Source organism: Balaenoptera physalus (genome assembly GCF_965194825.1).
Source record: "Balaenoptera physalus genome assembly, chromosome: 20".
NCBI lineage: Eukaryota > Metazoa > Chordata > Mammalia > Artiodactyla > Balaenopteridae > Balaenoptera > Balaenoptera physalus.
This window is the reverse complement of record NC_138901.1, coordinates 21,219,853-21,345,803: the sequence shown is the minus strand read 5'-3', so window position 1 is coordinate 21,345,803 and position 125,951 is coordinate 21,219,853. Positions and strand designations below refer to the sequence as shown.

The window sequence follows — 125,951 nt, the reverse complement described above, 5'->3', positions numbered from 1 at the left end:
AGACCCACAAACCAGATTGAGTGCAGGGGCAAAAGTAAGACTGCTCCATTCCCAAGAAGAAGGTGGCCACAACTGCTCAGGGCCAAGATTGTGAAAAGGGAAGGTTTAGAACCTACAATGTGTGAATTCATTCATGAGGTGGGTACATTATTTACAGAGGAAGAAGCTAAAGCTCAGGGGAAAAAGCCCAGGACTTGAGCTCAGAAGCTCTGAGTCCTAATTCTGCCTTCCCATTTTCCAGCTATATAGCCTGGAATGACCTCAGTTACCTTCATGAATTCTCAGATTCCTCCCATCTGAAAGAGGGACGTTACCCTCCTCACTAATCTGTAGTGAGAGTGACACTTGTGAAAGGGCACTGCACTCACTAGGCAGATGCTGGTTTCCTTTCCTCCTTTCCTAAGGACTTGCCTAAAGCCACACAGCTGAGAAACAGCAAGGCTGAGCCTGGGGCCCCAGCGGCCCTGACTTCTGCCACACCACAGCTGTCTCTGTGTCCTGAGCCAAAGCTTCGTAGGCCTGAAGCAGCCGAGGATCCCAGGAGCTGATTTGGCCATGACGTTCAACTCCAGACACAGCTGTCAGCACCGAACTTTCCTAAATTACTCCCAGACACTGACCCTTGGACTCAGCTGCTGCTGTTGTCCCAGTTTACTGATTCCTTCCCACCACAAATTATCTTGCACCATCTCTCTTCAAATCTTCATCTCGAGGTCTTAGGCTCTTAAATCATGGCCACTGATAACCTGTTGTTCCTCCATAGCTAGGATCAAGAGGTTGCTTTAGCAAGGCATCCAGAGGGAGAAGGGAATTGGCCCACTTGGCATGAACCCCAAAGCCCTCCTGGTGAGGGTCATCTTCTGCAATGGGCAGAAAAGAGCCAGGCTGCCTTGGAGTCACTTCGGGCCTGGGACAAACTCCGTTCCTTCCCTCCCACCTGTGATTGCCCTTTTCAAGAAGGAAACATGGTCAAGAGGGAGATTTCTAGGTGATAAGATGGGAGGAGGAAGCAAGGAGGGGCAGAAAGCAAAATAGCCATTTCCACTGGCCAGAGGCACCTGAGCCCACTGTGGGTAAAGACTAGGGTTGGGGGCTTCCCTGGTGGCGCAGTGGTTGAGAATCTGCCTGCCAATGCAGGGGACACGGGTTCGAGCCCTGGTCTGGGAAGATCCCACATGCTGCGGAGCAACTAGGCCCGTGAGCCACAACTACTGAGCCTGTGCAACTGGAGCCTGTGCTCCGCAACAAGAGAGGCCGCGATAGTGAGAGGCCCGCGCACCACGATGAAGAGTGGCCCCCGCTTGCCGCAACTGGAGAAAGCCCTCGCACAGAAACGAAGACCCAACACAGCCAAAAATAATAAAAAATAAATTAATTAATAAACGCTTGACATATTAAAAAAAAAAAAAAGACTAGGGTTGGGATCAAGATTAAAGTTGACAAAAACAAATGTTGGGTTTTAAATAAGGCAGTATGGTATAATGGATAAAAACAAACAAACATTGGTTAGGATTCTGAAGGCAGGTTTTTTTTGTTTTTTTTTTTTTAATTAATTAATTAATTTATTTTTGGCTGTGTTGGGTCTTCGTTTCTGCGCGAGGGCTTTCTCCAGTTGCGGCGAGTGGGGGCCACTCTTCATCGTGGTGCGTGGGCCTCTCACTATCGCAGCCTCTCTTGTTGTGGAACACAGTCTCCAGACGCACAGGCTCAGTAGTTGTGGCTCACGGGCCTAGTTGCTCCGCAGCATGTGGGATCTTCCCAGACCAGCGCTCGAACCCGTGTCCCCTGCATTGGCAGGCAGATTCTCAACCACTGCGCCACCAGGGAAGCCCCCTGAAGGCAGGTTTTGCCTCTGTCTTGCTGTGTAACCTTAGGTAGGCCATTTCACATCTTTGGAGCTCAACATTTTCATATATAAAATGACCTTAGTAGCAAAAGGGAAAATACAAGTGACTTGGTAGAAAGCGGTATTTTAGCCTAGAGTTGGAGTTAAGCTTGCATCATGATGTGGAGACCTCCAAAGGAGAGCTTGTTGTAGTCCTCCCTGAACTTGGGAGTTCAAACCTGTTGGAGAATCTGGAAATTTCCTCTCCTCCTGATTTTCCTCTTCTCATTTTTCCTAGCCAGTTGGATGTTTGGCTGTTTTCATTTGACCCCTGGGGGCATCCTGGTAACTGGGGGTCTGCTGCTATGGGGGTCCTTTGGGACTGAATGGGGACTAGAGACCTCACCTTTTCCAAGTTGTCATAGGAAATAGTCCCATGATCTGCAGCAAGGGGCCAGAGAAGGGCTTCATTAGGGACAGAGGCTGGCTTTTCCATGGGAAGTTGTATTTTCCACCCCTGGGGGCCCTTACCTTTCCTTTCTAAGCCCATTTCTGCTTTAAAATATATACTTTTTGCTATAAAGACATACTTTTTAATTGCAAGTAATACATAAGTATATACTCATTGCAGAATACTTAAACACAGAAAACGTTATAACCCCATTCCTTTCTCACCTCCCCCAGGTATTTTGGACCTAAAAAAAGCATAAATGGGAATTAATATCCTTGTTGTTCAGCGACTTTTTAAAAATTAGTAATATGTCTTGGGTCATCTTTCCATGATACCATATACAGATGTGCCTCTTTCCTTTTAACTGCAGTGTAGTATTGTCTTCAGTCTTTTTTCCTTATATCTAATAGAGTCTAGGCTTTGAGTTCCCTACACAATCCCTTATTCCTCTGTCCCTACCGCACTCCCACCCCCAGTGCTTGGGAAGAGAGGGATCTGGTTCTGATCCAGCTGGACATTGACCTGAGATTTCTGGCCTCAACCTATATTGACTTCTCCTGGGCAGGGATCTTACTGCCATGTAAGTTTCCCTTCTTATTAGGGGCCAAGGGTCATCCTGCCTGGAGCAGGGGGAGAGGTAACTTGATCCTAAGAAGGAGTGCCATTTCTAAACCTCAGCCTTACCCCTACGCACACAGACAAGTCCAGAACAACATAGGGGGAGTCAAAAGCACTGGGGGCCTCCTACACAATGAAATTACATGCAGAACATCCAGGAATTAGCTTTTCTACTGCATAGAGACAATCATACATGCTGGCCTCTTCCCCAGCTGTCTGCAAAATAAAGAGCAGAGCACAGGAGAAGGTGTGGGGGAGAGCCAGGGTCAGGGAAGCCCGAAGTTCTGGCTGGGGGGAGCTAATCTTTCCAAGCTGGAGAGAGGAGACAGGCTTCTTCAGAGGGCAGGGAGGCAGCAGGGAGAACCAGAAGAGCTACAGCCAGGGAGCCAGCTGGCTAAGGGAGGGAAGACAAAGGGGTAGGGACACAACTACTCCGTCTCTCCCCCGCCTCCTCATCTCCAGGGTGCTGGCGTGAGGAGCATGACCACCTCTCACAGGGAAGAATGGTTATTGGAGAAAACGCTGGCTCTCTTATAATATCTATAAGTTATACGTAAAAAGCAGAGAAAATTGTCAAGCCGTATTCCTCATCAACTGCTGGGGACTTAATAGTAGCTACATTTATTGAACAATTACTCTGTGCTGCAGAGTGTGTTCCCTGACACATATGCTGAGTGATTTCCAAGCATTTCTTAAAACTTCACCACCATAACATCAGAATTATCTTGTCCGTGGGTGAAATGGGGCAAACAGGAGTGATTTGCTCAAGGTCCCAGAGGAAGTAATTGGCAAAGCCAGGATATGAACCCAGGACCGTTTGATGCTAAGCTTCATGTCTTAACCATTAGATTTATCATCTCCCTCTCACTCCAGATCAGAATATTGATTCTTTACTGAGTCTTGAGGGGAGGGGAGAAGGGTAGAGAGTTTCTTCCAGGACCAGATGGTCCCCTCCAGAAATAAGAAGATCCTGTTTCACCCAACTGTGTACGCACAACCTCCTCCCTGCTTCCTTCCCTGACCAAGGCTGGACCATGACATCACATGGTGGAGGCTGTTTTTCTGAAAAAAACCCAGGCCAGATTTATAAGAACGACGTTCAGACAGTGTGACTGAAGAGGACCATGGCCAAGAGACCACGGCACACACCCAGCAGTGCTGAGAACACTGCTGGTCCCTCGGCACCTGGGGCTGACTCATGGTTGCTGTCAGGACCCAATGCCAGATGCCAGGATTGCTTTCACCCTTCTTCCATTCCTTAGGACTGTCCTCTGAAACCATCCCCAGGAATCCTTCTACCCCTTCCCAGCACCCCAGAAGTCTAGGTGTTGTATAACATGGGGATGCCCTGAGGGAGCCAAGCAGTGTGCTCAGTGCTTCATACAAATTGTTTCACTTAAAAATCGCAACTCAGGGAATTCCCTGGTGGTCCAGTGGTTAAGGCTACGCGTTTCCACCGCAGGGGGCACGGGTTCGATCCCTGGTTGGGGAGCTAAGATCTCCCATGCCTCGTGGCGTGGCCAAAACAAACAAATAACAACAAAAACCACCACCACCACCACCATCAAAAAAACCCCTCACAACTCCATTATAGTAGGTACCATAGCAACCCACTTTCCAAAGGAGGAAACTGAGGCTAAGAAAGGTTAACACCTGATGGAAGTCAACCTGTTTTCCAAACTGGAGACAGAAGGTCACTTATGTGACCTTGTGCAAGTTACTTAACTCCTTTGAGCTTGCTTGTTTTCTTATCTGCAGAAATGGGGTTACTAGCATGTATCTCACTGAGCAGTAGCGATGAAGCGTGTTAAAGCATTTGGCCCGATGCCCGGCACTAGTAAGCATGCAATAAATGGTAGTTACTATCATAATGTGTACCACATATAGTTATGAAACTCTATTTCCAAGATATTCTGGGATCCTTCCCATTTCATAATTTTGGTTGTTTTCATGACACAACACTCTTTATTGAAAAGAATACAGGCTTTGGAGTCAGATAGTCCTAGCCTGGGTTTGAATTCCAGCCCTCCTACTTACCAGTCATGTGGCCATGGCCAATGTTGTCAGTCTCCCTGAGCCTCAATATTCTTCTCTGTAAAACAGGGATAAAAGTACCTACCCCCAGGCATCTTGCAATGATTGTACGAGATGATGTAGGTTCACATACAATCCAATAGCTAGTGAATATGTGAATGCTAAAAGCAATTTGTTAAATGTATAAAGAAATGTGATTTATTTTTGGTTCTTTCCATACAGTGTCATGCATGGAATCTGTAGATTATGTATTATACTTTTCTTTCTCCAAAAGAGTTTCCATAGCCTTGTATCTCATCCTAGCTGCAGTGGGGTGCAAAGGGCCGTAGTATCAGCAGCATAGGACCCTGCGGATAAGCCAGGGAAGAAAGAAGGGGGAGTCACAGAACAAAGGGGAACTCCCCTTTCCTGTCTGGCTAGGATTTGTTTGTCTTTCACACAGGCTGTGCCCTGCTGATATGGGGGTCTGTCCAGTGTCCAGCTTTGATTGGCATCTCTAGTACAGAGGAAGTAAGGAGCCCCTTGTCTATTAGGAACTGTTTTCCTCTGAACTTGCAGAGGAGAGTCCCAAACACATTTCTCTTCCTGGCGCCACCAGTGAAAGGAAAAAGCCATGGAGAAAATCCAGACTGGTGATTCAGAGCTAGAAGACCTCAGAGAAAAGAGGAGGTAGAGTGGAATGGTTTAGAGGGTAGGTTTGGAGTCAGAATGATGGGGCCCAAATCCTGGCCCCGCCATTTACCAGCTGGCTGACCCTGGCCAAGTTCCAGAATCTCTTTAAGCCCTGGTTTCCTCAGTTGTAAAATGAGTGTAAGAATACTGCTGACTTCATATGGAACAAGATGACCTACTGTAAAGCACTTAGCACAATGCCAGGCACATACTGAGTGGTCAGTATTTGAAGGCTATTATTGTCTTTCTACTTCTGCAGTTTTACAGCTGAGAACCCTGATGGCCAGGAAGGAAGCACAGCTCATTAGCTGTCCACCTGATCAGAGCTACTTTCCAGGCAGCGCCGTGCCAAAAGCGTGTCCCGTGGGATCAAGGCCCTGCATTAATTGTGCCAAGAGAGTGAGAATGGGTAGCACCACCCTAGCTGTGGGGTTGGAGCTTTCCGAGTATGTGCAAAGCAAGGCCTGAATCCCCCCAAATAATCCCCCAAAGTAATTCTCCTTCCTGCTGGAATTATTTATTTTGTAATTAACAAAAGCTAAGGAGGCCCTTTCTAATATTTTGGCTTGGAGGTTCAGAGTTTAAACTTCTAAGAGCCATGCACAAGGGTTTATTGTGGGCCTGTTCTTACTTGCTGAATTGAATGCATTATTATGATCCCTAAGCAACTAGGGGTCAGGAGATAAGTACCTGAGGCGGAAAGCTGGGTTTTTGAGATTAGAGGACAAAATGTCCAGGAGTAGAGAGGTTTCAAAAATCGAGCCATGTTTCCAGGCTCAGTAATGTCCAGACCTCAACTTGCTTTGGAACTGCCTTTGCTCTAAGTGTTCAGGGAGGGGTCTGGCACTTCAGCTGGCCCCATCAAAGCCTGGGCAGCAGCTTGTTTCTGGTGACCTTCATGCAGGCTTTTAGGCTGTGCTTTGTTTTGTTTGCTTGTTTGTTTCTCCACAGCAGGGTGGCCTTTCCCTGCTTCTGGGTGGGAAATGGGAGAGGCGGGAGGATGGGTTGCTCCCATCTCCACAGCTGTGTTTACATTTCCCTGTCAGGGACTGTCTGGGGCCCAACCGTTCCTCAATCCTCTGTGTCCCCTCAGAGAAACGCTATTTGATATCCCTGTGGGCTTTACAAGGGAGGGGCAGAATGAGCAGAGGGGTTACCGTGGAAGGGAGGAAAGTTGGAAGGGAGGAAGGAATAGTGCAGAAAGTCCTGTTTGAATTCTGGGAAGCATCAGCTCCCTCCCTTTCTACTAGTGGCCTGAAGACCAGCAGGGGACAAAAGTACACTTAGAACTTGCGTGCCCCAGAAGAAACAGAACACGTGACATGTCATTTCTAATCACTGGGTGGAACAAAATCTTGCTTGTGATGGGGTTGTGAGTGCACAGAGCAGAACAGTCTTCCCTGAGGCTTCTTTGGGGCCAGTGGTCAGAGATACAGCATGTTAAAGCCAGTAAGATCATGCTAAAGTACATGCAAATTAAAAAGGATTTAAGAAAATGGTCAAGTAAATAATGCTCTTCTTCTCCAGGGAGCAAGTTGAGCTGGTATTAATCAGTATATTAGTGTTGCTGGACTCTCGGCCAAGCCCAGGAGAATGGCTGCCAAGGCAAATCAGGCATCAGGTTTCAGAAATTAAACACATTATTTTATTTTTCCACAATAGGGAACTTTCAGGGGAAAAAAAAGCCCTATTAGGCTACTCAGCACACTTTGTCCAGTTTCTTTCAGCCCCAGAGGCCTCCGATTTAAGAGCAAGATGAGCAACTGGAAGCCAGGAGTGACACAGTTATTCCTTTCTCCTATTAACTGCCTGGGGGTGGGGCTGGGAGGAGTGGGGCAGGGGTGATGGTACTGTTTTTCAAAGGTCCAGTAGCTGACCACTTGCCAACAGTTTTTCTACGAATTTATAGGGCAAAGACCTAAAGGGTTGGAAAAGAAAAAGTTAGAGGAAGAGCTGGCCAAAGATTGGCTGATAGCGTCTCATGGACCATGGTCAGCTAAGAAGGAGCCTGGTCTCAGGAAAATCTCTCTCCCATCAGAGAGGGAGAGAAGAACCAGTTGGCAGACAAATTTTCCCCAAGAACCCCACACTTACTGGTGATGTGGAAAGTTGTTTTTATAATCCTCTAGTGAACCAGGATTACTAAACCCTGGGTTTAGTCCTATGCCAAACGTAGTGATGGATATGAGAGAGGTAGACAGCCTGGTAGCGAGTATAAAGTGGTAATGGAGTTGAAGCTGGGGGAGATCCTGGGGGGCTGGCAGGTTTAATGAGGAGGTGGAGCTTGAGCTGCGTTGTACACTCTGATATGTACAGATATATCCCCTCTCCTTCCTTCCTTTCCACCTCAAAATATTTTTGTAACCATATTTTCTCTGTTATCACAAAATGTCTTTTTATCTCTCCTCTTGTCACTTGGCATACTTCCTGAAAACCAAGTGGTCCACTTCCATGGTGTTAGTTAACAACAATAAGCTGATGGTTCTCAAACTGCTCTCCAGTCTCAGTCCTGACATTCAGATCTTCTGAACATCTCTCCTTAGATAACCCAGATTCCTTTTTTTTAACCTGCTGCCTGTCCCCTTCCCCCCCTTTTAAACCCATATTCTTTATTTCAACAATTATTTATGTAGTGTAATGGTTCTCAAACTTGGTTACATAGTGGAGTCACCTGGGATGCTCTGAGAATTCTTGAAGCCCAAGCCAAACCCCAGACCAATGTATCAGGCTCTCTGAAGGTGGGAGGAAGAAATCAGTAGTTATTAAAACTCCCCAGGTGATTTCAATGTGAACCAAATTTGAGAACCACTGGTCTAGAAAGCATTTGGAATGGAAAGGAACATCATTGCAAATTGCCAAGTATTAAGGAATATTTGCCTTGATTTGCTTGTGAATTGGATATAAGCAAGAGGAAAACAGCGAAGTCAAAGCTTCTGATATAAGGAGAAGAACACTAAATCTGCAATCCAGAGACCCGAGTTTAAGATCTGACAGAGCAGTTTTTCATCTGTGTGAGGCAAGTCTTTTAACTCCTTTACACCAGAAGAGCCTCGTGTGTAAAACTGAAATCCTTCCTACCTACTTCATAGAGTTGTTATGAAGATTATTTGAAAAAAAAAATTATAGCCTTTTAAATTATGTCTGTGGAGACAAATTTAAGGTAATGTTATTTTGTATTTTAAGTTTTAATTTGTAACTTTATATTTTGAAATAATTTCAGTTTTACAAAAGAGTTACAAGTGGTAGAGAGTTCCTCTATGCCCTGGAGCCAACTTCCTCAAATTTTGAAAAAGTGTGATTGCCGAAACCAGTAATTAAGATGGACAAAATACTATTAACTAATCTACAGCCCTTATTCTAATGTCATCAGTTATCCCACTGGTGTGCTTTTTCTGGACGAGGATCCGAGCCAGGATCACACATTACGTTTAGTTGTCATGTCTGCTCAGTCTCCTCTAATCTGGACAGTTCCTCACCCTTTGTCTTTTTTAACCTTGGCATTTTTGAAGATACTGGCTAGTTATTGTGTAAACTGCCCCTTATTTTGGATTTGTCTGATGCTTCCTCATGATTAATTCAGCTTATGCATTTTTTTCAAGACAACTATGTAAGTGATTTTGTGCCCTTCTCATTGCATCATATTGAGAGGTACCTAGTAAGAATATCTCTCAGCACTAGTGACGTTAACTTTGATCACTTGGTTAAGGTGATGTCTGCCAGATTTCTCTCCTGTGAAGTTACTCTTTTTCCTTTGGTAACTTATAGGTATCTTGTGAGAAGATACTTTGACTCAAGGCAACTGATTTGAATCTAAGTGACTGAGAAAACTATTGACGGAAATACGGAAGTCCGGTGTAAATAAAGCAAGAATGATAACTTAGAGCCCACAGACGGGTGTTTGGGGGTATTTGTAGATGTGAAGGATCCGTATGAAGGGGTTCCAGGTTGGTTTCAAATTATGGAGTGAGACATGGCACTAGCGTGTGGGGATGATGCAACTACTGGATAAAGTCTTAAAGAAGATATTAGTGGCTCCGGGAGGTTTCCCAAGAGCCCTTCCTGTCCCCTGACAGCGCCGCCTTGGAAACCGTCGGGCTCGGGTTGCACCACCTCGGACTCCCGAGTTTGGGGTACTGGCGCCAAACCGCAGAAGTGCGAAGAAGGAAGCCCAGGCAGCCTGACCAGCGGGGCGCGGGCGACGCAGTGCGCACGCGCCGGGAGGAGGCGCGGGGCGGGGCCGCGGCGTGGGGGCGGGGCCGAGGCGCGCAGGCGCCCTAGCGGCAGGTCCCTGCGGCTCAGGATGGAGGATGAGTGAGTAAACAATCCTGGGCCCGGCGGTGGGGCCGGGCCTCCGCACCTTGCTACCCGGGGCCTGAGGGAAGGGGAGTCGAAGGGGTCAGAGGGCTGGAAGGAAGCGGAGGAGCACACTATCTGCCTGGCGGGGGGTAGCGGGGCGCCCACTCCCCGTTCCGAAGGCTGGGGGAGAGGGGGTAGCGGGGCGAGAGAGCCCCCGGCGAGGATCGCGTCTGCGGCGGGGAGGGCGGTGTGTCGGGGAGGAGGAGCGGCGGGGGCGGGCCCGGGGACGGGGAATCCCGTTGGAGGGCGGGGTGGGGTGGGCGGGAGCCCCAGCGCCGGGAGGGCGTGGGTGGGCGGTGGCACCTGCGGGGGCCCTTAGCGAGGTGGACTCCCGGGGACCTAGGGCAGTGCACGGGGAGGACCAGACAAGGGGGCGCAGCTTGCGATGACTTTGGGGGTGTTGAGGAAGCGGTGGCAATAAAAACAGGGTGAGGCGAGTGAGGCTTCTAAGGAGCAAAATAGAAAGGGGCGCTCACTGTTGGGGTCGAGCCGGTGCCGCGTGCCTCCTTCGGGTTTGCGCGCTAGGCGCCCAGCTAGCCTCCCCCTAGTCCCAGCCCTGAGTAAGAGGCTTCTCTCCAAATCTGGTCTCGCGCCAATCCCTGCCCACCCCAGAATTCTCTTGGGGATCAAATAATGTAAGTGAAAGAGCTTTGAAGCAAAGGCAAGGTGGTGTATTTGGGACATGCCTGTTAGGAAATGTGGGACAAACTTATTTCGGTAAAAAGCGACTACTGAGAAATTGTTTCGGGGGCGGGGAGGGGAAGGGAGGTGGAAGGATGTTCGTGCCGCCGATGGAAATATTGAGAGTGGGCTTTTCATAGGTGAAATATGGGATTGTTAATAGAGTCGCCTAGGTATCGAGTCTAGGGCTAGAGGGGTGAGGATGGGGGCTAAGAGCCGAGGTAGCCGGACCACTGGGTGCGTGCGAAGATGGCCTTGAAAGTGTGGGTCTTTTCTTCCGCGTTTGCTACCATGACGCCTTTGAAGAGAAAAATCCCCCACCCGGTGCTTTTAAGTTTAGGCAACTTGAAAGACGTTTCCAGCCGGAGAAGGTGCTAACTCCATCAGAGGTTTCTGTGAGAGCTTGTCTATTTTAAGCCTTGGAAACCCCAGGGCTGGGATGTGTGGCATTGATAAAGGAGATTACTTAATTGCGTAGAAGAAATTATTAGGAGATAAAGTACTTAAAAACATACACACACATTTATAATAGAGGAAAGGATCATCTGTAAAGATGTAATAATACTGTTATTGTCAGGGTGTATGCTGAGTGTGTACAGACAGCGTGAATTAATTCTCCCAGGGCAGAGATGTTGGTTTGTTTTATTCACTGATGCACTTTAAGCACTAAAACACTGCGAGGCACACAGTAGGTGCTCAGTACATGTTTGTGGAATAAATAAGTAGTGGGACGATCTCTGGGACTGGGAGTTGGGAGATCTGGATCCTAGTTCTTCCACTAACTGGCAGAGTACTTATAGGCCAATCACGGAGCTTGATGCCAAGGCACAGCTTTAAAACTTACTGAGGTGGAAATGACTTTTTCATTATGTTGTTACTTTATTATTATTTTTAAAATAAATTTATTTATTTATTATTTATTTTTGGCTGCGTTGGGTCTTCGTTGCTGCGTGCCGGCTTTCTCTAGTTGCGACGACCGGGGGCTACTCTTTGTTGCGGTGCTCGGGCTTCTCATTGCGGTGGCTTCTCTTGTTGCAGAACACCAGCTCTAGGCACGCAGGCTTCAGTAGTTGTGGCACGTGGGCTCAGTAGTTGTGGCTCGCGGGCTCTAGAGCGCAGGCTCAGTAGTTGTGACACCTGGGCTTAGTTGCTCCGTGGCATGTGGGATCTTCCCGGACCAGGGCTCGAACCCGTGTCCCATGCTTTAGCAGGCGGATTCTTTTTTCTTTAATTTTTAAAAAATTAATTTATTTTATTTTTGGCTGCCTTGGGTCTTCATTGCTGCGTGCAGGCTTTCTCTAGTTGTGGTGAGCAGGGGCTACTCTTCATTGTGGTGCGCAGGCTTCTCATTGCGGTGGCTTCTCTTGTTGTGGATCACAGGCTCTAGGTGCACAGGCTTCAGTAGTTGTGGCTCACGGGTTCTAGAGAGCAGGCTCAGAAGTTGTGGTGCACGGGCTTAGTTGCTCCGCGGCATGTGAGATCTTCCCCGACCAGGGCTCAAACCCGTGTCCTCTGCATTGGCAGGTGGATTCTTAACCACTGCACCACCAGAGAAGTCCGGTGTTACTTTAATTCTCTTTGAAACAGCACTAGAATAAGGAGCCTAGGATTAAAAATGAAATTTTATTCCCAAGAAGACTTTCGTGAGACGGGAAAAGGAGAGAAAATGTAGTTGGACTTGTTTCTCTTATACTTGCCTTTGAATTAGCATGCCTTTTAAAACTATTTAAAATATTATTTATGTCTCTTTAATTCTTGAGATCTGAAACCTGGCTTCCTTAGTTCTCCAGGTAACAATTCCTGCCCTTGATTTGTGCCTAATGTGAAAATTGTAACAATTTATTTTGCTAAGTATATCTTTTTCCTGTCTTGTAGTAAGTTTAAAAGTTTCTACTTTGTTGACTAGCTACTTCCCAAAGAAGGTTTGAGGCAGCAATACTAAAAACACATTATATTTCTACAAAGGATAGTTAACTACAGAGAAAAGAGAAAAAAACAGGACAGAGGAGCTGAATAGGCATTTTTCCAATGGAGACATACTGATGGCCAACAGGCACGTGAAAAGATGCTTGTCATCACTAATCATCAGGGAAATGCAAGTCAAAACCACAGTGAGATATCACCTCACACCTGTTAGAATGACTATTACCAAAAAAGACAAGAGGTAACAAATGCTGGTGAGAATGTGGAGAAAAGGGAACCTTGGTGCACTGTTGGTGGGAATGTACATTGGTACAGTCACTATGGAAAACAGTATGGAGGTTCCTCAAAAAATTAAAAATAAAACTGCCATACAATCCATCAATTCCGCTTCTGGGTATTTATCCGAAGAAAATGAAAACACTAATTCAAGAAGATATTTGCCTCCAATGTTCAAAGCAGCATTATTTACAATAGCCAAGATATAGGAACAACCTAAGTGTCCATCAACAGATGAATGGATAACATATGAGATACACACACACTCACACACACATACACAGAAGAATATTACTCAGCCATAAAATTTTTGCCATTTGGGGACTTCCCTGGTGGTCCAGTGGTTAAGAATTCACCTTCCAGGGGCTTCCCTGGTGGTGCAGTGCTTAAGAATCCGCCTGCCAATGCAGGAGACACGGGTTCGAGCCCTGGCCCGGGAAGATCCCACATGCCGTGGAGCAACTAAACCTGTGCGCCGCAACTACTGAGCCTGCGCCTAGAGCCCCTGCTCTGCAACAAGACAAGAAACCACAGTGAGAAGCCCGCGCACCACAACGAAGAGTAGCTCCCGCTCGCCGCAACTAGAGAAAGCCCGCTCACAGCAACGAAGACCCAACACAGGCAAAAATAAAAACAAATAAGTAAATTAAAAAAAAAAAAAGAATCCTCATTCCAATGCAGGGGACGTAGGTTCGATCCCTGGTCAGGGAACTAAGATCCCACATGCTGAGGAGCAGCTAAGTACACACGCCGCAGCTACTGAGCCCTCGTGCCACAACTACAGAGAAGCCCATGCACTGCAATAAAAGATCCCACGTTCTGCAACTAAGACCTGACACAGCCATAAATAAATAAAGAAATAAATATTTAAAAAAAATTTTTTTTTTTTTGCCATTTGCAACAACATGGATGGACCTGGAGGACATTATGCTTCTTGAAGTCAGACAGAAAAAGACAAATACTATATATTTTCTTTTATATGTGAAATCTAAAAGATAAAAGAACAAAATTTTTAAAAATAAAAATATGTTGAAAAAAGTGAAGAGAATTATATCAGATTAAGATTGAGGGAGAGGGTTTTAAAGGAAAAACTGCTTTTAGAGAACACCTCCATTCCAGAAAGTCCCTAGTTTTGTTTGTTTGTTTTTAATTTGTCCAAACTGTGTATTGGGCTCTTTCCTGGCCTCTTTAGTCTAACAGACTATCAGTGGGGACTTCAGTGCTCCAAAACTTAAAGCCATGAGTTCCTTAATGGGTAGAGTTTAGTGCCTCTGATGTGTTGTGTTCTCTGACACACTTGCCCTAATATTTTGATTCAAAATGGAATAACTAAAAAGTCTTGTTTTACTGAATGATAATGAGCAGTCTCTCTCTCCCTCTCTCTCTCTCTCTCTCTCTCTCTCTCTCTATATATATATATATATATATGTATATGTATATATATATATATATTTTGTTGTTGTTGTTTTGACCAAGCCATGCGGCTTATGGGATTTTAGTTCCCCAACCAGGGATCGAACCCGGGCCCTCGGCGGTGAGAGCATGGAGTCCTAACCACTGGAATTCCCAGCAGTCAGTAAATATTAAGCTTTATGCTAGTGTAACGCAGAACCAGCCAAGGTAGGACTCTAGCCTATTAGGAAGTTCCTTTAACTCTTCTGAATCAGTGTTGTACATCCTAAGAGCCAACATTTGGGTCTCATAAAAACTAATCCTGCTTTGATTTTTATCACCATTGTCTCGAGTGCACGTGACCTGATTCTTTTAATAAAGCAACACTGGAAAATATTAATGCTATAATTTTATTTTAAATAAGAATTCAGTGTCACAACTTCTTGTTAGTAAGGTTCTTTCTACGTGTATAGTGCCCAGAAACTCAGTGAGTTTTCATAAAAGTACATAATCATACAACCTTCACCACAACCAAGGTATAGAACATTTTCATCATCTCAAAAATCTCCTTTATGCTTCTTTCCATTTAATCCCTTTCTAGAAACATTCTAGTAGAATGTCATATAAGTGGAATCATGAAGTATGAAGTTTTTTGTGTCTGAATTCTTTCACTTAGCATAATGCTTTTGCGATATGTTTTGCATATACAGGAACTATTTGTTCCTTTTTATTGCTGAGTAGTATTCCATTGTATGTATACACTGCACTTTGTATACATTCACCAATCCATAGATATTTGTGTTATTTCCACTTTTTGGCTATTATGAATAAAGAAGCTCTGAACATTTGTGTACAGGTCTTTATGTACATATGTTTTCATTTCCCTTGGATAAATAATTAGAAATTGTGTGCCAGGTTTTACGGTAAGTATATATTTAACTTTATTAAAAAAAAACAACTGGCGGGACTTCCCTGGTGGTCCAGTGGTTAAGAATCCACCTTCCAGGGCTTCCCTGGTGGCGCAGTGGTTGAGAATCTGCCTGCCAATTGCAGGGGACACGGGTTCGAGCCCTGGTCTGGGAAGATCCCACATGCCGCGGAGCAACTAGGCCCATGAGCCACAGTTACTGAGCCTGTGTGTCTGGAGCCTGTGCTCCGCAACAAGAGAGGCCGCGATAGTGAGAGGCCTGCGCACCGCGATGAAGAGTGGCCCCCACTTGCCGCAACTAGAGAAAGCCCTCGCACAGAAACGAAGACCCAACACAGCCATAAATAAATAAATAAAATTAAAAGTATGTGTCACATTTAAAAAAAAAAAAAATCCACCTTCCAACGCAGGGGATGCGGGTTCGATCCCTGGTCGGGGAACTAAGATCCCACATGCCACGGGGCAACTAAGCCCACATGCTGCAACTACTGAGCCCATGCAACAATAATACTAGAGAGGCCATGCACTCTGGAGCCTGCGTACCACAACTAGAGAGAAACTGGAGAGAAGCCCGCATGCTGCAACAAAAGATCCCGCATGCCGCAACTAAGACCCGACGCAGCCAAAAAAATTAAAAAGAATAATAATAAAAAAAAAAACTGGCAAACTTCTCCAAAGAGGCTGTACCAGGGAATTCCCCAGTACAGCCAAGTCCAGTCGTTAAGACTCTGTGCTTTTATTGCTGAGGATGTGGGTTTGATCCCTGGTCTGGGAACTAAGATCCCACAAGCCACGCAGTACGGCAAAAAAAATCATAATAATAAAAATAAAGTAAAAAAAATAATGTTGCAAAGTGGCTGTACCACTTTGCATTCCCACCAGCAATGTATGAGGATTCCAGTTGTTCCACATCCTTACCAGCAACTGGTATTATAACTCTTTTTAATATTAGCCATTCTTGTTGTTGTATAATAGTTATGTCAATGTGGTTTTAATTTGCATTTCCCTAATGACTAATGATATTGAGCATCTTTTTGTGTGCTTATCTGCCATTTCTGTATCTTTTTTGGTGAAGTATCTGTTCAAATTTTAATTTTTTATTATTTTTTAAATTTATGGCTGTGTTGGGTCTTCGTTGCTGTGCACAGGCTTTCTCTAGTTGGCGCGAGTGGGGGCTACTCTTCGTTGCGGCGCACGGGCTTCTCATTGCGGTGGCTTCTCTTGTTGCGGAGCACCGGCTCTAGGCGTATGGGCTTCGGTAGTTGTGGCTCGTGGGCTTTAGAGCGCAGGCTCAGTAGTTGTGGCACACGGGCTTAGTTGCTCCACGGCATGTGGGATCTTCCCAGACCAGGGCTCGAACCTGTGTCCCCTGCATTGGCAGGCAGATTCTTAACCACTGCGCCACCAGGGAAGCCCTCTGTTCAAATTTTTTGCCCACTTTTTATTGGGTTCTTTATTTTATTGAGTTGCAGAAGTTATTTAGATAAAGACTTATTTTTAAACTTCTTGACCATAATAGCATATTTTGGAGTTTATTCTCAATGTATAGGTGAATGTAATGAAAAGCTCTTAGCTTAGTACTTAACTGGAATATAAATAGTGTTTTGTGTATATAAGTAACTAAATAACAGATCTCGTAAAATTTAAAGTATTTTTTGTGTGCCACTTCCTTTGCCTAAGATGAATGGACCCACTTCTCCAAATCTGTTCTAGTGAATGCTGAGTTTTTTGTTTGTTTGCTTTTTTTTTTAATATGTAATCTTTTTTTAAAAAATTAATTTATTTATTTTATTTATGGCTGTGTTGGGTCTTCGTTTCTGTGCGAGGGCTTTCTCTAGTTGTGGTGAGCGGGGGCCACTCTTCATCGCGGTGCGCGGGGCTCTCACTATCGTGGCCTCTCTTGTTGCAGAGCACAGGCTCCAGACGCGCAGGCTCAGTAATTGTGGCTCACGGGCCCAGCTGCTCCGCAGCACGTGGGATCCTCCCAGACCAGGGCTCGAACCTGTGTCCCCTGCATTGGCAGGCAGATTCTCAACCACTGCGCCACCAGGGAAGCCCCTATATGTAATCTTTGAAGTGATAGTTGTTGTTAATGTCCAGATGCTATGAAAACCCATCCTATGGCTGTGTTTCAGGTGTTTATTTTAATCAAGCCTATGTGTTCCAAACAGTATGTTTCATCTTCCTCATTCACTTTGTGGGGATTCGCCAACTGCCAGATAAACTTTTTGAGACACGGAAAACCCATTAAAAAGCCAAGCAAAATAAATATTGGCTCATGGTCACATGAGATTCAAATATCACTTTAATTGTAAAAGGAGGAAGCATGGCTTATTATACATTATGATTGGTTAAAACTCAAGTGACATTTTCATGTACATGTGTGTACTGCTCTGGCCAAATAAAGCACTTGAGTAAAATTAGAAATAGTGGGGCTTCCCTGGTGGCGCAGTGGTTAAGAATCCACCTGCTAATGCAGGGACATGAGTTCAAGTCCTGGTCCGGGAAGATCCCACATGCCACGGAGCAACTAAGCCCGTGCGCCACAACTACTGAGCCTGCGCTCTGGAGCCCGCAAGCCACAACTACTGAGCCCACGTGCCACAACTACTGAAGCCCGCGTGCCTAGAGCCCGTGCTCCGCACCAAGAAGCCACCGCAATGAGAAGCCCGCGCACCGCAACGAAGAGTAGCCCCCGCTCGACGCAACTAAAGAAAGCCCGCGTGCAGCAGCGAAGACCCAATGCAGCCAAATAAAGAAAGAAAGAAAGAAAGAAAGAAATAGAAATAGTGCCATTAATTATTAGACTGTTGTGGTGTGCTTACAGTCATCTCTTTTGGCAGACTGTAGGAGATCACATTTCAGCTCTAACTCCTTTTTTAATAAAAATAGTGATGTTTTTCTGTGGCCATCTCCTCTGAGAAATCTACACACACACACACACACACACACACACACCCACCCACCCACCCACCCACCCTAGCAGCTGTGGATTCTTTTCTTTTCCATTACTTGGCCTCCATTTTTACCTCTTTTCTTTCTTTTTCTTTTTTTTTGTTTCTGAAAAGTTTTATTTAAATAAGGGTTTATAAATACATTACATAACATTAAAACTGAAGAAAAAAAAACAGTTTGTTACTTCACATGGCATTGGGCAGCTGTTTCTAGTAAGTTGCGAGCTCTACAGCTACATGACTGATACATCGGTTTGAAATTTGTTCCCTTGTCAAAAGTTTAACTCTGATAGAAGGTTGGCCTCACATTCTAGTTTGGACATCGATCAGCTAGGATATGTCTGGGCAAAAAGACGTTGGTGGCAAGCCAGCTGTCCTGTCACCTCAATAGAAGGAAGGTGGCTGCTCTAAGCTCTGCCCACCTGGTCACGTTGGAGATACCAGGGGATCTTTCCCCTGATGATCAAAGACTCCCTCTAGCAGTACAGCTGCCGTCGCTGCCTCACCCCATCCTCCACTCTCAGCTTCACCGAGGGCTGTTCAGGTGGCGACATTCTCTTAGGGCAGGGAACTCTGTAGAGGGATTGCTGAGGAGCTTTGGGCCAGACATAGCCGTCTGTGATCTTGGGGCTCTGGACTTGGCTGAAACATCACTGTTACTGCTTTGTTTTGGGCCGGACACTGCCAGGTGCCTACTTCTTGAACTCTGTTTAAATGAAGGACTTCAAGACTAGACAGCATGGCTCTTTTCAGTTATTACATGAAGGAGTTACACTAGTCCAAGTTAAAAGCAGACCCCAAATGGTTACATTACACAAGCTGTGACATTTTTAAACTTGTGACAAGGGACAGAAGGAAAATTCTACTCATTGCAAGGAAATCCTCACTTAAGCTTCAGTGAGCCAGGAGCACTAAAACCCATGAACCTTCAGCTGATCGTCCTTAGCCAGTCTAATCTCTACGAGGAACTGGCATATGTTCTTGCGCTCGTCACCCTGTAGCTGAATTACTTCTCCATATTCTGGACGCTCAATTACAGTTCCATTGCAGGCAAATTTCTTCAGAAATGCCTTCTCTAGTTTCTTTTTATCGTAATCATCAGCCATCCCTGGACAGTAGTAAGGGTCTTCCTGCCGTTTCTCTGTTGAATTCTTAGATGGCTGTAATCCTCAGCGACAGCAGGAAGCAGATCATCACCTGTACTGGCATCAGCAAAGGGGTCGAAAGAGTGGAGGTTCTGGATAGTGGACGTACCATACGATTCCTTTTCCTTGGTGGAAACGGCCTGCGCCTGCGGAAGACGGAAGACGGCGGGTGGGGGGGACCGGAAGATGGCGGGTTGGGGGGACAGAGCGTCAGGAAGCGAGGGTTCGAGGGGGAGGCTGCTGAGTCCTCGGCTGCGGCTCAATGACTGGGGCCCTTCCTTCCTTCCTTCCTTTCTTTTTCTCTCTTTCTCTCTCTCCCTCTCTCTCTCTTTCCTTTTCTTTTCTTTTTTTTGGCTGTGCTGCATGGCTTGCAGGATCTTAGTTCCCCGACCAGGGATTGAACCCCAGGCCCTTGGCAGTGAAAATGCAGAGTCCTAACCACTGACCACCTGGGAATTCCTGGTCTCCAGTTTTAAATGGATGGAGCAACCTACCTTAAGCTTACTGTTTCAAAAAGGGAAATGAGTGGGACTTCCCTGGTGGTCCAGCGGTTAAGACTCCACGCACCCAGTGCAGGGGACCTGGGTTCGATCTCTGGTTAGGGAACTAGATCCCGCATGCCTCAGCTAAGGCCCGGCACAGCCAAACAAACAAATAAATAAATATTTTTTTTTTTAAAAAAAGGGGAAAATGAGTTCCAAAAGGAATGGGAGAGGGATTGCAGTTCAAAACCAATTTTTTGGGTCATTTGGGTCTCGATAAGGGTAACCTAAGGTTTCTTAGGGAGGCAGTTTTGTCCTAGATTTGAATCATTTTTTCATTTCCTAAAGCAGATTATTATTAAGCTTGTTCTGGGCAGAAATTATGTGAGCAACTACTTAATATTACATGTGAGCAGGGTGTTCTTAAATGGTTTTTTCATTCTAAAAAAGAGCCCCTCTTTTGGCCCCCATTCCATAGAGGAGTGAGAAGTACTTAAAAGATGTAGGAAAAAAAAAAGATGTAGGAAGAAGAGAGATGCTGTAATTTATAGGAAAGAAATTCAGAGCTGCTTAATTTTTGTTATAACCCAGCACTGTAGTACCTTAGCTTCTGGGATTCAAATTCTTAGGTTATGGTATTGTCGTTTCATTCCCTTCCCCCAGAGAGATAATATTTAACTCACAGAGAATTCTGTTTTTAAGAGCTTGAATCACTTGATTGCTTTAGCAGTAAACACAGTGAGTCTGTCTGCTTCTTTGCTATTCTGTCCTTACTTTATTTATCCTTTAAGCTTAACATAGCATTACACCAATCTGTTTGGTTCTTCAAATGAAACATTCAGATATAGTCCTCTTAAAGCCCAGTAGCATGAGATATTATAACTATGATCTGATCGTGGCATATGTGTGACAGTGGGTTAAATTTTGCTGTTTTCTTGTCTGTGCTGTCATTTCTTATGGGTGAAAACAGGTAATTTAAAAGTGCTTCTAGGGGACTTCCCTGGCGGTCCAGTGGTTAAACCTCTGCACTTCCACTGCAAGGGACACAACTTCGATCCCTGGTCGGGGAACTAACATCCCACATGCAGCACGATGCGGCCAAATAAATAAATAAATAAATAAATAAATAAAATGCTTCTAAACTTTCATTTCTCTTTCAAATTTTGGCTCTTCATAGCTCCTTGTAATGTTTTTAGAAATGTAGAAGGTTAGGTGAAATAAATAGACTTAGTTCTCCAGGAAACCTAAGTAGTTGATATAGAATAAAAACATAACCTTGCAGATTTTATTGAATTTTTATATGCACTTAATATTTGTTCTTTCTCTAAAATATTAATTGATGGGCCTGCTGGCTGAGCCTAGAAATTTGTGCAGAAAAGCAGAAAGTGCACTTGGTAATTGTGAGAATATATTTGTATGTATGACTGGAAGGACAGAATTCAATAAAATAAAGCACGCTTCTCAAATGGCATCAAGTATTATTAGGACCTGACTTATATGCAGATATAGTGGTAGCAGAGACCTCAAAGTCTTCGTAGTTCTTAAGGAGCATCCTACTGAGGGAATCAGGGTATAAATATGCTCCACTGACTTGAAACCACTGTCTCTTCTCTTTTGAAAAGCTGAACATTTGTTTGGCCTTTGTGTCTTGCCATTCCTCTGAAGAACAGAAGACACCTGTAAAACTATACCCTTTGCCTTGCATTCTACGAGGTAGGTAGAGTGTGGTACAATAAGTACTTCTTTAAAACTGTGAACCTTAATTCAAACACCACCCCCCCCAAAAAAAAGTGATTTGCAATGTTATATATTTCCATGTGTCTTGATTTGGAGATAAGATTATGCTGTTGTCATATCCAACCTCTATTGCTAGGAATGTGGTAGATTTAGGCAGTTTGGCAGGTGTAGTTTTATCCTGTGGGTGGATCTTTCCATGAAGCTCTTTGATATTAACTTAGTTCTTGCTAAACATTTCTCTTAATAAGGTAGTGGGTAGGCTTCCAAATTTCCAAGTAATCCAAGTTCCTAAATATCTGTGAAAGAACTTCTTGAGAGCTAAATTAAAAACAAGGTACCACAGGAGGACAGAGGCTAAGCTTGTGGGTAATCAGACCAGAAATTGCTGGTATGAAATCTTTTCTTAATTGGAACTTTCTGTTGAACTCATAGATTTGGGTTCTTTAAGCTTATGTTTTCATGAATAAATGTAACGGGAATGAAAGCATAACTGACCATGTTTATTTGAATTTGAGGAATGCTTCATTTCCAGGCAGTTGAATGCTATTTGTCATCTCTGCCTCTCTTTGATTACAGAAAAATGGATATACCAAACCCCCCAACTTCCAAATGTATCACTTACTGGAAGAGGAAGGTTAAATCTGAATACATGCGACTTCGGCAACTTAAACGGCTTCAGGCGAATATGGGTGCAAAGGTAAAAAATACTTCCCAAGTGAAAGGTTATGTATTTTAACATATTGATCCAATATGGAGGGGTTGGATTTCTTTTTTCTTACTCTTGTCTTGAAATCCTAACAGTTTTTTATTCGGCTCTGCTAGGCTCTGTATGTAGCAAATTTTGCAAAAGTTCAAGAAAAAACCCAGATCCTCAATGAAGAATGGAAGAAGCTTCGTGTCCAGCCTGTTCAGTTGATGAAGCCTGTGAGTGGGCATCCTTTTCTCAAAAAGGTACTTCCAGTGTCTAAGCTCAGCCTTCCTCTCTTCCTTGAACTTAAGGGTTTTTTTCTGTATTTGTGATATTAGAAAATAAGGATAATGGATACAGCTACTGTAGTCATCTTTGAATAACTAGGATGGTAATTGTTCTTCTCAGTTAATGAGTATAATCATGAGTTTTTCATAGAAAAATAAGACATTTACTGTCTACCTTCCTGGGCTCTGTATACAAGCTTCAAAGCAACCTTTTTTGTGCCTTGTTTGGCACCTCCGCTACTTTGAAATTGGGAAAGGAATGCCATGGATAATGGATAGGAGTATATTGATCAAAGGGACATCCCTTTCTGTAAACTAAAAAATCATCCTAGTTTCTTATAGAGACAATATTTTTAAAATATAAAAAGCAGATAGTTTATTGAGAGCAACTTTCTTTCCCAAAGCAGAATGTGACTGTAATCTCTATACTACTTTGCTTCCCCCCTGTACTGTCCCCATCAGCTATGCAGCTAAGTTGATGTCCACTGTCTTAAAGATTAGGTCTTCAGGAAAACTTCCTTGTCTTCCTCCTTATCTCCTAGGACTCTCAGAGGCCCTTTGCTGTTGGGTTCAGCCTAAGGAGACCAGCAGTTTTAGATTGAGATAAACATCAGTTGAGTGTGGGAGGCACTGTGCTGTACTCTGTAGAGGATGCACAAGTGACTAAGAGAGAGTTCCTGCTTTCCACAGGTTTACACTTGAGTGGTTCCTTTTAGGAGCTGATTGTTACAAAACCCTCAGCTTATTAATTTGTAAGAATTAGAAGGCTACTGGGATGATTTTGGAAGGAAACTCCCAATTCTGTCTTGGGTTGTGTGCTTGCCCTTCCCTTTCCATGTCATTGCTTATATTTCAGTGTACCATAGAGAGCATCTTCCCGGGATTTGCAAGCCAGCATATGTTAATGAGGTCTCTGAACACGGTTGCGTTGGTTCCCATCATGTATTCCTGGTCCCCTCTCCAGCAGAACTTTATGGTACGTATTGAAAGCACCGTGGTGATTGTTTAAACTTAATGATTTTTTTTTTTAAATGTTGATATGCTGGCACTTCTCTCAGGGTAAAGATTGTCAGAATATACTTAACAAGGCTTGGACCTGCAGAGCAGAACGTTTTTGTAATTTATCGACTCCGAAAAACACATATTGCAAGTTGTTCTAACTTGTTAGATTTTGTGCTCTCTGAAGTGTACCTCAGAATTGATGCTCGTTCTTTTTTGAATGAAAGAGACTGGGCAAGAGTCCAATTTTCCTTTACTACCTTGGCCCGATTTTATAACATTATGTGCAGTTAAATGCAGTATAAATCAGACACTTCATTCAGTGGGTTGACAACTCCCTGCTGATGGAGCAAATCCTTTCTTTCTTTTTTTTTTTTTTTTTTTTAATTATTTTTGGCTGTGTTGGATCTTCGTTTCTGTGCGAGGGCTTTCTCTAGTTGCGGCAAGCGGGGGCCACTCTTCATCGCGGTGCGCGGGCCTTTCACTTTCGCGGCCTCTCTTGTTGCGGGGCACAGGCTCCAGACGCGCAGGCTCAGTAGTTGTGGCTCACGGGCCTAGTTGCTCCGCGGCATGTGGGATCTTCCCAGACCAGGGCTCGAACCCGTGTCCCCTGCATTAGCAGGCAGATTCTTAACCACTGCGCCACCAGGGAAGCCCCGGAGCAATCCTTTCTTAATCCCCTAAAGGCAAGATGCTATGAAAGCAACTAAGATAACAGAGGTTCACATGGATCTACAATCCTTTAATCTGGGTCTTTATGCTGACTCCTACTAGGATTATTTGTGGTTCTGATAATCAGTCCTCTCTAAATATGATGGCAATCGCTTATCATGCCTGGTGACAGATAGCAGTTCTGCTGACTGGAATAGTGTATAGGTTTACAGAAGGAAATAATCTCTTAGAAGAAAACTTCAGCGTAATTTTACTTGATAGTTGGAGAACTAAGAATGACCGTTCTCTGCTGAACCAAAAAATAAAATAAGATGAAATAAAATAAAATAGAATAAAATAAAAATGATCCATTAGTATTGTTTATTGCCAGAAAATATACATAGCTTGTACTGCAATTGACTTTAGATTCCCACTGAGTGTGAGTAATATGAATTGTAATCATAATTTTTTATTATGTTTATCTGAGGTTGGTCTTAGTCTATATGATAGAATATACAAATACTTTATGGTTGCCAGTTTCTGTTATAAACATTCCAGTTATACTGCAGATTATACTCTTGGAAGCCTTCCTTTCATCTGCCTCTCTACTTATGAGAAGAATTAGAATTGAAGACCTTTTAGACTTTTGTTTATGTGATATTTGTACCTATTTCACAGTGATGTTTAGTGGATAAAATGAAGTAATAGATGGAATCACTGTGAAAAAGAAATGTGCTGTCAAATTCTAGGTGTTGGTGGAAATATCATGGTTAATATCCAGCTTAACATTTGGTAGTTAATATTCTCAAAGAGTAAAACTGACTTCTTTTTTTCTTCCAAGAGTAGCATTACCCCCTTCCATTTGAGGTTTTGTTGGCAAAACAAAATGGCCAGTCTTTAAAATGTAGTTAACTTTGTAACCAAAGGCATTTTCAGGGGCTTTAAAGCAGCAAAAAACGTTTGGCAAAGGTTCCTTTAAACAGGAAAGAGGAGCTTCACAGTGGATTCATGGAATGAATCACATCTGGTTTGATTTCAGGTAGAAGATGAGACGGTTTTGTGCAATATTCCCTACATGGGAGATGAGGTGAAAGAAGAAGATGAGACTTTCATTGAGGAGCTGATCAATAACTACGATGGCAAAGTCCACGGTGAAGAAGGTAGTGGTACTGGGCTCCTGGACTTTGTTAGGATGGTGCCTCTTATTTGGTGCATCATTGTCTTGCTTTTATCTGCTGCCTCATGGTGTATACACTGAAGATATTTCAATGTCACCACATGGCTGGGAGTAAACATTTTATACTACAAACACCCCTGTTAAATTTTAAAAGGAGTTGGGGGAATTCCCTGATGGTCCAGTGGTTAGGACTCCGAGCTCTCACTGCCAGGGGCCCGGGTTCAATCCCTGGTTGGAGAACTAAGATCCCGCAAGACACGTGGCACGGCCAAAAAAAAAAAAAAAAAAAAGGAGTTGGGACATAAAGGGATTATATAGTAATCAGTGGCTAGAGAGAAAGTTTAGCGAACAAATAAGTTTGATCTTAGGAGTTTTCCATAAATCCATCCAAGGCTATGTTGTTCTCTGTTTCCCTTTCTGTGAGACTGGCAATGAGTATAACCTCTCTTCTTAGATCCGGATACCCCCTGGATCTCCCAGAAGTTGGTTATAATATTCTGACTTTCCTAAAAGTGTTAACCAAACCAAACTTGGGTCTGCTCGCCCGCATGTAGTAAAGCCAATCTTCTGACAGCAGGTTGGGGTGAAGGAAAGTACAGCATTTATTGTAGGGTGCCAAGCAAGGAGAAAAGACAGGTCATGCTCAAAGGACTGGAACTCCTTGATGGCTTTCACGGAAGGGGTTTTAAAGGCAGTGTGAGGAAGGGGGCTACGGGGTGCGTGATCAGCTTGTGCCTAATTCTTGGATTGGTTGGCATCAGGATGAAATTTCAAGCATCATCAACTTTCTGGTTTCAACCAGTCTAGGGTCTGCATACTTGTGGTCAGCAGTTTTCCTCTGGTGGGGGTCTGCTTCTTGTAAGACAGCTTAGGAACATGTGTCAGGCTTGTATCTATATCTTTCAGGGAACTGGGAGTATGGTGATTCTCCTACATTGTAGGTTTATAGTCTAAACTGTTACCAGTTTCCCAGCCCAACAGCTATTCTTTGTTTCTACATCTTCACATTTCCTAAACGTTACCTTTTGAGCCAGCCTTTTGGTGACTCAGGGAAGACCTGGGAGACTAAAGCAAAAGCCTTTTACTTCAAAGGACAGGGACACAGTATACGATTTCAAAAGCAAGTCATTTGTATTTAGTTGTAGTTCTAGAAAAGGCTGTTAGTGTGTAAGAAGGGGAGATAGGGAGAGACTCTCCATGGATTTGCAAACCAATAGCCTCACCTGCTCTTTTGACAGTTGTGGGTGCTGCTGTGATGCTGTTGAAATGCATTATTTATACACAGTGCCCCCTAGTGTTCAGAGGCTTTATCCTAAGTTGTAGTATAACGCCATATATTGATAGTATGATTTTAAAAAAAAATATGCTGTCTTTTGATTCAAAGAAGTCACTACTGACCCATCAGCAGCAAAACCAAGTACATTTTCATTTTATCATTCTTTTTCTGTCCCATTTGTATTGTTGGAACACTTTTGTGATATTTTGGACCATAAATACAGGTTGATATTACTGAGGAAGTGAAGACCCCAGTAAAAAGAAAGCCCATAACTGGAGTTCCCACTCTAGCTAGCTGAACTGTTGCAGTTGTATGAGCCAATCCAATTATTGTAATTCCCTGGTCGTCCACATAAAAATGTACATATATTATCCATCTGGGCCTCAGGAGTGAACACAGGAAAATCTTCCTAGGAGGACTAATGGAGTAGAAAATGACCACTGCTCATCCATCTAAATCTTATATTTCAGAGATGATTCCCGGGTCTGTCCTGATTAGTGATGCTGTTTTCTTGGAGTTGGTAGATGCTCTGAATCAATACTCAGATGAGGAGGAAGAAGGGCACAATGACACCTCAGATGGAAAGCAAGATGACAGCAAAGAGGATCTGCCAGTAACAAGAAAGAGAAAACGACATGCTATTGAAGGTGAATAGCACGACTTCCTGATTCCACTGTGAAAGTGACAGTGAGAGGGAGGAAGGCAAAAACAGAAGTTTATTGCTTATTAAAGGCTGTTGGTGCTTCTCATTGGTCCACTTAAAAGGAAAATGTGTTCACTGACTAATGGTTTAAGATAGCTGTGATCTAGCTGAAGAAGAAAGTAGGAGAACTTAGACAGTAATCATTGTGCATTTCTAATTACAAAAATAGTGTGTTTGGAAAATACGGAAAATTATAAAGAAGAAAATAAAATTACCCTGTTATACTGCTACCTAGAAATAACCAGTATTAATATTTCCTTCTAGACTTAAAAAATGTATTTATATAAATATACATATGTACACCTAAAATGGGTACTGTATTATATCAATTATACCTCAATTTTTTTAAAGTACATATGTAAATTAACATACATATATGGTATGTGAAATTGGTGTCACGCCACATGTGTGTATACACATACATAATTTTATACCCCTTATTTAATCTTACACATCATGAGCATGTCCCCATGTTATTCAATATTTAATTATTTAATTAATTTCACATTTAATTATACTTTATGTTATCTAGTTATACTGTATGTCTAGACACGTAGTGTCTCTCTCTTGTTATAACGAAGTTATAGTATCCATCTTGTTCTTCAGCATCAGTATTATGGTAGGGTCCTTCTGTACTCAGGTCTCTCCACAAACACTTCTGTTTTCACCTCCAGATTCTGTCTGGGACTGTGGATTTTTTTTTTTTGGCCACACCACACAGCTTGTGGGTTATTAGTTCCCCGACCAGGCCCTCGGCAATGAAAGCTCAGAGTCCTAACCACTAGAGCGCCAGGGAATTCCCCTGGACTGTGGATTTTGTTGTTAACATGTAGGTGAATCTGATTTCCTTATTTACTGGTGGCCTATTAGATAGGTCCAGGTAACATTGACCTTCTTTATGTATTCCTAAACCATCAATGGTTAGGTTAACAGAGCAGCTCTAATCAAAATGCTGTGACAAAAGGAAAAACGATTGAATAGCTTTGTTTGCATATTCTGATATGGCACTCAGGAACTTTTTGTCATTTCTAATTCAGGCAACAAAAAGAGTTCCAAGAAACAGTTCCCAAATGACATGATCTTCAGTGCGATTGCCTCAATGTTCCCTGAGAATGGTGTCCCAGATGACATGAAGGAGAGGTAGGGAAAGCTGCCCCCTGCAGGCCATGTAGAGCACTCGGGAAAAACTTTCATACAGACTTGTTTTTGGTTAATAAAAAGCCCCATTTCTGGTAAGTGCATTATGATTTGCCTACACTTCTGATTGCCTCTGAATGCCCATTCCCATATTAAGGGACATCGTTTGCTGGCTTTTAAGTAAGTCTGGGCAGAGAAGTTTAAAGATCTTGCCACTTTTCTGGAGAGTTACTCCAGCACCATATTTATCAAATCTTTCCCTCCCCTTACTTTCAGACACACGCCGAGCCCAGCATAATTACAGTGGTGAACCCACTTGGTTATACATCAAGACCTATAAAAAAACGCCCGTTCTCCCTTGGCAGACCATTCGCGGATGACTGTCAGTACTCAGTCTGCATTTTCTCAGTGCAAACATTCCCTTGGAAGGAACTCTCACCTCTCTTTTCTTAACTAGGTATCGAGAGCTCACAGAGATGTCAGACCCCAATGCGCTCCCCCCTCAGTGCACACCCAACATCGATGGCCCCAATGCTAAGTCTGTGCAGCGGGAGCAGTCCCTGCACTCCTTCCACACGCTCTTCTGCCGGCGCTGCTTTAAATACGACTGCTTCCTTCACCGTGAGTGGGGTGACCCTGAAATGCTCTCCTGTTTTCCATCCCCAGCCACCATTTATTTCAGTTTATCCGATAGAGTTCCCGGCTTCTGATCTGATGATGGTTTTACAAAGGGCCAATTCTCTTTTCTCTTGTTCAGTTATAGTGCAGTGCGCTTTGCATGGTCAGGACAGAACAACCAGCAACACAGTTGTCCCCAAGTACCCCCTAGCTTTGGAAGAAGTGTGTTGATGTCAGAAATGATTTGGTTTTGTGCACCTTGATGATAGCTGTTTATATCTAAATTCTCCTGCAGTAGCTCCCTAATTCAATTTTGTTCCTCCCCCTCCTGTCAAGTGGATGAACCATTGGCAACAGGACAGTTTTGTGTTTTCCAGCTTTTCATGCCACCCCTAATGTATATAAACGCAAGAACAAAGAAATCAAGATTGAGCCAGAACCATGTGGCACAGACTGCTTCCTTTTGCTGGTACGTTTTTAAGCTGTTCTGCCATTGTTAAACTTTGTTGAAAACTGAGCAGGAAATGGTCCTTGGGCTTTCCATCCCAGGAAACACAAACCAAGTGAGCTGGTACGTAGCACCCTGGGGGTCACACAGTACAGATGAAACATGGCTTCTGCTCTTAAGGAGCTCCCAGTTACTGTAGCAGTAGGACTGTGAAGTTAGTCTTATGGAGTGAGGTTTGAAGAACATTGAAGGCTTTCTTGCTCTAAATATCAGCTACTCAGATTTCAGAGTCTGAAACTGTGTTGTTTGAATTGGAGCTGTATGTGTGTGTGAGACACCATTTTCTTTGCTGTCTCCCTTTAAATGCATATAAATGTAGGAGGAATAAGACGTGAAGGTGCTGATGTCTTATGTGAGTTAATCAAGCAGATGGACCCTTCCCTGATGGACAGACCTCATGCAGCGGCATAAAGTCTCCTGCATTCATGTGGGGAGGCAGTACACTGAGAGCTCGAAGGGAATAGGTTCAGTTGGACTTGCCAAAGACACAGTTCTGCTTTCTACACAACAGGGTGAGCTTAGGTAAAGAATAAAATACCTTGATAAAATTTCTGCTACCAATTAAAATGAGGTTAATACAGCCAAGTGCCTCTGGGACCATCTTTAGTGGGATAATAGAAGGAAAGATGGTAGAGAGTGCCACTGGATAAAAATCTGGAAAATGTGCCATATGGTAATAGCAAAAGAATAAATAGACTTTATCTGATTTATTTTTTCCATAATATGTATTAATGCTTTCCTATGTGTCAAGCAGTATGCTGGCCCTTAACATATATTATCTTATTGTCATGCTTATAACAACATCTTGAGGTGGAGAAACTATAGGTTATAAAAGTTACATATTTTGCCTAAAGAGTGTTACTATGTCAGGGGTGTGGCAGTGAGGAAATTCAAGCTCTGGTCTAACTCCACAGTCCATGCTTTTTTTTTTAACACCATGTCAACATACCAGCATTTATATAACTCAGAAGGACATTGCCCTCTCCACAGTAGTTTTCCTGGAATCCTGTGTATGTCACATTGTAGCATAGGCCCATAATATCAGATTCAATTAAATTCAAAACTTCTCTCTTGGAATGTCTTTTAGGGCCTTCTGAATATCCTTAGTAATGGTAAACCTGTATCCTTTACTTGTAGATTTAGTTTTCAGAAACAGCTAGAAATCTTTGGAAACCAAGTCTGGTGAGAAGATAGATGATCAAACTGAATGATGTTATTTGGGCTTTAAATAAAACAAAAAACCCAAAATAAACGTAGCTATAAAGTAATGAAACAGTATTCTTCCAAAAGTTTAAAATACTGACTTGGAGGGAAGTTCCAAAATTAAGTAGTAATATTATACAAATTCAGGGATTATACATTTTCTTATTGAAACAGAGACAGTGTGGTAAAATGTAAAGAACAGTGAGGCCTGGAGACCAAAAGCCCTGATTCTTGTACCTACTCTGGGATAATTAACTACATGCTCTCAGCAGGTCCCTTCCCCTCTCTGAACCTCATTTTCTTTCTTTCTTTCTTTTTTTTTTGGTTGCTTTGGGTCTTTGTTGCTGCACGCGGGCTTTTCTCTAGTTGTGGCGAGTGGGGGCTACTCTTCTTTGTTGCAGTGCCCGGGCTTCTCATTGCGGTGGCTTCCCTTGTTGCAGAGCATGGGCTCTAGGCACGTGCTTCAGTAGTTGCAGCACGGGGGCTCAGTAGTTGTGGCATGCGGGTCCTAAAGAGCGCGGGCTTCAGTATCTGCAGCGCGTGGGCTCAGTAGTTGTGGTGCACGGGCTTAGTTGCTCCGCGGCATGTGAGATCTTCCCGGACCAGGGATCGAACCCATATCCCCTGCATTGGCAGGCGGATTCTCAACCACTGCGCCACCAGGGAAGTCCCTGAACCTCACTTTCTCATCTACAGGAGAATGTGTTCTCAAATTCCAGACAGCTAGCATGCAAATGAACGTAAGATACAACTCACTGGACAGTTGAAGATGCATAGATGCATCGATTATATCTTTATAAAGATTATTTTATAGGGCAGCTCTTTTGTGAAGAGGTATAAGTTTGTAAGCTTTGGAATGTTTGTTAAGAACCTATCATGTGTTCATACTTATATGGTACAGAGAAAAGAAGGAAAAAGAAAAAGCATTGTTGCAAGTAAGCCCAGATATTGAAGATGGTTTGTGATGACGGGACCAATGTGGTGGCTCTGGGCCTGGTCCTGTTTCCTAACTGTGACATGGCCATTTCAGGAAGGAGCAAAGGAGTATGCCATGCTCCACAACCCTCGCTCCAAGTGCTCCGGGCGTCGCCGGCGAAGGCACCACGTGGTCAGTGCTTCCTGTTCCAACACTTCAGCCTCTGCTGTGGCTGAGACCAAAGAAGGGGACAGTGACAGGGACACTGGCAATGACTGGGCCTCCAGTTCTTCAGGTACAGTGAACAGAAAATGATCTCTTCTCTCCACACAAGGTAAACCCAGGATCATTGCCTAACACCTAACGTTACTACCTTTCTAAATTGTTCATTCTTTCCACATGTTCACCTGGAAGCAGTAAGGACAGGCAACATTTTTGTTCGTAACGATTCTGCCTTTAGAATGAAGTACTGAGTTTGTGGCACACCACCGATGACAGCTGCACTCCACCTTCTTCTGTTTCTCTTATTTCTTCCTTTCTTAGAGGCTAACTCTCGCTGTCAGACCCCCACGAAACAGAAGGCTAGTCCGGCCCCACCTCAGCTCTGTGTAGTGGAAGCACCCTCGGAGCCTGTGGAGTGGACCGGGGCTGAAGAATCTCTTTTTCGAGTCTTTCATGGCACCTACTTCAACAACTTCTGTTCAATAGCCAGGCTTCTGGGGACTAAGACGTGCAAGCAGGTACTGTCTGAAAGGAACAAGAACAAGCCACTACTCTGGTGGCCCTTTTGCCTTTTTTTTTTTTTTTTGGCTGCCTTGGGTCTTCGTTGCCGTGCGTGGGCTTTCTCTGGTTGTGGTGCGCGGGCTTCTCATTGCGGTAGCTTCTCTTGTTGCGGAGTGTGGGCTCTAGGCGTGCGGACTTCAGTAGCTGTGGCATGTGGGCTCAGTAGTTTGTGGCTCATGGGCTCTAGAGCGCAGGCTCAGTAGTTGTGGCGCACCGTCTTAGTTGCTCTGCGGCATGTGGGATCTTCCTGGACCAGGGATCGAACCTGTGTCCCCTGCATTGGCAAGTGGATTCTTAACCACTGCGACACCAGGGAAGTCCCCTTTTTGCCATTTTGTAAGACTGCCTGTCTGGACAAAAGCTGTCTAAGGCTCAGTCCTTCACGAGCCTGTGCTTCTGGGCCATGAGGTGGGTTCCCCAAACATGGGGCCTCCTGCAAATGCCAGGCCTAGCAAGGTTTGGGGATCTGCTCTCCTTGCTGAATTCTTATTTCTGTCTCTAGCCACTCTCTACGTCTTCTGGATGTTTCTACCCTCTTCAGTTTTTTTTTTGGTTCTTGCCTTTCTTTCTAAACGTGGACCCATTTCCTAGAAGGGACTCCTGGGTCTTTCTGGGGATCTTATCTTGCACTTCCGCTCCTGCTCCTGCTTCTGTAGCTGCAGCTGCCATTGCCCCCACCCCACCCCCCATCAGTCTTCTCAGTTGCTTTATTCTTCAAATGTTGAATCATCAGATTTTCTAATTATGACCCCTAATAGCTGGGCCTGGAACTTGTCCATCTCACTCACATCATCACTAGAATCACAATTTGACAGCAGCTACTGATACTCTGGAGGCAGGAAAAGCCTGCAGTGAGAAGACAGACTGAAGCACCGGGACAGGGAGTCAGGTGTTAGGGCCGAACTATCCAAAAAGAGAGGAACACCAGAGCTTGAGCCCTGCTCGCTTAGCTAGCTCCCTACCATCTGAAAGTGTCTCTGTGACGTGTTCTTCATGCTCCCTCTACTTAGAACAAATAGAATCATGAGCTGAAGTGCCGTTTGCTTTCATTTTGGAACTCATATCTATTTCCCCAAGGCACAGGTTTTCTTGACCTAAAAATCTGCAGAAATGTGTGCAACACAATTTTAATGTGTATTTTCCCGAGAAGAAGATTCATAGTTTTCATGGAATCTCAAGAGGGCCTATAACCAAAAAGGAGAAGAAAAAGCTGAAAACGAATGCTCTAAGGGAAGCAGCACATTGAAAGGGCACCAGCCTTCCTGAAATGCTGTCCTACTGAAATAGTCAAGGCTCTGACATCTCTACGCCAACAGAGGGAGCTAGTGCTTAGCCGGGTGGTACCTCTGGTCACGTCAGACTCAGTCACACAAGGTACACAGTGCTGCCCTTCCTAAGAAGAGGCAGATACTGTTGGTAAGCATCGGCCCACTCAGGGCTTGGTAGGCAGAGCAGTAGATGAAAGCTACTGACCAGGAAAGCTGTACCTGTACTCAGTATTTCTCCTTCTCGAATCAGGATAAACACTTAAGAATTAACTTCAGAGCCAGTAACCCAATGTCCCAGGGCCACTCTGTCTCTCCCTACTGAAGACGCTCAGTCATCTGCCTGTGAGCTCTCCAGAACTCTGCCAAGCCCAGCACCTGGCTGGATCACTTATCTGACCACTCAGGTCAAGGAGAAGTGACAGGTCCTGTTGGATTTCTCTTCCAGGTCTTCCAGTTCGCCGTCAAAGAATCACTTATCCTGAAGCTGCCAACAGATGAGCTCATGAACCCGTCACAGAAGAAGAAGAGAAAGCACAGGCAAGGGTCGGACCGGGGGCTTTCTGTGGCCGGGCTGTCCCTGTGCTCTGACCTCCCCTGGGACTTCCCTGCTGTCTCCCTCTTCAGCCACTGCCCAACAGTTCAGCGTCACCCAGCGGGGGGCCAGCCTTCTCAGTGTTCCCTGTGGGTCTGTGCCTTGGACCAGCCCTTTCCTTGTCCCTCGATGCTGTGGACCATGAAATAACTGGTTTTCCATCTAAGCTCCCGGCCAGTAGGACGTGAGCTGGGCTCGTGGCTGAGGCCATTTCTTCTCACCGGGCTGTTAGTTACCACTGTGCCCACTTCTCAGCTCTGACCAGAGTTTTTTTTTGTCTTTGGTTTTTTTGTTTTTGGCATTTGTGTTGTTTTTCTAAGTTGCATAACAGCACTGTCTTCTAGCTAGTCTTTGCTTGGGGTTGGAAGTTTTTTTTTGTCTTTTGGTTTTTTGTGTGTGTGTCCAGCACTCTGCCTGGCTTTATTCCCCGAGGAACTGATACCAGTTCTAGATGTAGAAGGAAATCCCTGTGGCTTCTCCCTTTCAACCTCCCCATCCAGAAATGCCCCCACATCTCCACCTCCCCAAAGAGAGGGAGGGCAGGGGAGAGGAGACAGGGAGAAACAATAGCATTTCAATAGACATAGAGGGTTGGGTTTTGTTTTGCATCTGGTTTTTGTTCTTTTACGTATGTTTGTTTATTGAGAGGGGTGTTGTTCGTGTCTAAATCTTGAGGCATAGGCCAGCTGCAGGTAGGATGCACCCCGGCTTCCATGGACCAACGTCCAGGCCTCCTGTGAGGGGATTTGGGGAGGATCCCCAGTCATCAGACCACAGTCCCTCAGAGCAGGTCATGTTATCACTTACCCGAATCTGCAGAGTTCCCCAGGGCCATGACCCTGAGCCGTACCATCTCTTGCAGGCTGTGGGCTGCGCACTGCAGGAAAATTCAGCTGAAGAAAGGTAAGTTCCACCAGGGCGATCCGCTCAGGTCGCAGCCTGTGGCCGCCCCTCCCGCTGCCCCACCCATGGCTGCACTTGTTTACCCGGCACGGCCTCCGCGCACATTGCAGGTCCCCCTGCAGCAGCTGAGAGCAGCTCAGCTCCTCACTGCAGCCGAGAAGACCGCTTAGGAGGTAGAGTCACAGGCCTGTGGTCTCTGACTTTCATCGTGGGCCATTTGCCAGGTTCTAGGCTTCATTTAGTGTTTCAAATAGCTGCCCTGTGATTGGACCATTTCCACACTCCCCACAAGGCAGATCACCCCATTGTAGCTTATGAACCATCACCTGTGATTGCTTCTCATTTCAGGTGCTAAATGTGTGTCCAAGGTTATGGTCAGAACAAGCCTCCTTTGAATGGGGGCAACTGGACCCTTGGGAGGGAGGGCAGCTCGGGAGTACAGGCACAGCAGTGTCCTGTCTGTTCTTTTCTCTCCTAGATAACTCCTCCACCCAAGTGTACAACTACCAGCCCTGTGACCACCCAGACCGCCCCTGTGACAGCACCTGCCCCTGCATCATGACTCAGAATTTCTGTGAGAAGTTCTGCCAGTGCAACCCCGACTGTAAGAGTTCTCTGTTTGCTGCAATAGTCGGCCTCAGCATCCTAGGTTTCCCTCCCCTCTGGCCCCCACCCCCCAGGCCCTTTGCTGCTTACGTGCCTTCTTATATTCTCCTTGCTGTGTTTGAAGCATTTTCCAGGGGAAACAAGATACTTAAGATCTGGAAAAACCATTTTTTAAAAACCCTGATGTGTATGATTTTAAAAGCAACAATTACACAGAAATCAGCTGCTTTTCCAACTTCACCTTTCAGGGCAGCATTAAGAAACATGGGAATCTTTTCCCTTAAAGTGCAAAAACACAGCCTCCCTTTCCAGGATCTTGTTTTACAGCGTATACAGGTTACAATTCCATGTGTGTCTGTTTTAGTCTCATATCTGGAGTTTTAGCATCAGGTCAGTCTGGATGTCAGCAGAGCGTGGAACAGAGGCTCAGAGTGCTTCTCTCTCACATCTTATCCCCGCGTGCCCTCCTCCACTCAAGGCTGAGCAGTATGACGGCAGCCCGCAGAGCTTGCAGACCTTGGTGCCCAGGCAGTTGTGCTGGAAGCACCTCCTAACCCAGAGCAGATATCAGTCTTAACCACAGTGGAGGGGTGGGTGTTCATGCTGGGAGGGCAGTGGGTGGAGGAGGATGATATAGAACGGATGCATTCTGAAATGATTCTTGTTTTGTTAGTGAGGATTTACCAGTGAAAAGCACTGATTTCTTCTTCTCTGGGGCACTCTCCACCTCCCTTCCAAATTCTACTAACAAAGCAGGGGAGAGCATTGTTAGGGAATCTCTAGGAAACACATCTCCAGAGTCAAAGCTGCTTTTCTGACTTTCAGGCATGAATGTTGGTAGGCACTCAATTTTCTCTGAAAAACACTTGAGTATGTGATTATTGGGAAGGCAGCTTCTCTCCTCTGTTGCCACATACCCTTGAACCCATAACATGGACTTCCCCGCTGTCCCTTGAGTCAAACCCGAGCCCCAGCGCTAGCCTGCTTCTCTCTCTACCCTTCCCTGCACCCCTCACAGGTCAGAATCGCTTTCCCGGCTGTCGCTGTAAGACCCAGTGCAACACCAAGCAGTGCCCGTGCTACCTGGCGGTGCGAGAGTGCGACCCCGACCTGTGTCTCACCTGTGGGGCCTCGGAGCACTGGGACTGCAAGGTGGTCTCCTGTAAGAACTGCAGCATCCAGCGTGGCCTCAAGAAGGTGAGAGCTTTTCCCAGGATTCGGGGCCGGATGGAGTGGGAAGGACCGACGATCCGAGTGACCCCTTTCTACTGGCTCCTTAGGCAGTTTTTACACCAGTGTCGGTAAATCCTAACAGACACACACTTTCTGAGTTAACCAAGCGTTTGGTCCCCTTGAAGGATTAGAAAAATGATCCCCTGACCTGGCCAGGCTGAGAGGAGCAGAGAGGAGGGCCATGTCGTTGACATTGTCTGTTTTTACTGGACACCCACCGTGGGTTCCACAGGCTCAGGCCCAGGAGGTCCCCAGGGCTAGAGGAAGGGGTGTCACATCTCCTTTCTCCACCTCCCACCAGAACACAATGGCATAGACCCTTTTCTGTTTTCAGATCCTCTTACAGTTACTAGCTCTTTCCACCCTGCTCCCCGCAGCACACGTGCACGTCCAGCACACATCCCCCACTGGCTCGCACACGCCCTGTAGTCTGAGGTTTGACTCCCTCTTCCCCAGCACCTGTTGCTGGCCCCCTCAGATGTGGCCGGATGGGGTACCTTCATTAAGGAGTCTGTGCAGAAGAACGAATTCATTTCTGAATACTGTGGTGAGGTGAGTGCTATCGGTTTGGCCCACATTCTTATCTGGGGAGATACTGATGAGAAACCCTGATTTTCTGTGGGCCAGACTTCTGTGAATTAATCTCTAAATAACTCAGCTGAGTTCTCATGTGGCCTCTCGGGGGATGCCACAGAACGGTTTGCAGTCCTGAAACAAACCACTCTTTCTTGGACTTTTTGGCAAGTCAGGCTACACAAGGGGTACAGGCAGGAGACGCTGGGTCAGCCTTAGTGCTGGTCAGCCTGGGCGGGTGGGGATTGGGAGGAAAGAAGCCGAGCTGTCCGTCCGACGATTCTCATCGTGGTCCTCAGTAAGCCCCCTCCCAGCCCTTTCTAGAGGCGGGGTGCGGTGCCCTGAGCAGACAGCCACTTCCCCTGTTTGTTCCTTGTCTGTCTCTGCAGCTCATCTCTCAGGATGAGGCTGATCGACGAGGGAAGGTCTATGACAAGTACATGTCCAGCTTCCTCTTCAACCTCAACAACGGTAGGGAGGCTCTCTCTCGTCCCCAGGTGGTCTCGGGCAGGTCTTCCTACCAGATTCCCCTGGTCGTAGTACAGGTTCAGGTCAGCTCTGAGTCTTCCAGCAGATGCTCAGAGCACAGTGGTGAGACTGAACTCAGAGACTCCATGAGCCACAGCTCACTTGCTTTGGGAGAACCTCCATTTTCCGGGTTGTGTTTGTATTCAGAGCACCGAGCACTTACACCTCAGAAATCTCCCTCCCTGGTAGATGGGAGGGGAGGTATGTGCTTCCAGCAAGAAGAGGGGCACCCATGGGGAGTGCTTCCACACGAGGCTGGTTTCTAGCTCCTGTGGGTGTGCTGGCTTCAGAGGCCCCCCTGCATTGTATTGTTTCTGTTACAGTCTAGTTGATTTCAGATTCAGGCTCAGGAAGCTGTAGAGTTGCCTGGTGAGCTCATGGTCTTCCTTGGTTTTACTTTATACAGATTTTGTAGTGGATGCTACCCGGAAAGGAAACAAAATTCGATTTGCAAACCATTCAGTGAACCCCAACTGTTACGCCAAAGGTGAGTTCCCAGTAACCTGGGAGGTGGGGTGGGAGTTGGATGCTTCATTTACTATGATTTCTATCCATTATTCAGTTTTTTTGATAGCTGAGTTATTTCTTTGTCCAAAGATAATCATGATTAACGTCTGGTATCATTTTTAGCCTCTCTCTCTCAGTTTTTTAATCTTTTTTCACTGAATACCTTATAAACATTTTCCCCAAAACATGAGTCTTTTAAAGATAATTCTTTCCCCCTGTCACTAGCCAGAATAACAGATCTAAAAGCATGGAGACAACTACCTTCATTGAGTACTTTCTAATTCCACTTCATTTATGTTTTCACTGGGAATTTGGAGAAAATCAGCCCAGACTCACTACTGACTGTTGACTTGGAGTTAAGTAGGAATCTAGCCTTGGGTTTATCCTGTTTCAGTGGTCATGGTGAATGGGGATCATCGGATTGGGATCTTCGCCAAGAGGGCAATTCAAGCTGGCGAAGAGCTCTTCTTTGATTACAGGTGAGGCAGCCAGGAATAGTCCTAGGGAAGTGACCCTAGAGGTATAAGGGGTGGCTGTTGAAATTGATTTGGGGGCTTAAGGTGAGTGATATGGATGAAGGAGAGGATCTCATGGTGGGCAAGGCTTTTTCTTTGTTCTGATCTCTGATGCCTTGCCTCAGAAGTGGGAGCCTTGTAAACTGCTGGTAGGGAGTGGGAGGGGAAGTGAAACGGGAGGGGACTCCATATTTTCAATCACAAAAGCCTTGGTAGTAACCTGGTTCCTCCTCCTGCTTTGGGACAGGTACAGCCAAGCTGATGCCCTCAAGTACGTGGGGATCGAGAGGGAGACCGATGTCCTTTAGGCCTCCTGGGCCCCTCGCCAGCACTTATGGTAGCGGCACTGTCCTGCTTTCATGCACACACCACTGCTGCCCCAGTTTCCTGCACTATGTGTCTCCCACACCGAGAAACCCCTACCCGCTCCCTCTGTAGTGAGGCCTCAGCTGTGTCCAGCGGGCACAAAACTGTCTCAGTGAGAGGGGAGACAGAGGCAGCTAGGGCTTGAGCTCCCGGGAGAGAGTTGCACAAGTGGGAGACTGATCTCAGGCCTCGGAGGAAGAGAGCACAGGCTGGGGGCGGGTGACTTACGCTTGAGTTCTTATCAGCTACCCAGGCTGTGGGCCTCGGGAGTCAACTTGGATGGTTCCTAACAAGCATTAGCCTAACTTTCCAAATCAGGGGTCCTTCTGTAGTTGGGTTGCCAGCATATCTCTCTGTGGTCCTAAGACCTGGAGAGGACAGGCTAAGTGAAGTTTGGTACCTGGAGTTTATGAGTGGTCAGGGTTAAAGGCGAGCCTGGCGGGCAGCACAGACCGAACTCAGAGGGGAGATGGGTCACCTTACTACCTCTTTCCTCCTGACAGGCTTCAAACTGAAAGAGTGTGGGTTCTAAGTAAAGATATTCAATGCTGGGAGAAGGAAAGCTGAGTGCCATCCTTCCACAGGCAGAGAGTGAGAACCAGCCTGACGACAGTAATTAAACTGCTAAGCTTGGGGCCCAGCAGGCTTTGAGAAACCTTCTGTGTATACTCTGGAGATGGATAGACACGTTTTCAGATTCCCGGGAGCAGGTACCAGTGCCCTGTTAGCCTCTTCCAAAGTTCTGGCTTAGCGACTGCAGGCAGGCATTACGCCACCACTGAAAAACTGGAGGGGGTCATGCAGCCTGGGTGTGATGCTCTGGTTCCCTGCAGATGTAGTTGTTTTCAGGCCTTTCATTCCCCTTAGAGGCTGGGCCCACAGGCCCACTCTTGCTCCTCTCTTCCGGGTACAGGGGTGCAGGCCTGGACTAGAGAGGGGGGAGGTTACTGGTTGATTACTTTCCTGTCTGTAGCCCCTGCTGTTGGAAAGGATGAGTCGACAGTATGTGTTTGGAGGTGGGCAAGGAGCTCCCAAATTGCACGTGTTTGGGATGGCATCACGCATGCGGTGCAGACTGGCAGAGGGTATTTGAAGTGTCGAGAAGCAGGCCGGCCACCTGTGCCAGTTCGTGGTGCCATTCTTTCTGGGATTCATGCAAAGCACTTTATTTCCTTTAGATGGTCTATAGATTGAGGTGGAGTTTGAGCTAAGGTCTCTGGGGTCCCTGCCCAAATCTCGTTCCTGAGGGAGGAGGGGGAAGGAAACAGTGGAAGACTCTCCTTCAGTTCCGTCTCATGTCGTGGTGGAGGCAGGAGGAGCTGCCTTGAAACAGAAGAACTGAGTGAGAATGGCACCAGCTCTAAGAGCCGCCCCTGTGTCTACAGCTGGTGCTGAGCTGCAGGGAATAAGGAGCATTGTGCTGGGGAAAAAGACATGGGCAGGTACAGACTGGCCTAGGGAGTGTTAGGTAAGGGAGCGGGCTTCTCCCTTCTCTCTGGGGAATTAGAGCCTCTCTTCCCCAGTCTGTGCTGACCACCCCCTTCCTCTAACCCCACTGGCTGCCCCGTGAAGCAAGGAGTAGGGTTCCCTCTGGCCAAACTGTCACCTAGGGATTTTTGTGGGACGTGCATGCGCGCACGCGCGTGCGCACACACACACACACACACACACACTCACATCCTCTCACTCACCACACTTGTGGGCACACATGCACTCAGCACTGAGCACACACCTAGCTAGTTCCTGACAGAAGCCTCTTCCCACCAGACTGGGCCAGCCCCCACTATGATTCTGAAATCTACATCTGCTGTGGTTTGTATGCATTGTGTATAGGGGACACCCTCTAGCTGGACTGTGGGCTCCAAATTACTCATAAATTATAGGGAAAAACCAGAGACAGATGAAGGAGGAAGAGTTAGGGCTGTCTGAAATGCCGGGGGCTGGCTATAAGGAGCAGATGGGGGAAAAATTACATCCAGCCTTTGAGAGGCTAGGCTGACCCCACCCTTCCCCCGGTGTACAGAATCACTGTGGTTGATCCCCTCCTTCCCCAGTGTCAGACCACTACTACTGCTGTTCCTCCAGCATTCCCATCCTTATCCCCTGCTATCCCCCACCTCTGAATGACGGGTCTTAACCCCTCCCCCTCAGACATGTAATGATGGATGGAGCAAGGTGGTGGGGACCGGCGGGGGAGGCTGGTATATGTGCGGCTCTATTGCCAGTGAATTTCACGCACTTTAAAGTCCTGTGGCTTGTGACCTCTTATCTGAATAAAGTGGTAGAATCCATTTTGGCAAGTTGTGTACTGTGTGCTTCGGGGTCCAGGGATGGACCCTGGAGGGATCCAGCGATGGTGGTACAGGGGCAGCTCGGGCTGAAGCTGTAGCATTCTGATCTCCACTTGTCCACGGAGATCTGGGGTAGGGGGTTGGCAAGAGCCAAGCAGGCTTCCAGTAGGTGATGCAAGGATTTTGAGTGCTCCCCATAGAGTTTCTGGAGCCGTCAGATTAGCTCCCTTGACATCATCCCACTGTGCCCTAACCACGCCGCCAGCTACCACACAACAGACTTAGGCTCTGTCACTCTGCTTTATTAGAACAGCTCCGAGTCTGAGAGCACAGCTTCAGAGTGGAGGCCGGATCAGGCTTGGGTGAATGACCAGCAGACCTCATGAGACTTCCAACACAGGAGAAGCACACTACAGACCGTGGGCACAGCACAGGACAGGACAGTCGATTGATTTTTTCTTTTATATATAAACTGATAATTTAAAAAATTAGAGTAATATATAGAGTTTCTCTAGAGAGAGACTTTGCAACAAAAAATATATATAAAGAACATGACCTCCTGGGCAAACGAAGCAGCATCTCTGAGCGGAGGAAAGAGGGCTCCTCATGCATTGGAGAGGGGGGGCCAAGCCTTTGGACAGGCACCAAGGCTACTGCATATCTTGGAAGAGGGAGGAAGAGTAGAGGGCTGGCTAGTCAGTGTGTCTGCGTTATTCTCTCTACATTGCAAGTTTCTTATGGCTTTGGCTAAAGCATGTAAAGCAGTGGAGGTACTAAGGTGCTAAACTGAGGCCTCTCGGTCTCTGTAAAAAACAAAAAACGGGGGGTGGGAGACATCAGTGAAGCCCTCCCTAATCCCCAGTTGAGTGGAAGCAGATGGAAGATGTTCTGCAGGGGAGGGGGGAGGCTGGGGGGTATGATTTAGCAGCCTCCTCCCCCCATACCCCCTGCATCCCTGCAATCCCACACATCTGTCCCTGCTGAGATTGAATATTTGAAGGGAGGCCGTTAATCTCCCCTGCACTCTGTTGTTAATCCCTGGCAGCAGCTGGGACAGGGATGGCAGGAAGGGCCTGTCTCAACCCCATGAGGCTTCTTTGGGGCAGGCAAACAACCAGGAGCCTGGGGAGATGGGGATGGGCAGGGCATTGGTTTAGGCAGTGAGGCTCAGCCACTCCCTTTGGTCCCATCTGTAGCTCTGCCCACCAAACTTGGCAGGAGGGAAATCCTCTGGATGAGCAGAGCCAGCTAAGAGGAGCCAAATGTCCCTGACAGGGTGGGGTAGAGGCAGGAATTGGGGAATTTGGAGGAGATGGACTTGGTCCCTGAAGCCCTTCTCCTGATTCATTCAGACCTGGACTCCTCCAGGATCTGGGGTAGGTTTTGGTCCCGGGGGCCAGGGGCTGGGGCTGGAACTTGGGTAGAAGCTGGTGTTGGGGCCGGGGCTGGGGCTTGGGCTGGGCCTGAAGTAGGTAGGGGAGGTTTGCTGCCAGGGTGGTAATCGTGAGTGGCCTTGGGCTCATTGGTGTGGTAGGAGCCCTTGTAGCGATGATTTTGCAGATAGAAGAGCACCAACATTCCCACCAACCCCAGCAGCAAGAAGGCCACCAAAACTGAAAGAGAAAAAAAGGAACAATTCAGGGCAGATCTTTGGGGTTTCACCTATATACATACACATGTGTATGCTTTTGGCCTAAAGCATACGTGTACAAGAGCATCAGCTGTATGGCCACATCAAGCCATTCTTAAGTATCTGGTAGGTCTAAATTCCTGGCTTATCCCCTGCCGTCTTCTGTTTCTAACATTCTCTTTCCACATCCCTGGTACTTACCCCAATTTCTCATCTCTCTCGATGTTACTGCACCCCCATTTCCTCATCCCTTAGCTTTAGCCTCATTTTATTTTTTCATTTTCTTATAACAGTTTTACTGAGATACAGTTTACGTACCATAAAATTTACCTTTTTATAGTGCAGTAAAGCTCCTTTTAATAAACAGTTCCTGCCTAATTCTGGGACCTTTTAGATATTGAACACCTGACTTTGGTGGAACATAATGACCATGATCCAACAGATAAGCATGTGGCTTAAGCTGCTCATCAGGAAGTGGAGATTATCTGATCCACAAAGTCATAAAGTCAAATGTGACCAGCAATGGACTACCACTGAGAAGTATATGGGATCAGGCATTGATGGGCACATCACTGTAAAAGCTTGAGCCCCATTTTGATATTTCATTTCAATTAAAAGTCTATAGCATCCTCAAACATTTAAAAATCTCCAACCTGATTATCAGCTACCTTCAGCATAGCCTGTCTCATCCTTCTGGGCACCACCATGCACCTAGTGCCTTCACCACCCCTCAGCCCTGAGGATACGGGGCAGGGAGGCAACGCTGACAGCCAGAGGGTAGAATGAGGAGGTCGGGGTAGTGACTGTGCTACTCACGGCCCAAAAGTATGGCAACCCATCCGTCATCGTGGTAGTATGGGAAGTCTGAAAAAGAGAAAGCACCTGTTAGGAGAAGCCGCCTCCAGGTTAAGAGTCATTTCCTTTCCCTGTTGTCCCTCTCTTCCCTTCCTTTACTGTGTCCCAGGGATGTACCTGGGGGCAGATACCAGGGGTCCAGCTCAGGTGGCACCTCTGAGACGAGACGTGGCATGGCTCCGCAGTTAGACTCAGACAGTTCTCCCTGAACGCGAAGGGCCTCAGCCAGCTCCGAGGTCATGGGTCGAGGTGTTCGGAAGTGGCTCTTGAGGGGAGCCACATTGTTGAATCGGACACCAGACAGGCAGCCCGAGAAACCTGGTGTGTTGTAACGCTGGATCTCCGGGTCAATCACTCCCGTCTCTGAGGGAGAGGCAGCCCAGAAAGAAACGGGCTTGGACCACCAATAGCCCTGCCCCCTCTCACCATCGCTAGGTTCCCACTCCTCTTTATCAGCACCTTCAGTGCCACTCCCCGTCCTTCACTCCCCTCTGGGCTCCAGGGACTTCACCCACAGCTCCTTACCCCAAACGCCCTCTGAGCCCCAGCTTACCCATAACGCGCCCCAGATACAAGGCCTTGGGTGAGTCCAGCTGGCTGTCCACCAGCAGTGAGAACTTCTGTTCTGTCAGGGGGAAGTAGTCCACCTGAGTGGGGAGGGGAAAGGAGATGAGGGAGGGAGAACCGGGGGCAGACGTAGCCCAGACCAGGCTGGAACTCTCCTCTCCCAGTTGGTGGTGAGTCCTAGCTCAGTCCCGGGTGGGCAACCACTGGACCCAGACATAGGATTTGGTATTAAAAACCCAACAACCTGGTTTTGAGCCCTGTTTTCGCAGCTTAACGGTGGTTTGACTTTGGGAACACCACTTTACTGTCTGAGCCCCTTTAGTGATTTGTCAAATGAAGATAAGAAGAAGAGCTGCCTACCTGAACTCCCTCACAGAGCGGTTGTGAGGTCCCATGAGATAACACACATGAACATCCTCTGTAAGTTGGAACGTGCTCTACAAATGCTAAACGTTTGGCATTTCCCACTGCCGCAACCTAGATGGCGAGGTTACGGTCTGAACCGGCCCGCCTCCCTTGTCCCCCTCCCCCTGCACGCACCTGGATGAAGAGGTTGCGGTAGACCCGGGTGAGGTTGACGCTGTGGGGCTGGCCGTCAGTTACGGGGCGCGTGGTTAGTTGGTAGACGTAGGGGCTGGTGCCCAGCTGATAGCGCAGCTGCAGGGTCCCTGTAGGGTGGGGAGGAGGAAGAGGGGGTCTCCTCTCAGCTCCCGAAGTCCCCATCTTGTGAGAGCGCTTGAGCCCTTGTATTGGTCAATCGATGGTTACGAGAACGGAGGGCACCCAGAGGCAGCTGGAATTGAGCGCGAGAGCCTCGGGGGACTTACCATCTTCCTTGATGAGCACAGCCATGTAGTCACGCACAAAGGAGCTGACGTAGAGCAGGACGGCGGGGGCGGAGTGGGTGCTGAAGCTGAAGGACACCTCCTCTCCAGTGACATTATAGACAGGTCCACGGTAGCCCGGCACCGGCCGGCCAGGCCGCGGGTAGTCCGGCAGGCGGTAGCCAGGGCCGTGGTAGCCGGGCACGTAGCCGGGAGTGTCGTAGCCGGGGATGTAGCCGGGCTCGTAGCCTGGCACCGGCCGGCTCAGCATGTGGGAGAACTCGCGGGCTGCGGAGCGCAGCGCTGACTGGAGGTTATAGCGCATCCAGGTGCCCGGCTCAAAGAAACCGCCAATGTCTGAAGGCAGAGGTAGTGAGGTCAGGGCTCCCGTTCCCACATTCAGACGCTGTATATGTCATCCACACACACCCTCTGGCACGTGTCCCCAGTTTCAGCCACCACCACAACCCGTCTCCATTCACTTTTAGGTCCTCTGGCACCCCTGTGTCACGGAATGGAATCTTAAAATCATGGGAAATGTAAAAGGTCATCTAATCCAACCCCTGCGTTTTACAGCTGGGGAAAGTGAGGCTCAGAAGTGGGTAGCTACTTGCCTAGGGATACACAGTAAGTGGACAGTCAAGATTAGAATCGAGACACCATACGCCCATCTGGTACACCTGCCACTACTCACCTTCCGAACCAAAACCAAAGGTCTTCTGTCAGTCCCTTAGTCCCTGTATCTCCCTACCTCACCAGACTTCTCCCACCCAGTGACCTCCCTGCTCACGCATCCTCCTAGACCAGCCTTAGGGAGGCTGCGGTCTGGGTATATGTGCAGAATCTTGCTATGGTGAATGTCAAGGCTTGCCTTAACCAAGAACCAGGTTGTAGACATGTTTTAGGAGTGCAGCGATTGTCAAATAGGAAGTGGCATAGTGCATCGTGCAGCCTGAGGGGGATATTCTTGCAAGGGGGGTGACCTGTGTTCCCTTGGTGACAGTGGGAAGATGGGGAAGTTATTTGCTTGTTGCTTTTGATCTTTTTAGTGCCAGCTAGCTGTACCATCCCTTCCTTGCCCCACTTTATGCCTTTGGAGTCACCCAACATCTTCAACTGCCTGACTGCCCCAGCTCAGAGCTCAGGAGCCCAGGACGACCACAGTTTTCCCTGATGCTGACTTTGTGTCCTCCTTCCTTTCCTGCCCTCTCTACATCCCATTATGCCCTATGGCTCCCTGTCCTCCCATAACCAGCAGCACTAACCGTGGTTGCAGTATGGCCCATCAAAAGCCGTGAGGTCACAGTCACAGGTGTAGTAGCTGTAGCGCTCCACGCAGCGGCCTCCATGGAAACAGGGGAACCGGGGGTGGGCGCAGTGGCCCGTGCAGTTGGGTGAGGTACCCTCAGAGGCATTGGCACGGCCCTCCAGGTTCAGAGTCACTCCATTCAGACGCATAGCCCTCAAGCAACCCACGAAGGGCCGCCTCTTAAGCTCTGCAGATCCTGGGGAAGGTGGGCAGGTCAAGAAATGGGTGTAGAGCCAGAGACAGGGATAAGCATTGGGGTTCAGAAGGGAGCCAAGGGGGCTAGAAGAACGGAATAGATGCCAGGGACTGGAGAGGAAAGGTGAGCCTTTGGCTCACTCTGAGGTCGAGGCGATCGGGACCTAAGACACAGGGTTCCTGGAAACAAGGAGAGTGGCCTTGAGAGGAGGGGAAGGTGTCAGAGGCTTCAGCCCTGCCTCTGGGCTGCTGCTCACCAACATAGAGGGGCTGGTCGTACTCCAGCCAGAGGTAGGTCTGCAGGGGCATCGGCCGCAGCACCCAAGGCCGGTGATCCACGCGGAGCCGGGCCTGCTTTACATTGATTTCAGCCCGGACCAGGTGCCACTCGTCATCGTTGAACTCAAAGTCATCTGAGTGCACTGTCAGGTTCTCATCCCCATTCCCCACGTCGAAGGCGAAGACCACATCCCGGGATGCTGGACAACGTTGGGAGTGAGGGGGAGAGGACTCAGACCTCCAAGGTACCTCACAGGTTCACCTGATACAACCCCTCTTCTTCACCCTTTGGAGCTCCTTGAATGTCCCTCCAGTCTGTCTACAGCCTGGGACAAAACCCATAAACTGCTTAAAACCTCATACCCCGGACTTCCTTGGTGATGCAGTGGTTAAGAATCCGCCTGCCAACGCAGGGCAGACGGGTTCAAGCCCTGGTCCGGGAAGATCCCACATGCCGCGGAGCAACTAAGCCCGTGCGCCACAACTGCTGAGCCTGCGCTCTAGAGCCCGCGAGCCACAACTACTGAGCCCACGTGCCACAACTACTGAAGCCCGCGTGCCTAGAGCCCGTGCTCCACAACAAAGAGAAGCCCCCGCAATGAGAAGCCCGCGCACCGCAACGATGAACAGCCCCCGCTCACCGCAACTAGAGAAAGCCCGCGCGAAGCAACGAAGACCCAACGCAGCCAAAAATAAATAAATGTATAAAAAAAGAAAAAAACCTCATATCCCTGGTCTCTCCCAAATCTCAGATCCCTGGAGCCAGCTTTCCAGCCCCACTTCTCAGGTTAGAAGCATAGCTCATCAGGTAGAAGGCCCCACCCCCCGAGGAGTCCCGCTTCCCTACAAGTCAGGGACCTAAGGCCCAGAGAGGCTAAGTGGGCGCTCAGGGTCACGAAGCCAGCTATCAACACAGAGCTGGGTGTAGAAGCCAGCGCCCTCTGAAGCCCTTTCCATGCTGCCTCGCAGAGGGGCGTCTCACCCCTTGTCGCTTGCCCCAGCCTCCACCCACCCCACACCTCCCCAGGGATCGTCATCCCCCAGCAACGTCTGCCTGCTCACTGTTGAGTTCCACCCGCACGTAAGGTCGGCGCCACTGGCAGTAAGGGCCCCCTGTATTCTCTAGGAAGACTCCTGAGGGAGCCGAGGTCCTGAAGTAGAAGGAGACATCAAGGCTGTGGTTGGCCTGGATTGGGGGAAAGCGCAGTGCAGCCCCAGTGTGGAAGGCGATGGTGTTCCAGGAATTTCCTACAAAACCAGATGGAGGAAGGCCTTGTCAGCGAGGTAGGAGGGGAGAGGAGTAAGGCAGCCTCAGGTCGGGGGGAGACAGGGCAAAAGGGGACAGCTAGGGGTCCCCAGGGAAACTTAAGGCGCGTAATGAAAGAGAGGAAGGTGCCGAGGAAGGTGCCAAGGAACAACACAGGTGTGGGCATATCACACCAGGAGCTGGGGTGTCTGGCAGTGTGTCCTAGAGACTCCCAGTGGATCAGGTAGCCTAGATTTTGGAAACTGGAGAGCTGACCCTGGGAGGGTACACAAAAAGGGTCTGTCACTCACGATCACCATAGCAGCGCAGAGGCCTCAGGAAGAACTGGGCCTCAGAACTGGAACGGTTCGTGTCCCCCACCACCACCTGAGTGACAGGCAAATGGTCCACAAAAGTCAGCAGGCCCTTGTCGGTTCTCCTGTGGGGACAGGATGCGGTGGCTCAGCCTCTGCCGCTCAGCTGTCCCTGGCGTCCTGAAAGCCCTGTCCCTCTGCCCCCCTTACCACTGGGGCTGGTCGGCATCACAGTTACAGTGTAGAGCGGGGTCCACACAGCTCCGGTCCAGACCACAGGCACAGCGCTGGATGCCGGGCTGCGAGCCACCCCAGTAGAAGTGCTGCTCCTCGTTTCGGCCAATCCAGAAGCTATAGGGGTAGCCTCCTGGGGAAGAGGTGCAGGCAGTTTCCAGGCCCTGCCCTCCATTAGCCTCCGGGCTCCTCTCTCACCCTTCCAACCAGCCCAGACCCTTTCTTGAATCCTGTAGCCCAGGGCTCCCTTCAACCCTCTAATCCTCTTCTCCCAGACCCCACTGGTCTCTCCTCCAGCTCTCCCCCTTGCCCTCCCCACCCCCGCCCTAACCTGCAGTGTTGAGCAGCCGGGAATTGTAGCAGGAGAACTCAATCCACTGTTCACAGTGCTGGGAAGCATTGGCCAGGGCACTGACTTCCTCCCAGGATGCATTCCAATACTGGACGGCCCCGAGGAATGGCCGCTCCATGCTAGAACCTGTCACCCGAGTTGTCCACAGCCTGTCATGCCTCACAACTGTCCAGGCCCGGTTCTCTGGGGGAGGGGATGAGGCAGAGCTGTGGCTGGAGACGGGCATTCCCTACCCATCTCCCTACCCATCTCCCTGCCCACCCCCCTAGCACCAATACTGCAATCCAGAGCCAATAAACGTGGCCAGCAGCTCCATTCCAGCCCAGCTCTAGGCGCCCAACGTCATAGGCCGGAGATGAGACAGCTGGAATGGATCAGGAAGCTGGAATCTACCTGCAAGGCTAGATTACAAATCCCTGAGTGTCCCCTTCCCCCTTCTGTCCTCCTTTACCCCCACCACCATTTAATCTTACTGGCCCCTGTCCTCCCTTCCATCCTTCCATTTCCCCCACACTCCCGCATTGCCTTGTCAGCTGCCCCTCCACCACCCATCAGAGCCACGTACCTCGGATATCACAGTACACTACAAATGGCTTCAGGGGGCCACTCCCATCAGGATCAATGGTGAAGTTGCCAGAAGTTTTCCCACTGAGCCGATAAGCCTCACAGGATTCCTTATACAAAGCTGGTTGGTGGTGAGGTGGGGAAAAGGCAATTATAGGGTCAGGGGGCTAGGAGGGCCAGCCCCACCATCTCTGGCAGCCTCATGATTGCCAGAAACCTCCTGACCTCCCCTGTCTCTGACTCTCCCCCACACCCCAGCTGGCTTACGTTGGTGGCAGGTCTCCCCCTTGTAGCCTGTCAGTTCACAATAGCAGATGAAGTCATCCCAAGACTGGTAGCAGCGTCCGTCATGCTCACACATATTAGGGCTGCACCTAAGTGAGGGGGGTCAGCACCGAGGGAAGGAGCCTTATGGGGAGCTTGAGAGTAGGGTCTGATCCTTACACGCTTCACTCCCAGCTCCTGGGAGCACCAAAACCCAGTGAAACATACTCCACCTAACAAGCTTAAATGCTGGGGCATTAGGCAGGCCTCAGGGCTCAAGTACTACTGTTTCCCCTTCCCCAAAGGAATAAATAATGCCTTACTTCCCCCACCCCCCAAATAAAACCCTCTAGGACCAAAAACAGATGCTTCATTTCCATTCTGAGCATGTGTCACTTTAAGGGAAGGAATAGGAGGTGAGAGGTCAAGGAGGAATCATCCCCAGGTGGGAGACTTAGCAGCTGGGACCAGGAGAAGGGAGATCATTGAGAAAGGCCATTCCCATCATTGGGAGACCATGGAAGAGGGCTTTGGAGGGGTCACCTCTTGTAGGGAGAGGGGCTTCTGGATACCTATCAGTGATGCCACATGTGTCAAAGAGGACCTCAGCATAGTATCCAAGCCGCCGGCCCTCCACCAGAGTCAGGTTGACCAGTTGACCATCCACCTTGAGCAGCTCCATGCAGCCATGGAACGCCGTCTGGTTGGAGTGGCAGCCCGATCGACTGGCTGGCTTGGGACAACCTGGAGCAACCACCCCTGTGAGGCCCTCCCCAGGGGAGACTCCAGCGACCCTCCCCCAGGGAGATGCCAAGGGAGAGCCAGACATGAAGGAAGGAAGGGGGCTAGTAGACAATGACAGTGACCTTCCAGTCCCCAAGGCCCCAGAGGGACAAGAGGGATTTACTGCTACAAAACTCTCCATGTAGCCCTGTCTGGGTGGACTTAGATGGGGCCTTCCCACCCAGAGACAGGGGTCTAGCCAGGTCGGCCTCCACTTACCTCCAAAGAAGTATGAGGTTCCTGTACGGATCAGCAGTGGGTATGAGACCCTGACCTCTGCCCCCTCCACATCATCAATGCTGATGACTGCATGGTTTTCCTGTGCCACAAAATTCACCTCGTGCCAAAAGCCATCATTCAGGCGGAACCCTGGACAGGACAGGAGGATGGTGTGGGGGGCGGGGGGAGGAGGGGGGCACCATGTTCTAGAAGAGAACCTAGAGCGGGGAGGCAGCGACCCCACTCTGTGTCCTAACAGTAGCCTATGTGCCTCCCATTTTTACACTCATCAACCTGAGTGGTGACATCTCTGAATGTCTCTCTTCACTGTGTGGAACCCCAGTGGCTGACACAAAAGTCATAACTGAATGACACCTCCAGAGACCCTCCGGAACTGGAGAGTACCAGGATTCTCAGCCTTCCTGCTTCTCCTGGCACCCTTAGCTCCTCAGATCTGCCCTGCCCTCCCAACTCCCAGCAGCCTCCATCCACTCCCACCTTTTCCCAGGGCCCTGGGACCTCCTGCCCTGCTCCCTCCCTTCACTCCCTCACCCCTCTCCAGTGTGCAAAGGCCTCAGTCCAGGCCTACAGACTCCTCTGCTCTTTGCCCTTCTCTGGCCTCCCTGTGCCTCCCCCTTCCCTCCACCCCTTACCAGCAGCAAACTGAAGTTTCTTTCGGCCAGTCTGCACGATGGACACATTGACCTGCCCTTCACTGAGCATCAGCTCCACATGGCCCAGCCCATCCCCCAGGCGGGAGAAAAGTAGCAGCCCGGTGAGATCCCAGGTACGGAAGCGAAAAGAGACTGCGAGGCGGCCTCGGCGAGGGAAGCCAGGCACTTGCACGAAGTTGTGAGGACCTCCAAAGTTGACGGGGTGAGGAACCGGGTCCAGGCAACGGAATGCCACCTTACCCTAGGGACGAAAGTGAAGATCCCTCAGCACCCGAGCCGATGCCCCGCCCCACCTCTGTGAGGAGTGAGGTTCCCTGGGTGCACCTCCCCAACTCCCCCACAAATATGTCCAGCTGTGGAGGAGGTCTCCAGCCACCAAGTCGGCCTTCAGGACTGTATCCTGACCTACATCGTCTCCAGGGGCGACCGCTCCGTCCCTTCCTTCCAGCGTGGAGAGGCAATTTCCCGCCGCTTCCCGGCAGCAGTGCCTGATTACGCTCCTGAGTTGGGGTGGGGGGAGCACCTACACCCACACACCGAAACAGCCCTGGGTTCAAGTCCCTCCTCAGCCCCTGCGCAGCTGCGGGACCCCGGGCGGAGCCACTCAGGGTCGCTACACCTTATTTTCCTCAGTTATAATTGAGGAGATGCTTAGACCGGCCCACAGCTTTTAACTGGGGGGTTGGGAGCAGGCCTTTTGCACCTCCTGTGAGTCGGTGATGACATCATCACCCCCACTTGAGCATCTGGCTGGGGAGGGGGTCCTCGGCTTTTACATGATTCGCAATATCTCTTCCCACTCCACCTCTTGGCTCCAAGCGGCTTTGACGCCCCGTCCTCCCAGATCCCCCTGCCCACTGGCCTCAAAGGTGATCCGCGAATGGCGCCGCACGGCCAGGTCCGCGATGTTGACTCGGTTGAAGATTACGTTTTCCATGCAGCCGCGGAAATTATGCCGATAGGCAAGGTTCTTCTGCGCGGCGCCCACCAGACCCCCGATGAACATCTGCGGGCGGAGTGAGGAGTGAGTACGCTACAAATGGCTTCAGGGGGCCACCCCCATCAGGATCAATAGTGAAGTTTCCAGAAGTTTTTCCACTGAGCCGATAAGCGTGGCAGCGCGAGCGCCTTTCTCGAGCTCCCCCGCCGTACACTTTCCCACGCTCCAGGCAGATTGAGTTTTATAAGACTTGAGACACACATTGCCCCAGTATCGGTATTGAAGCTGGAAGCTCGCTGGGCCTCCCCAGGCTTGGGTTCTAGCCCTGACTCCACCACAAATTGGCTGCATGCCCTTAGGTAAGTCAATGAACCTGTCTGAGATTCTTTATCTGTAGATCAGGGCCTGAAGGGGCCAATTTTCTCATCTTGCCCGATCCCCCAAATCCAGATTTCCAGACTCCATCTCAGTAGTTCTGGGGTGGAGCCCGGGAATCTGCGTGCTAATAACAGCAGCAACAACAAAAACCCAGGCCTTTCTGGGAGTTTCCCAAGAGCTGCTAGCATATTCAGAAACCCGAAAGCAGAGTCTTACCTTTGGTAGAGAAAAGTGCTGTCCCCCACCGGCCCACCCAGCACCCCACTTAACCAAATGGCTCCTCCCCTCTCCGCTGACCTCGGTGTCCAGGTTCAGTCTCTCAAAGTCGCCATTGAGCACGAAGCGCTGCTCGTAGCCGTCCAGGGTGAGATTTGCTTCGCGGCCAAATCGGTCCACACGTACGTAATGCCAGTGCTGGTCATTGAGGACGCCACCAGCGCTCACGGTTGTGTGACCGGGCCTTGGCTGGATGGGGCTGCTGCCTGAGGGTGGGGAGGGGCCGGGGTCAGACCTGGAACCTGGAGAACCCACGCGAGCCCTACTGCCCAGCTAGCCCCCAGGCAGAGCAGCAGCCGGCAGCACAGAGGAGGGACTGCCCAGGGCCCAGGGCAGCCAGGGAAGGTGGGCATATAGAGATTGGACCACCCTCAGCCTGGGATGGAGCAGTGGCCATTGGCAAGTATGGACTTAGAGTAAGCCATTTAACCTCTCTGAGCCTCTGTTTTCCTATCAGTAAAACTTGAGACATGATAGTTGCTTCTACCTCATCATGTGGATATTATGAAAAGCGATTGAGATACAAAATAATAACGCTTTAGGCGTGTGTGTATACGTATATACAATGTTTTTACAATGAGGAAACAGACTGGGGAAGTGCTTGTCCCGCTGGTAGGTGGTAGAGCTGAGACTGGAATCCGCTTCTCCTGATCCCGAGTCCAGTGTTTTGCTAGCACCAAATTTTACACGAAAAAGGCGGGTTGGTCCAAACACTAAGGAAGGGAAGGATAAGGAGTGGTGTGTGGCTTCGCGGAGGAGGTGCAACAAGAGACGTGGGAGGAGAGCCTCAGGCTTTACGCCGGGATCTCTGAGCTCACCCAGGCTCATGTGCAGCAGCAAGTGCGCCCCCTGCAGCTCGAGTGTCACGTAGTCGCCCTGGGCGCCCTCGGCGTGCAACAGGAGCCCGTCCTTCTCTTCGGTCTTGAAGCTGAAGGCGAACACGTCCCACAGACTCCGGCTGACCCCTCGCGGGAAGCGGTACGAGATGGCATCATCGCCATCGAAATAGAGCACGTCGGACTCTGCGCGAGGGGCAGTAGGTGGGTTGGGGACCGGAGAGACTCTTTGTCTCCCGGGCACCCCCCCTCCCCGCCCGCCCACGACCTCACACCCTTACTGTAAGGGCAGCCGTAGAGGCCGAGCCTCAGGCCGATCTTGCCGCGCGGGTTCCAAGCCAAGGGCACGATGCGGATGTAGCGCGCCGTGAAGTGGTAGTGCAGGTCGTGGCGAACCACCGCCGACTCGTTCACGTTACCGAAGAAGGTCTGAGGGGCAAGGGAAGAGGAGTGACCACGTCCCCACCCTCTACTTGTTTCTCCACAGCCTCCCAGCCCACAGTTGTCGCATCTAGCCAATCTCGACTTCTGGAAGGCAAACACTCCTTATCTCCCCTGCCTTCATGGCTTTACACAAACACAGTTTCCCTAGCCTAGAGCGTCCCATTATATCCTCAAAGGTCAACTCAGATGTCACCACCTTCATGAAGCTCTCCCAGATTTTACCTTGAAGTATGTTAAACCCTGTCACTGGGAATATCTTGCACACATGGCGAGCCGACAGTCCCTCTGGACTGAGTCCTTGGGGAGGAAGTCACTGCTCCTCGTCTGTGCCCTCACCACCGCCTCCTGCCCTTCCCCCAAGATTGTGCCCAGCCCAGCCCAGGTCACAGAGCTGAAAAGGTTCCCCAGGTGTGTGCACAGGGAGCCTGGAGTACCGCGTTGTGCCCTCGCTGATAGAATGGTGTCCAGCTGTCCACTCGGTCGCCATAGAGCAGCATGTAATGTGTGACCCAGTCCCAAGAGTTAAAGGAGCCCTGCGTGGCCACAGCCCGGATCCGGTGCTTCTTCATTAGGTCGATCTGGAGCCAGGGATTTGGGTCCCCAATCCGGGGAGACCATCCGCTTATGCCTACAGAAGGGGCAAGGGCTTTCACCACTGGCTCCCCATTTACCTCCAGCCCTCCAGAGTCCCCCACCCCACCATGGGGCACCACCATGCTCACCGTGCAGCCGGGCAAAACGGGGCGCAGTGAAGAGCCCATAGTAGGAGGAGGCGCCCAGGGAGCGTGCATACAGGGGCCCAACCAGCTCCTCGTCACAGCCGTCTGGGTTGGGGGAACAGACATGTTGATCAGGGTGGCCCCTCCCAGTCTTCCCAAAGGCCCAGCACGCTGAGCAACCGGAGCTCTTTCTTCTCTCTCCCCCATTGCAGACCCAGCCCTAACTTAAACCATCTCCTCAACCTGGGCTGCAGCAACAGCTGCACACTTCGGGGAGGCTGCCTTCTTCTTCTGGAAGAACCCGTAGGCCAGACCCTGCCTAGTACCAGTTGCGGTTCAGTACACCCGCAAACACAATCCGAAACCTCAGCATCTTTTAGAACCTGAGTCACCCCAAGACACCAATCCAGCCCCAGCCTTAGCCTCAATCCCAGTCAGCAGTACCCACAGACCTACACCAACTCCAAATCCAGGCCTTGGTCCCAACCCCAGCCAGTCCAAGCACCATCACCAGTTCCACGTCCAACCTTAGCATCATAAAGGGTCACCAAATACTGCATGGATCCCAACCCCAAAATCCAGCCCCAGCACCATCACCAGTTCCACGTCCAACCTTAGCATCATAAAGGGTCACCAAATACTGCATGGATCCCAACCCCAAAATCCAGCCCCAGCCTCAGCCCCAAACCCTGGTCCCTGGGCCAGCTCCAAGCCCAGCCCCAGCCCCTGGCAAAACCTTAACCCTAGCGGGGTCACTGGCACCACCCTTATTCCCAACCCTCAAACCCAGGCACTAGCTCCCGCTTGGATCCCAGTCCCAAATCCCCGCCCGGGCCAACTCTATCTTCAGCTCTGAGCCCAGCCCCAGCGCCCGGCGCGCGCGCCAGCCTCGGAGCTGCATTGCGGAGCGCGGGGGAGAGGCAGGAAAGGATGAAAGCGCACGAGCGCGCGCCAGCCGGGAAGGGAGCCGCGACCACCCAGCCGCAATGCGGTGAGGGACCCGCCCTGCAGACCTTAGACTCCCAGGCCCAACCCCGCCTGCCTGCGAGCCCCGCACTCACAGTAGCCCCAGCCCCGGGCTCCCGAGACCGCGGCGAGCAGGATGCAGAAGAGCCGGAGACGCATCATGCAGGGCTGACGGATCCCGGCGGCCGCCTCCCAGTGCCCGTCTCCGGCTAGGGCTCCAGTTCCAGCTCGGGCTTTCCTCCTAGGGTTCGCAGCGGATGGCTCTCTCCCCCTTACCCACCCCTCCCTCTTCCCTCTCTCCCCCTAACCCTTCTCCCTTGTCTCTCTCTGTGCTGTTCCTGGTTCTCCGCTGTTCTCGCCTCTCCTTCAACCCTCTCTCTTCTCACCTCTCCCCTCCCCCAGCCTCCCTCTCCTGGCACGCGCCGCTTTCCCGGACCCCGCGCAAGCGCGCGCCTGAGCCCTGCTGCGAATGGGCGGGGGTAGAGAGCCTCCCGTCGCCGGGAAATACCCTGAATAACCCGAGGCCGACGGGGACTGTGGCCTCAGGGATGGGGGAAGAGAGGCTAGGGCCGGTTAGGGGGTCCTGAAAAATCCAAGAAAAGGGAGATGGAAGGGGAGGGTGCTTGGAGATGGAGAGAAGAGTAAGTAAAAGAATCTAACATTTTCTGACAGCAAATTATGCTCCAGGCACCTGTGCTAGGCACCCTCAGCACCCTGTGAATTCTGCATTTTTACCTCACTCCACTTTGCAGATGAAAAACCTGAGGCTCAGACAGGTCAGAAAACCTACTTAAGATCACACAGGTGGCTAGCAAACGATGATATTCCAAAACCCATTCTTTTTCTACTGGCACGGTAAAGAGAAATTATTTTTTAGGACGTAGAATAGTAAAGTTAGGTAAAGAGGGCCCACGGACCCTAATCCCCACCGCCCTCTTGGCCCTTCTCCCCGCCCCTTCCTTCCTGTCCCACTAGTTTAACTTCTGTCCCCAGTGGCTTTACCTCAGAAACCCGAGTAGCCAGAGATGGGGACTGAGCCCGCAGAGCAGGTGGGAGTGGGGGAAGGGGGGGAACGGTTACAGAGAGGGAGGGTAAGGTGAAGGTATGGGATTCCCTACCTGGCACCAGGCCTCTGCCATGCTATGACCTACCTAGGATGCCTGGAGCCCTCTGGGACCAGGGGCCCTCCAGATAGACAGGGCTGGTAATGAGACGCTGCGGTTGGGGGACGGGACTGGGGTTGAGAGGGAGGATGAGCTGAACCTAGAGATCTAAGGTCCCAACTGAGCCCAGAAAACCTGAGCTCCAACCCTTACGACCCCCTTGTCATGAGTAGTTCAGTGCACCTGTACTGGAGGCTTAGAGGTGGGGGTGAGAAGGGGTGAAGGGAAAGGAGACACAGAAAACCTCTCCAGACCAAGCATGGAGTCCAGGGACCAGGTCTCAGGCAAAGTCTGCATGTGGGTGTTCTTCCAGGAGAGGGCGCTGCAGAGGAACTGAAGCGCTAAGATTTACTAATAATACAGACACCTGGCCTATGGAGAGCACAGATGCTTCACATTCATTATCTTCCTTATTTCAAACAACCCTGCCGGGTGGGCTGGTCAGGATTTCTAATCTCGACATTATGTATTAGGCAACTGGAGAACCAGAAAGAGCAAGTGATTCACTCAAGGTCACCGAGGAAGCTGGATGTAGAGGCAGCAGGGGTGCAAGGGAAGCCAAGGCCTGTCTGAGGGTGTGCTAAGAAGAGTGTGGAGAAGAGTTTATGTCTTCTCCCCGGGTACTGTACCATTGTACCTGGTCACACAGGAGCCCCCAGCTTGGAATGCATGTGTGGGAGGGGGAGGTGTGTGGTGGAGGCATGTCTCATAAGATCTCTCTTCTCATTTTGGCCTCCCCAGGTCTCCTGGGGCCCCTACTCCGGGGACGATGAGGAGGCATACTCGGCTGAGCCGCTGCCAGAACTCTGCTACAAGGCCGATGTCCAGGCCTTCAGTCGGGCCTTCCAACCCAGTGTCTCCCTGACTGTGGCTGCGCTGGGTCTGGCCGGCAATGGCCTGGTCCTGGCCACGCACCTGGCGGCCCGACGCGCTGCCCGCTCGCCCACCTCCGCGCACCTGCTCCAGCTGGCCCTGGCCGACCTTCTGCTGGCTCTGACCCTGCCCTTTGCCGCAGCCGGGGCTCTGCAGGGCTGGAGTCTGGGAAGTGTCACCTGCCGCGCCATCTCGGGCCTCTATTCGGCCTCCTTCCACGCCGGCTTCCTCTTCCTGGCCTGTATCAGCGCCGACCGCTACGTGGCCATCGCGCGGGCCCTCCCAACTGGACCGAGGCCCCCGGTGCCGGGCCGCGCACACTTGGTCTCAGTCATCGTGTGGTTGTTGTCGCTGCTCCTGGCGCTGCCTGCCCTCCTTTTCAGCCAGGACGGGCAGCGAGAAGGCCAGCGGCGCTGCCGTCTCATCTTCCCCGAGGGCCTCACGCAGACGGTGAAGGGGGTGAGCGCCGTGGCGCAGGTGGTCCTGGGCTTCGCGCTGCCGCTGGGCGTCATGGCGGCCTGCTACGCGCTCCTGGGCCGCACGCTGCTGGCCACCAGGGGGCCCGAGCGCCGGCGCGCGCTGCGCGTCGTGGTGGCCCTGGTGGCGGCCTTCGTGGTGCTGCAGCTGCCCTACAGTCTCGCCCTGCTATTGGATACTGCCGACCTCCTGGCGGCCCGCGAGCGGAGCTGCCCCGCCAGCAAGCGCAAGGATCTGGCACTGCTGGTGACCGGGGGCTTGGCCCTCGCCCGCTGCGGCCTCAACCCCGTGCTCTACGCCTTTCTGGGCCTGCGCTTCCGCCAGGACCTGCGGAGGCTGCTACGGGGTCGGGGCTGCAGTCCAGGGCCTCACCACCGAGGCCGCTGCCCCCGCCGGCCCCGCCTTTCTTCCTGCTCGGCTCCCACGGAGACCAACAGTATCTCCTTCTGGGACTACTAGGGCTGCGAATCAAGAGGAGGGGGGCGGGCTAAGGAAATGATTCCAGGGAGGGTAGTGGGAAGGGGGAGTAGGTGGGGGACACTGAGAAAGAGGTGGGGACCTCAGGAATTGCTTCTGTACTTTGGCACATTAAACTGACAACATGGAAATGAGGGGCAACCCAACAACTGTTACTATTTTTGAGTCACCGGCTTGGAAGTGATTTGTAGCAGGGCAGAGCTGGTGGGTCCCCCCCCGGCCCCGCCCCTTCGCACTCCGCCGCGCTTGGTTCTAAGTGGAAGGCGCTGAGAGCCTGGGTGGGGGTGAGGGGCTGCTAAGCCTGCTAAAGCTCTAGGCACTGACACCCCCTCCACCTTCACCCGGTCTCTGCCAACAGAGGTGAGGTGGGGAAGCTGCCAGGCGCCGAGGGGCGAGCGTTCCTCCTGAAATAGTGTAAGAAAGAGCTTTCTAACAACCAGAGTGCAATCCAGTAATGGCTGCCTTAGCAAGTACCGAGTTCCCGGCCTCTGGAATGTTCCGGCTGAGGCTGTCGGGGACTGTGTGTGTGCCTATGCCTGGTGTGAGGGTAGGAACGGGGCCAGGAGATTCCCGTTTTGGGTTGCATTCGATTACCACTCTACAGTCCCGTCTAAGGTTCGCTGGTGGAGAGAAAAAAGTTATTTGAAAAGTTGAGTCGCAGTTTTTCACCTTGGAGAAAATCCAAGGAGAGAATTCCAATTTGCAAATTTCCAAAGAGTGGTTATCACGGGCGGGGTGGGGGTGGGGTGACAGCCATTCTCCATCTTCCTTGGGGACGGGGTCAGAGGGAATGTACTGAGCCTGCCGGAAAGAGAGAGGTTAGACAACGGAAAGAACTTCCCGGCAGGCAAGGGCCTGGGATCCAGAGAGGGAACAGAGTATATGGTGTGGTGTTTCCACCCCTAGGAAGTCTCAGCGCAGGCCACTCTCATCTGGGGCGAGGGCAAGGCTGGGATGGCCTCTAAAGACATTGATTCCTGGTCTTTGTTTTACACAGTCACGACAGGCAGGATGGTGTCCACGTGCGACAACTCTCGCAGTTTAATATCCGGTCAGCCAAGCTGCCCCGACCACTCCAGCCTGGAGTCTGGGGACCCAGGGCAAGAGGGGCGGAGCGTGGCGGGGATGTCTCCAGGGAGGCGCTGGCCTGCCGTCCCCGCCCTGTCCCGCCGCGCCCAGCTCGGGCTAGCCTTCCTTCTCGGAGTCTCCGGCGGCTGAGACCAAGAACCACGGCCTCCAGGGGTCAGGATCCAGGGAAGTCCCGGACATAGCGCCGATCTTCAAAGGGTCCCACACGCCAGTCACTGGGGGCCAACCTGGAACCCTCCACCAGTGATCTCAGGAATCGCCGCTGAGTCAGCAACGCACGCGCGCGCCCGCGGTCGCCCTGGCCCCGCCCCTCCTCTGGCCCCGCCCCGTCCTCTTAGAGCCTTGGTTAACCCCTTCCTACACAGAACCGCAGGATAGTCACCCTGAGAAGCCTCCACTCCATTCGAAGACCACGGAATTCCCTAGAATCCGAAGTCACTCTCCCAACTGGAGTTCAGTGAGCTGTGCGCTCTACATTAGATTTTATTTCCGGCCTTGGTCTGCACTCTCCCAGAGTCTCTGCCTCAGCTTCTTCACCTCAAAAGGAGGTGACTCAGATCGCGGAACTGGACTCCTTCATCCAGGGGCGGAGGGCTACCTCTAGGGCTGTGCTTGGCGCAGGTAGCTAAGGCTCTTTCCTTTCTCTGGAACTCTGAGACGAGACAGGGGTGCAGAGGGCAGCAGTCGGAGCCTTTCTCTATGCGCTATGGGCACTTTGTTCTCCAAAGCTCCTGCTTGAGTGCTTTTAATTTGTTGGTTGGTGAGCCAAGAGTTAAAACAAGAGCCTGAAGGCGGGCTTCCGTGACGTCCCTAGAAGTCCGTGTCCGACCTCCGAAGCGGGGGCGTGGCTAACATCGCATTGCCCCCTCCCTCCTTATTCTCCTGCCCCTCCCCGCTGTCACCAAGCCAGGGACACATGATGCAACCCGCCGCGGTTTCAGTAGCTTGATTGGTGGCCGCGCCCGGCGCCAGGCACAGGGATTGGACAAAGGAGGCTGTGACGAAAACTGGACACAGCCCTGTAAAGAAGGGAGGAGAGAAAGAAGGGGGGGGGCCGAAGGGGAGGGGGTTGGGGAGGCGGGGTCCCGGCACTGTGCTCGCGCCCCTAGCGCGCCAGTCCCGGGGCTGCAGGGAGCGCAGCGCGCTCGGCCCGGGCCCCGGCCACCGGACGCCCTACCGGACACGACCCTCCCTGGAGCTTGGACAACTGCCCACCTCGGACACTGCACCGGACACTGCCCCCCACAGGGCTGGACACTACAACGGACACTACTTCCCAGCTCCGGACATTGCTCCCTCCTCCCCCACCCCCGCTTCCCCCCTCCCCCTCCGGGGGCCCAGACTCTGAGCCCCCCGCAGGCTCTAGCTAGCGACCCCTTGCACCCCAGAGCCAGACACCGCCTCCTCCCAGTCCCCCTCTCCCTTTCCCTCCTCCCTCCTCATCTTTCCCCCCGCCCGGGTCGGAACCCCGCCAGTTTCTCCGACCCCCTGCAGCTCGGCCCCGGCTGCCCGCACCCCCATCCCCCGGCTGCTCGCCCGGATGCCTCTCCCCGGGGGATTGTGGTGGCTCCTCTGCTGCCGTCGAGGCTTTACTCTTCTGCACCGGGACTACGGGGACGGCGAGCTTAGCGGGGACGGGGACGAAGACGAGGACGAGGAGACCTTTGAGCTACGGACCCCGAGTCCAGCGGGCGGCGGGAGGGTAAGTCCCGGGGGGTTTGAAGCCTTGTCTCAATCCCTTTCACTACAACCGGCCGTCACGCCTGATCCTGCTCCAGACTCCAGCCAAACGCCGTGCTCTTGTGGACTGGGGGCTCGGGAGACGTTTTTGCCTGGGGGCCAGAAGCCCCCGAGAGCTCAAGCAGCAGCCCGCCTTGGGATGTGCCTGTGGGCCTCGCGCAGCACGCTGGGCGCTGTCCACCTGCTGGGGGCCCTGAGGCAGGGGAGGCGTCACGCCTGGCCCGACCTGGCCCAGCCTCTCCCTTCCCCGCTGGGCCCGCGTCCCATCCCGTCTCCTTCCGCCTCCGCCAGCGCCGAGGAATGTGGCGAGGCCGGCTGGGCGGCTCGGACACCTGGGTCCGCTCCGCTTCCAATTCTTGAGCGCTGAGCGCTGGGGCCAGATGCGGGAGTTCCCGCCGCAGGGACCTGGGCAAGGGGAAGCAGGCATCCTCAGACTGGGGTCCGTGGCGGGGACCCCATGGAGAGGGAGCTGGGGGCCACAACTCTCCGAGGACCCCTCATCATTACCCTGACACTCAGGGCCTCCCTGGTGAGGCTCCTGGGGAATCCCCGAGGGAATGGTGAGGGACACTCGGCTCCCGGGTTTTGTCGAACCTCCCCGTGGCGAAACTGAGGCTCTATTGGTGTGGGAGACCATCATCCCCTGACGTCCCCTCTCTGATGCCCCTGCACGCCAGCAAGCAAACTCCGGGCAACCAGACTCGCGTGTGCTGTGGCCTGGGTCAGGCTCCCTTCCCCCGCTCAGGGGTCCCCAGCAGGCCCGGTGGCTCAGTGCCCGGGTGGGGCGGGCTGCGCCGCTGGGGCCGGCGCCAGCACCTGGCGGAGGCGGAGGGCGGATAAATATAGAGGGGGGGCGGGGAGGGAGGGAATCAGGGGACTGCGATTAGGGGAGCTGGTCTAAGAGAGGGGTCAGCACCTGCCCTTATGGTGGTGTGGCCGAGAGCCCCTCTCAGACCCTCCAGAAGATAAGAGGATCTGCGCCTCCCGAAGGCACAGGACCCAGGCGTCCCCAAGGTTCCAGCCTGAGCAGGGTCAGCTTTGTGAACCACTGCCATTGCCTCCCTCATGCTCCACCTCCACCACCACCCCCCTCCTCGGAGCTTGGGGACAGGTGTCCCTGGCCCCCTTCCCCCACCTCCCCCTCCTGACTTTAGCTGCCTGGATGCAATGGGACTATGGCACAGTTCCCGCCTGACCTGGCTCCCGGTTGGGTTTTAGGCCTTTCTTAGACCCCAGTCTACAGTAGAAGTTCCAGGGCACAGGGGGTGGTAGAGGGAGGGCAAAATCCTGGACTGTACCTCCCATGGAGAGTATTCTTCAGCCTGGCCTGAGCCCCAGCAAAAGGACAGGGTCTTTACTTCCTACTGAGTTTCAGGGGTCCCTGTGGGAGGGTATAAGAAGCTCTTGGAGAAAGCCCTATACCGAAAGGGTCCCTCTTCCCTTCATTCACCTCCGTGCCTACCGCCTGCCTGCCAGCCTGAACGCCCGCCAGCCAATGAAGGGAAAATGAGGAGGAGGGGGTGACTTCGACTGCCAGAGCAAGAAAGGACTTCATCCACCTCTCCCTCTTCACAGATTGGGAACCTAAGGCCCAAAGACTCGAAGGGGCTTGCCAGGGTTCCTCAGCAAGTTTGTAGATCCGAGTTAGCGGTTGAGCCGGTATTAGAACCCAGGTCTCCTGACTCTCTGCCCAGTGCTTTTTCTACTCTACCCCAACACTTGATTGTCTCTTTAAAGAATCACAGAGACCAAGCGAGAGTCTTGGCTTCTTAGCTTGGGCTGTTCTGTAGAGACTGGTGGAAGGGGCGAGCCCAGTGGCTTCAGCTCGCTCAGTCGCAGTCACAGTCACCATCCCACTCCTTGATTCCCCAATCCCCTGAGCAGCGCTGTCCTGGGCCAGAAGCCACTGGCATCCTGGGAGGAGGGTTCTTAGCCTGAGGGCCACCCTGCCTGTTTCCCCAGGGCCCCCTGGATGTGACGCTGACTCAGCCTGTGAGGAGCGGGCCAGTCTCAGACAGGTGAACTCAGCCCCTGCGTCGCATGGTCTGGGACCCCCATCTTCACCGTCTTCCCTCCCGCGGTTGTGCAATAAGGGAAAGGCCTTACGCCGGACGCTGTGGTTTGGCCGGGGTCCCGGGGGGCGGTCCGGCTGGGGGCGCGGGGAGGAAGGGGGGGGGGGTCCGGGCTATTTCTGGTGCGAGGTCAGAACGGCCCAGCGGTTCCCACAGCCTGGGGGAGGGGTGCCCAGCCCGGGGAGTAGGCACCCCTCGCGGTCTGGGGAGCCCTTAGAGAGGAGCCTCCTGGAGGCGGGGTGCAGGACCGGCAGGCTTGCCCAACCCTCGCTCCCCTCTTGCCCAGGCTGCAAAGCTGGGAGGAGACACGGAGCCTCATCCCGGAGAAGGGGCCGTCAGAAGACGACCCAGACGTCGTCGTGAAAGGTGGGGAACCACCTCATGCGCTCTAGAGGCCCCAATCCCAACCCTCCACGGGATAATGTCTTCTCCTGCTGATCCCCTTTCCCTCCTTCTCCCCGCAGGTTGGCTGTACCGCGAGCCCCGCGGAGGAGGGGCGCGGCCCTGGTTGCCCCCGCGCCGAGCCTGGTTCGTGCTCACCCGGGACTCCTTGGACCAGTTCAGCAGCAGCGGGAAGGGGGCGCGGCGCCTGGGGAGCCTCGTGCTCACCAGCCTGTGCTCGGTGACCGGCCCTGAGCGCAGGCCCAAGGAGACCGGTGAGACCTCATGGGGATTCTCCCACCTCCCTAGGTAGCTGCCCCAGCCAGCCCTGATTGACCTCCGCGGCCTCTCTTTCCCCCAGGTCTGTGGTCAGTGACCGTGTCTGGCCGGAAGCATAGCGTCCGGCTCTGCTCGCCCCGCCAGGCTGAGGCAGAGCGCTGGGGGGTGGCGCTGCGCGAAGTGATAGCCTCCAAGGCGCCGCTGGAGACCCCCACCCAGCTGCTGCTCAGGGACATTCAGGTGCGAGGGAGGGAACTTCATGGAGAAAGAGGAGGGTGGTGGACCCATAAACTTTCTGGGTTCATGGTGAGCCCCCTTCTCCATCACTTTGATCATTTCCATGGCCTCTAGGAGAGTTGTGGGGACCCGGAAGCTGTGGCCCTTATTTACAGACGGAACCCAATTCTGAGGCACACTAGTGGGGCCCTGTATGCCCCACTTCTGCCCCTGCCCTACGGAGTCAGTGCCCCAGGTGAGTGGTGTCATGGCCCAAGACCCTTGGATGGGGAATCTGAATGCCTCACCTGATAGGGATCTAGGAGTCCTCAGGGGGCCTACCCAGCCCCTCATTTTTCAAAGGATGAAGATGAAACCAGAAGCTGAGCAGACTGATACCCAAGGTAGAGGGGGAGGAAAGCCAGCACAGAAAGTAAAGGCTCCCTTTGACCACCTTCTCTGGATCTCATTCTGACTACTGATGTTCCTTCATGAGTTTTTACACCCTCTATTTTGTTCTTTCATTATACTCTCAACACCATGGCATACTGCCTTTACAAGTGGTGGGAAAGCCACCACCTTGGGAGAATGTGCTGACCTCATCTAGTTATACTTCTCCCCAAAAGGGAATAGTGACAGGCCCAGGTCCTCAAGCTAGAGGATAAAGGGGAGCTGGGAGAAGAACCCTGGTTTTCTGACTCGAGGTCCAACCTGTTTTCTGGCCCATGGTGATAGCTGTCAGTACCCAATTACAGAATCTGAAGGTTGACCCTGTGTCCTTATAGTCCATCCCTCCAAGTTACTAACTCAAAGTGCAGCCTTAGGGGATCTGGAGGGGGAGATTCCCGGGTGGCAGGGGTTGAATTTGGCTCTGTGGGGACGATTGCTTTCCCTTCACTCTTCCTGTCCTTCGCACTCTCCCCTCCTTGCCACCCCTGTCCCCTTACACTCCCTCTGACCTTCCCCTGGTTCACGCCTACCTCCCAGGGCCCAGCTCTGTGTCCCCTCTCCAAACCGTCCCTCCGCCCCCGCCGTCCCGCAGGTCCGGGCTACGCTCCCTTGCGCGAGGAGGCGGTGCGGCTGTTCCTGGCGCTGCAGGCCCTGGAGGGGGCGCGGCGCCCCGGGCCCCTGATGCAGGGTGTGCTCCAGACCTGCCGGGACCTGCCCGCGCTCCGAGACGAGCTCTTCCTGCAGCTGGCTAAGCAGACCTCGGGCCCCGCAGGCCCCCCCGGGCCTCCAGCTACCCAAGACCCTGCGGCCCTGCGGTACTGGCAGCTCCTCACTTGCATGAGCTGTACCTTCCGGCCTGGCGGACCTGTACGGGGGCACCTCCTGGGGCATCTGGAGAGGTGAGAGGGGAGGCGTGGGGGTAAGGCCAAGGCAAGGGAGCTAAGGGGCTGGGAAAGAATGGCAGGTCTTTCCAAAGGTTTTGGCAGATGGAGAACTTGGACCCAGACAAGGGAAGGGACTTGCTCCAAGGTCAGGGCTCTGCTAATATGCATAGTGCCTTTGTGGGAATTACAAGATCATACACCACTTGCGAGCGGAGGAATTACAAAAAGGCTCCCCACTTTGGGCAGCGGAATTATTCAAAGGCTGTTTTTCTCGGAGCTGATGCAGTCCAGCGCCAGGGCTTTTAGGTTGGAAAGAGGAATGCGGCTGGAGTTTGGATTTCAACCCGAAGGAGGATCATGGAAACTCTGGGAAGTGGGAGGGGGCAGTAAAGAGAAAGCTGCCAGGGGCCTTAGAAAGTAATTCTGCTCCATACAGAGCATCGGGGTAGATTCAGAAGATCTGGCCGCGCTGCCTTCAAGGAACTTAGAGTTGGAGGGGAGGGAATCGGCGAGGCAAAATAAACTATAAAGTAAGAAGGCAATAGGGAGGAGGTGAAGGAAAGCCCTCGGAGCACTGACTCTCCAGTTCTCCCTAACCCAGGACTGAGCAGGCGCTCCCGGACTCGGAACTGGCGGAATACGCGCGCTTCATACGAAAAGCGCTGGGCCGGACGCGCGGCCGGGAGCTGGTGCCCTCGCTGGCAGAGATTTCCGCGCTGAGCCGACGGCAGGAGTTGTTGTGCACCGTGCACTGTCCGGGGGCTGGTGCCTGCCCTGTGGCCATAGACTCCCACACCACGGCGGGAGACGTAAGACCACAGAGAAAACCCCTGAAACCTCAACTTTCCTCCCAGCTTCCCATGCCTGGCTCTCCTGGTGCCTGGGCCCTAGGTGTGCCCGAGTCTGAGAGTCATCAGTTGGGTAACGGCTGTATGTGGCGGGACTAAGAGACCTGAAAGACCCCTCCAGTTAGACCCCTCCAGAAGTACTGGCAAGACCCCTGCGCGGTCTGGGTCTGACTTTCCTCTTATGTTCTCACCCCTCCAGGTTGCTCGAGAGCTGGTGGGGCGGCTGGGCTTGACCCGGAGCCGCAATGCATTCGCGCTGTACGAGCAGCGAGGGGCCCAGGAGCGAGCCCTGGCCGGGGGGACTCTCGTGGCCGACGTGCTCACCAGGTTTGAGAAGTAAATGTCCAGCCCCAGCCCTGCTCTCCGTTAGCCCATTCGCCTCTCGGCTTCGGTCAATCCCTAAGCAAACGTTTACCGAGCGCCTGCCACTTGCCCGGAACAGTAAATTTCACTGGTTCACAGACGGATTCTTGTCCGCCGGCGGTTTGCAGTCAGGCTTCAAGGCTCGCCTGCTCTGTTCATTCCGCCCGGGCCCCGCCCCAAACATCTGGCCCCACCTCTTTCCCCTGGGCCCGCGCCTTGGGGGCCCCTGCTTCCCGGAAGCATCGCGGCCTTCTTTATTCTGCAGCTTGGCGGCGGAGGAAGCCGGGCTGGAGGACCCGCCGGACTCCAGGTGGAGACTGTGTCTGCGTCTTCACGGACCACTGCACCCTGAGGGGCTGTCCCCAGACGGTCACGAACTGCCCTTCCTCTTTGAGCAGGTGAGGATCTCCGATATTCACGCCCAGCGAAGACCCGCGAGCCTGAACCCCTCCCTTTCTGGGCCATCGCATTTCGCCGTTATGGCAACCCCTGGGGAGGCGGTGCTCGAACCCAGACCTCAGGTTCCACACCCCGAGGTGTCTTCGCGACGGTACCCCGTCGCTCCCGCGCTGACGCCCCCTGCCTCCCCGTAGGCTCACGCTCTGCTGCTGCGCGGCCGGCCGGCCCTGCCCGACGACACGCTGCGCGCCCAGGCGGCGCTGCGCCTGCGGAGTCTGCACCGAGACTTCTCCCCGCGGGCGCCCCTGCCGCGCCTGGACCGCTTGCTGCCCACCCCGGCCCCGCCGCGTGAAGACCCTCCCCGCCCGGTGCCCAGGCCTCCCCGCTCCGCCGCCCTGCTGGCCGGGGCAATCTGGAGCCCGGGCCTGGCCAAGAGGCGGGCGGAGCGGGCCCGGCGCGGCGGGGCCGGCCGCCCGGCGGGAAGCGTGGCCCGCGAGGGAGGAGGTGGCGCCGGCACGGCGGCTGCTGTGCTGGGAGGCTGGAAGCGGCTACGGGGCATGGGCCGAGCTGAGGCCATGGCTGCCTACCTGGCTCTGGCGGCGCAGTGTCCAGGGTTCGGCGCTGCTCGGTATGACGTTCTGGAGCTGAGCACGGTGAGGGGGAGAAGGGAGAGGGGGACTCTGGCGGCCCGAGCCCCACAGCTTTGCCCCAGAGCCACAGGCCCCCATTGTGGGTCACTTCACTCCCTACACCCAGCACAGCTGCCCATCTCAAACCCCAGGAGTCACTGGCCCTGGGGCCCTCACCTCTGTGGAGCTGTGGATTATAGGGGCGGACCAGGAAACTTCTTGCTCACAGCCATCTCCCCACACCAAAAATAATGCTGCAGGGTCCCCTCCTTCCACCCTGACTCTGCCTGTCTGTCCGCAGGAGCCTGGTGGGGGCGCTCCACAGAAGCTATGCCTGGGCCTGGGAGCCAAGGCCATGTCCCTCTCCCGACCGGGTGAGACACAGCCCGTTCACAGTGTCAGCTATGGCCGTGTGGCCGCCTGCCAACTAATGGGCCCCCATACCCTGGCATTGAGGGTGGGGGAGAGCCAGCTCCTCCTGCAGAGTCCCCAGGTGAGTGGGAAGAGGGTGTAGAAGGAGGAAGGAAGGGAAAGGATGTCAAGAAACATTTATTAAGCATTGAGCATGGGCCAGGTACAGCTCTAGACCCTGGAGATCCAACAGTGATCAAAGACAAACAAGGAGCTTACATCAGAGCCAGCAATCAGACACTAAACAAGGAATCAAGCACTTTTTTTTTTTTTTCTAATTTTTTTGGCCACACCAGGCGGCATGCGGGATCTTAGTTCCCTGACCAGGGATGGAACCCATGCCCCCTGCAGTGGAAGTGTGGAGTCTCAGCCACTGGACAGCCAGGGAAGTCCCCTCAAAGACTATTTAAGACAGTGACAAATGCTATGAAGGAAAGGGTAGTGAGACAGGAAGTGATTGGAGGGGGCCATAGCATTAGGTAGGACGGTCAGGAAAAGATACGCAACAACAGTGACACTTAAGCTAGCCAAAGGAAGATCTGGGGGCACAGCATTCCAGGTGGAGGGACTTGCAAGTGCAAAGGCCCTGAGTTGAGAATAACCTTAGGATATTAGAGGAGCAGAAAGAAGCAAGTGTGATTGGCACATTGTGAGTGAGGGAGAGCAATGAGGAGGAAGGAAAGATTGTAGGGGGCAGCTCATGTAAGGCCTTGGGAAGGAGCCTGGGTGGAGGATGAGAAAAAGGAGAACCCAGTGGCCCTTTGTGTACTCTGACCTCTGCCCTCCCTTAGGTGGAAGAGATCATGCAGCTGGTGAATGCCTACTTGGCCAACCCCTCCCCTGAGAGGCCCAGCAGTAGTCCTCCTCCATGCCAAGACCTGCCAGACACCTCCCCTCCCAGCCAGCACCCGGGCCTGGACGAGCCCCAGGGACAGTCTGGCTGTTTGGGGCAGCTGCAGGACTGAGCTTGCCAAGAGGTCACGACCTCCCTCTTGCCTCCATCCTGGACTTGGACTGCTCTGTGATTTCAGGGAACCATGGACCCTTTTGGCCCTGCAGGGACAGGGCACACCCCACACCCAAGGGCTGCAATGGGTGCAGACAATTTTCTAGTTTGTTTCTTAATTTATTTGTAGAAGAGAAGACACACACAAAAAAATTCCTTATTTACACAAACCCTTCCTGTGGGAGTGTTGTCGGTGGGATAAGTTGGAGCCCCAGAGCTCAGAGCTCCACCTCCGGGGACGCCCACACTCTGGGCTTTTACCAGCACTGAGGGGAGCCTGAACACCACAGGGCTCCACCCTCCGTGATCTTCTGGATTTAACCTCCTCCTGGCCGGTATGCTGCCCTAGGGTGGTGGGTGGGGCAGGCAAGAGGACAGTTTTGGAAGCTGGCAATTACTCATCCTTCTTCCACTGAGTGGCATAGGGGTGGCCTCTTGGCATCCCTGAGGCCCGAGGACAGTGAGTCATCAGGACTGGCACTACCCAGTCCTACCCTGGTGTCCAGCTTCTGGGTCTTCGTTGGGTCCATCTTTAGTGTGCCTACTGCTTTGGGACTGGAACAGAAGAATCCTGGGGCAGGATCAGACCCAAGAACTTCTCTGGCACAGATAAAGAATTTATCAGGATGGGCTCAGCCCTACTTTTATCAGATTGGGCTGAATTGGGATTGATTCCTGAGGATCTAATCGCCTTGTGCCTGGGAATATAGTCTTGGCTTTCTTGACCTGCTCAGAATGCTGCAGGCCGTCCTTCAGTAGCCTCTACAGCCTCTGCCCTGAGTGGAGGAGGCTGGGGCAATATGGGCAATACTGACCCACCCTGGGGCAGGAGCTTAGGCACTGAGGAGACGGCAGACATCAGTAATCCTCTGTAGTCTTGAGAGTAGGACTGGCTCCAGTAGAACAGCTTGGTTCTAGGCAAGGGATGCTCATGGAAACAGTGGACACACAAAGACCGGGACTAAGCTAGAGCAGGTAAAGGCCACCCTACCAACACATGCCTGGGAACTGTGAGGCACCATGGAGATCCTTTTATCATCCCCCATATTCATAGACCAAGGCCTGACTATATTCACAATGAAGCTTTATTACTTTATTAGAGCTAAATAAGCATACCAAGGGTCAGGCATGGAAGGGAGGAAGCAGGGCCAACTCCTGGGCTGGAGAAGAACCTAGAAAGGTTGTTGGTGAGGGGAATTTGGACCAGAGGGACCAGGCATGATGGGGGCTGTGCTTACTGTCCAGGCAGTGCAGTGGGGAGGAAGTCACTGCTCCTGGGTGCCCCAGGAGATGTAGTCTGGCCGCGTGGCTGCATGGTACTCGTCAATAAGCTCCTGCACGACCTCCCTGGACCTGTCCAGCTCGTCAAAGTTCTCCTTGAAGATGTCCTCCTTGCGGAACTGCTCCAGGAAGGCCTCCCGCTTCCGCAGCTTGTCGTACTGCTGGCAGGAACTTTCAAAGAGCTGCAAGAGATAGAAATCTCCAGGAGCCAGTGCAAGACAAGGGGTTGGAATGGATCTGGGGGAGAATGAGGAAGGTGGCTAGTGGAAGAGAGTGGCCAAAGAAGACCAGGAGGCTAGGCTCACCGAGGAGATGCTGGTGTGGTTGGCCATCATGAGCCCGCTGACCCTGTGGGCAGAAGGCAGGTAGGGCGACTTCCTGGACAGGGCCACCTGGATGCTGGCTGGGCCCCAGGGGATGAAGTTGGCCAACTTCCGTTCCCGGATCCTCTGCAGGCTCTTGTGGACCTGGGGTGGGCACAGGAGTGGTGGTGGTAGCCTCTCCTCTACCCCTGTGGGCTCTGGGGGTAGAACGAAGGGGCCTCACCTACCTGGGTGGGGTCCACCTCCCCCTGGATGATGTTGAGGATGGCGATGTAGCAGTGGTTGGTCTGGCGATCCCGGCCCGTGGACACCATCACGTTCTTGGGCTGCAGCAGCCTCCTCATGACGTCCAGGACCGTGGTCTTCCTCACGCTGGCCACCTGAGGGGAGAGTGGCCACAGGGCAGGCCAGCACTCAGGGCACAGTCGAGACACGCACGGACAGAGCAGTAGGCAACACACGTCCCCATCAGACTCGGGGTAGTTTGGCCTCTCTGGGGAGTGTCCTTAGATTCAGGTCCACCCTGAGCCTCTGCTGTGGGATCGGGGATCTCAGTCCTCCCGAGCTTAGCAAGCTCACGCCCTTGTGCAGGAGCATCAGCAGACCCCGTACAGCCCGGGCCCTGCAGGGAGCCACAGGCAGAGGGAAGAGGAGAGCAAGTCAGCCAGGAAGTCGCCCAGCCTGTGCCAGTCACTGAGCGCAGGGCCTCTGGGGGCTGCACGGGGCAGCTCCGGGTGCAGCAGGGAAAAGAGAAAGGCTAGGCAGGGCCTGCTGGGCCTGAGGGCTGCTCTTACCGACTGGTCCGTGGTGAGGGGTGTGTAGCCAGTCATGAGGAAGTGGAGCCGTGGTGTGGGAATGAGCGAGGCGATGAGGCCGATGAGGTCGTTGTTCATGTAGCCGGGGTAGCGCAGGGTGGTGGTGCTGGCTGACATGATGGTGGACACCTGGGGACAGGGGTGCTGTGTCAAGGGCCTTGTCCTGGGAGGCCTCCCTTCCCCAGATGGCACTCTGGCAAGGCGGGGTTCCAATCCAAAAGAGTCTAGGAGTGAGGGCTCACCAGCTGGTTGATCTGAGAGAAGGATGGGTTCTGGATGTGCAGGCGGTCTGTGGCGATCCGGTTCAGGGCTGTGTTGTCCAGCACCACCTAGGGGGACAGAAGAGGGTCACGGCACCTTTTTGAGGAGAAAGGGGGCAGAGAAATAAGTAATTTGCTTAGTCCCCCTCTAAACTCCAAAACTAGGAAGAACTCCAAAACTAGGAAGTAGGTGTGCTAATTTAAAGGGCAAGTACTGTCTCTGGGGCATCAGGAGACACGTTTCTACCACCCAGTGCATTAAACAAATATTTGATTGTCCAACATGTGCCAGGCATGGTGCCTAGAGAAACTATGGAGAGTAAAACAGGCATGGTCTTCCCCCTCACCACATCTATAGTGTAGAGGAGGGAGACCGACATTAAATATAAAACAACAGCAAAGTATAGTTATAGCCTGAAATATGCACAAAGGAATTTGACCTTGTCTCGGTGGTCAGGGAAGGTTTTGCTAAGAAAGTGACCCTTGGGCTGAGAATGTAAGCATGAGTAGGCATTAAACAGGCTAAGTGGAGTGGCTTCCCTGGTGGCACAGTGGTTAAGAATCTGCCTGCCAATGCAGGGAACACGGGTTCGAGCCCTGGTCCAGGAAGATCCCACATGCCGTAGAGCAACTAAGCCCGTAAGCCACAGCTACTGAGCCCGCGTGCCACAACTACTGAAGCTCGCACGCCTAGAGCCTGTGCTCTGCAACAAGAGAAGCCACCACAATAAGAAGCCCACACACCACAACGAAGAGTAGCCCCGCTCGCTGCAACTAGAGAAAGCCCGTGCGCAGCAATGAAGACTCAATGCAGCCAAAAATAAAATTAATTAATTAATTAAAAAAAAAAAAGAGGCTAAGTGGAGACACGTGGGGTGGGGGGGTGTTATTCACTTTGCTGAGAGTCTTGCTGCCTAAAAGGACTATAAGAAACTTGGGATCAGGTCCTTATTTCATAATTTGGTCCACCAGGTACGGTTTTGTTGGTCCTCTGTTCTCTGGGCAAGGGCTTGGGAAGGGCAGGGTGTAGGTGTCTCTCTGGGTTGGGGAGGTCGACCAAAGCCCCCACCCCCTCCTCGCATGCTCACCACACAGTCTGCATTCTGGGTCAGCCTCTTGAGCGTGAGCAGTGAGTTGTAGGGCTGGACCACCACATCGCTCATCTCATCCTGGTTGGGAAACACTGAGTATGTCTGCACCAGCTTCTTGGGGTACCTGGGGGTGAGGAAGAGGGAAAGGGGAAGGTGACATAGTAAATTGGAAGGACTCCCATCACTGCCCATCTCTATCTTCTCTAGGGATAACAGGGGCCATTCCTTTCCAAGTGCCACCAACATCTTATACAAAAGGGGTGAGGGCAGAACTGAGTCTTCAGAGCCCAGAAGCCAAAAAGGATAAGCCTAAAGCATCAAACCTCGTAGGTCCCCTTCTCCCCCTAGGCAAACCCGCCTCCTGGGAGTTACTGCTTCCAAGATGTTCCCTGGGTGGCCAGGCTCTGTTCCTACCTATGACTCAAAGGTGGTAGTGGTAGGCCTTCCAGTCCGAAAGAAAAAAGCGATAAAAAGGAAAGACATTACCCAGGGAAACAGGGCTAATGCCCTCTCCCCAAACACAGGCTTACCTGTCATTCAGTCGCTCTAAGAGGTAGGAACCCAGGCCAGAACCGGTGCCCCCAGCGATGGAATGACACAGCACGAAGCCCTGCAAGGGAGGGATGGAGAGGCAGTCTCCAGGGATCTGGCGGAGAGGCTTCAGGCTTGTGTCATTCCCCACTCCCAACACGCTCATGTGTCAAGGCTTCCTCTATGTCCATCCAGACTGAAGGAACTGATGCCATCCAGATTAGGATCTCCTTGAGGACAAGGACTGTACCTTATTTACCTCACTATCTCACATCTGATACTCAATGGAAGAGTTCTGAATTGAATTGCCCCCATCACACATCTGATCAGGCTATCTCCTGACCTTTCCCCAGCACTTTTCAGCTTCCTCCCCACCCCCACCCCCCAGGGAGGCAGCCTCACCTCTAGGCTGTCACTTCCATCTGCTTCTCGGTCTATGATGTCAAAGATGTCTTCATGGATTTTCTCACCCTGTATAGAGACATGAGGAGGGAGGATGAGGATGAAGTTTCTGGAGAGCATCTCTTTTCAGCACCAATAATTCTACTCTCGGACACTGCTGCCACCTCAAACAGAGGGCTCTGGCCCTCCCCCCAGAAATGCTACTTTGCAAATGGTTTGCACAAAGTTTGCATAAACCTCTCTCTGGCTGTCCCTCTTATCAGGGTAATCCCCTTGTCTCTTATTTATTGTCAGTGTGGGCAAATCCCCAGACTGCTTGTTCCTGCGTTGCCCCAGAAAGGGAACATCAAGAATCTCTGGGATGGCCACCTGGATACCTGGGAGAATCCGCTGGCCCAGTTGTTGCCAGCTCCTCCTCCATGCTCTGACAGGTAGATGTTCTCTGGGTTGTAGAGCTTGGCGTAGGGGGAATTGAGGATGGAATGGATCACCCGCGGCTCCAGGTCCAGCAGCACCGCCCTGGGGATGTAGTGCTCATCGTCTGCCTGTCAAGGGGAGTCCAGGATCGGGCCCAGTAAGCTCGGGCCCACCCAGTCCTCCAGTCCTCCCAACTCTGGCTCCTGCCTGCCCTCCCTCTTCAAGCCAGCCGCCCTGGCTCCTTTGCCCAGCAGGTTTCCCAGTACCAAGCCCTTCGTTTCAGGCCCCATGGGCCATTGCCAACCCTGGCTAAGTCGCTGGGGGCACCTGGTAGAAAAAGACGTCCTTGCGGTCAGTGCCTTCGGTGGCGAACTCCTCCACGATGCCCTCGGGGCTGATACCATGCTCGGCGCACAGCTGTTTCCAGAACTCGAACCCAACTGGGGGGGGAGAGGAGAGACGCCTGGATCTGCTAGAGCCGTAAGGCCTCAGGAGCCCAGGGTGAGGCTCAGAGGCTGTCACACTCAGAGGGTGGGCCCAAGAGTCTGGGAGCCGTGACAGCCGGGGACTGGAGGCAGGGCTCTTGGTCTGGGGTCCGGGACTTGGTTCATCATGCGCAGTAGGGCAGGGGGTTCATGGAAGGGAAAGGGGGCGCTGGAGGATGCGAAGCACTCGGGTGGGACCCGAAGGGGCAGAACCGGAGACTGGCTGGGCCCGGCGATCGTTCGCTCACTCTGGTTGCCGCACTGGCCCAGTTGCAGGGTGATGATCTCCCGGGGCATCGCTTTTCAGACGAGGGCGCGCCAGCCCGTCCAGGCCAAGCGGGAGTCACGGCAGGGACTAATGCCTGGCAGCCGGACGCGCAGGACGTGGGGAGCGCGCGCTCTCTTCGGCTTTTGACGCGGATGCTCAGTCTGCGCGTGTGCAGTGCGGGCCTCCCCTCGGCCGGCGGCCGCGGAGCCCAACCTGGGCATCTTCTCCCCCACAGCAGTTGCAGCTGGAATTCCGCACAGGCGCAGAGTGAGGCCACGCCCCCTCCTGCCCACCCACCCCAGCTCCGCGTCTGCGTAGTGAGACTTGCCAGGCCGCGGGGTAGCGACTCGGTGTGGGGGAGGGGAGGGGGGGGGAGGGGAGGGGAGGGGAGGGGCGGGCGAGCCAGGTGTCTGGAGTCAGCCGCGCTTTACAGGTAGGTGAGCGGCTATGCCCGCTCTGCTAGATAGAGGGGCTGGATTCAAGCCAATTTTCTTCTTTTAAGTTTCTATTTTTAAATTAAATGTACCTAACAAAATTTACCATTTTAACCATTTTTAACTACAATTCTGTGGGATTAAGTACATACACATTCTGCAACTGTCACCACCATTCATCTCGAGAACTGTCACCTTCCCAAGCTGAAACTGTACCCCTTGAACAGTAACCCCGCCCCCATCGCCATTCTACTTTCTGTCTCTATGAATTTGACTAAATAACTCATATAAGTGGAATCACACCGTTTTGTGCTTTTGTGTCTGTCTAATTTCATTTAGCATAATGTCATCAAGGTTAGTCCATGTTACAGAATTTTATTCCTTGTTAAGGCTGTATAATATTCTGTTGTATGCATATACCACATTTTTAAAAAACATCTTTATTGGAGTATAATTGCTTTACAATGGTGTGTTAGTTTCTGCTTTATAACAAAGTGAATCAGTTATACATATACATATGTTCCCATATCTCTTCCCTCTTGCATCTCCCTCCCTCCCACCCTCCCTATCCCACCCCTCTAGGTGGTCACAAAGCACAGAGCTGATCTCCCTGTGCTATGCAGTTGCTTCCCACTAGCTATCTATTTTACGTTTGGTAGTGTATATATGTCCATGCCACTCTCTCACTTTGTCACATCTTACCCTTCCCCCTCCCCATATCCTCAAGTCCATTCTCTAGTACGTCTGTGTCTTTATTCCCGTCTTGCCACTAGGTTCTTCATGACCTTTTTTTTTTTTTTTTCCCTTAGATTCCATATATATGTGTTAGCATACTGTATTTGTTTTTCTCTTTCTGACTTACTTCACTCTGTATGACAGACTCTAACTCCATCCACCTCACTACAAATAACTCAAGTTCGTTTCTTTTTATGGCTGAGTAATATTCCATTGTATATATGTGCCACATCTTCTTTATCCATTCATTCGATGATGGACACTTAGGTTGCTTCCATGTCCTGGCTACTGTAAATAGAGCTGCAATGAACATTTTGGTACATGACTCTTTTTGAATTATGGTTTTCTCAGGGTATATGCCCAGTAGTGGGATTGCTGGGTCGTATGGTAGTTCTATTTTTAGTTTTTTAAGGAACCTCCATACTGTTCTCCATAGTGGCTGTATCAATTTACATTCCCACTAACAGTGCAAGAGTGTTCCCTTTTCTCCACACCCTCTCCAGCATTTATTGTTTCTAGATTTTTTGATGATGGCCATTCTGACCAGTGTGAGATGATATCTCATTGTAGTTTTGATTTGCATTTCTCTAATGATTAATGATGTTGAGCATTCTTTCATGTGCTTGTTGGCAATCTGTATATCTTCTTTGGAGAAATGTCTGTTTAGGTCTTCTGCCCATTTTTGGATTGGGTTGTTTGTTTTTTTGTTATTGAGCTGCATGAGCTGCTTGTAAATTTTGGAGATTAATCCTTTGTCAGTTGCTTCATTTGCAAATATTTTCTCCCATTCTGAGGGTTGTCTTTTGGTCTTGTTTATGGTTTCCTTTGCTGTGCAAAAGCTTTTAAGTTTCATTAGGTCCCATTTGTTTATTTTTGTTTTTATTTCCATTTCTCTAGGAGCTGGATCAAAAAGGATCTTGCTGTGATTTATGTCATAGAGTGTTCTGCCTATGTTTTCCTCTAAGAGTTTGATAGTGTCTGGCCTTACATTTAGGTCTTTAATCCATTTTGAGTTTATTTTTGTGTATGGTGTTAGGGAGTGTTCTAATTTCATACTTTTACATGTAACTGTCCAGTTTTCCCAGCACCACTTATTGAAGAGACTGTCTTTTCTACACTGTATATGCTTGCCTCCTTTATCAAAGATAAGGTGACCATATGTGCGTGGGTTTATCTCTGGGCTTTCTATCCTGTTCCATTGATCTATGTTTCTGTTTTTGTGCCAGTACCATACTGTCTTGATTACTGTTGCTTTGTAGTATAGTCTGAAGTCAGGGAGCCTGACTCCTCCAGCTCCATATCCATCCATCCATGGACATTGGAGTTGCTTCCACCTATTGGCTATTGTGAATAATGCTGCTATGAACATGGGTGTACAAATATCTGTTTGACTGCCTACTTTCAATTCTTCTGGGTATATGCCCAGAAGCAGAATTGCTGGATCATAGGATAATTCTGTGTTTACTTTTTTTGAGGAATTGCCATACCATTTTCCACAGTGGCTGCACCATTTTACATTCCCACCAGCAATGCACAAGAGTTCCAAATTCTCCACATCCTTGCCAACACTTGTTACTTTAAAAAGTAGACATCTTAATGAATGTGAAGTGGTATCTCATTGTGGTTTCTATTTTATTTTAAATTTAAAAAATTTTTAAACATACAAGCATGATTTTGTATTTTTACTATATATTTTTTTGTTTTGAAATTTTACATATATGGTATCAGAGTGTGATATCCTTTTGTAACCTGGTTTTTTTCACCCTACATTAGATTTTGTGATTTAGCCATGTTGACATATGTAGATTTATTTCATTCCTTTTAACTGCTTCAAAGTATTTCATTGGATGAATAAAACCAGTCTATTCTATTTCCACACAGGGCCAGTTAGACTGTTTCCACTATTCTCTCTTACATCAAGTGAGTACAGGACTCGTCCACTTGTGAATGTGAAGGAAAATATCTCTACCAAGAGCTTGTGCAGCTTCAACTTTACAAGGTTTGGCATATTTTTTCCTAGATGGTTGTACCAATTTACACTTTTACTAGCAACATAATTCTCATTTCTCTATACTCAGTTCCACACGGGTTATCAGATCTTAATTTTTGTCAATCCCACAGATGCTCAATGGGATCTCATGGTTGTAACTTCCAGTTATGATCACAAGTAAAGTTGATTCAATTTTCTTTTGTAACTGACCTTCTGGAATTGCCTGTTCATTTCCTTTGCCCATTATTTTTTCTTTCTATTGAGCTGTTTCTCTTAGACATTTTAAGATATTCTACGAATTTTTTCTTGGTTGTATGGGTTGCAAATATTATGGGGTCTATGGCTTGTCTTTACATTTTGCGTGTGATGTCTTTTGCCTTAGAGACGATTTTCATTTTAATGTAGACAAAGTTATCCATCTCTTCATTTATATTTTGCACGTTTTAGACCTTGTTAAAGGAGCTGTCCCTTCTCCCACTATTATAAAGCTGTCCTTCTGTGTTTTCTTCCCAAAGCCCCATAGTAGTTTTGTTTGTTCCCTGTAGGCCTTTAGTGCATCTGGAACTTATTTGGAGGCCTGCTGTAAGATAGGGATCTACTTTATCTTTTCCATATGGATGGCCAGTTGTCTCTGAACCAATTATGGCAGCGTCGGTGCAGTCCGCCCTCACCCCCACCCCAAACTTCCAAGCACCCGCTCCGACCTGGGCCGGTTTCTGGCCGCTCTTCCGCTCAGTTGGGCTGTCGGTCTGTCCCCGTCTGGCGAGCTTTCTCTGGGAGCCGTTGCAGAGGCGCTGGTGAAAGCACCACGGCCAAGAGTCATGCTCAGACGAGGTGTTTTTTTGGTTTTGTTGTTGTTGTTGTTGTTTTCTCTGTCTCTCTTTTTTCAAAAGAGAACTCGGCCGCCTTCCAGCTCCGACCGCCAAGAATCTTCAGGGTTTCTTTAGAAGGCTCTGGCTCGCCCCACGCCTGCCCCCTCCCGGGCTCAGTTTCCCTCCCCTCACCCCACCGGGCCTCCCCGCCCGCTCCCTCCAGCTCCCGCCGGGCTGTCGGAAGAGCTCGAGCGACCTCCTGGAGTATCGGCAGCCCAGCCTTTTCAGGGAGGATCTGGCTGCTCCCTTTGAAGTTTGAGGGTGGGGTCGGAGCTCCTCCTTTAGCCTCGAAGCTCCCCTCCCCCGACAGATCCGCTCCTTGGGGCTGCCTGTCTTCAGAGACTTAGCCAGGCCCCTCTCCGAGTCTGCCCAGGTGAAGTGGAAGGCTTCGGAGCTGGGAGTGAACTTGCCAGCCCTCCCCTCCTTGTGACTCTGGAACAGCTGTTTGCTTCCTTTAAAATAATAAGCTGAAAGCAGTTTATGAACACTTGTGAAACGCGAGACTTTAATTTCAGCCTTTTCTTGATTAATAACAGTGCCTTGCTCCTCCTTCTACTCTCCCAGAAGTGGGAAAGCTTCCTTCAAATCTTAGTTTATAGGCAAACAGGTTAGAACGTGTGAATTTCTCTGAGTTGGAGAAGTTGCAGTGTAAGTTTTCTCTAAGAAGCCATCTCTGACAAGCTAGAGGCTCCTCCAAGTCTGTAGAAATGGGTTGGAAACTGAGATGCTTGTGTACATTAGCAGAGCTGAGCATAAATCCTCCCAGTTATTAGCAGGCTGTGCTTTCCATTTCTGCTGAGAACTGACCTGTCTATCTGGGTTAAATGAGATGATGCATGAGCACTTATCACAGTGCCTGACATAGTCAACGCTCAACAAATATTAGCCGCTGTTATTATCACGAGATGCAATTGGAACTCAGGTATAGCTTGGCGGCTGCTGCTACAGATGAAGATCTTATTCAGAGTAAAAACAAAATGAGTGATTCCTTTAAATACATTTGAAAAAAATTAAAACCTAATTACTTTGTGATGATCCTACAGATTCAGTTTCAGATCTGACTTCTGTTGAGGTTGAACAGAAGGCCCAAGTTCATGGTCCTTCTCATAGGGTCTCAAGTTCATTACCCATGCTTGATTATTGAGTGTTGAGTTTAATTTGCTTGGCTCCATATTCTCTGATCCAGGTTATGATAATGTAATGGGATGTGGCATTCCTTTGTCTGAGGCCTTGGTTTGTGTCTGATAATAAATGTAGCATTTGTCAACTAACAAGTTTGTATATGTCCTAAGCATTTATTGAACATTCCAGGTTGAATAAGACATAATTTTGACTTTTTTTTTTTTTTGCCTCACCTTGCGGCATGAAGGATCTTAGTTCTACAACCAGGGATTGAACCTGGGCCCTTGGCAGTGAAAGCACGGCGTCCTAACCACTGGACCGCCAGGGAATTCCCAATAAGACATTATTTTGGATGTACCTTTGTCTCTGGCCTTTCCTGGATGCCTGGCCCGCAGTATGCCAGGAGCATGGGTATCTTGGGAAGTAAGCAGGCAGAGGTGTGAGGTTTGGAAATGAGGGTGTGTCCAAGTGACTGGGAGATTTCGGGTCTTGAGACTGGGATCCTAGGACCCCAGGGACTTTAACTTTCAAAACGAAGCCAAGGAAAAAAATTAAACAATGAAGGCAGAGAGCTGAAGCTCTTTATGTGAAAGGAGTTATGCTAAGTTCATATTTGGTTATGAAATAGAACAAAACCGGCTCTTTTGTTCTGTCTTGTTTTCTCAAGGAATAGGAAAAAGAAAATAAGACTGAAGGTAATCCTATTTGCCAATTATTTGCTCATTCTTTTATTATGCACCTATACTACGCAGGGCACACTAATATGAGCTGGGGAAATAGAGGTAACAGACCCAAGCGCTCATGAACTTGTGGAGGAGATAAACACACCGCAAGGTTGGTATGTAGATAGTGCAGAGTTGGGGGCTTAACTTGGGGGTAGAGGCCGGGAGAGGCCAGAGAACTGGCGAAGACTTTTTGGAAGAGGTGGTACCTGGCCTATCTTGAATGTCTGGTAGGAATTAGGCAGGTGGAGAAAGTGGGGGTGGGGGAGTGGGGGGATGGATACAAATCAGTAAGAAGAAAACAAACACTCAGAAAAAAATGGATAAAAGGAATAAATGGTTCATGATAAGTAAAAAATATATAAAAAGATGCTCAGCCTCACTACTAATCAGAAAAACACACATTTAGGGACTTCCCTGGTGGTGCAGTGGTTAAGAATCCTCCCTGGTCCGGGGAGTGTCCGGGAAGATCCCACATGCCGCAGAGCAACTAAGCCCGTGCACCACAACTACTGAGCCTGTGCTCTAGAGCCCACGAGCCACAACTACTGAGCCCACGCACCACAACTACTGAAGCCCACACGCTTAGAGCCTGTGCTCTGCAACAAGAGAAGCCACCGTAATGAGAAGCCCGCGCACCGCAACGAAGAGTAGCCCCCGCTCGCTGCAACTAGAGAAAGCCTGTGCGCGGCAACGAAGACCCAACACAGCCAAAAAAATAAATAAATAAAAATAAACAAATTTATTAAAAAAAAAAGAAAAAGAAAAACACACATTTAAGGCAAAAAATTATATGAGCAAAAATTTTAAAGATTGACAATATCTAGTGTTGATGAAGATTCTGAGAAATGGGTGCTTTTATACACTATTTCTATACACTATTAGTGGTAGTATAAATGGATACATTCTGGAGGTAAACTGGCAGAATTATCGATATGTCCATCAATAGAGGTATAGTTAAATAAACTACTCTTAGCCCTACTAAGGAATATAAAGGAGCCATTTGTAAGAAAGTTAAGGTAGGGACTTCCCTACCTTAGTCCAGTGGGTAAGACTCCACGCTTCCAATGCAGGGGGCCTGGGTTCGATCCCTGGTCGGGGAACTAGATCACACATGCATACCACAACTAAGAAGCCCACACACCACAACTAAGAAGCCCGCATGCCTCAACTAAAGATCCCACACACCCGCCGCAACCAAGATCCCTCGTGTGCAACTAAGACCCGGCGCAGCCAAAATAAACAAATATTAAAAAAAAAAAGAAAGAAAGATAAGGTAGAGCTATTATTGGTGTGGAAAGGTGGCCAACCATGGCAGCTGACAAAAACAAGTTACAGAACAATACGCATGGTCTCATTCCTTATGACAAATCAGAAACAAAAGTATCTTTTGAGTGCATGTGGAAGGAAAAAAAAGGTGTGTGTGTGTATGCGTGTGTTGAGGGAGTTTATGGTGTGGAAGAAACAGCATGTGTACAGTCTAGATGTGGGAGATGGCATGTTGAGTTTGAGTTTAGGGGGAACGAGGGAAATTTCATGCAGTGAACTGGAGAAGTCAGCAGGCACCAGACCTGGATGCGCCTTGAGGACTAGGAAGCCACTGAAGGATCCTGAACAGGGCTGGGACAGACTCAGATTTGCCTTTCAGAAAGATGCTTCTGGTATCAGCGAGACAGGCATGGAGTGGAGCAAGAGGCAAGGTTACCAGCCAGGCCTGAAATGAGGAGGGCCCTGCCCAAGGGACGGAGTTTAGAGATACTGAGTGAAGAGAATCTACAGCAGTTCAAGATGACTGAACGTGTCATGGGGATAAGGGAAAAGGAAGTGTCTGAGTGGACAGACTTCAATCTTGGGATGTTGGGTGAAGGTAGGGCCATGTACTGAGACACAGGGAATTCAGGAGTGTGTTTGCACAGGTTGAGTTCGAGAGGCCTGAAGAATATCCAGATGGAAGTGAGGGGCCAGTACGCAACAGGGAATACACAGGCCTAGAGCTAAGGAGCAATGTCTAGGTGGAGAGTCGGCTGTACCCAAGTGGCAGTTAAAGCCATAGGCCTGAATAGGGTCACTCAGGGAGACTGCATGGTGTGGGATGGTCCTAGCTTGGAAGAGGACTGGAATAGAACCTGATAGAATACAACACCTAAGGGGTAGGAAGACTGTATTGCAAAGAAAAATGAAGGAGCAAGCAAAAAGGCAGAAGAAAAACTAGTGCATATCAGTGAGGTTTGATTGCCTACCCTCTTCATTCCTGGCAGAGTCCTGATTTTGTTCTGCATTCCACCTTTCCTCCAAGCAGCAGTAAATCCTGATTAATCCAAGCCAACTATGGTTATCACAATTTCCTTGCCAGCGACTGATTTAGGAAGGGACATGTGATGCAATTCAGGTCAGTGAGATGTAAGGAAAGACTTCTGGGGTCTTCTGGGGAATGTCTCCTCACTGGATAAAAATAGATAGGAAGAGGGAATTCCCTGGCGGTCCAGTGGTTAGCTTTCGGCGCTTTCACTGCTGAGGCCCGAGTTCAATCCCTGGTCGGGGAACTAAGATCCTGCAAGGTGTGAGGTGTGACTAAAAAGAAAAGAAAGGAAGAGACACACTCTCTTCTTCCATTGCATGTTGGGGGGCTTCCCTGGTGGTGCAGTGGTTAAGAATCCATCTGCCAATGCAGGGGACACGGGTTCGAGCCCTGGTCCGGGAAGATCCCACATGCCATGGAGCAACTAAGCCCATGCTCCACAACTACTGAGCCTGCACTCTAGAGCCTGTGAGCCACAACTGGTGAGCCCTTGTGCTACAACTACTGAAGCCTGTGCACCTAGAGCCCGTGCTCTGCAAGAGAAGCCCCCACTTGCTGCAACTAGAGAAAGCCCGCGTGCAGCAATGAAGATGCAACGCAGCCAAAAATAAATAAATTTAAAAAAAAAAAGGAACACAGGTTTGAGCCCTGCTCCAGGAAAATCCCACATGCTGCGGAGCAACTAAAGCCCGTGCACCACAACTACTGAGCCTGCGCTCTAGAGCCCGCGAGCCACAATTACTGAAGCCCACGCACCTAGAGCCCGTGCTGCCAACAAGAGAAGCACCGCAATGAGAAGCCCGTGCACCGCGACGAAGAGTAGCCCCCGCTCGCCGCAACTAGAGAAAGCCCACGTGTGCAGCAATGAAGACCTGATGCAGCCAAAAATAAGTAAATAAAATAAATAAATTTATTTTAAAAATTGCATGTTGGCACCTGGAACTGCAACAGTCATCTTTTAACTGTGCAGAGAGCATCTTGAGGATAAGCCGTCGTGCTGAGGGTGGTAGAGCAGAAAGATGGAAGGCACCTGGGTCCCTGATGATGCTGTTGAGCCATCAAATTAATCAGCCCTGGAGCTGCCTCATATCTGGACCTCTTAAAATGTGGGATATTTCCTTATAGTTTAAATCTTTTTAAAATTTTTTTTACTTGCAGCTGGAGGCATGGCCATAGAGAAGGATACTGCAGAAGCCTAGGAAGGAGAAATTTCCAAGGAGGAAATGATTTGACATCTGAGGCTGCAGGGAGATGGAGTAATATGGAGATAGAAAAGAGTCCTTCTAGTGTGGGGGAACACTCGTGACTTTGGTGAGGATAGTGACCCTGGGTTACAAGAATAAAAGCTAGATTGCAAAAGGTTACTTACCCTTATACATAGTTGGCACTAATGAATCCTAAAATTAAGACATGAATGAAAGATAAGGAGGTGGGCAGGGAGTATAGACTTTAAAACAGGGGCTTTAATCTGGGGCTCACAGATCCCCTCCAAGGGGTCTATGAATAGAATTCAGGGGAATCCATGAACTTGGATGAGAAGAAAATTACATTTTGATTTTTCACTCACCTCTAATTAAAATTTAGCCTTCCCTTCCATTATAACTGTAGACATCACACTTCACTAGTATTAGCAGTGACTGTGACTTTGTCACCTGTAAAAATCACAGCTATTTTTAGATCACATGACATTTGAGGCAGATGTTGCAAAATATTGTTTATAATCATCACTGCTTGCGACTATGGGAGTTATTAGACTCACTTCAAGATCTTATGTATTTATTTTCTTTTTAAAAAATATTTATTTATTTATTTGGCTGCGTCAAGTCTCAGTTGCAGCATGCGGGATCTTCATCGCCGTGTGCCGGATCTTTTAGTTGTGGCATGCAGGATCTTTAGTTGCGGCATGCTAACTCTTAGTTGCGGCATGTGGGATCTAGTTCCCTGACCAGGGATCGAACCTGGGCCCCCTGCATTGGGAGCTCGGAGTCTTAGCCACTGGACCACCAGGTAAGTCCCAGTATCTCATTATTTAATGCATTCATGGATGACACAAAGATAAAATGAAAGAAGCACACGTATTACTGTGTCACAAATTTTAATCTGTTGTAACAACTGTATTTCAATATAATTGGTTTCCATGGTAATTCTATGTATATTGTTGTATGCATTCAGAAACATCATCTACCAGACTGCCAGAAGCATCTGTGGTGTGAAAAAGTTTAAGAATTCCGGGCTTAAAGGGGAAAAGAGAGAAAGGGAGACTTTTACAGAGGAGGTGGGAATGTAGCGTCTGGGGAACACTGCTTTTTAGAACATGGGAGAAGCTTGCAAAAGCCTCAGTATTTCAACATCATGTTGAAATACTGAAGGGACAGAGACGATTTTAAGAACCAAGTCCCTGAGGAGACTGGAGCTATTGGGATGCAGGGCTCAGGTGGAGGGATTAACTACAGGAAGGAAACTTTTCCCACAATGAAAGGGAGGAAAGGATGAGTGTGGATAAAAATAAGTGTTTTAGTGGGGTGGGAGTGAGGGGCAGGAAGTTGAGGGGGATTCTGCCTGATGGCTTCTATTTTCACTGTCAAGTAGGAGTGAAATTATCTGCTTCGAGTGAGAGTGAGAGGGGAGGTGACAAAGGTAGGGAGCAGAAGAGAGGGCTGACAAGGACAAGTAGAATGACCCCCAGCCCAGTGGCTGGAGAGGGCTGGGGCAGTTAGGGACCATCAGGATGTCAAGGCAATAGTCTGCCGGGGGATACGCTGCCTCGGGCAGTGTTCAGCTGCCCAAATGTGGGTGTCAGAGGCAGATCAGTGAGAGCCAGGGCTGGGTTTTACCAGGAGGATGAGGTAAAGATCTGGGGAATAAAGGAGGGATGGATCAGATTATCCAGACTGCCTGGACCAGAATGTAAAGCTAGGAAGGGGCTGATTGCTTGGGAGAGTGAAATCAACATTAGAAAGAAGAATGGGACAAAGGGAATGAGAAGGTGCAGGTGCAGGAAGCGGTGGTGCAAGTCAAGTTTGAAGTTAAGTCAAGTTTGTGAGTGAGCCAGTCAAGTTTGAAGTTAAGGAATAGTTTGTGGGATGGCAAGTGCTGAGGTCTGTCCATAGTGTGGGTGACAAGTAGAGAAGTGGTAAAGGGCATTGGAGGTGAGGAGGTCAGGGAACAGCCAGTACAGTCAGGACCATCCATGTGATGGTGAGGCTTGGAGTGGAGAGGAAAGTCTGGAGAATGTGGAAGAATGATTTGGAAGTAGGTAGGTCTTTGGAACAAGCAGTAGAAGAGTGTGGTGGTGGATAACAGGTGCCTCAAAGGAGGAGGACGGATGCTTCCCTGGTAGCACAGTGGTTAAAAATCCGCCTGCCAATGCAGGGGACACGGGTTCAAGCCCTGGTCTGCGAAGATCCCACATGCCACGGAGCAACTAAGTCCACGTGCCACAACGACTGAGACTGTGCTCTAGAGCCCGTGAGCCACAACTACTGAGCCCACGCACCACTATGTTCATAGCAGCACTATTTACAATAGCCAAGACATGGAAGCAACCTAAATGTCCGACAGATGAATGGATAAAGAAGATGTGGTATACATACACAATGGATTATTACTCAGCCATAAAAAAGAATGAAATAATGCCATTTGCAGCAACATGGATGGACCTGGAGACTAGCATACTAAGAGAAGTAAGTCAGAAAGAGAAAGACAATTACCATATGATTTCACTTATATGTGGAATCTAAAATATGGCACAAATGAACCTATCTACAAAGTAGAAACAGACTCACAGACACAGAGATCAGACTTGCGGTTGCCAAGGGGGAAGGGGGGAGAGGGATGGACTGGGAGTTTGGGGTTGGTAGATGCAAACTATTACATTTAGAATGGATAAGGTCCTACTGGAAAGCACAGGGAACTATATTCAATATCTTACAATAAACTATGCTAGAAAAGAATCTGAAAAACAATATACCTGTATATCTATATATATCTGAATCACTTTGCTATACACCAGAAACTAACACAATATTGTAAATAAACTATACTTCAAAAAAAAAAAGTGATGTCTAAAATAGCAATAAGGAGATGAAAAATGCCTACCCACCATGAGGTGGAAAGTGAGGACCCATGCTCCTGCTGTGTAGCCAGGGCTTCAAACAAACAAACAAAACAAAAAACCAAAAAAACACTAGCCTTTATCGAAGAGGCCAGGAAGAATCATATGATTTTGGACCAGACACCATATAGTACAATGGTTTCCAACCCCAGAAGATAGTCCCCTACCATGCGCCACCCCAACTGGAGGCATCAGCAGCAAAACAGCAGAGGCCTATTTGGTTTTATCACAAAGGTGGGGTTGGGCAATACTGAGTACCTACAGTATAGTACCTAGAGATCAGAGATACTAAATGTCCTGCAATGTACAGGACAGAGCCACACTGCGGGTGAATTGTCCTGCCAAAATGCCAGTAGTGTATCTCATACACTTTACAAATGAGGAGACTGGGGATCAGAGAGCTGAGATGTGTACTTAGGTTTTGGAGCTTCTGTTTGTCTTGATGTTATATTAAGATCTGTGTCTGTGTCTTAGATCACTGTGGTAGACATTGTTGGTTGGCGAGTCCAATCCCCTCTGTCTACTCACCTTCCAATGATTGGTCTATGGTTGCCTCAGTTCTGGCCAGTGAGATGTAAGCGGAAGCCATGGAGCGAGACTCCTGGGAGAACATTTTCAGAGGGGCAAGTGCAGCCGGATGCCCCTTCCACCTTTGCTCTATTCCCTTCCTTCTGCTTGGAACTTGGTTCAGCAGCTGTCTTGTGTCCATGAGCACAAAAAGCCACACATTAGTGATGGAAGAACACAAAGATAGAAAGGCCATGTGTCCTTGATGGCTTCCTAATAGGTACCTCAACCCTGGACTCCCCACCTCTGGATTTACCAAGTGGGAAAAACAAACTACTATTTATTTAAGCTACTCTTAATTGAATGCTCTTTTAATTGCAGCTGACTGCATTTCTACCTGATAGAGTCAGAGGGCCAGTTAGTAACAGAGTGGAGGTTAGACCCAGGTGTTCTCTCTCCCAATCTAATATTCTTTCCTTGAAAGCAGTGATTTTCAAAGTGTGGATCCCAGACAAGCAACATCAGCATTGCCTGGGAACTTGTTGGAAATGCAGGGAATTCCCTGGCAGTCCAGTGGTTAGGACTCGGTGCTTTCACTGCCCGGGTTCAATCCGTGGTCGGGGAACTAAGATCTCATAAGCCTTGCAACGCGGCCAAAAAACAAAACAGAATTTCATACCCCACCTCAGATCTGGGGGTGGGGCCCAACAATCTGGTTTAAGGAGCCCTCCCCATGATTCTCACGCACCTCAGTTTGAAAGCCATTGCTCTCTAGCTATGCTCCTCAGATATGGTTCTGGCCCAGCAGCAGCAGCATCACTTAGAGACTTGTTAAAAAATAACAAGGTCGGGCTTCCCTGGTGGCGCAGTGGTTGAGAATCTGCCTGCCAATGCAGGGGACATGGGTTCGAGCCCTGGTCTGGGAAGATCCCACATGCCGCGGAGCAACTAGGCCCGTGAGCCACAACTACTGAGCCTGCGCGTCTGGAGCCTGTGCTCCGCAACGGGAGAGGCCACCACAGTGAGAGGCCCATGCACCGCGATGAAGAGTGGCCCCTGCTCGCTGCAAGTGGAGAAAGCCCTCGCACAGAAACGAAGACCCAACACAGCCAAAAATAAAATAAAAAAAAATAAAATAAAAAAATAACAAGGTCCCACCCAAGATCTACTGGATCAGAATCTGCATTTTCAGGAGATCCCTGGGTTATCTGTATGTACATTGAACCTTAAGGAGCATTGCTCAACAGTATGCTCAACTGAGTCTTTTTTTTTTTTAAATTTATTTATTTTATTTATTTATTTTTGGCTGTGTTAGGTCTTTGTTGCTGCGCACGGGCTTTCTCTAGTTGTGGCGAGCGGGGGCTACTCTTCGTTGCGGTGCACGGGCTTCTCACTGTGGTGGCTTCTCTTGTTGCGGAGCACGGGCTCTAGGCGCACGGGCTTCAGTAGTTGTGGCTCACAGGCTCAGTAGTTGTGGCTCGTGGGCTCTAGAGCACAGGCTCAGTAGTTGTGGCGCACAGGCTTAGCTGCTCTGCAGCATGTGGGATCTTCCTGGACCAGGGCTTAGAACCCGTGTCCCCTGCATTGGCAGGCGGATTCTTAACCACTGCACCACCAGGGAAGCCCTCAACTGAGTCTTTTTATTTCTCTTATTGAAGCAAGAGTGCTGAAAACATGGATCACTGACCAGGCTGAAATAACACACTCAGGATTCAGCTATGCACATCACGTAACAAAATCTAAACATTTTAAAATTAAAAAGATATAATCTATAATTAAACTTTCAGACTTTTGATTTTGGACATTTAAAAACATAAAAAGTAGCAAGGATCATATAATTGCACCCTTTGTACTTCATACTTGATTTCAAGTGAAGAACTTATCCTAGGTATAAATTTGAGAAATTTCTTTTAGGAATCTCTTGAATGCTAAGGTAAATTTGTGTATGCCATCAGTGCCTCTGTAAAAAAAGTCATGCACTATTTGAAGAATAAGTGATTGGGGCTTCCCTGGTGACTCAGTGGTTAAGAATCCGCCTGCCAACAGAGGGGACACGGGTTTGAGCCCTGGTCCGGGAAGATCCCACATGCCGTGTAGCAACTAAGCCTGTGAGCTGCAACTACTGAGCCTGCGCTCTAGAGCCCTTGAGCCACAACTACTGAGCCCATGTGCCACAACTACTGAAGCAGGTGCACCTACACCACACGCACCTACAGCCCATGCTCCACAACAAGAGAAGCCACTGCAATGAGAAGCCTGCGCACTGCAACGAAGAGTAGCCCCCTCTCGCCACAACTAAAGAGAAAGCCCGCGTGCAGCAACAAAGACCCAATGCAGCCAAAAATAAACAAACAAATAAATAAATTTATAAAAAAGAATAAATGATTGTGTTTTAATATCTTTATACCCACTAGAGAAAGGATAGGGGCAAATTTCATTATTTTGATTTTATTATGTATTTTTTGCATCCTTTTTTTATACTCCTTATTGGAAATTATGTATTTCATGATGACAGTTTCAGGATTCTGTGTTTGTCCTTAGTTCATGTCCATGTTATCCCTGTAACTGTGGCTGGGGAGAATGTAATGGCTACATTCTCTTAGTTGGTAAAAGCTACAGTTACAGCCATCAGATGGATGACCTTAGGCCCTCATTTCAGTCTGCCCTAAAACACATTTTGCTAGGAATGCCTGCTTTAAAATGTATTTAATTTTTTAATCTTGATATTCTTTAAATGTACTTTCCAGAAAAGTAGCTTTTAGAGAGATAGAAATGTTTGTCATTTTCATTATCTGTTATAACTTCTTTGTGTAGAACGGGGGTTCTGTCTATTCAAATTGTTGTCGCTGTGCATTACGATGTTCATTTATTGGAGGCATAGTGACAGCATGCTAGAGCTGGATGGGACATACAGATCATTTATTAATTAAGCCTTCCCAACCTTTCCCCCACAGTGTTCACAGAGAAAATGATGACCACACCCTAAGGAAAGGGAAGGGTAGAGGCAGTTCTCCTCGGGAGGGGTTGCCTGGGGGCTCCTGTCACCCCTATAGCTCATTTACCATTATAACCATTTTTAAATGTACAATTCAGTGGCATTAAGTACATTCACACTGATGTGCAACCATCGAGATAGCTTCTTTTTTTCTTTTTTATTGAAGTATAGTTGATTTATAATGTGTTAATTTCTGCTGTATAGCAAAGCGATTCAGTTATACATATATATACATTTTTAAATATTGTTTCCATTATGGTTTATCACAGGAATTTGAATATAGTTCCCTGTGCTATACAGTAGGACCTTGTTGTTTATCCATTCTATATACAATAGTTTGCATCTGCTAATGCCAAACTCCCAATCCATCCTTCCCTATCCCCTGAGATGGCTTGTTTTTTGTTTTTTTGTTGTATAAATTTATTTATTTATTTATTTTTGGCTGCGCTGGGTCTTCATTGCTGCACGCGGGCTTTCTCTAGTGGCGGCGAGTGGGGGCTACTCTTCGTTGTGGCCCGCGGGCTTCTCATTGCGGTGGCTTCTCTTTTTTGCGGAGCACGGGCTCTACGCGCGCGGGCTTCAGTAGTTGTGGCGTACGGGCTTAGTTGCTCCGCGGCATGTGGGATCTTCCCGGATCAGGGTTTGAACCCACGTCCCCTGCATTGGCAGGCGGATTCTTAACTACTGCGCCACCAGGGAAGTCCGAGATAGCTTGTTAACGCATAAAAATTTTGATCACTAAATACTCAGTCTATTTCAACTTTTCATTTCATGAATGAGGAAACTGAGGCTTGTTTCTTTTTCAAAAAATATCTTTGCATGATCTACTAGTAATAATATTGTGCATGGTCTGTATTTTCTGTCTTGTGAAAGTTGTATTTTTTTCTCCTTCTTACAGTAAAGATGATTTCTGTTTAAGTCATGATATATTTGTGTTGGTGCTCTTGTCAGAGTTCCTTTTTAAGATCCTATTTTCCCAGCCATGAAAAAATTTAATCAGATTTTTTTTCTGATGAAATAAAAAAAAATATTTCCACTGTGGTAAGATGTAATATCTTCTGTTACTGCTTTAATATGTTATATTTAATAATTTGATCTCCTCAAGTATCTGGGACTAAGTTATTATTTCTAGGGCTTCCACTTTTTATATGTATGTTGAAATTAGTAGTCCATTTTGACTCTACTGATGTTTATTATGCTATCGATATGTGTCTCCAGCTATGCCGGGCTAGTATATTTGGCTAATTAAAACTATTTGAGAGGGTTTCCCTGGTGGCGCAGTGGTTGAGAATCTGCCTGCCAGTGCAGGGGACACGGGTTCGAGCCCTGGTCTGGGAAGATCCCACATGCCGCGGAGCAACTAGGCCCGTGAGCCACAACTACTGAGCCTGCGTGTCTGGAGCCTGTGCTCTGCAACAAGAGAGGCCACGACAGTGAGAGGCCCGCGCACCGCGATGAAGAGTGGCCCCCGCTTGCCACAACTAGAGAAAGCCCTCACACAGAAACGAAGACCCAACACAGCCAAAAATAAGTAAATAATAAAATAAATTTAAGAAAAAAAAAAACTGGGAGATTATTAAAAATTAACTTTTGACATGGTTTTAGTTTCCTGCTGTCTATCATTTGGTTTGTTAAATCAGCCCAACAAATTTCTAAGACTAGTTATTTAACAGTCTAACTGAGAATTGGAAAATCCAGCCCTAGCACTTTTTTTTGTGTTTTTTTTTTTAAAGAAATTCACGTTCTTTTATTTATTTATTTATTTATTTATGACTGTGTTGAGTCTTCGTTTCTGTGCGAGGGCTTTCTCCAGTTGCGGCAAGTGGGGAACACTCTTCATCGCGGTGCGCGGGCCTCTCACCATCGCGGCCTCTCTTGTTGCGGAGCACAGGCTCCAGACACGCAGGCTCAGTAATTGTGGCTCACGGGCCCAGCTGCTCCGTGGCATGTGGGATCCTCCCAGACCAGGGCTCGAACCCGTGTCCCCTGCATTGGCAGGCAGATTCTCAACCGCTGCGCCACCAGGGAAGCCCCTTAGCACTTTTTTTTTTTTTTTTTTTTTTAAAGAGGACACAAGTGGAAGCAGTTAATTATTTTTTTTTTAATTTATTTATTTATGGCTGTGTTGGGTCTTCGTTTCTGTGCGAGGGCTTCCTCTAGTTGCGGCAAGCGGGGGCCACTCTTCATCGCGGTGCGCGGGCCTCTCATTATCGCGGCCTCTCTTGTTGCGGAGCACAGGCTCCAGACGCACAGGCTCAGTAGTTGTGGCTCACGGGCCTAGTTGCTCCGCGGCATGTGGGATCTTCCCAGACCAGGGCTCGAACCCGTGTCCCCTGCACTGGCAGGCAGACTCTCAACCACTGCGCCACCAGGGAAGCCCCTTAGCACTTTTTATTAATGGTTTTTGTTTGTGTGTTTTGGAGCTCTTGTTTTCTTAGTCCTGGCCTGCCTGCGCCTCAGGCTCCTTACCTCTCCAGTTTAAGACTTTGGCGGTTGAACCCCAGGGTCTGCTCGTCTCAGACAGTCCCTTTGTGCAGGCTCTCAAGAGGGATCTGCGTCTATTCTGAGGATTCCAAGTGAGAACTCGCAGAGTCCCTTCCCTTACTTACTTCAACCCCATCTGTAAATTTGTGATAGAAGCAAGTCATCGAGTGCGTCTTCTGGATGGATCAAGACCAAACAGTGCTCCCTGTTTGAATCACCCCGTGATCAAATAAGATGATAGTGCAAGGAACCCTGGAAAGCCTGTGTCCACTTCCCTCTGCCATAGTTCCTCTGTGGCTCAGGAATGATACATGACTTAACGGTGTTTTTCTGTTAATCACATGTTGAAGCAAAGTCATTCTCAAATTGTTCTCACGTGTTCAATCAAAGTAGTTTTAATCTTATCTTCCCTAATCTGAGTTGACATCTGTTGTGTCATGGTTCTTCCTCTTTGGCATATCTTAAAAGCGTTTTAGTGTACAGAAAAGACGATTTTATATTCTGGTAGTCTTTGCTTTGTTAATGTAGAGATATCTTTTTTTTTTTTTAAGAAAGGAATAAAACTGTATTTACAGAAGACATAAGACATGATTGTACATAGAAGATCCTAAGGACTATTCCTTCAAAAGCTACTGGAACTAATAAGGGAGTTTAGAAAGATTACAACACAAGGTCCATATACACAAGTCAATTGCATTTTTAAAAATAAAACATTTTTAATTATTTATTTTTTTAATATGGTAAAAGATACATCACATAAAATTTACTCTTTTAACCGTTTTTAAGTGTACAGTTCAGTGTAATTTTTTTTTTTTTGGCTGCGTTGGGTCTTTGTTGCTGCATGTGGGCTTCCTCTAGTGTGTCAAGCAGAGGCTACTCTTCGTTGCGGTGCGTGGGCTTCTTATTGTGGTGGCTCCTCTTGTTGCGGAGCACGGGCTCTAGCCACATGGGTTCAGTAGTTGTGGCTCGCGGGCTCTAGAGCGCAGGCTCAGCAGTTGTGGTGCACGGGCTTAGTTGCCCCACAGCATGTGGGATCTTCCCGGACCAGGGCTCAAACCCGTGTCTCCTGCATTGGCAGGCGGATTCTTAACCACTGCGCCACCAGGGAAGCCCTCAGTGTAATTTTTAGTAAGTACAGGGAAGCAGTGTAATATTCAGTAAGTACATTCACATCGGTGTGCAACCATCAAGGTGGCTTCTTAACACATAAAATTTTTGATAAATATATATTTTTGATAAATATATATCAAATATACATAGATATACTTTTATCAAAAAAATATATAACTGATGAAGAATTGAAAATGAGATAGGGAAGCCTTGTATTTTACCTGTATTCCTACTTCAAGATAGAACAAAATTTAAGCACTGAATTGTAGATATAACTGACTTACCAGTCATTTTGCATGTGACAGTATCAGATTCCACACACTACCTTGGGAAGACAGGAAAAACTAATAAATATTTTAATGGGAGAGGACACACTTTATTCTATGTAAAATAATGACCTTACCAGGTTTAAATATTACAACATCAAAACATATTTATTGGGCTTCCCTGGTGGCGCAGTGGTTAAGAATCTGCCTGCCAATGCAGGGCACACGGGTTTGAGCCCTGGTCTGGGAAGATCCCACATGCCACGGAGCAACTAAGCCCATGCGCCACAACTACTGAAGCCCGTGCGCCACAATTACTGAAACCCGCATGCCCTAGAGCCCGTGCTCTGCAACAAGAGAAGCCACCGCAATGAGAAGCCCGCGCACCACAACAAAGAGTAGTCCCCGCCTGCTGCAACTAGAGAAAGCCCGCGCACAGCAACAAAGACCCAATGCAGCCAGAAATAAATAAATTAATTAATTAATTAAAAAAAATATTTATTGTAGAAAATATAGAAAAAACAGGTAAGCAGAAAAAGAAAATAAATTGGAAGGATTGATATTGACCTTTTAGGCATTCATAACTCTGTTCCTCTCAGTATTTGAGGATTTAAATTGTATTAACTAGTGCTTGTGAGTTAATTGTAAGCCACAATTAGCAGACTTTAGTTCAGTAGCATCTCAGGGTGAATGAGTTCCCAGCAATCACAGATCAATAGGTTTTATTTCTGGTTTTTATTTGAAAGAAAACCTTATGATAGATTCATTTTATGTGTGTCTGGGTTTGGTTTTTTCCCCCTCCTAAATGATGTGTTTGTTTCATCAACTGGTTAAGTATATGTATGGCACAAGTATACATAATGTGTTTTCTGACCTTTGAGTTGGAAGAGACTTGATTTTACCAAGTGTCATTTACACTCGTAGGTAATCATTAGAACTGGAAAATGCAAAGGTCTGATAATGAGAATCTGGCTTCTATTCAATTTGAAAGAGGTATTGGTGCCAAATGGTAAACTGCCAATGGTAAATGCCTTATCTGCACTAGTGGAGAGTGGTTTGCACACATTTCCCTGAAGTGAAATATCCAAATGGCTGCTGGGCCCTTTTGGAATGCATCATGATCTTAGAATAACAGACTCTTTCATCTGGAAGTCCAACCCCCTTATTTTTACAGACCCCCCTGCCCCAGTCAGACACAGGTGCTCCCCTCCCAGTTTTCCTCTAGTACCTTGTCTGGCTTCCATTATTGCCCTAGTGTGTTATTGCCCTAATTATGTGTTAATGTAAATAACTCATGCAGCCATGTGATGAGTTATTTACATTAACACGTAAACAATAGAGTGGGAAATTCTTCAGCCAGTCTATATCTTGCTCATCTTTGTTGTCATTAGCACTTAACACAGTGCCTGGAGCTTACTAGATTCTCAATAAATGTTTGTTGAGTGAATGAATGATGAAACAGAGGCCCAGGGATAGGAAGTGCCCTGCCCAAGATCACAAATCTAGTTAGTAACAACGTTCTGAGATATAGGTTATGATAACATTTTAAGTACATTGCACTGCTTGACAGCATGTCGGGAGAGGCCAGAATTGGACTGGATCTTGGAATAAAACTCCAGTGACACGTTATTCACATGGATTTCTAATTCATGTGATGGTCCACAGCATCAAGAATTGACTCTGAGGTCCATCCTGAGAGGTTTTTTTTGGTACCTGAAAGTTTTGTTTCTCTTGGCTGGACCTCAAGGATGAAATGCTCTACCAGTAGGAAAGATGGTATATGTGGGGAGGAGGAAGCTTTCCCATGATTGGGAAAGGCTAGAGTGGGAGAAGTCCCTAGTCTATGGAAGTGCAGGGAAATCTCTCCCCATCCCTGGGGTCCACAGACTCTAGATTATGTTCATGGTCAGTCTTTGTTAGAAATATGTAATCAGGGACTTCCCTGGTGGCACAGTGGTTAAGAATCTGCTTGCCAATGGAGAGGACATGGATTCGACCCCTGGTCTGGGAAGATGCCACATTCTGCAGAGCAACTAAGCCCGTGTGCCACAGCTACTGAGCCTGCGCTCTAGAGCCCGTGAGTCACAACTACTGAGCCCGTGTGCCACAACTACTGAAGCCCGTGCACCTAGAGCCCATGCTTCGCAACAAGAGAAGCCACCGCAATGAGAAGCTCGTGCACAGCAACGAAGAGTAGCCTCTGCTCGCTGCAATTAGAGAAAGCCTGCGTGCAACAATGAAGACCCAACGCGGCCAAAAATAAATAAATAAATAAATAAATTTATAATAAAAAAAAATGTTATGAATGCCATGCAATACATTATTGACTATTAAAAAAAAAGATATGTAATTATTTTGGGCATTGGTTGGGGAAGGTTGGTGGCAACCCTCTGTGTGTGTGATGACCACTTAGTTTTGTGCCAAGATCAAGGCTGTTTTGTTTTGTTTTGAGACAGAGAGGGTTGGAGTAGGATGTCAGCATGAGAATACCAGCTCAGTGATGGCTCTGGCCTCTGAGGAGGTCACAGTGACCCAGGAAATGTAATCTGGACAGTGGCTGGGTGGCAGTCATGACTGAGCTCAGCAGAGTCGTCCCTGAAGATGTGCTCCAGGAGAAGTGCTGCAGGGAGGCCTCCAGATGCTGACACTGGCTGTTCTCCTGAGTGACAGCTGGAATGTGTGTGTGTGTGTGAGAGAGAGAGAGATGAAGGTAGAAGAAGGAAATATAGAAAAGGTGTGGCCTGGCAGACCTAGAGGAAGTCCTTTTCATCTGCTATTTCAAGGTGACAAGGTAGCACCAGAGTCACCTGGCTTGCCTGGATGGCCATAGGGGAAAGGTGTGTAAGGTCTGGGCTAGCCCCATAGGTGGGAGTGTGTTGGTGTGGGCAAGGGCAGGGGCCTGTGTCTGCCAGCCTCAACGAGGAGTTGCTGCCTCGGTTGGTCATTATGAGCCTGCTGCCTGAGCTCGGTAGACAGCTGAGCACAGCACCTGGCTGGACCTCAAGGATGAAATCGACAAACTTTTGTCCCCAAATCCTCTGCAGGCTTTTATGCATACGGAGAGCAAGTAGGTTAAGCTGTTGCTCTTTTTTATTTCTTTTTGGCCGCGCTGCGTGGCTTGTGAGATCTTAGTTCCCTGACCAGGGATTGAACCCAGGCCCAGCAGTGAGAGCGCTGAGTCCCAACCACTGGACTGCCGGGGAATTCCCCAGCGCTCTCGCTCTTCTGACTGCCTGTCTCTTTAGAAAGGTCATCATTTCTTGCCATCAGGAATTGTTAGCATTGGGTTGGAGTCCAAAGGATGGGCATTAGGAGTCAAGAACCCCTCAACATTATTTTCAAATTCATATGTTTACTTTTTTCTGGGGAAAGGTTCATAACAGATTCTCAAACTGATCCATGCACCAGCAAAGGTGAAGAACTCTTGGTGTAGGGGAAGCAGAAGGAACGCTTGCATTTATAGGGGGCCTTGCTGTTCACACGGCAAGGATATAAGTGAATGGAGTATGGCAGGGTAGGAGAATCAGTTTAGTGGCTCAGGGCCTACGGATTAACAGCTGCTGCATCTCTTGATAACAGAACTTACCTGAAGGCATGCACTCACATGTGGGTTAGGGGCAGTGGTCAGAAACTTACTGAATGAGCAAGGGACAACTGCAGTGTATACAGAGAAATAAATAGTGTGAGGCCCAGGGAACATAGCTGGTTGGAAGAGAAGAGTCACTATGGGGAGATCCCTGAACACAACTGGACACCAGAGCAGAGTATCACAGTGCTCTCAGGCGTCCATTTACAATCCACGAGAGAGTGAGGTCACAAGGATTTCCAGGGGCCACACTAGACTTCAGTTAAGGTTGTCCCCGGGCTTTGGGTGGGGGACCCTCTTAAGCTGTATCGTCTATAGTTACGTCCTAGAAGCAGAGGTAGTAGTCTGGCCTTCATTAGCTCCTTGACATAAACCCTAGTATGCTCATCGCTACTTGATCCTTTTCATGAACCTCAGGTGACTTGGCGTTTTTTTCACACCATCTCTGTGGCCAGTGCCCTGTGTGATTCCTTTCTGCCCTTGGGGTCCTCCCCGCTGATAGGATACTCAGAATAGTACCATTTCCAGAACTGGAATCTAAGTGGGCAAGAGAAAAGTTTTGGGGAGCGGTTCTCTCTAGGTTCTGGAATCCTAAGGAAGAATGGAACATGGTGGGAGTAGGGCCTCTCAGGGAGGACTGTAGGTTGGGGAAAGGAAAATGGATCATTTCCAAGTCTCTGGGCAAGGTTTGGGGCTGTTTGGCCCAGTGTTTTTCTCATTGGCCCAACCAGCTGTAGTTGGGTGTCGATGAGGCTTGCTCTCACCCCTCACCTCCTCCTTTCTGTCATCTCTTGGCTGCGGCTGTGCTCCTTGAGAAAGGCAAGCCACTGCAAAGTTGTTTCAAAGGAACACATCCAGTTGGCAACTTTGTTTTACCCTGTGGGTGACCTTCCCGCTGTGCCAGTTCTGACGCCCCCTTTCCCAACTGACTTTGCAGGGAGGGCCTTGGAACTGCCATACCGTCCACTGATTTTCTGTTTTGGTGCAGCCGTCTACAGATCTAGTTCATGATTCATGACTATTATTTGATCTTGTAGGAAGTAAAATACTCCTAGTCACTAGTCTGTTTCCATTCAGGCGCTAATGGCACATTGTATAATGTATCCATTGGGAAGATTTCCAAAGGATCAAATATCAGAAATTCAGCTACAACAAGCCACTTGGTTCCTGATACCATAAAGCTATTCAGTGTAAGAATCTGGGGATATCTTTTCTTATGTCATGCATAAAAGGAATTGAAAAAAATTTGTCTCTGTAAGTTGCAGAAATGACGTCTCTTGCCCCCTTTTCCCTCCTTTTTGAAAATGGTCTGGGATTAAAGTCACAGTGTTCTTGATCTGAAGGCCAACGTGGTGAACACACGAATTTATCCTGGGGTACACTATTATGTGATTGTGTGACAAGTCTTTTAATGTCTCCTTGTTAAAGGAAAGACAGTAGAAGCTATGGCCTTGACACTGTTCTTTCACTTATTTAACAGATGTTTGTTGAACGGTTACAATGTGCTAGGCCTGAGGTTGATATCAGGGCTACAGAGATAAAAGACCCTCTCCCAGCCCACAAGAAATGCATAGGCCAGCGGGGGAGACAGAGAAGTGAATCATTAATTGAAATGTAGTGGAGTAATTGCCAGGAGAGTAGTGAACAGGGGGCTGGTATCCCAGAGGAGAGATACTACCTCTTTCAGTGGAAAATCAGTAGTCCCTCACTGTTTAACAGGAAAAAAAAAAAAAAAGATTTTTCCATGTAGATAAGTGGATTTGCCAGATAACCAGGCTTATCTCTTTAGGTCCCAGAACTTAAAACATTAAAAAATATATATATATTTTTGATGGGAGTATATGTAAAATGTACTCTTCTCTTTCTTCTTAAATGGAATATACTGAATGAAATTCAGTCTTTTCTCATTGACTCGAGGCACTGCATGAATGCTAGGCTTTGAGTTTGGCTGTGCTGCCCAAAGACTCTTAGGTTCTCCCCTAAGCCAAATGGCCCTTCCTTATGGCTTTTGGTAATGCTTCTGTTTCTTCTCTCCTTATCAGGATGATTGTGCTGGTCCTGACTGCTTTTTACTTGACAGTCCCTAGTAGCTCTCTCCTTTCTCCTTTCAAATTTGTGTTGGTCTAGGAATTCATGCATCTAAACAGGTCAGACTTTTTTTTTTTTTTTAAGGATTTAAAAAATTTTTAAATTTATTTATGGCTGCATTGGGTCTTTGTTGCTGTGTGTGGGCTTTCTCTAGTTGCAGAGAGCAGGGGCTTCTCACTGCGGTGGCTTCTCTTGTTGCGGAGCCCGGGCTCTAGGCGTGCTGGCTTCAATAGTTGAAGCACACGGGCTCTGCAGTTGTGGCTCGTGGGCTCTAGAGTGCAGGCTCAGTAGTTGTGGCACGTGGACTTAGTTGCTCCAAGGCATGTGGGATCTTCCTGGAGCACGGTTCGAACCTGTGTCCCCTGCATTGGCAGGCGGATTCTTAACCACTGCGCCACCAGGGAAACCCTAAACAGGTCAGACTTCTGTTTAAAGTAAGAGTAAGTAGACTATGGGTCAACACTTGACAGTACAGGGACTTCCCTGCTGGCCCAGTGGTTAAGAATCTGCCTTCCAATGTAGGGGATGTGGGTTTGATCCCTGGTCTGCCTTCCAATGTAGGGGATGTGGGTTTGATCCCTGGTTGGGAAACTAAGATCCCACATGCCTTGGGGCAACTAAGCCCACCCCCCGTGAACTTGGCTATTCAGAGCGCCTTTCTCTAGTTTTCTTTCTGCCTCGTATTTACATTCACTTGAGGGACATTTCTTTTCTTCTTTTCTTTTTTTTTTTTTTTTTTTTTGCTGCACTGCTCAGCATGTGGGATCCTAGTTCCCCAACCAGGGCTCGAACCCGTGTCTCCTGCATTGGCAGGCAGATTCTTAACCACTGTGCCACCAAAGAAGTCCCAACATATCCATTTTTATATTTCCTGTATTTGTAGAAATTAGTTCTGAGGCAAAGGTTGATTTAATGTATAACTCTTAGGAATTAGAGTTTTCACAAATACTTGTTTTTAAACAATAAATCTTTTTTTAAAATTTATTTTTATTTTTTTGGCCGCTCTGCAAGGCTTGTAGGATTTTAGATCCCCTACCAGGGATTGAACCTGGGTCCTCGGCAGTGAGAGCACAGAGTCCTAACCACTGGACTGCCAGGGAATTCCAACAAATCTTTTTTAAAATAAAGAGCTAAATTATGGGGACTTCCCCGGCGGTCGGGTGGTTAAGACTCCACGCTTCTACTGCAGGGGCTCGGGTGACCGATCCCTGGTTTGGGAACTAAGATCCCACGTGCCTTGGCGTGGCCAAAAAAAACAAAAAACAAAAAAAACCCTAAATTATGTTTGGTGAATATTAAGAAAAGAGAATTTCTTATCTATATTACTTTCTACTATGGAAATAGATATAGGAATGTAACATCTAGTTGATTATGTAACTGTATTATTCAACTCACTTAATAAGGCACTAGTTCTTAAGTTAGCCATGGGGAAATTGGCCTTTTCTATTATCTTGATTGAATCATGGTTATATGACGATTAGAAATTGCCTTATAATTGCCTTCTTCAACCTTAACCCTGGACCCAAAGCAATATTTTATTTTGCCCATATTTACATTCTTATAAAGGGGCAAGCCGTCATATCTGTGGTAGATTGTTGCATTTGGTGGCGCCTAATGAACCTGACTCCCAGTATTCCTGCCCTTTGTGTAGCTCCCTCCCTAATCAACTTCGGGCTTGACCAAGAGACTCATGAATCACACAAGCATGGGAGGGTAAGCGCTTGTGCACTGGGGCTTGCCCTCTTGGAACACTGTCCTGGACCAGTGTCTAGTCTACTGGAGGTTGGGAGGTCACAAGAAGAACTGAGACTCCCTGCCCAGCACCAACTGCCAGACTTGTGAATGAGGCCAACTTGGAATAAATTTCCAGCTGTTCCAACCATCTGTAGTAGCCCAAGTGAGCCAGAAAAAGAACTTTGCAATCAACTAACAGAATCAAGAGAAACAATAAATCAATATTTTTTGCCTCTACGTTTTGCGATGAATTTTTATGCAATCAGTAAATAACTGAAACAATGTCCTTTTACTGTGTTCAAGTTTAACCTTATAAAGGTGGGCTAAGATAGAATTATGAACAATGCTTAGATGTTTTACTTTGTAAATTGCTCTGTGGGAGATGGAAAAAATTTTACACCTGGAAAGGAAGGGCTTATTTTGATCTATTGGTAAAGTAAACTTCAATACAAGTTAAAATCTACCAGAATTTTTTCCAATTTGAAAATTGTTGGATCATGCTATTATAAATACTATGGTATATGTTATAAATTTCTTCAAGATATTATCCTCATAAAAGTAATGGATTCTCACTGAAGAAAAATGGAAAAGACTGGAAATTGTAAAAATAAAAAGTAAAATAAAAAATAAATCAAGCATTATCCCACAATCCAGACATCTATTGACAATCGTTTTGCTGTATTTTCTCTCAGCAATTTTTTTTTAAAAGATTGATTGATTGATTGATTGATTGATTGATTGCTATGTTGGGTCTTCGTTTCTGTGCGAGGGCTTTCTCTAGTTGCGGCAAGCGGGGGCCACTCTTCATTGCGGTGCACGGGCCTCTCACTATCGTGGCCTCTCTTGTTGCGGAGCACAGGCTCCAGACGCGCAGGCTCAGCAGTTGTGGCTCACAGGCTTAGTTGCTCCGCGGCATGTGGGATCTTCCCAGACCAGGGCTCGAACCCTTGTTCCCTGCATTAGCAGGCAGATTCTCAACCACTGCGCCACCAGGGAAGCCCATCTCTCAGCAATTTTTCTGTGCTCCATTTAACATTTTTTCATATTTAAATCAGGCTGAGGGAAGGGGTGAGTGTGGATATAAAAGGGTGGCATGAAAGAGTCGTGGGATGTTGTCACAATGAAGTATCATGTTTATTGTGGTGGTTACATGAAAGTACACATGTGATAAAATTGCATAGGGCTGCACGCACAAATGAACGAACTATATGTAACAGGTGAAGTCTGCTTATGCTCTGTGGATTGTGCCAATGTCAGTTTCCTAGTTTTGCTATTGTACTATAGCTATGCAAGATGTTAACATCGGGGGAGGCTGGGTGAAGGGTGTCAAAGACCTCCCTGTATATTTCATTGCACTTTCCTGTGAATCTATCATTTCAAACTAAAAAAAACAAAACAAAAATTAGTCTGTAGCTAGAGTTTTGTACCCTGCCTTTCCCTTTATATTTTCATTTTTAATGAAAAAAGAGAATGTCCATGTTTCATATCCACATCTTGATTACTTTAAAAAATGAACTTGAAGAAACTGTCTTAATTATAGAGTTAACTGCTAAGGAAGGGGGTACATTTCAAAAACAACTTTATTTGTTGGAACTTAATTATTGCAAGAATGCCAAAGCATTTTATGGACTACATGGGGTTGTGTTTGAGAGTTTAGAAAAGGAAATTACATGACAAAAATATAATTATAACACTAACAAAATATTGTGAAATTATGCATCTGGTGGACTGCAGACAGAAAGGGGAATGTTGTGGTTGAGCTCCGGGGAGGAGGCCCGGCTGAGCCTGTCAGGAATGATTTGAGGGCTTTGGGGGAGGGAAGGAAGCAGGGCACGGCTGCTGAGCAGAACTGGTCTGGGGCAGCTCAGGGCAGGGCAGGCCATGGCTCCTCAGAAAAAAATGATAAAGAGCAGGCCGTCAGCGTGCTGGCAACAGTATCTAAGAGTCCACCTTCAGAAAGGAGTGGCAGGGCATAGACAAGAGTTTTCATATCGGATTTGCCAAATATTGGTTGCAGAAAAAGTTAGGGAACAGGAGGCCAAAGTGTTAGGCCTCGAATTAGGTCACAGGAGGGAATAGAAAGCAGGGGATGAGCAAGGCAATAGAAATAAAAGCAAAAATAAACAAATGGGACCTAATCAAACTTTGCACAGCAAAGGAAACCATAAACAAAACCAAAAGACAACCTACAGGACTGGGAGAAAATATTTGCAAATGATGTGACCGACAAGGGCTTAATTTCCAAAATATACAAACAGCTCATATATAGCTCAATAACAAAAAAAACAAACAACCCAATCAAACAGGGGGCAGAAGACCTAAATAGATGTTTCTCCAAAGAAGACATCCAGATAGCCAATAGGCACGTGAAAAGATGCTCAACATCTCTAATTATTAGAGAAATGTAAATCAAAACCACAATGAAGTACCACCTCACACTGGTCAGAATGGCCATCATTAAAAAGTCTACAATGGGGCTTCCCTGGTGGCGCAGCGGTTAAGAATCCGCCTGCCAATGCAGGGGACATGGGTTCGAGCCCTGGTCCGGGAAGATCCCACATGTCGCGGAGCAGCGAAGCCAGTGTGCCACAACTACTGAGCCTCTGCTCTAGAGGCCTCGAGCCACAACTACTGAGCCTGCGTGCCACAACTACTGAAGCCTGCGTGCCTAGAACCCGTGCTCCACAGCAAGAGAGGCCACCACAATGAGAAGCCCACGCACTGCAATGAGGAGTAGCCCCTGCTCACCACAACTAGAGAAAGCCCACGTGCAGCAACTAAGACCCAATGCAGCCAAATAAATAAATAAATAAATAAATAAATAAACTTAAAAAAAGAAGTCTGCAAATAACAAATGCTGGGGAGGATGTGGAGAAAAACGAACCCTCCTACACTGTTGGTGGGAATGTAAATTGGTGCAGCCACTATGGAAAACAGTATGGAGGTTCCTTAAAAAACTAAAAATAGAGTTGCCATATGACCCAGCAATCCCACTCCTGGGCATATATCTGGGGAAAACTCTAATTCGAAAAAATACATGCACCCCAGTGTTCATAGCAGCACTATTTACAATAGCCAAGACATGGAAGCAACCTAACTGTCCATCGATAGATGAATGAATAAAGAAGATATGGTATATATACACAATGGAATACTACTCAGCCATTATAAAGAATGAAATAATGCAACTTGCAGCAACATGGATGGACCTAGAGATTATCATACTAAGTGAAGTAAGTCAGAAAAAGACAAATACCATATGATATCACTTATATGTGGAATCTAAAATATGATACAAATGAACTTATTTATGAAACAGAAACAGACTCACAGACATAGAAAACAAACTTATGGTTACCCAAGAGGACAGGGGGTGGGGGAGGAATAAATTAGGAGTTCAGTATTAGCAGATACAAACTACTATATATAAAATAGATAAACAACAAGATCCTACTGTATAAGACAGGGAACTATATTCAATATCCTGTAATAAACCATAATGGAAGAGTAAAAAAAAAAGAAAGAAAGAAAGCAGGAGGGGGCGTGGGGGTCACTTGGGAGGAAAAGTCCAGAAAGGGCAGGCTGGTGACTGGAGCTTCCCAGGTGGCCTTCAGGGGTTCCCCTTTGCTCCGAGAATAAAGTCCAAACTCTACATGGCCCTACATGACCTGTCTGGTCTTGGAATATGTCCCTGACCTGGTCTCCTGTTGCTCCCCCAAATGCACCTCTGAGCCTCTGCAGCTTCCAGAACCCTGTCCTGTTTTGGGGCCTCCCTCCTCTCTCAGATGCTCTTCCCTGTGCCTACCATGCTCTTCCCTCTGGATGTCAGTGCGTTAACTGCTCCCCGGCATACAAGGCCCTGCTGGTTTCTCTCTGTGAAGCCTACTATCATACCTGGGTTGGGCCACAACCTCCTTTCTCTGCCTTTGGTCTCCCCTCAGCCCCTGGGGGCCTCATTTGCCTGGTGTGAGCTTCCCTTCGCAACCACTGATGGGAAGGGAGTGGTTGAGCTTCAGAAGAGAGGTGAGCTGCAACTCGCACTCCCCTGCCCAGCCTGGACCTTTGCACATGCCAGCCCTCCTACCCTCTTGTACATCTCCACTTGGAAAGCTTTCCCTCAGAATTCAAGACCCTGTCAAATGATTGTTCCTCTCTGTGACTCCCACACTGGCCTCTCACAGCCTTTCGTTCTTGCAAATATGCAACAAATTATATATATTTTTTTAGCTCTTTTTTTTTAAAAAAAAATATTTATTTATTTATTTTTGGCTGCGTTGGGTCTTCATTGCTGCGCGCGGGCTTTCTCTAGTTGAGGCGAGCGGGGGCTACTCTTCGTTGTGGTGTGTGGGCTTCTCATTGCAGTGGCTTCTCTTGTTGTGGAGCACGGGCTCTAGGCACGCGGAGTTCAGTAGTCGCGGCACGCGGGCTTCAGTAGCTGTGGCTCGTGGGCTCTAGAGCACAGTCTCAGTAGTTGTGGCGCACGGGCTTAGTTGCTCCACGGCATGTGAGATCTTCCTGGACCAGGGCTTGAACCCGTGTCCCCTGCATTGGCAGGAGGATTCTTAACCACTGCGCCACCAGGGAAATCCTCAACAAATATTTATTGAGCACACACTGTTGTGATCCTGCTGATGTTTGCTTACCACCTTGACTGTCACTTTCTGTGTAGATGTCTTGGGCTATGAATTTTTTGAGATTCAGCACCTTAGTTTATTCATTTAGGTATCCCCAATTCCCAGAAAAGTTCAGGTATGTGGTAAGCCCTTAATATATTTGTTTTGAAAATGAATAAGCTTTACTATAAAAGAAAGTGGTTTTCAAGAAATTCCTAACAGTCCTTAAGGCTGGAAGGCACATTAAAGGTCACCTCATCTGGGAATTCCCTGGTGGTCCAGCGGTTAGGACTCTGTGCTTCCGCTGCAGGGAGCACGGGTTCGATCCCTGGTTGGGGAGCAAAGATCCTGCATGCTGTGAAAAAAAAAAAAGGTCACCTCATCCGTCTCCTGGGATCCGTCCATTCCAGGCAAGTCGTCATGCAGAGTCTGCTTGACCGAGTTCAGTGGAGGGGGACTCACGGTCCATGTGGCCACTCATTGCACCTGGTAGACAGTATTGATCATGGCGAAGTTCTTCCTGCTGCAGAGCTGGACCCTGCCCCCGCCCCCATAGTTCCCTCCACTGGTCCTCATCCTGCTCCCTGGAGTGTCACAGAATGAGTCCCCTCCCTCTTGCAGCTGACAGCCCATCACATATTTGGCAGTTACCACATCTCCTCCTAAGTCTTTTCTTTCCAGGTGGGGAAAGACTGCTTACTAGCCGTGTGACCCTGAGCTTCACTTTCCTTGTTTGTAAAAACTGGGCTAAAACAGTACCTATCTATATGGTTGTTGTCAAAATTAAATGAGCTCATATATGTAAAGTGCTTAGAACGGTGCTTAGTGTATATGAAATGCTCAATAATGATTCCAAAATTATTTTGTATTATATTTTACATATAGCACTTAAAATTGGACAACATAGTTTGAAACATTTAATTAAGAAAAACAATATATGATCACAGGCAAAAATATTATTAATATTTTATAAATTACATTATATGTTATATTACCCACTCCCAATAAAATTGGAAACCCCCTTAGGTAGGGTCCATTGTGAAGCTTAATGGGCAACTTGGTCTCTATTTTTAATAAATGCTTGCTTAATTAGTGAACAAATGAACTGATGTCTACTTGGTCTTAATTCAGCCCTGATCACTCACTTGTACTGCCTTGAGATTTTCCAATCATTCTCTATGGTGTTCTTTAATTTAGGGTGACCAACTGTCCTGCTTTTCCCAGGAATGAGGGAGTATGGGAATTTTAGTTTTAAAACCGAATCTGAGGGGGTTCTTGGGACTCAAGACATTCAGTATTAAAACCAGGATGAGCTGGTCACCCAGGTGATAATTCAGTACCACTGGATTTGAGGGTTGAGGGTTATCTAGAAGAACTGCCTACCTCTGGATTCCATGGCCAAGGTTACCACTATAGCAATGCCACAGATATGCAGATGGTGTTTCCAACTGGGTCTCATGGGGGTGTTAGACCCTGATTGATGGGGCCTGTAGCTTTGCAAGGAACTCAGTTTTACCAATTCACACTTAGTGATCAGGCCCTAGGGAATTTAATTTAAACTTATACATGATGGATTAGTAAATCAGAATGTCAAGTTAAATGTTCCTGTGACTTTTCTAGGGCAGCCCCTTACCTGCTTCAGATCCTCAAGTGAGACTGGAAAGGGAGCAAGTGGTAGAGGGGTGGGCATTACTGGAGGGGGGACGGTATGCTGGATTTTAACATACAGTCTGGGCACTCTGACTGTCCACTGCAGAGTGCCCATTTCCAGGGATTTCTAGAATACTTGTGTCCGGTGGAGACCATGGAGAAGGCTTGCTAGACGATTCACCAACTCGGTGCAGCGGCTGTGCTCTCCCTGAGCCCCCTACCCTTGTGCTCATTACCTCTTGCCTTCATCTCCACACACTTTCCAAGATTACAATCCTGAAATTTCAGATTGGTTTATACCACTCTATTTTTAAAGTGCTTCCTGCTGCTAGATCTCTGTCTCACGCACGTTTGAGTGTCCCTGGGGTCACATCACACTGGAGTGTTCTAGGAACATTACCTTTAAATGGCTCATTTTCTCTGATTTGTTTAGTCAAGAGAGGTTCCTGTTCCGGGCTTGGGCATTCTGCTCTCTCCAGCTCTTCTGCAGCAGCCCTCGTCTCACTGTTACTTCTGTGGCTGGCAGGCTCTCAGACTGCAGGGGTTTTTCACCACCAGCACCACCTGCTGCCCTGATTCCCAGAGGCCTCCCTCCCTTTCCACCTGGCCTCCTCGCTGCCCTCTGGTTGACATACTTTGGGGTGTGCTGCTGGCCAAGAACAGGGAGGGGCTGCGCTGGTGTGGGGTGATGCGTGATCTGGAAATAGCCTTGGGGGAGGGGCCTGGCTCTGAAGCTGGCATTGAGGTGTTTGTCTGCGCTTAGACGCTCAGCGGTCCGAAAAAGGAGGCATCTTTGTTAAGTCCAGTTCTCCCTCCCAGGGATGGTATTCACCCCTCTGGGTTGGTGACTGTAGTAATATCCACACACAACTTTACTCCGGACTACCTATGTGTTCCCTCCTGCTGGGCTCCACACTCTTTTAACTAGGTCTTGCAAAGGAGGGCCCTGGGATGGCTTGTGGCCTGGAGGGGGACCAGCTGCTATTCACATATAGCAGCCTCACCCCATCTGCCAGCTCATGATCCCCTACTCAGCACCAGCCACTCGTACAGATGCCCCAAGTGATGAAAGGCTGGTCATCAGGGGCAGGAACAGGAGCCAGGCAAGGTACCCAGTGGTGCAGGGGTCAGAGGTAGAGCTGAGAAGGGACCCGGTGCCCATAGGTTTTCCCTGAAGTCCTCTTCCTCCCTCCTGGATGAAGGGAGGAAGCTGGCTGACACCAACCAGCCTGGCTCTCTCGAGTCAGCCGCCTACAGACCCTGGCAACCAAAAGTGACAGGCTCGTGCTTTGACGGTGGTGGTGACAGGCTTGTGGCCTCCCTGCCACCCCTCAGGCAGCCCAGGGCCTGGCTTGTGACTGTGCATTCTCTGCGCATCAGTCCTGTGTCCCCTTTGCTCATGAAGGTCTGGCCTGTATGTTGCTCACTTTGTTCACATCCAGAGCTTTATAAAAGATAAATTGGTTCGTGGAAGGAAAAGTGTGTCCCCAGGCTAACAGGGAGCAAGAAGGAAAAAAGTCTTAGTTCACCCAAAGCTCCTGTGTACTCTTCGGCCTCCAAAGAGAGTTGCAGGAACTTTCTTGGGCTGGTGCTTCATCTGCTTGCTGAGCCCGGCCAGCCCCAATCCTTTGCCCTTTTGATCCTGAAGATTTAGGCCACTGTGTATTGACTACTTCCCTGCAATCTTGCACCAGAAGTGGAAGGCTCTGGCCTTTGAAATAACTGGAGACCACCTGAGAACACAATTATGGTGCCCCAGATATGGGCCCATTTTGGCCCTGCTTACAGTCTAGGCTTTGGATTTGGTCTCCTGATTTGATTGTCCTAGACTCCAGCTGCCTGACCAGGGCTCTCCCGGACTGGCTTTCTGTCACCGCTCTGCCTGCAGAGAGATGAAAGGCACTTGGGCTGACTCTATTGCTTGTCCAGGGCTTGGTGGTGAGGGTGGTGGCCACAGGCCTGCTGCAGAACACTCTGATGTGGGAACGTGAACCTGACGGAATGGTCACCATACAGGGAGGGGTGGGAGGGAACTGGGACGTGAAGTGTCAGACAGACAGCAAGGCAGTATTTGTGGACCTTTTTGCCCTGGAAAGGAACGTCTCAGGTGGGTCTACCTCACCCATGTTCTCCAATACTGGGCGGGAGGAGGAAAAGCTAGGGGAGGCCGTTTGCTTAGAGTTGAAGGTGTAGGAAGTAGAGGAAGACGCTGTCAGAATGATGGAGAAAGAATAGGCATCCCCCTCCCCCAGTTCTCCAAGGCTTCAAAGAGACCAGTGACTTGATTTATAGCCAGTGCTTTATTAAACATAAATAGTCTCAAAAGAGGAGAAGTACATGTGTCTCCTGGCCAACAGAGAGTACACGTGTGTGTGTTTATAAGAAAGAGGTGCGAGGTCCCTGATCTGTGCTCTGAGGGGGTGGTCAGGCAGGTGGGGCCTGGGCCAACCAGTAAGGCAGATGAGGGTCCCCATCCTGAGGACTCACTGCTCCTGGGTGCCCCAGGAGATGTAGTCTGGCCGCGTGGCTGCATGATACTCGTCGATGAGCTGCTGCACAATCTCCCTCGACGTGTCCAGCTCGTCAAAGTTCTCCTTGAAGATGTCCTCCTTGCGGAACTGCTCCAGGAAGGCCTCCCGCTTCCGCAGCTTGTCATACTGGCGACAGGTCCGCTCGAAGAGCTTGGGGTGTGCAGAAAGCAGGGGTCACAAAGAACTTCAAGGAACAACATGGCCCAGAGAGCCAGGGAACCAAGGCTGGGCTATCTCCACAGTAAAAAAGCCAGAAGCAGGGGCAGCAGGGGTGCAGAGAGATGAGGCACAACCAGGACAATAATTATGTGCCAACTGTGAGACTCACCGAGGAGATGCTGGTGTGGTTGGCCATCATGAGCCCGCTGACCCTGTGGGCAGAAGGCAGGTAGGGCGACTTCCTGGACAGGGCCACCTGGATGCTGGCTGGGCCCCAGGGGATGAAGTTGGCCAACTTCCGTTCCCGGATCCTCTGCAGGCTCTTGTGGACCTGGGGTGGGCACAGGAGTGGTGGTGGTAGCCTCTCCTCTACCCCTGTGGGCTCTGGGGGTAGAACGAAGGGGCCTCACCTACCTGGGTGGGGTCCACCTCCCCCTGGATGATGTTGAGGATGGCGATGTAGCAGTGGTTGGTCTGGCGATCCCGGCCCGTGGACACCATCACGTTCTTGGGCTGCAGCAGCCTCCTCATGACGTCCAGGACCGTGGTCTTCCTCACGCTGGCCACCTGAGGGGAGAGTGGCCACAGGGCAGGCCAGCACTCAGGGCACAGTCGAGACACGCACGGACAGAGAGCAGTAGGCAACACACGTCCCCATCAGACTCGGGGTAGTTTGGCCTCTCTGGGGAGTGTCCTTAGATTCAGGTCCACCCTGAGCCTCTGCTGTGGGATCGGGGATCTCAGTCCTCCCGAGCTCAGCAAGCTCACGCCCTTGTGCAGGAGCATCAGCAGACCCCGTACAGCCCGGGCCCTGCAGGGAGCCACAGGCAGAGGGAAGAGGAGAGCAAGTCAGCCAGGAAGTCGCCCAGCCTGTGCCAGTCACTGAGCGCAGGGCCTCTGGGGGCTGCACGGGGCAGCTCCGGGTGCAGCAGGGAAAAGAGAAAGGCTAGGCAGGGCCTGCTGGGCCTGAGGGCTGCTCTTACCGACTGGTCTGTGGTGAGGGGTGTGTAGCCAGTCATGAGGAAGTGGAGCCGTGGTGTGGGAATGAGCGAGGCGATGAGGCCGATGAGGTCGTTGTTCATGTAGCCGGGGTAGCGCAGGGTGGTGGTGCTGGCCGACATGATGGTGGACACCTGGGGACAGGGGTGCTGTGTCAAGGGCCTTGTCCTGGGAGGCCTCCCTTCCCCAGATGGCACTCCGGCAAGGCGGGGTTCCAGTCCAAAGGAGTCTAGGAGTGAGGGCTCACCAGCTGGTTGATCTGAGAGAAGGATGGGTTCTGGATGTGCAGGCGGTCTGTGGCGATCCGGTTCAGGGCTGTGTTGTCCAGCACCACCTGGGGGGACAGAAGAGGGTGACCGATTTATGGGGACAGAAAGGACAGGAGCTCTGCCTGATTCTGGGCTCTGAAGCTTAATTTCCTTGGCGCCAGAAAGACCCATCCAAAAGGGACTTGAACAGGACTGGGGCACAGGAAGGTTCCAAATGGACTTTTAAAAATGCATGAAAATGATAAAATAGGAAGGTTGGGAGTGGAGAAGGGAGAATCCAGGCCTCACCACACAGTCTGCGTTCTGGGTCAGCCTCTTGAGCGTGAGCAGTGAGTTGTAGGGCTGGACCACCACATCGCTCATCTCGTCCTGGTTGGGAAACACCGAGTATGTCTGCACCAACTTTTTGGGGTACCTAGCGGCGTTTGAGAGAGGATGGTCAAGGGCAACAGACGGGAGGCTTGGTAAACCTGGGGCTTCCAATGACTGTCAGGGTGGGGAAATTGGGGTGGGGTTACAGGACAGCAGAGAAGGGAGACTTGACTTTTGGAAGTCTGTAACCCAAAAGTGGGGAAGGGTAGAGAGACATCTTAGGACCTAGGGTTCTAACTCCAAACTGGCCATACTCCTTGAATTTTAATCTAAGGCTGAGATGCTAGACTCCATTTCCAACCACTGGGAGTGTGATTGGGTTCTTGGTCATTGTACCTTGTCTTTCCTCAATACAGGAGAGAATAGAAGGGCCCTTTCCTGCTCCAGCAAATAGGAAGGTTTATCTGGAGGGCCTCCCAGTCACCTGGGAAACCAAATCCTCCCAGCCCCTCAAAACACAGACTTACCTGTCGTTGAGCCGTTCTAACAGGTAGGAGCCCAGGCCAGAGCCTGTTCCCCCAGCGATGGAGTGACATAGCACGAAGCCCTGCATGGGGAAGGGGCCGACAGTGTCTACGTATCTAGTGGCAAGATTTCAAACTCGACCCATCTCATTTCTTGGACTCCTTTCTTCCCAGGCCCTCTCCTCCACTTCCCTCCCCCCGACACATATGCAGCTTAGGAGATTCTGCCTTGTTTCCAGCAAGGCCCTGTGGCTTCTGACCAATGCAAAGGGTACATGGGATGGTCTCGTACCTAACAGGTGGCTTCTAAAGGGTGTTGCTGAGCCTTCCCCATGTTGGCTCCCACCAGCATTCCTGAGACACTCACCTCTAGACTGTCACTGCCATCTGCCTCCCGGTCTATGATGTCAAAAATGTCCTCGTGGATCTTCTCTCCCTGTACAGACATGGGGGGTGTCAGAGTGGGACAGGACTAAGGCACAAGGACTCTGACCTCAGAATAGCCACCCTCGATTCTCCTTATAGCACCTAAAAGTCCTTTTTTGGAGCACAGTGGTCCTGCTTTTTATTTGCACTGAGAGGTAGTACAGCCTAGTGGTTACGAGCAGGCCCTTTACATCCAGACTGCCTGGGTTCCTATATTAGCTCTAGTTCTAGTTGGCTGGGTGACTCTGGGCAGGTTACTTCATCTCTCTATACCTCAGTCTCCTCATCTGTACAATGAAGGTACTAATACAGGTCCACAGTTCCTTATCTTAAATTCTTGGGGCCAGTTATGTTTTGGAATTCAAGTATTTCAGATCTAGGAAGGCAATATAGAATGTACAATACATGCCAAGTAAAATGCCAGTGGGGGTCTGAGGGGCGCTAATCAAATACATTAATATTTCTGCAATGAAAGTTATGAGTAGTGACAAGTTGCAAAGAAACTATAAAATAACTTGTCTCCATTGAGATTTGATTTTGCTGCTAAATGAGTAGTTATAAATCGTCTTTTGGTTTCAGAGTTTTTTTTTAAATTCTGGAAACCCACAGAGCCTGTGGACCTGTAGTACCTACCTATAGGGTTGTTGGGAGGTTTAAATAAGTTAATATATGTAAAGCACTTAGTATGGCCTGGCACACAGCGCTAGCTAGTACAGTCTCTTAACAATATTACATAGTTGGCTTAGAACTCCCCTCAGCCATGTCTCTTTCTCTCTCTACAGTCACACATCCTCCATCTGGTTCATCTCTCTCTAGGAAATCATAGGGCCTGTCCCCACACGGGAATGGAGTTGTTCTGCCCGGGAACAGCAAATGACCTGGGAGAATCCGCTGGCCCAGTTGTTGCCAGCTCCTCCTCCATGCTCTGACAGGTAGATGTTCTCTGGGTTGTAGAGCTTGGCGTAGGGGGAATTGAGGATGGAATGGATCACCCGCGGCTCCAGGTCCAGCAGCACCGCCCTGGGGATGTAGTGCTCATCGTCTGCCTGTCAAGGGGAGTCCAGGATCGGGCCCAGTAAGCTCGGGCCCACCCAGTCCTCCAGTCCTCCCAACTCTGGCTTCTGCCTGCCCTCCCTCTTCAAGCCAGCCGCCCTGGCTCCTCTGCCCAGCGGGTTCCCAGTACCAAGCCACTGCCCTTCCCTTCAGGCCCCCTGGGCCACTACCGGCCCTGGCCAAGTCGCTGGGGGCACCTGGTAGAAAAAGACGTCCTTGCGGTCAGTGCCCTCGGTGGCGAACTCCTCCACGATGCCCTCGGGGCTGATACCATGCTCGGCGCACAGCTGTTTCCAGAACTCGAACCCAACTGGGGGGAGGGGCGGGAGGGAGAGAAAGAGGATATCTAGGTCTGGGCAGGTTCCAGCTAGGAGCGGGGACTGAGCGCCTGGGTCCAGGGATAGGAAGTCAAGCTTCGGGAGTCTCCCGTGTCAGAGGAAAGGGCTGTATGTCAGCGACTGGGCAGGGGACGGCCCCTCGGGGTTGGGCAACTGGACACTGGGTCAGGCATGTCCTGCCTTTCGGAGAACTACGATTCTGGGAAGGGCCGATGGAGTCCAGGATCCCACAGCGAGATCTCATAGAACCTAAGGAACCTGGCTAGTGGAGGGGCCGGAGGTTCGCTCACTCTGATTGCCGCACTGGCCCAATTGTAGGGTGATGATCTCCCTCGGCATCGCTCCTCAGGCACCTGCGTTGCAGCCGCTCCCGCCAGCCAAGCCGCGGCTCGCTAGCCCGCTAGCCGGACGACGCAGGCGCCAAACAACTCGCTCCGCCCACGAACATTCTTCGCTCCAATGAGAATTGAGTTCTGCCGACGGCACTTCCTTAATCACTTGGTTTCAGTCTTGCAGACTGCGCGTGCGCGGCTCTTGACTGGGGCGCCGGGGACGTACTTTGACGCAGCGTTCTTCTCTCTGGGTGGACGGGAGTTAGAGCCTACGCGCAGGCGCGCTGTGGAGGGAAGGGGCCTTCCCGCCGAATCTTGCAGCTGCGCAGTTGGTGTTATTGTGACTGTCGGGCCGGGGCCCCGGATGTTGTGGCTGCCGGGGGGAGATGGCGGAGGCTGAGGGGGTCGCCGTGGCCCCAGGCCCAGCTTCGGGGCAGACTTTCAGGGGCCGCCGCAGTATGTCAGGCTCCTGGGAGCGTGACCAGCAGGTTGAGGCGGCGCAGCGGGCCCTGGTGGAGGTGCTGGGGCCTTACGAGCCTCTGCTGAGCCGTGTGCAGGCAGCCCTGGTGTGGGAGCGGCCAGCCAGGAGCGCCCTGTGGTGCCTGGGGCTGAACGCGGCTTTCTGGTGAGAGAACTGGATCCTCGGAAACCCTCCGAGGCGCGAATTCGTCAGGTTTCTCTAAGGCTCTATCTCTCGCCCCCCTTATTTTCTTCGCTGCACTGGCTCCTTCCTGTACCTGCCTAATTTTGCCTCACCTCCTTCCACTCCTTCCCGCCTGCGGCTTTGGCACCTCAGTTCTCCCCAGGGCCTTCCAGTTGTTTCCCGTGCTTTACCTGCTCCCGCACCCTCGCCCCGCACATCTGGCAGGAGCTTCTAGTAACATCTTGAGCCGCTCGCAGTGAGCGAGGGCGCCTCATTTTAGCCAGGGGAAGCTGTGTCCCGTTAAAGCCATCACCTCCCTTCTCTTGTCTGCTCAACAGTGGTTTGAAGACTGTCTCCAAGGATTTTAGTAATTATTATTGGGGTAGATGTGTGCGGCGTGAGATCTTGAAAAGGTATACATAGGTGTGATAAGAAAACAAACTTGAACGATCTGAATTAGCATGTTAGATAGATATCCTTTCGCCCACTCGGGAAGTTTGCGAAGTCTCAGCGTCCGAGAGCCTCCATAGCTGCAACTTGAAAGAAAATTGTAAGCTTTTAAAGAACAGTTATGAAATAGTGATTGTGAGATTTCACCCGTTTCAAAGTCACGTATGACGGCAAGTCCTCCCCGTTCCATGGAATTAGAGAGGCATCCTTAGCCACGGTTTATAGCCAGGGAAATTGAGGGTGTCTAATAGTGTGTGTTTTCCTGAGCTGGAAAAGTGGGGCTACAAGTATGCTTTAAGAATCTGTCTGTGTCATGCTCTGTGAAAATGGAACTGCTGCTTCTCTGAGTTGTCATCACCTAAAGTGGACTTAGGTCTTCATAAGATCTGCCAAGCAGAGTTTGGATTTATTAATAACTAGGGAAGTATTATTGATCAAATTCCAAGGGAACTGAAGTGTAGGGTGGCGTCTACAGCTGAGTTGAAATAAAGCTGTTCTGGATAAGTCTGAAACAGAACAAAGTGTGTGTTTCCAAAACAAAATTGTTTTTGCTAAAAACAGATTTCCTCTTGAAATTCTTGGTTTTAAAACCAAAACATTTATTATCCTTTGTATGAAAGAAGACTTTCAGTGAGCTGGAGCAAAACGAATAATTCCAAGTTCATTGACAGGAAGACACACTGGTGCTTATTACGTTAATCCTCTCACAGTTTGAAGGAGACTCAGGTTAGAGGTGTCACAGCAGTTGTTACTTCTAGAGTCTTGAGCAAACTTGATGAGAAACTTCTACAGCATTCTTCATTCATTCATTCATTCATTTATTTATTTTTAAATTATTTTGTGTCCCTCATGACTTTTTTAAAGAGGGTTCTTTTTTTTAAAAATTTTATTTAATTAATTTATTTTTGGCTGCTTTGGGTCTTCGTTGCTGGGCGTGGGCGTTTTCTAGTTGTGGCGAGTGGGGGCTACTCTTCGTTGTGGTGTGCGGGCTTCTCGTTGCGGTGGCTTCTCTTGTTGTGGAGCATGGGCTCTTGGCACGTGGGCTCAGTAGTTGTGGCTCGCGGGCTCTAGAGCACAGGCTCAGTAGTTGTGGCGCACAGGCTTAGTTGCTCCGCGGCATGTGGGATCTTCCCGGACCAGGGCTCGAACCCGTGTCCCCTGCATTGGCAGGCAGATTCTTAACCACTGCGCCACCAGGGAAGCCCCATTTATTTATTTATTTTGTTATTTTAAAAAATAAATTTGTTTATTTATTTATTTATGGCTGCGTTGGGTCTTTGTTGCTGCGCGCAGACCTTCTCTAGTTGTGGCGAGCGTGGGCTACTCTTCATTGCGGTGTGCGGACTTCTCATTGCGGTGGCTTCTCTTGTTGCAAAGCATGGGCTATAGGCGCACAGGCTTCAGTAGTTGTGGCTCGTGGGCTCTAGAGTGCAGGCTCAGTAGTTGTGGCGCACGGGCTTAGTTGCTTCGTGGCATGTGGGATCTTCTCAGACCAGGGCTCGAATCTGTGTCCCCTGCCCCTCTTCATTTATTTATTTATTTATTTATTTATTAAAAAATTTATTTATTTATTTATTTTTGGCTGCGTTGGGTCTTCATTGCTGCCCGCGGGCTTTCTCTAATTGCGGCAAGCAGGGGCTACTCTTTGTTGTGGTGTGCAGGCTTCTCATTGTGGTAGCTTCTCTTGTTGCAGAGCACGGGCTCTAGGCGCGCAGGCTTCAGTAATTGTGGCACTCGGGCTCAGTAGTTGTGGCTCGCGGGCTCTAGAGTGCAGGCTCAGTAGTTGTGGCGCACGGGCTTAGTTGCTCCGCGGCATGTGGGATCTTCCCGGACCAGGGCTTGAACCCGTGTCCCCTGCATTGGCAGGCAGATTCTCAACCACTGCGCCATCAGGGAAGTCCCCTCATTTATTTTTGATAGTGCTTCTTCCTTGATCCCCACGTACCTACTTCTCTCCTTGGCTGTCTGTCAAAAACCTTCACTGTAGCACCTCATTCTGGAGCATTTTCCAAAATGCCCTTTTCTTCTTTTCCTGTCACCTCCCCGTCCCAACCTCTAACCCCAGACCATTTAGTCAGAACTTCATTTCCTACATTGGGTTTGTACTCCTAGGAAAAAAGTTGATCATAAGCCAGTTTGTATCAGAGTGTGACTGATATATAAAAACTTTATCAGGATTTAAATGAATCCTGATAAACCAAGGGTTTATTAATGCAAATAGATCAGTAGCATGTATGTTGTTATTTTTGAGGAGAGGGCTTTCCACATCCCCCTTGCCTGAGAGAGTTTTCAAAGTAGAATGTGGGGTTGAGGTATGCACATAAGGAGCCGCTCTGACAGAGACACATCTTTTTTTTTTTTTAATTATTTATTTATTATTTATTTATTATTTTTATTTTTGGCTGTGTTGGGTCTTCGTTTCTGTGTGAGGGCTTTCTCCAGTTGTGGCGAGTGGGGGCCACTCTTCATCGCGGCCTCTCTTGTTGCGGAGCAGAGGCTCCAGACGCTCAGGCTCAGCAGCTGTGTGGCTCCTGGGCCCAGTTGCTCCGCGGCACGTGGGATCCTCCCAGACCAGGGCTCGAACCCGTGTCCCCTGCATTGGCAGGCAGATTCTCAACCACTGCGCCACCAGGGAAGCCCGAGACACATCTTTAAATGTTAGTTGTCTTTAATTTACTGGCTCCCAATAGTATTTACTTAAGTTTACTAATATGCTGTGTTTAGAATCTCACTCAGATCCCCTTTTCCTACTCTGGGTCTCTTAGAGCATCAGTGTGATTGGTCTTTATCTCTGGCATTTCCTGGTAGCTTGCCTGTTGTGTATCCAGAATGCAGTTACTCCTGTTACATTCCCATCAGGCTCTAAGTAGCTGAGGGAGAGGTGTAGCAAAATGAGGGTGTGACTCTTGAGAATGAAAGAGCAATTGGGTGTGCCATTTTTGAAGAGGACTCATACCTGTGAAGGGTACAAAATGACTGACCCCAGAGGCTAGGGTAGTTTTAGCATTGGAGTTCACAGGATTGTTTGTTTTAGGAAATGAACTTCCTTGGAAGGTAGTGTGAGGTTCAAAATAAAAGTTAGACTTCACATTCCAGTAGCATCAAATTGAATATGGGTGTTGACGTTTTGCTTAGGAATGTCGAAGAGTAACTGCTTTGTTCTCACTTTATTTAAAAAAGCAATTTAGGAAACCACAGGTGGATCTGTTAGCTCAGGTCAGAGAAAAATCAAATCTGAAACGTTTTACTTTTTTTCATTATTTGTTTTGAATAATGATACGTCATTAACTGAGGTGTTTTATACATTTTGAGGTATTAAAAGACTGGTAGGAATACAAACAAATCATCAGAATTCAGGTAGGTAGCTCTTAACTTTCAGTGTTCTGTCTTCTCATTTGAGGTTTTTCCGTACCTGTGAATGTGCCCTCTTACATATTAATAAAAAAACAACATAAAAGATAGGGATAGATGTGGATGCCTTGCTCCTATAGTATTTCAAGGCTTTCACTCTTATTTTCAGGCTCCAGAAAAATTATAGTGATCACATTAGAAATCTTCCAGCCTATATTGCTTCTGGTCACTTATATGTTATTTTCCCTAATGTAATAACAGAAATGTCAGGCCTTCCTTATCAGTAGCCTATATTTTCATTAGCCTCAGCACCACCTGTAAATGAATGATTTGGGGGAAGAATATGAGTCAGCAAGAGTCTATCGTGACAGGATCAGAAAAGAAGAGTTTCAGTAACTTTTTAGTTTGACTCATAAGATGAGGGGAGGACAAAGGAGCCCTGGAAACGTGTGTGAACTCTAAGCCCTCGCACCGCCTCCTGTGAAGTACATATGGTTCAAGGACGGCTAGATGACTGCTGAGCTCCTTTTCAGTTTTTAGCATTCTGTGATTCTAGATGGTCTTTAAATTAGGAATATTGATTTAGAGCAACCCACAAGCTGTTTTTTTGTGAAGATCTCTGTTGGGATCTGCTTTTACAGTCACTAGTCTGAGTTAACCAATCCCCCCCCATCCCCCCAAATAAAAAAAAAATTATCGGAGAAGTGATTAAAGGTATACCGCAATGCTGATCTAAAAGGTTAGAATTTGAGGGACTTCCCTGGTGGTCCAGTGGTTAAGACTCAGTGCTCCCAATGCAGGGGGCCAGGGTTTGATCCCTGGTCAGCGAACTACATCCCGCATGCCGCAACTAAGAGCCTACATGCTGCAACTAAAAGATCCCGCATGCAGCAACTAAAGATCCTGTGTGCCGCAACTAAGACCGGACGCAGCCAAATAAATAAATAAATAAATAAATATATTTTTAAAAAAGGTTAGAATTTGAGTAAAAAGTAATAGTGAGAGATAGGAGATGGAAAGGAGGGCCTATTTAAGTGGAAACATTTGTTCTGTGAAAAAAAAAAATCTACATGTCAAATTTTAGATGAAAACTATTGAGCAAATGTTTCTGATGATAGTTTTTGGAGGGTTCTTGTTGCTTTTGATAGCAGGGAAGACTCCCAGAGATGCCTTGGCTTACTTTTTTTTTTTTGCCTCTCTTTTGCCATCAGTTTCTATCTGTTCTGATTATAAGGTTGGGTGCTTTCTTTTTTTTTTTTTTTTGAATTTTATTTTATTTATTTTTTTATAGGTTGGGTGCTTTCTGTCCATTAACATAAGGTAGGTCATTTGCAGCTAGCTGGTTTCATTTCTGGTTTTGTGCAAGCAACAACTATCACTACATGATATTGGTTGGGTTAATTTTTTTTCGTTCTAATTTATCAGTGACTGGCTCATTAACCAGACAGCCACAAGTGCTGTACAATAATGGGCTTTCTGTCCCTATAGGATGGGATGCTTTGTTCTGAAGTGCCACTGAGAGAAGCTTACTCCATAATAACAAAGGAACCCAGAAATATTATCTTCTTTGATTGAAAATAGACTTGGGATCTTTCTTTTGTTTATGATTATAGCAAACTTTAATTTACCTGTACTAATGATGAGGATCCATGGTATATTTGACCTCAAAAAAATTGTTTATTTTTGAAATTTCTCATGATTTTTCTGGACACCAGATTGTTTTTCCAAGGAGTATTCTATTTAGACTGATAATTAATTGGATTTTAGCCCATAATAAAGGGGATGGACAGTTTATAAAAAGACAAAAAAACCCAAATAATAATAAATCAATGGATATATAAATTTTTATGTATTAGTAATAAAAAATTCTAATATAAGTGGCAGTGAGTTACTAATTTCTGCCTATTAGGTTTTTAAAAATGATAGTATTTAATTCTGGGCACAATATGGAAAAACTGGTTTATGGTTGATAGGAACATAAATTCAACAGCCTTTCTGGAAAGTAATTTAGCAACATGTATTAAGATACTTAAAAAGTTATTACCTTTTCAGGGGCTGGGAGAAATGGGGAGTGATTGCTAATGGGCATGGGTTTCTTTTTGGGGTGATGAAAATGTTCTAAATTAGATAATGGTGATAGTCACACAACTCTGACTATACTAAAAAACATTGAATTAGTTTAAAAGGATATATTTTATGGTATGCAAACTGTATCTCAGTAATACTGTTACAAAAAAAAAAGTTAATGCTTTTTGACCTAGTACTTCCATTTAAAGTGGTTAATCATAAATAAGGTCAAAGATTTATGCTCAGTGATATGTAGTTCAGCTTTACTTTATTACATCAAAAATTGGAAACATCTCAGTTCAATTAGGGAAAGGTTTAAAAAACTAATTGTAGGGGCTTCCCTGGTGGTGCAGTGGTTAAGAATCCTCCTGCCAATGCAGGAGACAGAGGTTTGAGCCCTGGTCTGGGAAGATCCAACATGCCGCGGAGCAACTAAGCCCGTGTGCCACAACTACTGAGCCTGTGCTCTAGAGCTCACGAGCCACAACTACTGAGCCCGCGTGCCACAACTACTGAAGCCTGCGCGCCTATAGCCTGTGCTCCACCACAAGAGAAGCCATTGCAATGAGAAGCCCACGTACCGCAACAAAGAGTAGCCCCTGCTCACTGCAACTAGAGAAAGCCTGCGTGCAGCAAGGAAGACCCAGTGCAGCCAAAACAAAAAACAAAAAACACCCCACCTAATTGTATCTGTGTATGATGTAATCATTTTCAAGTTGTGGATGCTTTTTCTGGTGATGAAGGAAAACATGCCTATGTATTTTTAAATGAAGGAGGAGGTTTTTAAACCAGATATCTATATACTTCCATGGAGTTTTTATATTTGAATATTTTTTTAAATGAAGAACCTCTGTTGCCATTTCAGGGTATGTGTGTAGATAATAGGTTATTTTTTAAACTTTTTACTATGGAAAATTAAAAACATATATATAAGTAGACAGAATAATAGTATGTATTACAATTGTACCCAGCTTTAAAATTTTTCAATTCATGGCCAATTTTGTGTCTTCTATACCCCAGTTCTTTTCCGCCTCCTCCTTTCTTGTTTTGAGGGAAATCCTAGACGTCATGTCATTTAATCTCTTAAGTATTTCAGTATGTGACCCTGAAAAATAAAGATTTTTTAAAAAATCACTACCATTATCACATGTAAAAAATTAATGGTTCCAGTCAGTGTTCAAATTTTCTTATAAATGTCACTTTGTTTTTTAAACAGTTCTTTGGGGTTTGCATCCAAATGAAGTTCACATATTGGAACCGATTGTTCTGTTTTTAACATCTCTTTTACTCTGTTGGTTCCCTTTCAGTCTTTTTTCCTCTTTGCAATTTATTTGTTGAAGAAACCAGTTTGTCCTGTAAAGTGTCCTACAGATTGAATTTTGCTGATTGCATCCCTGTGGCATAACACGTTCCCCTGTGCTCCTCTGTGTATTACCTGTAAATTGGTAGCTAAATCTAGAGTCTTGATCAGATTTAGTTTCAAAAAAAAATTTTTTTTGGCAAGACTGTTTCATACTGGTGATAGTGTACTAATTTTATTTTTATTTTCTTCCTTAATTAGTAATTATATTTTCCAAAATTTCTCCTGTAAACATGCTTGCCTTTAGAAATATGAAAAAAATAAATATCATTAAGGAAAAATCTATTGTGAGCCTACAATGGGTAGAAGGAGTAATGGACTATGGGCAGTAACCAAATTAAATAATTCACATGTGAATATCCAGAGTTGACTGCATTTGTAGTTATTTTTGCTAAATTGGAAAGTTCTCATGCTGATTATAGTTGCTGAAAAATGTTTTGCATGTTGTCTTATCAAACTTGTACACTGTTATATCTGCATGTGAATTTTTTGGCCTGTATGAATAGACATTGCAGGACTAAACTAATCCAGAGGAATCCTCCCTTATTTTTCCTCATTCCTTACCTATACCAGTCTCACAAGTACTTTATCTTCAATGTTGTCTTGTCCTTGTACATAGTTGCAGAGTTTTTTTTACAGGTAGGCTTCCAAGTTACCTCCATAAAATAAAAGTGTAATGTGACTTCAGTATATCCCAAACACATGAATCTGAGATTGATATTTCCTTTTTGTTTAAGAATTTAGTATTGAGGGCTGAAGGAAAGGAGCACACACTTATCCATATTCTTTTATATTTGATAGACCCCCTAAGGGAATTAATAATATTTGATATTAATTGTCTAGTTACCTTGGAGAGGTAACTCTAGTGGTTTGAGGTGGTCTTTCCATTAATTAAGATTTTATCTATATGGAAGAAGCTATTTTTCCAAGAATTGTTATTTTACACCACACAGAAAAACTCTTTTTCCTCTTAAGTTTCTGCATTGGCTTGTTCAAGGAAAGGTTATCTTATATCTGGCTCTAAAATTGAATTATGGACCAGGATTAATCTGGTTCAAGAAGATGCTCACAGTTTCAGCCTTCATGATCCAGAAAATACACCCTTTGTAAAACTCTTTGCTGATTCACCTTTATCTGCAGGATAAAATCCAGTACCCTTTGTCATGAAAGGCCCTTCATGATCTGACTTCTGCCTCTCTCCCCATACTCATCCCCTCCCTCTGTTCTTTAAGTTTCAGTTCTATCATACTACTTGTAGTTCCCTAAATACGTCATTCCAGCTGGCTCTTCTTCCTATCTGAATGTCCTCTCTTTCCCTGCACCCTTTTGCCCTGTTGTCTTACCATTAATCTTTCAAATCCCAGCTTAGATGTCCTCTTTGTTATCGTTAACTTGTCATGCTATATTACAAACACGTACTGACATAAATACACTTGAGAGTATGGTCCATGTTTTACTCTTTTCTGTAATTGGCCTACTTACCACAAGGCCTCAGCATATAATAGGCAATTAATGA

General features: G+C 48.8%; 7 protein-coding genes, 1 long non-coding RNA gene and 1 pseudogene across 19 annotated transcripts in view; 5 read left to right on the top strand and 4 right to left on the bottom strand.

Annotated features, from left to right (window-relative positions):
- Positions 1-9,847: 9,847 nt before the first annotated feature.
- On the top strand, positions 9,848-46,917 carry EZH1 (enhancer of zeste 1 polycomb repressive complex 2 subunit). 5 transcript variants are annotated; one of them, XM_082440788.1, is made up of 21 exons: positions 9,848-9,911; positions 21,360-21,450; positions 22,051-22,171; positions 22,297-22,425; positions 23,306-23,425; positions 25,139-25,259; positions 27,023-27,199; positions 28,293-28,395; positions 28,850-29,013; positions 29,388-29,479; positions 31,752-31,932; positions 32,181-32,377; positions 34,134-34,225; positions 35,143-35,183; positions 35,662-35,787; positions 36,808-36,986; positions 37,479-37,574; positions 37,985-38,066; positions 38,530-38,610; positions 39,025-39,109; positions 39,393-41,802. In XM_082440788.1, the coding sequence occupies exons 3-21, from the start codon at positions 22,055-22,057 to the stop codon at positions 39,451-39,453; spliced, it is 2,244 nt and encodes a 747-aa protein (XP_082296914.1). In that variant the 5' UTR covers positions 9,848-9,911; positions 21,360-21,450; positions 22,051-22,054; the 3' UTR covers positions 39,454-41,802. The 5 variants fall into 5 exon arrangements, with proteins under 5 accessions (XP_082296914.1, XP_082296917.1, XP_082296916.1 ...); XM_082440789.1 differs by lacking the exon at positions 9,848-9,911 and adding an exon at positions 19,338-19,424; XM_082440790.1 differs by lacking the exons at positions 21,360-21,450; positions 39,393-41,802 and adding an exon at positions 46,728-46,917 and having other exon boundaries at positions 9,879-9,911.
- LOC309651190 (eukaryotic translation initiation factor 1 pseudogene) lies at positions 12,789-21,442 on the bottom strand (annotated as a pseudogene). The gene is made up of 2 exons: positions 21,429-21,442; positions 12,789-19,492 (listed from the first exon to the last, which is right to left on the bottom strand). The product of its transcript is annotated as a eukaryotic translation initiation factor 1 pseudogene (transcript).
- Positions 42,084-56,899, bottom strand: CNTNAP1 (contactin associated protein 1). Its single transcript, XM_082440773.1, has 24 exons — positions 56,766-56,899; positions 55,708-55,809; positions 55,420-55,613; positions 54,823-54,970; positions 54,524-54,727; positions 53,727-53,911; positions 52,974-53,117; positions 52,091-52,352; positions 51,438-51,587; positions 51,008-51,179; positions 50,439-50,545; positions 50,173-50,292; positions 49,587-49,790; positions 49,232-49,388; positions 49,019-49,146; positions 48,524-48,709; positions 47,440-47,661; positions 46,944-47,183; positions 45,682-46,035; positions 45,395-45,522; positions 44,841-44,934; positions 44,405-44,650; positions 44,249-44,296; positions 42,084-43,415 (listed from the first exon to the last, which is right to left on the bottom strand). The coding sequence occupies exons 1-24, from the start codon at positions 56,830-56,832 to the stop codon at positions 43,147-43,149; spliced, it is 4,131 nt and encodes a 1,376-aa protein (XP_082296899.1). The 5' UTR covers positions 56,833-56,899; the 3' UTR covers positions 42,084-43,146.
- Positions 56,900-58,502: 1,603 nt separating this feature from the next.
- On the top strand, positions 58,503-59,876 carry CCR10 (C-C motif chemokine receptor 10; the record flags this gene model as incomplete). The annotated part of the gene is made up of 1 exon (XM_082440821.1): positions 58,503-59,876. The coding sequence occupies one exon, from the start codon at positions 58,503-58,505 to the stop codon at positions 59,640-59,642; it is 1,140 nt and encodes a 379-aa protein (XP_082296947.1). The 3' UTR covers positions 59,643-59,876.
- A 1,983-nt stretch (positions 59,877-61,859) lies between these two features.
- On the top strand, positions 61,860-70,597 carry PLEKHH3 (pleckstrin homology, MyTH4 and FERM domain containing H3). 7 transcript variants are annotated; one of them, XM_082440782.1, is made up of 13 exons: positions 61,860-62,451; positions 64,452-64,507; positions 64,848-64,927; positions 65,026-65,217; positions 65,304-65,461; positions 65,573-65,693; positions 66,480-66,786; positions 67,373-67,580; positions 67,819-67,955; positions 68,248-68,380; positions 68,576-69,009; positions 69,312-69,384; positions 70,213-70,597. In XM_082440782.1, the coding sequence occupies exons 1-13, from the start codon at positions 62,290-62,292 to the stop codon at positions 70,384-70,386; spliced, it is 2,235 nt and encodes a 744-aa protein (XP_082296908.1). In that variant the 5' UTR covers positions 61,860-62,289; the 3' UTR covers positions 70,387-70,597. The 7 variants fall into 7 exon arrangements, 6 of the variants coding, with proteins under 6 accessions (XP_082296908.1, XP_082296909.1, XP_082296907.1 ...); XM_082440783.1 differs by having other exon boundaries at positions 68,576-69,034; XR_014257377.1 differs by having other exon boundaries at positions 61,861-62,451; positions 69,312-69,503; positions 70,213-70,351.
- An 897-nt stretch (positions 70,598-71,494) lies between these two features.
- On the bottom strand, positions 71,495-76,557 carry LOC309650026 (tubulin gamma-2 chain). Its single transcript, XM_082440817.1, has 11 exons — positions 76,281-76,557; positions 75,875-75,987; positions 75,508-75,675; positions 75,131-75,199; positions 74,728-74,807; positions 74,195-74,321; positions 73,089-73,175; positions 72,826-72,975; positions 72,259-72,411; positions 72,014-72,175; positions 71,495-71,890 (listed from the first exon to the last, which is right to left on the bottom strand). Exons 1-11 carry the CDS (start codon positions 76,327-76,329, stop codon positions 71,693-71,695), a joined length of 1,356 nt encoding a protein of 451 aa, XP_082296943.1. The 5' UTR covers positions 76,330-76,557; the 3' UTR covers positions 71,495-71,692.
- Positions 76,558-76,676: 119 nt separating this feature from the next.
- On the top strand, positions 76,677-107,016 carry LOC309650040. The gene is made up of 3 exons (XR_014257384.1): positions 76,677-76,733; positions 79,351-79,468; positions 103,276-107,016. It is a non-coding gene; the product is annotated as an uncharacterized lncRNA (long non-coding RNA).
- Positions 107,017-111,902: 4,886 nt separating this feature from the next.
- TUBG1 (tubulin gamma 1) lies at positions 111,903-116,680 on the bottom strand. Its single transcript, XM_082440816.1, has 11 exons — positions 116,523-116,680; positions 116,092-116,204; positions 115,720-115,887; positions 114,783-114,851; positions 114,419-114,498; positions 113,868-113,994; positions 113,558-113,644; positions 113,295-113,444; positions 112,726-112,878; positions 112,481-112,642; positions 111,903-112,302 (listed from the first exon to the last, which is right to left on the bottom strand). Exons 1-11 carry the CDS (start codon positions 116,569-116,571, stop codon positions 112,105-112,107), a joined length of 1,356 nt encoding a protein of 451 aa, XP_082296942.1. The 5' UTR covers positions 116,572-116,680; the 3' UTR covers positions 111,903-112,104.
- Positions 116,681-116,864: 184 nt separating this feature from the next.
- Positions 116,865-125,951, top strand: part of RETREG3 (reticulophagy regulator family member 3) — a 22,459-nt gene continuing 13,372 nt past the window's right edge. The window contains exon 1 of the mRNA XM_082440797.1: positions 116,865-117,189. Coding sequence (XP_082296923.1) covers positions 116,951-117,189 — 239 coding nt within the window. The 5' untranslated portion in view covers positions 116,865-116,950. The remainder of the gene's footprint in view (positions 117,190-125,951) is intronic.

What these genes read in the sequence shown, in the direction of transcription:
- EZH1 (XM_082440787.1), top strand. An exon ending in CAAAGTCCACGGTGAAGAAG is followed by an intron (nt 25,260 to 27,022) that starts GTAGTGGTACTG and finishes CTTATATTTCAG; the next exon opens with AGATGATTCCCGGGTCTGTC. An exon ending in CCAGATGACATGAAGGAGAG is followed by an intron (nt 28,396 to 28,849) that starts GTAGGGAAAGCT and finishes TTTCTTAACTAG; the next exon opens with GTATCGAGAGCTCACAGAGA.
- CNTNAP1 (XM_082440773.1), bottom strand. Translation starts at nt 56,832, where the DNA reads ATGATGCGTCTCCGGCTCTTCTGCATCCTGCTCGCCGCGGTCTCGGGA. An exon ending in GGGGGAGACCTGCCACCAAC is followed by an intron (nt 50,293 to 50,438) that starts GTAAGCCAGCTG and finishes ACCACCAACCAG; the next exon opens with CTTTGTATAAGGAATCCTGT. An exon ending in TGGGCCATACTGCAACCACG is followed by an intron (nt 46,036 to 46,943) that starts GTTAGTGCTGCT and finishes CTCTGCCTTCAG; the next exon opens with ACATTGGCGGTTTCTTTGAG.
- PLEKHH3 (XM_082440780.1), top strand. Translation starts at nt 62,290, where the DNA reads ATGCCTCTCCCCGGGGGATTGTGGTGGCTCCTCTGCTGCCGTCGAGGC. An exon ending in GTCCAGCGGGCGGCGGGAGG is followed by an intron (nt 62,452 to 64,451) that starts GTAAGTCCCGGG and finishes CTGTTTCCCCAG; the next exon opens with GGCCCCCTGGATGTGACGCT. An exon ending in GTGCTCACCAGGTTTGAGAA is followed by an intron (nt 67,956 to 68,247) that starts GTAAATGTCCAG and finishes TTTATTCTGCAG; the next exon opens with CTTGGCGGCGGAGGAAGCCG.
- LOC309650026 (XM_082440817.1), bottom strand. Translation starts at nt 76,329, where the DNA reads ATGCCCCGGGAGATCATCACCCTGCAACTGGGCCAGTGCGGCAACCAG. An exon ending in GGGCCAGTGCGGCAACCAGA is followed by an intron (nt 75,988 to 76,280) that starts GTGAGCGAACGA and finishes CTCCCCCCCCAG; the next exon opens with TTGGGTTCGAGTTCTGGAAA. An exon ending in TTAGAGCGACTGAATGACAG is followed by an intron (nt 74,322 to 74,727) that starts GTAAGCCTGTGT and finishes CCTCACCCCCAG; the next exon opens with GTACCCCAAGAAGCTGGTGC.
- TUBG1 (XM_082440816.1), bottom strand. Translation starts at nt 116,571, where the DNA reads ATGCCGAGGGAGATCATCACCCTACAATTGGGCCAGTGCGGCAATCAG. An exon ending in TCTCTCAGATCAACCAGCTG is followed by an intron (nt 113,445 to 113,557) that starts GTGAGCCCTCAC and finishes CCCTGTCCCCAG; the next exon opens with GTGTCCACCATCATGTCGGC. An exon ending in ACCACACCAGCATCTCCTCG is followed by an intron (nt 112,303 to 112,480) that starts GTGAGTCTCACA and finishes GCACACCCCAAG; the next exon opens with CTCTTCGAGCGGACCTGTCG.